Raw genomic sequence first — 125,735 nt, 5'->3', positions numbered from 1 at the left:
TCTCCTCTTCCTCTTTCTTTCTTTTTCTTTTTTTTTTTTTCTCTGCAAGAACTTACCCGTCTACAAAGCTACCGCAAGAAACCCCTGTGTGGGATGGCCAATTAATCATCCATCGTCAAGAACTCATTCGTCCACAGAACTTCATTTGAAAGATTTTGGTATATTCTGATGTTTTTTTGTTTTGCATTTTGAGGAATCCTAATTTGCAAGGGATTTTTTTTTTTTTTCCTTAGCAGATTTGGGAATTTGTTATAAATTTTTTTGTGTTTGGATTTGAAAATTTGTTATTATCAATTTTTTCCTTAGTTGAGAGGCGTTAGTGAGCTTCAGGGCTTTAGGGCAGAGTAGAGAGATGAGATGAGAGGAATGAGGGACAACGTGAGAACTGATGATTTATCAAGGGTAATTTGGTAATTTTCGGAAGAGCCCAACGGATAACTTCAGAACGCACATGGACTTTTTGTTTATGGAATTCCAGAGCTCCATAATTGGCTTGTACGTTTTATGCCTTGACCCAAAACGCAACTTTACCCAAAAGTTGCGTTTTTGCTTAACCAAACGATAATTTTTGTCCAGCTTTTAAACAAATGTGCGTTTCAGCCCCTAAAAGCTGAAACAAACGGGCACTTAATGGGCTACCATTTTCTATCTGGTTGATGTGCAGTAGGATTGCAACGGCTACCAAAGTTAGCAAGCATATTGGCATAAAGTATTAAAGCTGCATGAGTGTCCTCATTCGATGATCCTCTAGTAGAGCTAACAATCATCATTCAAACCCCAAATATTTTATATTGAAACTTTGTTATAGTAACTTTACTGCCATCATCATGCTACAGCGTTAACACACCTGTTCATGGATCAAATGTTTTAGGAGTGACATTGTAACAAGGGTAGTGTGTAGCACGTTTATCTGGACCCCAAGCCAATGATCACACATGCTCGTCAACTTGCTCGTTTCCATCATTATAAAGTTTTGTGATCTACAAAGATATATAAATAATGTAAGATTCATGCTTAAGTAATTAATTTTAAAAAAATGGATGAGCCAATGTGATTGTACCCTTTCTTTGAACGAACGAATGAACTCATGTCTATGCATCTCGTCAACATTGACACCCAAGTCTACAAGGATGTTCCTATGTTCTCTACATATAAGATATCATAATAGTCAATCTTTAAAGTTTATACAAGAATATTAAAGGGTTGATGTACAAGAAGTAAGTCTTACTGAACAAGGGGCTCGATCTCATCACAATTTTGTAGGACATAAAGCGATGCTGCATAGTAATCAGTGTTGTTTAACTCTCGTACTACACTCTTCCCAGAAGGGCGGCCTCTCCTAGAGAATATGGGTAATCGAGGGGTATCATCACATGTTGCTGGACATCGATCATCATTTCGCTCAGGTCGATTAAATATTGTTTCGATCCCAATTAGATACCGTGAGCAAAATGTTAGACATTCATCCGCCACATACCCTTCTGCAATCGACCCTTCTAGGTGTGCCTTGTTACGAACATAACCCTTGAGCTTACACAAATACCTATTGATGCATCAAATTAATATGAGTAATTAAAAAAAACTATATTGTAAATAATATCTCATTTTAGCTTTCTCTTATAAATTTAAAAAAAAAAAAAACTCATTTTACCTTTCAATCGGATACATCCATCGATATCCTTAGGGGCCAACATTAGCTTCCCAAGGTAGATGAATTGGCAAGTGTACCATTACATCAAAGAAAGCAGGTGAAAAAATTCTTTCTAACTTTCAAAGAATTATAGGAATTGTGTGCTCCATATGCTCCAAGTCCTCCAACTATAAAACTTTAGATCATAATTCTTTTAAAAAATTGCTAAGCTCGATCAAAAGCATCGGTACCTTTTTAGGTAATAATTCACGCACTACAAAGAGGAGTAATCTCTCCAAGAAGACATGACGGTCATGAGTTCTCATACCAAAAATCTTCTGTTCTCCTACATTCACACACCGAGACAAATTTGCGGAGTAACCATACGGAACCTTTACATTTGCAACCACTTTGAAACACAACCTTTTTTCTCATCTTTTGAGAGTGTATAACAAGCACGAGGAAAAGTAGTCTTCCCATCTTCAGAATGAAGTTCCTTTTGTATACCCATCATTTTTAGATCGAGCTTAGCATTTAAGGAATCTTTGCTTTTCTTATCAATATCTAATACTGTCCCCATCACAGTATCACATATATTTTTCTCAATGTGCATCACATCTAAATTATGACGCAACAACAATGTTCTCCAATACAGCAAATCAAAGAAAATACTATGCTTCTTCGAATTGCAGCACTTTCCATACCCAGGTAACCTTTTCCTTTTAACGGCCTTGCCTAGTGTTCCTCGGTGGCCAGTACCAAGTTGATTAAGCACATCATCACCAGGATAATCGTTTTGGTGCCCCTTTCTCTCTCTCTTACCATCAAATTGTGTTTTCTCGTGATCGCCATTTATGGTCGGGAGGAAGAAATCGACGATGACCCATATAGCACATTTTGCTACCATGCTTTAACCTACGATGAGAAGTCTCACTACCACAACAAGGGCATGAAAGATTCCCTTGTGTACTCCAACCCAAGGTATAAGCATACGCAGGAAAGTCATTGATAGTCCACATTAATGCAACTCTCATTTGAAAGTTTTCCTGCGTTGAAGCATCATAGGTTTCAGAACCCTTTTCCCATAATTCTTTTAACTCATCAATTAATGGCCTTAAAACTACATCGATATCATTGCTAGGACCCTTTTGGCCCGGAATAAGTAGAGACATGAATAGGTAAGGCTCTTTCATACACATCCACGGGGGAATGTTGTAAAGGAATACGACAACAGGCCAACAACTATAGCTAACACTCATGTTTCCAAAAGGATTAAAGCCATCGGTAGCTAACCCAAGCCTTACATTGCGAGGATCTAAGGAAAATGACTCATGAGTTCGAACAAATGATTTCCAAGCCTCAGCGTCTTCGGGATGAGTTAGTACACCATCATTAGAACTATTCTCAAGGTGCCATGTCTTGTGTGGGGCTGTTTTTGATGACATAAATAATGTTTGTTGCCTCGGATTAAGAGGAAAATATCGCAATAGCTTCCATGGGACTTTTTTATCATCCCTTTTACCACCTTTGCTATTTAACTTCCATCTTGAGATTTGACAAGCGAGCACTTATACGCTTACAGAATGCTCCTTGTAATATAGCATACAATCATTTTTGCATGCATCGATCTTTTCATAGTTTAGACCAAGATCACTAACAATCTTCTTTGCCCCACGGGTGGGATATGGGCAATTTTTCACACATTGGAAATGTATCCTTCAATAGCTCCGCAAAATTGTGAATGAGTTGTTGCTCCATGAATTCTTGCACTTTATGTGCATTAATTTGACAATAAAGGACAAATTGGAATACTTTTACATCCCAAATAAAGTGGTTGGTACGCTTCTTTAACCAATCTATAAAACTCCTTTGCTTCTTCATTTGGATCTTGCGATTCACTCCCACTTGTTTCCTCAACATCTCTCATATGAGAATAAGCATCCCGTATCATATTATGGATATCATCAATACTTTGTTCATCATCACTACTATTATCCTCATCCTCATCACTACCTTCCTCATCCTCATCACTATTTCCCTCTCCATGGAGATGCCATCTAGTATAATCACGCCTCATCCCTTTCCATAAGAGGTCTCTTGTAACCTCAACTCGTGTTCTTCTATATCTATTGTTACAATCATTACAAGGACATTTTATCTTCATATCTTCATCTTTGACACGTTGAAATGCATAATCAACAAATTCTATTACTCCATTTATATATTCCTCACATGACCTACTAGAAAGACTGATCCAAGATTTATCAACCGGCATTATATCTACACCCTTCAAAAATGACATAAATATTAACAATTATTCCTGGCTAAATTGTGATAGATAAACTTATTATAAAAGTTAAAAACAAAAGCACTAAATTAACAACACTACATCTAAATATATTGTAAACTAACTAACATGAAAAACTTAATTAAATTGTAAAGGTCCACTAACTTAATTGAATAATTATATACAAATAACATGCACTAATAATAGTACCCGATCAAAAGAGAGACTGCTAAAAGAAACAAATAATTTCTTCATTATTAACTCACACAAAAAATCCACATATTCAAAACATTTATATATATACCCACACACACACACTTTACTTTTTGCCACCTGCCATCACTTTTGAGATAAGGACAAAAACTAGACACATAACAATATATATTATCTAAATCAAATCACCTAAAGCTTCTATAGATACCATTTTTTTTCCCTTATCACCTGCCACCATTATGATCTTTTAAGGTGATAAGTCCAATTACAGTAGGCACATGGCCTTACGGGAAAAACAAGAATTATTTCTTTTTCTTTTTTTTTTTTTTTCATGGTGGCATGTCAGAACTCAAAGCCCAAGTGCAAAAGAGTTTTTCTTTTTCATCAAGTCCCCTACTTCAGCATTATTACTGCATATTTTTCTATGTTCAGTACTTTAGGGTCTGTTTGGTACCCATTTCAAACTCACATTTTTACATTTTAAATAACATCACGCATATTTTTACACACTTTTTCACCCACATTTTTTAAAAAAAACTACAAACAACATTTTTCAAACTATTCTACCAAACACCCCCTTAATCTTTTTCTATACTTTGTGCTTTAAGCATAGAGAGAAGCTGCAAAATTTTCTTAACAAATTGCTAAAGTTTAGCGCAAAAAAAAAAAAAAGAAGGCTAAATTTACTTTTAATGGTGCACATATATTATTATATATCCACAACACAAATACTATTATTAAAACTTCAACAAATACTTATTGAAAAGTGGTCAATAGTACTATATATTCATCAAGTCTCCCTGCAGTTTCACAGACAAAGAATGGTTCAAACGGTACACTGACTAATATTATATTATTATATATCCACCAAATCAATACACAAGCACCAATCATTCATTCAAATATTTTTTTTAATAAAAAAACTTTCAGCCATTCATTTGTTAGCTTTTTGACTCAACACCCAACCATCACTGTATATTTACTCAGTGGATTCATTTAATCCGTGCAGTGCAGTATAACTTAAAACTGTACAAAAAACTAAAGTGTAAACAAAGAGAGTGAGAGGGAGTAAGTGATATATACCAGTGGCTCAACAACGCAATTGGATTTCAGCAAGTATGGAGAACGATGATGTAGAGATAAGCAAAGATACTAACGACACAAGGGAGTAATTGTAAGACAACGTTGTGTTTTTTATTTTTCTAGTTTTTGGTTTTTGTACTGAGAGTTAGGGATTTGTTGAGGAAGAAAGGTTTGGGCTTTTTTTTTTTTTTTTTTTTGGTAATTAGGGATATATTTACCTAAAAGGAATTTCCTATATTTTTGGGCTTTTTAAATTTAACTTTTTTTTTTTTTGTTGAGAAGATGGGTTTGTTCCCATTGTTGTACCAACTTTATTTTATTTTTTGAATTTTTTTCGACAAATTTGTAAGGGTTAATTATTAAATTTTAAAGTATAATTTTTTTTTTTTTTTTATGGTCTGAATTTTAAATTTTTTGCTGCCAAATTCTAAATTTTGAAAGGGATGGGGGTAGGAGGGAGGGGGTGGCAGTAAAGAAAAATAAAGCTTTGCTGCCAAATTATATAGTATACCTTCTTTCTTTCAAAGCAAATTAACTATTTATGACAGTTAGCATGTTTGTCATAAATACAATCTCAATTAAAAAAAAATAATAATTGCGATGAATAAATGTTCGTCACAAATGTGAAAAGTAAGGGGGGAATTTTCCCTCCAAAATAATTTAGCATTTTCAATGGCTTCATGTCTGTCACTAATACATTTTTTTTATATTTACGATGGAATCATGTTTGTCACAAATAATAACACCATAAAAAATATATTTTTTGTATTTTCGATGCACAAAGGCCGTCACAAGTGTTAATAGTGCCGACGGTGTTTATTCTGTCGTCGTAAATAATACTCTCTTTTATATTTATGATGGAAGATTGTTTGTCACAAATACTAACACCATAAAAAATATATATTTTGTATTTTCGATGTACCAAAGCCATCACAAGTGTTAATAGTTCCGACGGTTTTTGTTTAGTCATCATAAATAATACCTTACTAGCGACAAACATTTTTATACCGTCGTAAAAAGTAAGGCGGGAACATTTCCCTCCAAAAAAAATCACATTTTCGACAAAAATAATAGACATCTACGACAGACTCATTTTGCCATCACAAATGTGTTGATATTTGACGAGTCATTGTCAATGGAAGAGACTTGCCGTCGAAAAAGCTAGTTTTTACGATGGCTTTTTGTAATTGTCGAAAAAGTTTCGTCGCAAATAGCTATCTTTTTTGTAGTGACCTTGTAGTGAATGCATGCAACTAGATGTAGCATAAATCCACCTAAGAATTGATAACCATTACCATCTTTGTTGATTTAAGTATCTCGGTAGCACAGCATTCATAGTGAAATAAAGTAATACAATGTGTTTAAGTAGTATATCTATATTACTATTTCATTTCCTCAGATAGAAAACTTTAAATTGTCATGCCAATAGGTATACAACAAGGAATTAAAATCCAAAACGGAAGGTATAGGGTACATGTGAACCGATTGATCAAACAACCCTAAGGCATTACCAAGATTCCTAAAGCTTTGAGATCTGCATTGATCTCTCACGGATTTAAAGAACCAATTTGAGGTTTTCCACATCTTCACTACTAATATACATGAAAAGAGAAACTCCATATAAGTTGACTAGCAAAGCATGAACTTATGAAACCAAATTCTTGAAGTTGAAAGACTAAAACCCTTCATACAAGTTCTTCTATATGTTGAAAAACTAATCCCTTGCATATGCTAAATAACCATGCAACTATTTATCGCAACTAACTTCCCAAATGGACCAAATTATCCCTATACATGAGAAAACCCAATTCCAGCCATCAAAACAGTGTTCCCAACTTGCCAACACATATTAGCAACTATCAAGGAGGTGTTGTAGGAATACAGAGCTTAACAGAACAAGATTGGCTAATCAGCACACACACATCACTTTAGGTCAGAGCTTAGGTGTCGAATTGTCATAAGTGTCATTTGGCACTGATATCCGAGACCAAAGTGCTGCTCAGCACTCTTGGTCAGGAACCCAATTTTCCAGTCCCACCTTCATTCCTCAAGCCAGTTTGAGTTTTAGGTTGAGATCCTTTCAAACTCCATAGAGACTAAAGTTCTCCTTCATGGTTCTCTCATCCAATAATTCCTTATGAGGATCTTACATGAGGTACACAACACTAGTTAAGTTTATTTTTAGAGACAAATCTTCAATTGCTTCTACTTGGAAACTCCAATGGCACCCAAACCAAGTCATTCCTAGAAGTATAGACCTTCACCATAAATGAAGTTTCGAATGATTTACTTAAGGGCAACAACTTGAGCTTGGACTAATGACAAACTCATCCAACCAAATAATTTGAGAGAATCTTGTTCTGTTAAAAATCCCAAACAAAAACGAATTTTCGAAGGAAAGTTAACCTAAGCATTTTTCTATCTATTTTAGCTAGAGAAAAGTTAAAATATTTTTTGATCATAAATCATTATAGATATATTTTCAGATGTTTGGATATATTATTTAATTTTTATTAAAATAAGTGCCACCTGCAAAGTTCTAAGGAACACAAGAATTTGTAAAAGAATGTTAATAATATAGCAAAGAAGACCAACAATAGGAAGGGTGGTGACAATCTCTCCCAACTTCAGCTTCTACAAAATGGTAGTCTTGCCCATGAAGACCCACCATTAGAATACGGCTCTCCTTGGCAAAAAGGCCAGTTGAAAAGCTTGGTGAAAGAAAACCCCATCTTTAATCTCAACCTAAATTCCCAAAATCACAAGCCAAAGACCAAATCAACCTAACAAGAAAACAATCATACACACATGCACATCACTTAGTTCCTAATAGTACACACAATATTCAAAACCGTGAATATTGGAATCGTACTAGAAGGTGTAGATACTATAATTATCTCATTATAATGATTTTACAGTAACCTATAACATGACTTTTATAAACCTTGTTGTATAATTCTGATGAAGACAAGGAAGAGCTCAAGGAAAAAGAAGATTAAATATACAAAGATTCAAGAATTGTGGTCTAGTTTTGATGTTGGACCCTCTTAGCACCTTTGATAGGTCATTTTAGTTATTAGCATTAAGTATTTTAGGTTGAGAAGCTGTTGGATCAGTTTTAATTAAATTCTATTAGAATAAGGGCAATTTGATAATTTTTAGAAATCTGGAATGGGCGATGCCAAGGAACCCTAGATGTGATGCTTAGGAAGACCTAGGTGTGATTGCCTAGAGTTTTATTTTTGTAATTTTCTATTTTTCCCATGTTTCAGCCCCCAAACAGCCATCAACATTCATACTTTTTCTAACCTAAACTCTTAAACAATAATCCTTATTCAAGAATTCATCAAGAAACCTAGTATAGTGCTGAAACTTCTTAATGGTCCTACATCAAATTGGTATCAGAGCCCAAATCAGCACTATGAAAGCATGATAGATCCAAAAAGGCAGAGCTATATCTATACAATTGCGGACAGATTTGAAGAGTTACATAACAAAAGCAAAAATTTAAGCAATAGGTTTGATCCTTATAGAAATCCTTATGAGAGACTTGATTATCGCAATAAGGCTGGAGACACAATGAAGAAGGTTCATGTAGAAGTACCATATTTTGCTAGAACAATTGATGCCCATGTATTTTCAGATTGGCTTGCTTCTTTGGAAACTTATTTTGAGGGTTATGACATGTCCGATGAGAGTAGGGTCAATTTTGCTATTATGAAATTTATTGGACAAGCTCAGATCTGGTGGAGAGATGTAAAGTATGATTGTCGATGTGCTAGACAGCCTCCAATTGTTAGATGGGATGACATGAAGCAGCAGCTAAAACAAAAGTACTTGCCCTGTGGTTATGAAGATGAGATCTTTGAAAAATTCACTACTCTTAGGCAAGGTAATATGTCAGTAGTTGAGTGTATGAACAAATTTGAAGACCTCAAAAATTGATATAGAGGAATTGAAGATCCACAACAAATCTCAACCCGATTTAAGTCAGGATTAAGGGTTGAAATTCGTAGCCAAATGATTACACAACAAACTCACACAATTGCTGAGGCATTCCAATTAGCTTTTAAGATTGAGAAGCGTTTGAAGCAACCCCTTACAGAAAGGTTTTCTTCCCAAGCCGAGAAAACACCTTTGAGAGAGGTTGACCCTAGAGCATCCACTATGCAGCCAAATTACAAAGTCCATATTGACTACAAAGTCAATACTGCTAATGAGTTGAAAGATAAGGCTACTTTGGCTGATGATCGCCTAGAATTAGAAGAAGACACGTCTCTTCTTTTTGTCGTTAGGTGTATTCTTGCTGCACCCAATCAAGAGGAGGATTGGAAGTGCAATTCAATATTCCAGACCATAGTACGTTGTGGAACTGAAGCTTGGATGCTTATTATTGATGGTGACAGTGACATGAATGTTGTTTCTAAGGCTATTGTTGAAAGGTTGAAGCTACCAACGGAACCACATCCAAAACCATACAAGGTGGTGTGAATAAATAGCACTTCTATTTTGGTAACTAAACGATGCTTGGTTCCTATTTCTCATGGGCGATATAATGATTCTATATGGTGTGATGTTATTCCTATGACTCTAACACATATCTTATTAGGTTGCCCTCGGCTTTATGACCAAGATGTGTATTATTGTGAAAAGAATAATACATACCAATTTATGTTCAATAATGAAAGAATTGTATTAAAGCCTATGAGTTCAGGACAAATGAAACAAAAACAAGAGGTCGAGCCTAAGGATGTTGCTGAAACTCAGAAAAACCTCAAGAATATTGCTGAAACTCCAAAACAAGGAGCTATACAGCCACAAAAGGAAGTTGAAGAGCTAGAACAAGAAGCTGACAAGTCAGAAAAATTTGCTAAACAGGTAGAAAAACCAGATGAGCAACTAGCGGACCCTAAACAGCAAGTGCACCAGTCAAATCAACACGCAGCAAAGTCCGTGGAACCAAAAGAACAAGCAGAAGAGTCTAATCAGAAAACGAAAACACCTCGACAACTTGAAGATGATTTAAAACAGCAACTTACAAGCTTAATAAAGGAAACTCTTGAATCAAAAGAAGATAGCATGATGGAAGAAGAGATGAATGAGATCGTGAAGCCTATTCCAATACTTAAACATGTGCAACAAGTTAAGGATGTTCCCATTATTGATTTCGTAATTCCAGAAAACTTTAATGTTCCCATTGGAGAGAAGGATGTTTTACTATCATCATGGTTCCAGGCGACAACGAAAAGAAAGAACCCATGCACACAAGATTTTTATCCTATGTCAAGGTTGCTATACAAAAGGCAAGGAATTGTACTACTTCAACATTTCAAAACTCAAGGTCGAGTTTTCTCTAACCAAGGGAGAATGATGAAGACAAGGAAGAGCTTAAGGAAAAAAAAAGACTAAATATACAAAAATTCAAGAATTGTGGTCTAGTTTTGATGTCGGACCGTCTTAGCACCTTTGATAGGTCATTTAGTTTTTAGCATTAAGTATTTAAGGTTGAGAAGCTGCTAGATCAGTTTTAATTTAAGTTCTATTAGAATAAGGGCAATTTGGTAATTTTAGAAATCTGGAATGAGCTGTCCTTGGCCGTACCAAAGGCCCATGAGTCTTATTTTATGTTTGCATATTGTTAAGTCTTTTATTTAATTATTATTAGTATTCCTATTCATTCTAGGGAATAGGTTATTTAGAGTCCAAGTCCTACTAGGAAAAGGATAACTATAGTCTCTATATAAAGGCTCTTTTGTAGTCATGTTATTTCAAAATATTTTGATTAATAAAATTCAGCAGCTTATTTTAAACTTTGTTTGTGTGATGCAAACTTCTCCGAGGTGTGGTGCCAAAGAATCCTAGGTGTGATGCTTAGGAGTTATTTTCCTTGAGCAAACTTTGTTTGTGTGATGCAAACTTCTCCGAGGTGTTATTTTCTATTTATCCCCTGTTTCAGCCCCCAAACAGCCGTCAACATTCATACTTTTTCTAACCTAAACTCTTAAACAATAATCCTTATTCAAGAATTCATCAAGAAACCTAGTATACTGCTAAAACTTCTTAACGTTCCTACATCAATTTCACAAGACCTATGGGATTTTCTATCTTATACTTGACCAAACATGACATCACTAAGTTAACCTTGTGTGTTTCAAAAAGAACAGTTTTCTTTAAGCATAACATCACTAACTAAAACTAGGAAACCTAACCCGAGTTAGTTTAGGAATTCACAATCTACGTACCACAAAATGGAATTACAAAAGCTCCAAAAGAATCAGCTCTATGTCCATGAAATGTAATTAATCACTAACAAATGAACTATTCCTCAGCTATCTAATCACAAGTTGGAAGTTTCCAACTCATTTCATTTACTTTAAATCGTAATTGTCAAAATGATTAAACCGTGAAGTTAATTTTGTATTGCACTACAACCTAAGTTGCTTCTCTCTTAGACAATTCCAAGAGAAGCACATAAAAATTATCAGCTAACTCCTTGAGTTGATAAACCAACCAAGCTAGACTAACAAAATTTGACACCAGTCCACTACGCAATAGCACCACAAGGCTTATAAGAGGGGAAAAAAAGGGAAGGGGGGGGGGGGGACTTAGTTTGCATAAATGCAACTCCAAAACTTAATTTCATTGGAGGGATGGCTAAGGGATGTATAACCACACACACATAAAAAAAATGCGAGATTTTAGAGCAACAATATTTAGCATTAACCATAAGAAAAAATTTTGAAACAACTATCCAGGAAAATAGGTTCCAAATTCCAAGCAACAACATGAGTGCACAATGAAATCACAACAAAAAATAGAACAATCAAAGGTACAAACAATCAAGCATAGATAAATGAAATAGAAAATCATCTTTAGAAAGTATAAAATTTACCTGAAATGATACACATCTTTTAAAGATTGGCTGTAAGTTTCCCAGCATTACACAAACCGCCAATCAATATACTGTAAATCACAATATCGTTGCCTAGCATTTTGCCTTCCATCCCTGAAACAATTTTATTGCCTCAACAATTTATTTATTCTTACAAAAGCCATCCATCAATATAGCATAGGTTTGGGGATCTAGAGGTTGGCCACAAGCCTGCATTTTATGGAATAGCTCTAGTGCAGCCTAGGGTCTCTTCACTTAAAAAAACCCACCTATAAAACTACAGTAAGTGACAAAATTGGGAGCCACTCCCTTGTTGGACAATTCAAATTGAAGTTTATAATATATAAATGATTGGAATAGAATCAAATTGAAGTTTATTCCTTTCATGGTACAACTTTCATGGCTATTTTAGGAGGAGAAAAGTTATGTCCACAACACTTTCACAACAAATCTTGAGTGCCAAGTTGTTATTGGTTGTTACCAGTGAGCAAATAAGTAATTTAAGTGGTAAATTTAAATTAAAACCAACAATAACTTACCACTTATGATTTGTTATGAAAATATTGTTGACATAGCACTTCTAATTTTAGGAGAGCTGGTCGCATTGTTCATGTGGTTCCCAAGACCTATTCTGTATCTATCACAACTCCATAGAGAATAAAGTTATCCTCCCATTCAATAACTCCTTATAAGGGTCAACCAAATCTTCACTTCAAATAAAACCTATTTAATTACAAATTTTTTTAAAACAAAAAACAAAAAAATTTGAAAGGGAAAAAACATCAATGATATGAAAAGAAACATCACTCCGTAAAAAGTAAATAACCACTTCCAACAAATATACATACACCTTATAGATTGACTGACAAAGTCTTAATAAGTAATTCTTGAAGTGCTTTATCTGCTGGATTTGCAAATAGCAAGTCAACCAACATGGATGCAGTGGTTGCATTTGCTGAAATACCCTTATCAACCATTATCATAATAAGTTCCATAGCTTTTGTTGTCTCATTCTGTTGTAGCAACCCTTGGATTATTGTGTTATATGTTAGATCATCAGGAGAGAAATGGTTCCTATCCATTTTCTCTAGCAACTCACTCACTTCATCAATTAGTCCCTCTTTGCAAAACCCTTTGATCATTATGTTGCAAGTCCGAACATTAGGTTGCAATCCTTTTGCAAGAAGACTATTACAGATTTCTCTTGCAGTTGTAAGTTCCCCGGCATTGCACATACTATCAATCAAGATGTTGTAAAACACAATATTGTGGTCCAACTTTTTGTCTTCCATCTCTTGAAACAATGCCAACGCCTCCCCAATTTTTTTGTTCTTACAAAGGCCATCCAACAAGATAGCATAGGTTTTAAGACTTGGAAGTTGGCCACATGCCTGCATCTTATGAAATAGGACTAGTGCAACCTGGGGTCTCTCCACTTGACAAAATCCACCTATAAGAGTGCTATAAGTCACAACGCTAGGAGCCACTCCCTTGTTGGACATTTCATCAAAAAGGCTCCTTGCTTCATCAATTCTTTTATTTTTGCAATATCCATGGATTAATATGTTATAGCTAAACACATCAAGTGAACAACCCCTCTCATCCATCATATTAAATGTTTTGACTGCATCATCCATTTTGTTTTGCAAACAGTACTATCTATTAGAGAATTGTAAGTGATTGTGTCAGGCCTAATTCTTCTTTCAATCATCACATCAAAAACTTCTTTTGCCTCTATCAGCATTCCCTCTTTGCAAAGTGTGTCCACCAATATATTGAAGGTATACACATCTGGCATGATCTTCCTTCGCACCATCTCATTCATCAGAGTAGTAACCTCTCTCCACCGGCTGAAATTGCATAGGCCTTGAATTAAGGAATTGTAAGTGACAAGGTTCCTCTGAATGCCTTTACCCATCATTTCAGATAAAAGGTTAAAAGCCTCAGTTACCAATCTATCCTTACATAAATTATCAATGATTGTGCTATATGCTATCAGATTAAGCTCAAGATTCCCTTCTTCCATCTTCCTAAGCAACCTAATAGCCATACAAGTCTGTCCAATCTTATAGACCATTTAGTATTGTTCCACAAGTAAATGCATCAGGCTTATACCCAGTCTTCTCCATTTCTTCTACCAACCTCACAGCTCCGGCAATGTTACCTTGAAGACAGAGCCCCTTGACAAGGGTGCTTAGGGTAACAGAGTTTGGGTGACAACCAAGTTTCAAAATTGTTGCCAAGACAGAGAACCCAAAATCTACTAGGTTCAAATGACAGAAGCAATTAATCAAAACATTGAGAGTATAAACATCGGGAGAGATTCCAAATGATTCGATTCGTTTAACTAGAGAAATGACTACTGGGTAATGCTTCAATCTTGCAATGGCACCCAACACGTGATTAAAATCGTCAACGGAAGGCAAAGGGCGCGTGTGAAGCATTGTATCAAACAGGTCTAAGGTATGATCAACATTCGTAAAGCTTCTAGATTTGCACTGATCTCTAACAGATTTCAAGAACTGATTTTGATTGTGGTTGTGATTCGGGTTTTTTTAGCACTAGCAATACTAGTAGCAGTAGCAGCAGTAAGAGTAGAATAACAATAAGAACGAAAACAAGTGTGGGAAGTACGAAGAAGCGTACCCATTTTCCTGAAGATCCAGCAAACAATTCGGGTCGGGTTTTGGTGCAGTCAGAGATGGAAGCGAAGCGATGAGTTTGAAAATTGAGAGAGAGAGAGTAGTCAGTACCAGTGGCAGTGGCAGTGTACCACGGCAAAATTGGCTGAAATGAATAGTACCGTTTTAGAAAAACATGCTAAATCCACATAATGGGTCTAAGAGAGGTCATGCTACTTTCCTAAAAACAAGCTATATGGCAAATTTTGAGTTCGCCAGAGAGAGAATGGCTTCTTTTCTCTTATTTCTTTTCTTTTTTCTTTGAGTTTCTAATGTTAAAACAGTTTTAAGAATTTTTGAAATAAATATAATCAAATTAAGTATCTAAAATCTTCTCAAAAAAAAATATATCTAGAAGAGAAATACTATCTTCAGTGGTGTGGGTTGAAATTGAAACAAATAACAACTTATCTTAAGATTTATTATGAAAATGTTGTGGATATAACAATACTCTATATAATTGTTTTTTTAGAAGTTAGATAATTTTTTTTTTCATGAATTATATAAAATTATTTAGAATGCAATAAAATAAAAGTCATTTCCCTAAAATATAAGTATTTAGGAAAATTTTTAATACACCTTATACCAACATCCACTCGGACTCACCTAAAACCGAAGAAGATACCACATCAAGCGTCAAACAGTATCAAAATCTAATTATATTATCATTCTATCACTACTCTCATTTATTGAAATTTGATATAACTAAAATGATATTATTTAATACTATTTACTTTTTCCTAAAATTGAGCACTCTTAATCACAATGCATTCAAACAAACTCAATCAGCTTTAAACTATTTATCTGTTTCAAAGTTCTGATAATTTCTAACAAATTTTCTTTAAATTAATCATTGTACAACAAAACTTCCCCAACAAATGCATAATATTTTAAGAGAAAAATTTAAGCATATATATTTCCTTACATTTATTTGGATTCTATATCTTAGGTTTTTTTTTTTTTTTTTTTGAGAATGAACATGAGGAGTTACTTGGACTAACAAGTCCAATAAATTTGTATAACCTCACTTTAAGTATGACTGTGCTTTTATCTACTTTAAACAAATTAGTAAAATCTAATCAATACACAAAATCGCTTGCCGAGCTTTTAGAGTTTTTATGGTGTTAAGCCTTTGTAATTGAGTTGGTATGATAATATTTCGTTAATCATATCTAGTTTTTGGGCTATGGATTAGGTTTGAATTGGTTTTATAAATGATTAGTTTACTTTATTACTTAACTTGAATAATTGGAACACACTTTAAATGGAAAGTAATATTTACTTAATAGGCAATTCCAGTTTTATTATGTTTGCCTTTGATAAAATGAAGGTTCAAACCCAATACAATTCGGAATTAGTTTTTGGAACACAAAGGGATTGCTATAGAAGGATGGAAATTCAGGAACACCAAGTTTATAATATATTGATATTGTTTAAATTTATATAGTTATATAAAATTTCTCAAGTATATTACTCTTATTATTTAGTGAGTTAAAAAAGAAGATATGTTAGGTGTCATTTAGTTGAAATGACTAGAATTTATAAATTAAGGAACTCAAAATGGTGAATGAATAACATTTTCTTGGTACCTTAGAAAACACTGAACAAGGGTTTCCAAAAAAAGAAAATGGATAATTACGCTTTACCCACCTGTGGTTTGCCTTTAATTTGACTTGCCTACCCGTAGTTTCAATTTTTACACTTTACCCACCCGAGGTTCAATCTGTTACTGCTCCGTAACCCACCTCCCTGTCCGCCGTTACTCTAACACATTTTATTTCAAAATCAAAACACAAAACAGATCAAAAAGTTAGGGTTTTGAGTTTTTTTAGCAACGGTGATCCAAGACTATATGCCTTGAATTCAAAGTTTAATAGCGGCATATTGTCTTTAGAAAATTCAACTATCCTCACCACCTTATAATCATCATCACGTGGATCATGGCCGAACGCAAAAAGGGGCCTTCCAGAACCAGAAAAATCTCTAGGTTCACTTGGCAATTATATTTCTTGTACTTTCTAATCAATGGATTCCAAATTGCTATCTCTAAATGCCAGAGGTGAATGCAAACCAAACCGTGGCAATAGTCCAAGCTATTGGTTTTGTAATTTGGACAGCATAGTGGCGTGGGAATTTGCACAGCCTTGCCAAACTGATTATTGTTGTCGAGGAAAGGGACAGAGAAGTGATTGGTTGGATAGAAGTCATGTTCCTTGAGGATGAAGGTGCGATCTTTGTTGGTCTCGATGGAGCAATTAAGGTGCAACTTGATGAAGTCAGGGTCCTCGATTAATTAAGGAATACCATTGTTTGGAAATGCTGAGGAAGCGTACTAGAGACTTGACGGCTAATCGGGATAGTATTTCAGTGATTAACTCTAGCTGATCATAAGACTTAAGATTTAAATAAAGTGTACGGTAGTGTTGTGTGAAACGCAGAAATACTTTTCTTTTCTTATAATCAAAATGAGGTAAACGTGAAAGGGTGCACACACACCTGTAAATCTGGTTGTTCAATTTGTCTTTTCACTTTTTTGGGTTCATGGATTTTGCTTTTGCAAGCCAAACTGGATTTTTAGATTAGTTTGCCCTTTCACTACATTTCTCCTAGATTTGCCTTTAAAAACTCAAAACCCTAACTTTTTGATCTATTTTGTGTTTTGATTTTAAAAGAAAACGTGTTAGAGTAACGGCAACAGGGAGGTGGGTTACGGAGCAATAACGGATTAAACCTCGGGTGGGTAAAGTGTCAAAATTGAAACCACGAGTAGGCAAGTCAAATTAGAGGCAAACCACAGGTGGATAAAGTGTAATTACCCCAAAAGAAAAAACACGGAACAATAACTAAGCCAAAAGTTGAAGAAATAGATGTGTTTTAACCCATTTTCCACAATTTGAACCATCAATGCTAAACTTAAATATTGGTCGAAGTCATGTACTAACCATGAGCTACAATAAAGAGGAAAGAAATTATTTCAATACCAAAGTAATGGAATTATGTGAGCTCTAAATGGGTGATCACCGATCTTTAGGATTTCGCAATGGCATAAAGATTCACCTATTCAACAAAACCTTTGCTCAACAATGCATGATAAAGGAAATGGACCAACCTACAGCTAATGTATCTGTTGTAATGCATTTAGATATGGTGGATGAAAATGTGCCTACGCTCAAGTACTAAAAGCAAGTGCAGGGTATTTTGTTGTGGGTGACATATAACACATGCTCTTCTTACATTTGGGATATAGTTCTTTTTAGTTTTTATCTGAAATTTTATTTATAAAAAAAATAAAAAAAACCCATACCATTGAGATGTACCCAACCACTTGTTAATCCATTAAGATCTGCAATCAAATACCTATGGCGTTTTAACCAAAATCCTGATGGTTATGCATTCAATTTCAACCACATTTTCAATGTATTTATGCATTGAAGAGGATCCATATGGAAAAGAAGATCAGATCAATTATACCATAATCAAGACCCTAGAAACTAAGGTACCACTACTCCCATTTTAGCTAAAGAGATTGGTGACTCACAAAAGATAAACATAAATGGATCTTCCAGTACCCATAGCATTCACCATATAGGAATAGGAGAATTAACCTTTTAATCATAAATGGAAATTAGGGGAGCAGACAAGATATTTCAACCATATCCATTAAAGGGGAGCCATAAACAAGGGGATCCCAAAATAAAAAGGTTTGTATCTATGAACTGTGAACCATTAATTTTTTAGAATCTACAAGTGTCAATTTCTTTCATACGGTAACAATGATCTAAACAAACAGATACATTCTTAAGACAATATCAAATGTAAAATGCATGAACACCACATAACAACACTAACATCCCATTTGACAGAGACTGTAGCCCAAAAATGTTACTGAATATTTACTGATCTCCTAAGCCTGCAAGAACCAAAAAGATAGAGACAAATTCAAATAATAAGTCCATAATAATACATAAGGTTATCAGGAATGAATTTGAATACAACACTAGAGCCTACCCTAAATAGAAATATAGTGGGAAAGCCAATCTAGGCCCTCGTACAACCAATCCCTAGAAGTGGCACATGTTCTCTGGATATACCTATAATAGAACCCATAGAAATAGCCCCCAATCGGTAGATATTATTGAATTTCCCATGCATAGGATTAAAAATGAGAGAGAGAGAGAGAGAGAGAGAATGTCAATCAATATACCAGTGGTGGCATTGTCCGGGATTGAAGAACAAGTTTATCAAAGGCATCCACGGCATTTGGAAGATCCTTCTTGTTTGGAAATACGAGCAGCAATGCATCCCTCAATGCAGCCTAGGCATTCAACAAGAATTATATTATGCACAAGAAAATTTTCAACAAAATTTGGACATAGTGGGTAACTAAATGTGCTACTTGCTTATAGTTAGGAATGTAAACAGACAATTTTGGGTCCTCTTTACTCTGTAAGATGAAGGGGTATACATGTCATTAATTCCAAGAAAACACTTAAATCGGAATAATGCATAAAGTAACAGTATTACAATAGCAATGTTTACAACAACAAAAAATTATCCAACTTCATTCAATATGAGAATTGTTGATTATATTTATATGGTATTAGTTTTTATGAAACACGGACACTTCGTTTGGAGTCCCGTACCAATGTCATATCCGTGTCGTACCTGTCTCATAATAGTGTTCTATCTGCCATATCATGTTATAATTTTAAAAAAATTGCTCATGTCACCTTATAATACCCATACCCATGTCCGTGCACCCTAGGTTTCTAGTAGAAGAGTAATGTGAATACAATCAACTTTTCAAAGATTAGATTTTTATTTCCTTTTAAGGCTGCATACCTAAATTAACATATTATGCGTTCATTGAGCTGATATCAGGATGGAACCTTTAATTACCTCATTCAACATCTGGTGCAGATTATGCCTGGCCTCAACCATTGTCATGGTCATTGCTATCAACCATGAAAAGCATGCTTTGGTAGTAATTTCTCCACCTTGAGTAAAAGGTCTCCACAAAAGTTGACTATTATTTAGTCAGGAAATTAATCTAACTACCAACTGTAGCTTTTTCTTTTTCCACCTTTTCCAATTGCCTTCCATAGCCTCACGGTGTGATATTTTGAAGCAGTAGTCACTTTAACCTTTAGCACCTGTACATATAGAACAACATAAAAATTGATAGCACAAAGAAGTGACTACTGAAACATTAACCATTGGAAAGAAGCATCAACCAACAATCAAATAGTGCATGCCACCTCAGCCACCAAGTAGGATAGAAAAAGAAGAGAGTATAATGTTATTACTACACCACTTCAGACACTAGAATTTTATAGAACAATTGAGGCCAGGGAGATTCGACTTGGTACAACATTTTAATATGGGAGTTTCTAGTAAGGAAGAATCATTTTAAGAGATGATTAATCCCAATATATTATACCTTTTTTCATTTGATGACACCAACAGAAGCAACTCCATCACTATGTCTTTCCAATACTAGTGTACAGACTCCAGCAGCTTTACATGCTCTTGAAGAAGATCTTTTTTTAACAAAAAAAGGTTTTGCACATTTGAACTGCCGTCATGGAGAAACTAATCAAGTTTTAAAAGTAACAAAGCTCCATATATATAAGATTTAACCAAAAGAAAAAAAAATACCATTGATTCTTTCATCTTAATCCTGCTTGAAGCATTTGCTTTAGTTTCATACTGTGTTTGTTTTTTTTTTTTGGATAAGTAGTGAAAGAGATTTACTTGCTATGGACTGGGTTTTGAAGGAATTTTCATGAAATTCAATTGAGCTGGAGCCCAAAGGCAAAGAGGGTAGCAGATGGTTGGTTCCAATACCTTAGTAAGGCAGAAGAAAAAAGGACTTGTGGAGGACCTGAATCTTGGCAGAAAATCAGATCTGGAAGAGAGATCTTCAGATGGGTTGAGGGATCACAGGTCCTCAACGATGCTTCTTTTTCCCCTTTTTTTTGGAAAATAAAATTAAAAATTCTTTAAACACATAATTGCAAAAGGACATTGAAATAAATTCCTATATAATCACGGAGGCATTAAAACTTTTAATCAATGTTATTAATTCCGTTTCGGTCCCCGTTTCGGTTTGTCCAGTGAAACGAAATATTTCGGTACCGGCCTATTCCGGCATACCGTTTCAGGGTATTTCGGAGTTCCTATATATATATATATATATATATATATGTGTGTGTGTATGTGTAACTAGATATTATTACTTTTTATATAAAGTAAGGAGTTTTATTTTAAAGTTTCACCTTAAAAAAAATTTAAAAAAATTAAGTGAAGGGGATAAAAAAAATTATGTAAATATTTTTTAACTTTTTACTTGTGGCATTGTTGTAAATAACTAAGTATCTAGGAATAGTTTTGAAGTAGGAAATTTCCTAGAAGTTTCCTTACCAATTCCATTAGCCCACTCATATTTTTCCACTTATTATTTCCTCTTCGTTTGATGACTCTGATCTCCTCCTTTCTTCTACTTCAAAAAGCTTTTTATCTTTTTTTGTTTTTTTTAATGCATCCTTAAGCTCAACAGGTAAGTGTTCTCTAGCAAAGGAAAAACAGTGGCTTTGAGTTTAGAGACATTCCAAAGCTTTTTTATTCAAAGCCTCATAAAAGACTCACACTCCATCTTTTTCTCTATGGAAGTGGCAGAGACACAAGCTTGAAGAAGTGAGTTTTAATGGCAGCACTTGAGCTTTGTCCATGACTTGAATTTTTTTTTCTTCTTTGATCTGATGTGAATCTTATCTTTCTTCTTCTTCTTCTTCTTTTTTTCTTCTTTTTCTTCGATCTCTATGAACTGTGAAGTGTGAAACAAACCCAAAACACATATCGGCCGAATCTTTAGTTTCGGCCGGTATTCGCCGAAACACACCGGAATGACCGAAATACCCCAGAACTGGCCGGATTTTGACCCGAGGTGGAACAAAGGTATTCCAGTTCCGGATTATATACCGGTACGAGAAATTTCGTCCGTTCCGGCCGGAACGGAATGGAATTCATAACAATGCGTTTCAGGGTGTTTCGGAGTTCCTATATATATATATATATATATATATATATATATGTGTGTGTGTGTATATATATGTGTGTGTATGTGTAACTAGATATTATTACTTTTTATATAAAGTAAGGAATTTTATTTTAAAGTTTCACCTTAAAAAAAATTAAGTGAAGGGGATAAAAAAAATTATGTAAATATTTTTTAACTTTTTACTTGTGGCATTGTTGTAAATAACTAAGTATCTAGGAATAGTTTTCAAGTAGGAAATTTCCTAGAAGTTTCCTTACCAATTCCATTAGCCCATTCATATTTTTCCACTTATTATTTCCTCTTCGTCTGATGACTCTGATCTCCTCCTTTCTTCTACTTCAAAAAGCTTTTTATCTTTTTTTGTTTTTTTTAATGCATCCTTAAGCTCAACAGGTAAGTGTTCTCTAGCAAAGGAAAAACAGTGGCTTTGAGTTTAGAGACATTCCAAAGCTTTTTTATTCAAAGCCTCATAAAAGACTCACACTCCATCTTTTTCTCTATGGAAGTGGCAGAGACACAAGCTTGAAGAAGTGAGTTTTAATGGCAGCATTTGAGCTTTGTCCATGACTTGAATTTTTTTTTCTTCTTCTTTGATCTGATGTGAATCTTATCTTTCTTCTTCTTCTTCTTCTTTTTTTCTTCTTTTTCTTCGATCTCTATGAACTGTGAAGTGTGAAACAAACCCAAAATACATACCGGCCGAATCTTTAGTTTCGGCCGGTATTCGCCGAAACACACCGGAATGACCGAAATACCCCGGAACTGGCCAGATTTTGACCCGAGGTGGAACAAAGGTATTCCAGTTCCGGATTATATACCGGTACGATAAATTCCGTCCGTTCCGGCCGGAACGGAATGGAATTCATAACAATGCTGAAACGGTATGCTGGAATAGGCCGGTACCGAAATATTTCATTCCACTGGACAAACCGAAACGGGGACCGAAACGGAATTAATAACATTGATTAAAACTACAAAAATGTGACTTAGATGATGGGTAATTTGACATTGCCTTCAATCATGAATCAAACAAAAAATCATAATTATTTTCTATATCCTAATTAAGATACCCTTATAAACTTCAAAACCCCAGAACCCTTAAATCTGTATCACCAATTCTACATAACCCAGAAACCAAAAAGAAAGGATCACTAGCAAATTAATCACCAAACAAATCATCTACATAAGAAGACACTATTTTCTTTTATAAGTACATAAGAAAACACATTCATAATAAATTCCTCTAGCTTCCTAAAGAACTTCACAATGTACATACCCCAAGTCTGGGACAAAGTACCCAAATGCACAAATAGAATTCATTAATGAAGAATTTTGGGGGAAAAAAGTCATGAACAAATGGATTGGACAAATAACTAAGCAACAAGTATTCCTTAAATCTTTACAAATGTCTCATTAGTTCCACAAAATAACAAACTAAAATTAGTAAATATGATCTACCACTAGTCAAGCTCATATGTCAGCCCATTTTATGCCAAAAATAAAATTGAATTTCTTCTTTCATACACTTGTTTAAGCATCCACAACATCAAACATTGGATTTTATGATCACCAAATCATCAAGTTATTTTTGCACCATAACGCAACCAAAGTTGCAAATCTTCTTCATTAAGTTCAAAAGCGTTTCGAACTACACAAATCTAAATTGGTTCCAACTCCCGAGTCTGGTGTCAATAAATTTCAAGAAAGCATGTGAAACTAAGACAAATTCAGCCTAGAAATAGAAGTCAGGTATTCGCTACACCTTGCATTTAAGTGTAATATATATTTTTATTGAATAACATTTAACATGCAACTCCAACACTTAATTTTATTCGAGGAAACATTTATTAATGTTAATTCCACTTGCTACTGGATGTATGACCACAAAGAAGACCAAACTTTAGAACAAATATATTTAGCATTAACTTTACATTTGACAAAATTGAAATAACTATCCATGAAAGTAGGTTGAAAGCAGCAACACAAGTGCACAATTAAATCTCATCAAAAGATACAACAAACAATCTTGCACATATAAATGAAGAGAAAGTTCATCTTGTAAAAAATATAAATTTTACTAAAAGAAAATACACGTCACTTACAGATTGACAAGCGAAGGGTAAAAATATGAAGCTTGCCCTTGATCTGGAGAAGCTAAAAAACCTTCACACAAACTTGTGAAGCAATTCTTGAATGTTCTTATCTACTTGATTAGATGACAGCAAGTCAACCAACATGCTTGCAACTGTCGCATTTGCTGAAAAACCCTTGTCAACCATTATTTTGAGATATTTCATTGCCTTTGATGTCTCATTGTGTTGCAGTAACCCTTGGATTATTGTGTTGTATGTGCAATTGTTAGGTGAACAACCGCTCCCATCCATTTTCTCAAATATCTCACTTGCTTCTTCTATCAGTCCCTCTTTGCAAAGCCCTTTGAGCATTATGGTGTAAGTTCGAACGTTGGGTTGCAATCCTTTCGCAGGTAGACTATAAAAGAGTTTTCTTGCAACTGTAAGATTCCCGACATTACACAAACCGTCAATCAAAATGCTATAAATCACAATATTGTTGCCCAACGTTTTGTCTTCCATCTCATGAAACACTTTTATTGCCTCAACAACTTGTCCATTCTTACACAAGCCATCCAACAAGACAGCATAAGTTTGGGGATCTGGAGGTTGGCCACAAGCCTGCATCTTATGGAATAGTTCTAGAGCAGCCTTGTGTCTCTCCACTCGACAAAACCCACCTATAAGAGTGCTGTAAGTCACAACATCAGGAGTTACTCCCTTGTTGGACATTTCATTAAAGAGATTCATTGCCTCATCAATTCTTTTATTTTTACAAAATCCATTAATCAATGTGCTATAGCTAACAACATTAGGTGAACAACCCCTCTCAACCATCATGTTCAATGCTTCAATGGCATCGTTCAATTTACTTTGCAAACAGTATCCATCAATTAAAGAATTATAAGAGACTATGTCAGGATCAATACCTCTTTGAATCATCATATCAAAAACTTTTTTCGCCTCTATCAACATCCCCTCTTTGCAAAATGTGTCCACCAATATGTTGAAGGTCCTCACACTTGGCACGATCTTCCTCTGCGCCATCTCGTTCAACAAAGTAGTAGCTTCTCTCCACCTACCAAAATTGCATAGGCCTCGAATTAAGGAATTGTAAGTGATAAGGTCCGGCTGAATGCCTTTACTCATCATTTCAGTCAAAAGGTTCAAGGCCTCAGTAACCAACCTATCCTTACATAAACTATCAATGATTGTGTTATACACCCCTAATTTAAGCTCAAAATCTCCTTCTTCCAATTTCCTGAGCAACCCAATAGCCATATCAGTCTTACCAATCTTACACAAAGCATTTAGTATCGTTCCACAAGTAAATGTATCAGGTTGATACCCTTTCTTCTCCATATCTTCTACCAACTTCATAGCGCCAGCAATGTTACCTTGAAGACAGAGACCCTTGACAAGGGTGTTTAGAGTAATAGCGTCTGGGTGATAACCAAGTTTCAAAATTGTTGCTAAGACAGAGAACCCAAAATCTACTTGGTTCAAATGGCAGAAGCAATTAATCAAAGTATTGAGAGTAGGACGACTGGGAGCAATTCCAGACGAGCCCATTTGTTTAAATAGAGTAATGACTACTGGGTAATGCTTCATTCTTGTAATGGCACCCAAAATGTGATTGAAGTCCACAATGGTAGGCAAAGGGCGCATGTGAAGAATTTCATCAAACATGTCTAACGCATCATCAACATTCCTAAAGCTTCCACATTTACACTCATCTCTCATGGATTTCAACAACTGATACCGATTAGAGTTTTTTCTATCACTACTTCGAGTACGAGTAGAAGAAGAAAAAGCATGAAATGGAAATGGAACAATAATGAAAGGATTGGAAGCACGAAGCGTACCCATTTCCCTTCCCTGAAGATTATTCGGGTTCCAGCTAAAAATTCGGGTCGGGTTTTGCTGCAGTCAGAGATGGAAACGATGAGTTTGAGAATTGAGATTTGAGAGAGGGAGAGAATAGGCAGTACCAGTCTACCACAGTCGCCAGAGAGAGAGAGAGAGAGAGAGAGGCTTCTTTTCTCTTATTTCTGTTCTTTTTTTCTTTTGAGTTTCTACTTTTAAAACATTTTAAGAATTTTTGAAATAATAAAATCAAATTAAGTATCTAAAATCTTCTCAAAAAAATATATCTAGAAATATATCTAGAACAGCAATACTCCTACTATGTTCAGCGTTGCGGGTTGAAATTTGAAATTAAAACAAGTAATAACAATCCTTAAAATTTGTTGTCAAAATATTATGTATATAGCAATACTCTATATAATTTTTTTTAGAAGTTATATAAAATTATTTTGAATGGAATAAAATAAAAGTCATTTCCCTAAGATATAAGTATTTAGGAAAATTTTTAATAAAACCTTACACCAACATCCACTTGGCCTCACCCTAAAGCTGGAGAAGATACCGCATTAAGCGTCAAACAATATCAAATTTTAATCATATTAGAATTCTATCACTATTTTTATTTATTGAAATTTGATATAACTGACATGATATTATTTACTTTTTCCTAAAGTTGAGCACTCTTAATCGCATTTAATCAAATTCAATCAGCTTTAAACTATTTATTTGTTTCAAAGTTAATTTCTAATAAATTTTCTTTAAATCAATAATTGTACAACAAAATTTCCCCAATAAATGCATAATATTATAAGAGAAAAATTTAAGCATAATTCCTTACATTTATTAGGATTCTATACCTTAGGTTCTTGAATTAAATTCATCTATGTAATTGCATTGGCCAATACAATACAAAATGTGTTATCTTCTCCCAAGAATAAAAAATTAAACTGCGTAAGTCATCGATTAATGCAACCACATGAGTAAATTTAACATAATAGAAGTTTTAATCTCTATTATTTTTTCTCTTAGTCTAAATAGAAATTTAAAGATAATTATAGTTATTTATAGACATTTATCATTATTATATTTGTATATGAAACTTAGAAATCTTTTATTATACTATTTCTAGAAAATATAATATACTAAGATCCTAATGTAATTACAACTTCGTTGATTTGGGCGTGATTCATTTAAATCTTAAACTTCCAAAATGTTTTATTTAGATATCGAAGTTTCTAAAAACGTTTTATTTAAACTTTTTTCACAATTTTCCTAATTGTCATTAAAAAAATTTAAGATTTAAATTAAAAAATTTTGACCATAAAAATTTAAATAAAAGACATCCAAGACTCTAAGGTTTGAAAAGTAAATTAACTGTGTTTATTTAGTGGAGTTGTTATACTTGATTGTAGTTTAGCGGAATTGTTAGAAACTAAAGGTGTTAGAAACTAAAGATGGGAGAGGTGTCATTATAAGCTTCAGTGTCTCACAGTAATATATTACACTAAACAAAGAATAAGTAAATAAAACAAAATAAAAAGTTCAACAATATAAGCTATCAACACCAGATGGTCAAAACTTCGTGGCCTACAGCCCAAAAAAAAAAAAAATTCGTAGGCTTCAACTTGGATATTGGTCAAATTCATGTACCATAAGCAACAATGATGAGAGATGAATCTCTTTCAACACCAAGTGATGCAGGTATCTGAACTCTAAATGGGTGACCCTTCTGGCCTTCTCAACGTTTCAGTATGGCATATTGGTTCACCAATTCAACAACTTTGCTCAACAATGCAATGTTGAGCAAAGTGATGCAAATATCAGAGCTCTAACTCAAGATGTGATGCATTCAAAATTTACTTGGCCTCAAGTACTAAAAGCAAGTGCAAATATTAACAAATTGTTGTGGTTGCTGTATACAAGAAGCTCTCCCCACAGTTGGAATACAATTCCTTTTATCTGAAATTTCATGAAGACCCCCAGCTATTGAGATGTAACCAATCACTTGTTAATCTATTAAAGCTTCAACAACAAAATCTTTGGGCATTTAACCAAAATCCTGATGGTTATAGATTAAGTTTCAACAACTTTTTGAATGCGTCCCATAATCAAGCCCTAGAAACTGAAGTACCACTTACTACCACTATTCCAAACAAAGATATTCCAGACAAAGAGATTGGTTTATCGTCAATGGATCTTCGAGTACCCATGCAACTTCACCACATAGGAGGATTGACCTTTTAATCATAAATGAGAATTAGGGGGAGGAGAAACTATTACAACCATATCCATTGAAGGAGAACCAAAAGCAAGGGTATCTCAAAATAAGCAAGGTTTAATCATATCTATGAACTGTAAATCATGAATTATTTAGAATCTACAAGGCAAATGTCAATTTCTATCATATTGTAACAATGATCTAAACAAACAGATACATTCTCAAGACAATATCAAATGTAAAATGCATAAACACCACATAACGACAAAATCCCTTTTGACAGAGATTGCAGCCCAAAAAAGTAAATGATGATTTACGGATCTCCTAAGCCTGCAAAAACCAAAGAGAAAATATTAATAAACCAGCCCATAACCACATCGAAGATTATCACTTACGTTGCATGCAGCACTAGAGCCTAACCTTGTTAGCAATATTGTTGGAAAGCCAGTCTAGTCCCTCGTACAGCCCTTCCCCTGAAGTGGCACATGTGCTCTGGATATACCTGAAATAGAACCCAAAGTAATGGCCCCAATCAGTGGATGCCAAATTTCCTATGCATAGGGAAAAACATGAGAGAGAGAGAGAGAGAGAGAGAGAGAGGGGAGTGTGTGCGCGTGTGTGTTAACATACCAGTGGCGTTGACGGAGGGAATGAAGACCAAGCTTATCAGTTATTTCAGCGGCATTCATGGCATTTGGAAGATCCTGCTTGTTTGCAAATACAAGCAGCACAGCCTCCCTCAATTCATCCTAGGCATTCAACCAGCAATATTATTATGCACAAGAAAATTTTAAACAAAACTCACAGATGGTAAGTAAAATGAGCTATTGGCAGTAAGATGTACAAGGGGTATATATGTTATTAATACCAAAACAGTTGAATTAGAATACAGCAGAGAATAACAGTATTACAAAGCAATGTCAGTAATAAAATGATCCAACTAATTATGTGAATTGTTAATTATATTTAATTGTGTTAGTTTAGATAAAAAAAAATCAATAACCTTTTCAAAGATCTAACTAAACTAAAACATTACAGGTTCCACTCAGTTTATAACAAGATGGAGCCTTTAGTTACCTCATTCAACATCCGATGCAGCTCATCCCTAGCCTCAACCACACGGTCACGGTCATTGCTATCAACCACGAAGATAAGCCCTTGAGTGTTTTGGAAGTAATGTCTCCACAAAGGTCGAATCTGTACATGCACCATACAAGACTTAGAAAATGGACAGACAATAATGCCTAAGGGAAGGTATAGCTCTCAATAAATTTAACTTGGTGTATCACCAACAACATATTAATAACAATAGATCACCCATAAGCATGCCATTTTCAAAGTGTCAAAAGTACCTATGTTAACCAACTAATGCATGATACAAACATAAAAGCATTCAAGTATACACATGCCTAATTGCATATGTATGTATGCATACATACATGCATGCATAAATATATAGAGAGTCCTGTGTATAGATTATGTACGCCACAACAGGAATAGCTGTCCTCAAATAGAATAAGGAAAAACTGAAAATACAATATGGCATTCAATGTAGCTTATGAATATGTTATGTGCTGATGGAACAACTAATCAGCACAAGACCGTCAATAAGCACATAAATCACGAATGACTACACATGCCCAACACAAAAACATACTTCCTCTTAAAACTAAGGAAGAAACTGAAAGGCAAGGTGGCTCAAAATAATGTACATACATTATTTTTATGATGCGTGCTAATGGACAAGCATCTAATTAGTACAAGGCCAGACATATGCACATAATAACCAACAGCAACTACACACAAGTTATCAGATACTTGTCTGAAATGTCTGCCACAAGCTGAATAGCTTTTCCTTAAATAGACAAGGAAAAACTGAATCAGAAGGTAGCTAGTAGATGTAGCTTATGAATTTGTTGTGTGCTAATGGTTCAATATCTAGTCAGCACAAGACCTTCCATAAGCACTAAAGAAACTAGGTGCACATAACAATCACAGAAACATGATATAATTAACAATATTTTCCTGACTTCACATTTATGCTTAAAGTTTCAGTTGTTAAGAGACTTAAATACTAAGATCACATACCTTGTCCTGGCCCCCGACATCCCAGACAGTGAAGCTGATGTTCTTGTATTCCACAGTCTCCACATTGAAACCTGAGTAAAATACAAATTGTATCAATTGCAAAAATCTAATGCCAAGCAACAAAACAATTTGGTAAAATCCAACTACCTCTGACTAAAAACTAGCAGCACATCTATACAACCAAACAATTTTGAAAAAAATATAAAAAGCATACCAATTGTAGGAATGGTGGTCACAATCTCTCCAAGCTTGAGCTTGTACAAAATGGTGGTCTTACCAGCTGCATCGAGACCCACCATTAGAATTCGCATCTCCTTCTTGGCAAAGAGCCGGCTAAAAAGCTTGGTGAAAGACAGCCCCATCTTTTATCTCAAGCTGAATCCCCAAAATCCCAAGTCAGATACCAAATTAATCTAACATAAATACACTCATACCTACCTACATACACATCACATAACTCCTGATTGTATAATACACACAATATTCAAATCCATGATTATAATGACTTCTACATTAACCTATATGGTATAAAATGTCTTGTTTATCAACTCATAGTTATGATATGATTGGTTTTTCAAGCATTGATCTATGAAACCTACATCAAATTAGCCCAACAGTCTACATATATCACAGAATTAAATTACCAAAGATCTAAAAGAAACAAGTTTATCTCACAAATGAGATCATATACAATTCTCATTGACCAGACCCATCTAAAACACAAATATTTGCATCCATTAATAACCATATGTATCTTAAACCATTAATCAGATCTACGAAAAGAAAAGATGACATTTTTAAAAAGACCCATTATTTATAAATAATAAAGATGACATTTTTATGGAAGACAGCCACCGATTCATGTTTTATCAACATTTTCTAAGAACACAAAACATGCTATGGAACAAAAATCCAAATGGGTTCCGACAAATTACACCTAAAGAGGTCCTAGATGTAACAGATCTATGAGAAACCTCAAAAGCAAAAAGGGATAAACGTTGTACAAAGCAAACATCCAAATGGGTTCCTATCAAAAACATCAAATCTGCAATGTAAAATGCAAAAAGACCATAACTTTAACCAAAGCTTCATAAACAGTTTCAGATCTAAACCAAACTCAGATCCAGATTCATCCACATATATATATATATATATATATAGAGAGAGAGAGAGAGAGAGAGAGAGAGAGCTTACATGGTGAATGTGTGAGGTGGGATTGGGCAGATCTGAGACAAGCTGCCCTGAGAGAGAGAGAGAGAGAGAGAGAGAGAAAGAAATGGGAACGAAAATAATGGTAAAGGCTGTGAATGGTTTTATATAGGGGTTAAGATAACGGCTCTTTTAACGGCGTCTCTTGTTTTGGTGGGGGCCAAACGTTTGGGTGACGTCTGTTAGGGTTTGGTGTGGAATGAATATTGCCAGATGGGAAAAGTGTTGTGAATTTGGAGCAAAATGCAAACAAATTTTACGGTAAGAGTCCGTTTGGATAGAACTTATTGTTGAAAACTGAAAACTGAAAACTAAAAATACTGTATAAAAATAATTTTTTAATGTGTAAAAATTACTGTTCATCCCAAAAAGTACTGTTCATTGGCCTAAAATCACTGTTTATGGCCAATGAACAGTGACATATGCACGTGGAAAAAAAAAAAACGGGCTGGACGTGGACGTGTTGTGCTATCCAAACGCATTCTAAATTCCATAAGAATGTGGTTAAAAGTTAAAACACCCTTAATACATATTTGAAAATTCAACCTAACTATTAGTTTTATTGAGATGTTATGACGTGAGGAATGATGTATTGAATTTTAAATAAAAAATTGATGTAGCAATTTCTTATTAGTAGAAATGGTAATGGGGCGAGGCGGGTCCGAAAGATGAGATCTTCATCTCCGCCCCCACATGGTTTTGTCTTTGGGAAAAAAAATTTTGCTCCATCCCCGCTCCTTGGAGCCTCGCAAAACCCCAGTCCACCTATAAAACTCTACTCTTTATTAATTTGTCCACAACTATTGCAATTGTTTTTAATAAAACATGTTTCATTAATAAAAATATATTTGAAATTAAAAATAAATTTATCCCATCAAATCAAAATAATTTTTAGCAAAAATTGAATAATAATATTATTAAAATGTTTAACAAGATAATATCACAATAAAAACAAAAATCTCATTATATAAAATCAATAATTCAATAGTATATAAATTTGTTTGCAATGAAATCAAAAAAAAAATGTTAAATTTGGTACCGTATTTCCATCCTTGCTATAGAGAGAGAGAGAGAGAGAGAGGTAAAGTAAAATAAGTTCATATTTTATTTGTTTAAATAGTAGGGTTTTAGGGTATAAAAATTTTACAATTTAACTCTTATCAATGGAGGGCGGGGCGGGGATGAAGCAAGGCAGAGTGGATTGGGTCTAAAAAGTTTGAACCCATCCCTGCCTTACCTCATGATGCATGGCTAAAATCTCACACCGTCCTCACCCCACCACCTTAGTGATGCAGGAAAAATCCATGTGAAGCGAGGCAAGGAAGGGCGGGGTAAAATTGTCATCCCTACTTATTAGATAGTGTAAAACACGGATTTTAAACCTCTCCTTACCAAATTTGGATTCTTTTAACAATAGTTAAGTTGGTAAGCTCTCACTCATACTTATCTAGATCCATTGGTAAAATCATTTTTGTACCTACTACTAATTATTTGTGACTTCAACATACGTGAAATTTGTTGCCAAATGTTCTTTTGTATAAATGTTCTTTTGTGATGGAAAATAAGGATTGTCACCATTTGAAATTAATATCTATACTATTATTTAAGTGTTTTTCCTTGTTGGATTCCTACCTTTTTATGGCCAAAATACAGTCAAATTTACATGTTCAGAAAGTTTAAATAATAGGATTAGACACATAGAATTTCTAATTTTAAAACTCCTAAATTTTAGATAAGTTCAATAAAACAATATACTAACAAAAAATTTATCTTTTTAAAAAAAATTACATACAATTTTTTTTTCTCTTGAACATATTACTTTCACGTTCCCACCAACTTTATACTCATAATAACAAGAAGTTACTTTATTCTACATGTCTCTCCATATTTATCATCTTTTCTCTTTCTTCTTCAGATTCTAAAAATTAAGTCCAATCCTGCAAATCTGTTCCTACGTTCTTCATGGTTTTAAAAACTGAAACGGTCAAAGAACTGAAAATACATCCAGTTTTCGATACTTACCTATTGAACCGTTGATTTTCTCGATTTTTACCATACTAATTCCCAATTCAATCATTTGAAATGTCCAATTCGATCTAGTTTTTAAAACCATGACATTTCCACTAATTTCAAAAGAAGGTAATCACTAAAAATGTATGAACATATTATTTTCTTAATAAATTTCATTATATTGTTTTCTCTTTTCCTTTGGCTTTCACTTTGTCTCTTTTTCTCTAATTGCTCCACCACCTTCATAAAAGTAGACACTACATATTTAAATCTTTCATATTACAGATCTCTTTCCATTTAATTTTTTCATTTTTTTAGACTAGTGTCATGACACCCTTGAGAGCCTCATCGCACACTTGAAGCGCATGTGATGAAATTAGTGCTAGTATTTTATAATTTAGATCAAATTTTACAAAATTTAAAAGTGTAAATAGTTTTTTATTTCAAATTTTAAATGATGTCCTAATTTGTACATTGTTAAATCCTAAAAAATAAACTCTTAATCGTAAAATAAACTAAGAGTAATTATTAGGTGCTTTGTGACGTAGTGATCTCTCCTCTCACATTCACAATGGATCCCACTAATTAACTTTATGGTGAGATTCATATGTGTGAGAGGAGGAAACACCATATCACTATGCTCCAAAAACACTTAATAATTTTCCATGAGAAATTTAGGGAAGACTTCTTTGCCATGGGTGATCACTTATGCACTGAAATTGTGGGTCTTAGTCTGATCTTGACATATTAGTAGCAATTTTTTTCACAACTTGTACGATTTTGCCACATCCTAGTGTCTTCACAATTTTTGCATCAATTTATGATTGGTGTAACATCATTCTCATATAAATTCATTACAGGTACTACTTTTATTGTATAGCATTCACAACTTACAATCTTAATAAACTTTGAAAAATATATTATGAAATCTTTTGTATCGATAAACTTATATTTATGGCTTAATAAGGTTATAAAATAAATAATTTCTTCTTTGTTTGTTTTTTTTTTCCCCTATTTATTTCAAAAACTTAAAATCTATATAGTTAACCTTAAATTAATCCTTTAACTATTAAGAAAGTTCAATTTGGTCTTTCAAATATTAATTATGTCAGTTAAGTCTTTCAAATTTCAAAATTAGATTAATGTCATCCTTGGATTTGCTTTTCCTTTAAATTTTAACAAAATTAATGGTTGAAATTGATTTGATTTTGAAAATTTTACATTTTTCTTAATAACCTCTTTAACATGTGTTCCATTTATCACATGAGTTAATTTGTTAAAATTTAATTGGAAGGAGATCCAACAATGCAATTAGCTTGATTCTAAAGGTTAAGGGACTGCTAAATCGACACAATTAATCGTGTAAGGATTACATTGAGGCAACTAATAAGAGATCAACGTAAAATTCGCCACATACTAATTGGAGGATTAAATTAGCTTTTTAACATGTAATTAATCATAATTAATGAAAATGATTATAAAAAAACATATTATTAGTCATAGTAGGTTTGTGCAGCTTGCAAATCCATGTGAATTTCATGAGGGATACAAGTATTAATCACACCAGGTTTATGTAGCTGGCAGAATCCATGTGCTTTCATCAGGGATAAATGTGGACGATCTATGATGATATGAGTTGAATAATTAAATCTTGCTTAGAATTCATGAACTCTTTTTTTTTTTTTTAGGATCTTATAATATGTTAGGTGAAAGCTTAGTAGTCAATAATAGGTGAATCATTTTGAATTGCCCATCTTCAATCATAAGTTTTGACCAATAAATTATAAAAGGGAATTGAGTGAGGCTGTTTAAAACTCATATGTAGCAGATAAGCTATTTTTGTCATACACCAATGACATTTTTGGGTTTGGGTAGATATTGATTTTGTTGAGAGTTATGTTTTTAGATATTTATTTCTCACAACTTTTTTCATGTCATATTATGATTTGTGCATAAAAATAGGTGAAAGAGATGTAACTCCAATAATAATTTACCACCTTAATATGTTGCGAAAAATTGTGTCCCTTTTTAGATAAATATCAAGAATACTACATTTTCCTATAATCTTGTTCTGTTGAAGTATGCAGAACATTATGCCACTGTGACTTTGCAATGTCATACTATTCTTTATTAATTATTACGGGCTAATAGCTCATAGGAATAATCTTTCTTCTTAACCAATTTGATTTTTTTTTAGAGAGTTTCAACCAATTTGATAAATAGCTTCTGAACATCATATTTGACATTTCTCATATTACTTAAGTAGTACAACAAGATAATTTTTTTCACTTTCCTTCTACCATGAAAGCTAGTGTTTCAAGGTGATACAGTATGAGAGCAAAAACTTGAAATTGTGAAACTTAGGACATTGAGGCGAAACATACGTTACACTTCAACATAGGATGGAGCACTCAACAATTTTGAATTGGATTACATGTCTTCTGGTTTCTCTGCTCTATTGTGATTGCCATTTGATTTTGCATCAAACTGCATTTCCAAGTCCTTCGCGATCATATCTTCATCTATCTTTGTTGCTTCTATCTCTTCGATAGCATTTGCTGGTTTTGTCTCCTTATTTTTTCCCCACAGAACAGCATAAAGCCCCATAACAATCAAAAGTGACCCTAAAGCTCTGAATTAACAACATAGTTTTAGTAACAGCAATATGCTGATCAAACTTGTTGTAAAGGCAAACAATACACTAGACAAGAAAACTCAATACCACTTGTAAAAGTATAACACAATTTTGGAATATTTACATTTTTACACAAGTATGTGGCAATCTCTTTTGAACTATTAAGTTTAAGTTACAACTTGGTCTAAGTTTTGGAGAAAAATTAATCAAGAAAAGATTTTTGAATTTAGTCAGTCCAAAGAGATTGCCACATATATATGTATTGAAAAAAAATAAAACATATATCCAAATGAGGCCAAAATAGATAAGAAATTTGTAAGTAAAATGTTTACATACGTTCCAACATATAATTGCTCACGAAGCAGGGCCCAACTGGTAATAGCCACTATAACAAGCAACAAGGGGGTGAACACTGAGACATAGAGAGGACCTTTCAACTGGATAGCCCATGAAGTGACAGCAAATGCTAGTGCAGAGCACACAACCCCCTGAAATCAACATTATGATTTTCAAATTAGGACCTTAAAACTATATGTAACAACAAGTCAACAACCTAGTCTTGGTCCCAAACTTTTGGGGTCAGCTATTAATCATCAACATATTAGTCCAGGTCGGCCTTAAAATTATATAGAAGTCACTTATAATAATAACTTATGGCTTATATTTTAAGTCTGAAACATCATTTAGCTAGCTAATGAAAACATTTTTAGAACTCTCAGGAACTGAAATCCGGTATACAAACTTGCTGCTCCATATTAAAGGGCTCTCCATCCCAAGATTTATTCATGATAAGTGTTTTAGATAATAGGAGTGGAGAACTCACTAGCTTGATGATATTTGACACTAATGAATGTGACTGAAATTCTTAATTTGTCAACTCAGTTTTCTTTGAAGAGAATTTCCTAGGCCTGGAAATGAATATTCCTTGTCCCAAAAAAGAAAAGAAAAGAAACACTAATCCTGCAAATTGTTTTCAACAAATCAAGAGAAGTGAAGCATACTGTATAGAGAGCTGCAAGAAGCCACATTGGATCGTTCAATGACCATGCAGAAATGACAGGTTTGGAAATTGCGGCAATGATCCCACACTCAATGAAGCCCATGAAACACATCAAGGTGGTACTCGTGTATGGTGCTGAAAACGTCTTGCTCATTCTTGCCTGAAATTATAAACAGTTAGTACTACAAGGAATCATGAAAGTCTGAAACTGGCATTTGAACCATGCATGCAATGTAATACAAATCAATATGCATAAAATCATTCTCACTTTATAAGTGTGAATGACAGTAATTGGTCCATACCATATGCCAAAGATTTGAAGTATAACTGGGAGAATAATACAATAGTCCAACAAAATCAAAAGCTTTAGTGTAATGGATCTGAGTACTTACTTGGATTATGAACCATATTGACCAAGAGAGAGAACTAAGAATAAGGAGAAAGGGGCCTAAGATGACATTCCCATGGCTGCTAGAAGTGGAGCTATTCTTTTCCATATTCTCAGCGTATGTCCAGTGAATGCTGGATTCGCCTATATTAATGATGTTTCCATGGTAGAATGACAATATAAGGGCTCCACCTACACATATAATTGTTCCTATTACCTTTGCTTGACCTGGCCTGGTCTTGATTCCCAGAGATTCTTGCCTACCAAACATCAACTTAAAACTTTTAATCCTTGTACTCAATTGGAAGAAAGGAGTGAAGTCAGTGAACTGTCATTTGAACTATTTCCTGAATAAACAGAAAAATAAGCTACCTGCAAAGGACTGCAAGGATGAAAGTAAATGCTGGAAGTGTGTTAGTTAATGCACATCCAATTGTTGGGCTTGAGTTCTTTAACCCTATGAAGTAAAGGACCATATTTCCAGTTGCCCTGCACTTTGAGTTCATGTTAGGGTACAACTTTGTAAAAAATATATATAAAAAATCAAATACTAATTGTCACAAACCGAAGCAAAGATCATATGTAAATTAACATGTGTTAGACATGTAGAAAACAAAAGACTAGAATATTGTAATTCATCAAGGAAAAGATTGAACAAATATTTCATCTAAAACATGGCCATGATGGCCTAGAACATTTTGGCATGGCATACAAAATTACAAACATGATAGTAACTTATGGACTAGGAAGTTCAAGTTTGAAAATGCATACCCTGTTAAGGAACATAAAAATGTCTGCCACAAAATAGACATTGTAATCCTGGGTCTTGTCTTCCTGCAGAAAGATATGAAATATTTATATATATATATATATATATATATATATATATTTATATATATATTGTTCTAAAGTGAACCATGAAAAAAGACTAAAAAGTAATATACATTTTATTGTAAACATTGCCATTCATAAAATCATTCATATTATAATATTGGTATTTAACAAAATTGAATATGACTCTACCACAAGTTGATATATTAGCCAAAATAGTTTCTTTCCACCTCTCATGTGAAAGGAAATTAATCTTGCATGCCTTCATCTCATATGGTATATATTAGAAGATGATTACAGGCGTCCTGGCACTTCATTCACCCATATATAATAATGTTGACAAAGATCACCTGTACTGCCTCTTCAGTAGTCTATACACTAGCTTTACTTGTGAACAGAATGCTTAATAGAGATGAGGAACCAAACCATAAAGTATAAACATATACAAGCTTCCCATGCAACAAATAATATGAGTGAGAGAGAAGCCAAAATGACAGTATAAGATTTGTGGTCATGCAAAAAAGAGCAACTGCAATTGAAGAACTTTAGCAAAAGCCTGATGAGTATGGTATGAGAAGGAGGGGTTATTGAAAGCATTAGGTAGAACATATTAATCATAAATTTATATTTTGCAAATCCAAAATAAATCCACTCTTCCATATTATCTTCATGGGGCACATAAATCAACATCTAGCTAGCACACCTAACACTAATTAAGTGCTCATTAATTTGGGATAATATATTTTGATTGGTTTAATGGACTTAAAGAATGAGCTGAGAAAAATACAGCTGCACCTAAAATAAGTAAATCTTTAAGAATTAGACATAAGCTAAATAAGTTTAATAAAGAAAAAAAAAATTCTTTAAGGGTATCAAAATGAACACGCAAGAAGTGACATATAGAGCATTTATAGCTCATGCTTTAGCCATGCAAAAAAACAACCGAGCGTATTTAATTATTTGTATGTACTTGTCAGCTAACTACTATAGGTCTATCTTCCTATCAAATTGTATAAACTACGCGGCAAACATGCCTAGCCTAGTGAAATGCAACATCCCTTTTGTCATTCACAGAGTTACCAACAGTTTCAACATTCAATATCTTCAAGGATATTCTGATTAATTGCAAGCTCAGAACTTTTGATAAGGTAGTGGAAACCACTCTCTCTCTCTCTCTCTCTTGATGAGTTGAAGTATAACCAATAAAAAAGAAGAAAAAGTTCATGGTTATAAACTCATTTTCACTTGGAAATTAAATGAGAATCCTGTACTACAAAAAGTTCATTCTATTTTCAAGACACGAGCTATATATATATATACCATGATTTTCAATATAAAAATATCAGATAACCAATATTTACAATGAAAAGCTCCAACGTCATTCTCTGTCCACAAATGGAACTAAACATGTATCATGTATGTGAATGAACGTGTGGATAGTCCACATGAACATAAGAAAAAGAAAAATCTGAATCAAACAAAAAGACTGTAAGAAAAGCATGGTACTTAATTATCAAGTCAGTTACAAGAAATCAAAAAAAAATTTCCATATATAGCAAGAAAAGTCCAAACTCCACCAACTCTAAAACAAACAACACAAACAAGCAAAACGTGACTTAAGCGAAAACTATGCATATGCAAGAAACAACCAAAACAGAGTTATGATGATCACTGTATAATGTGTATACTTTATCAACTTTTTTTGGAGAGTTTTTATATTACCGCTCCATGAAATAAGCAAAGGGAGCAATTGCCACCGTTGCAAACAGAAGCCTGTAAGCCACAAGGACAAGAGGGTGCATTCCAGAGTGCATGGCAAACATTGATGTGAAGTTCATCCCTGCATAGCCTAACTGCACAAGAACAATGGACACGAAAGGTAGAAGATCACCACCAGCCATTGTTTCTTGCAGTAGTTGTACTAGTATTTCAGTACTATTTCCCAAAAGAGGGAAATAGAGGTTGTCTTATAGAGAGAGAGAGAGAGAGAGAGAGAGAGGGAGATAGATATGTTTAGAGGATGAGAAATGATGTATGAAGGAATAGATATATTTATAGAGAATCTTGCATTGCATGGAAAAGAGAGAAACCGTTGAAGATTGAATTCTCTCTCTCACTCTTTCAACACTTGGACCTATGCATGGAAATAACAAGTGGAAGCCACTAATTACTGCATAAAGCAGCTTTCAGTTTCAAATTTGTGCTGGGTATTGCCACCTTTGGCCACATTCACAGGCTTTCAAGCAAGAGCAAATTCCTTTCCCCTGCCATGTCAGCAGAAGCTAGAAATGGGACCCATCTCTGAATGAATGGTGGTGGGTCTTCAATGGCCTTGCATAGCAGCTAGCTGTTAAAGCTTTATGTTTTACCAATTGGTGCAATGTAGTTGGGTAAAGAAAAGTTACAATGCCTGGCTATTTGGATTCAATAAGGCAGGAAAACCCACAATTCAGATATAGCTTGTGTAGCATCTATGCCATGAACAAAGGATTGGCTCCTCTCTGCAACAAGATTTATGCTATGGATGTTTGCAAAACTTTGTAACATGTGCCCTGGTTTAATTAAAAAGTAAAAATTGTGACACCAATATTTCTAATGCATAAATGATTTTAGTTAACTACTCGATAATTGTTAATTTGGAATATCAAGTATGACTAGGCAGGACAAAAATTGTCTTTCAAATTGTGAGTGTTTCGCTTTGTATTTTATCGATTATAGTATGTTACGTGTTTAATTTTTTATCATTGTATACGTTCCTTACTTTACAAGGAAAAGACAAATAAGATAGATTGTAATCGATGGAACGACAATTTTAGAACATCAATATGACACATGGTGTAAATTTTATTCAAATTTCAGAAAATTTTGAACAAGGGTAGAATATACCATAGAGGATTTTAATTTTGTTCTTTTCGCCTTTTAAGTAATAAATAAAGGTTTCTTGGAGGAGGAGGAGAAGTAGGTAATGTAATTAAGAAAACATACTGAATAACAGCTGTTTGTACAGTGTCCACAGTTTTGAACATTAATTGTTATTCATTGCTGAGATCTTTCTCGTGCTCTTCTAGCAAGTCTTTTGCAATTCATGACCGATAAATTTTTTATACCACTTGTCATTACAAATTGTTTGCACTAATATCTGTATTCCAATATATATTCCATCAAAAATTAATTCTAGGACCATACAGTTGTGAGTTGAAGTATTTCATATGGTCCTAGATTATGATTAATGAAAAAAAAAACAATTATAGTACTATACATAAAATTTTACAATTTTTATCCTAACTAACTACCTTACGATTTAGATTATGATTGGTTGTATATCACTTTAACATAAATCTACCACTTTTTCTCTGCCTTTCACAGTGTGTCACATAGACAGTTGTGGCCAAAGTTGTAGTATTTTATGTGATCTTAGAATTTTTGGGGAAAAAAGTGATGAGTACATATAAAAGTATTAGACAGGTAATCATAACTTGCCATGTAAGATAGTTGTGGTTTTTTTTTTTTTTAATATGTGGTACTAGAATTATTCATATTCCACAAGTTGTATATATAAATATTTTATTTTTTACTTTTCTTAAAAATAACTATAAAGATTAAATTTGAAAAAATCAAACATAAGGCATACCACAATTGGTATATTATAAATTGAAACAGGAAAAGTGAGATAGAGTATATTAAAAAAATTCTAAAACCACAATCAATTCCACAATTATCATATGTGCCTAATTGTGAGTGGTGGACAAAATAGTGGGTTCATATAAAAATGAAAGGCAACTATTCACAATTTGTCACATATGATAATTGTAAAAATGTGAATGAAATTGATTATGGTCTTACAATGTTTTATATTCATGAATCCACTATTGTGTTAGAAAAAGTATTTACTATGGGTCCGTTTGGATAGAACTTATTGCTGAAAACTGAAAACACTGTAGCAAAATAATTAATTTTTAAATGTATAAATAGTATTGTGAGACCCATTTTTAATAAAAAAAATAACTGAAAATAAAATTTGTGGATCCGTGAACAGTACACGAATGCACTGTTCACGGCAGAAAGCAGCTGAAAATTCATATATATACGGCTACTGTTCATGAACAGTAGCCGTTTGTCCCTGAAAAGCGTGCTGCTGCAGGAAAAAAAAAAAAAAGAGGAGAAACGCAGGACAGTCAACAAGTGCGGCTGGGGAAAAAAAAAAAGAAAAAAAGAGCAAAACGCGTCTGGACTAAACGCAAACGCGGAAACGCTCAATCCAAACACTCACTATATGTATCTTGGGTGTGGAATTCAATTTTGACAAGTGAATGACACCTAAAATGACTCGTGAGTCCCTAACTTAAGAGGAATTCAAATCAAAATAGGAAATAATCAGATATTTGAAGAGATCTAAACATCTTGCTTGTAAAAAAAAAAAATTCAAAATGAAAAAGTGTCGGACCAAACAACCTTAATTGAGTCTTAGAAATAATATCGTAAGATCCTTGCAGGAGTTTGAGATATTTTAAAATGGGGTAAGCAAGGACAATTCTTCTAATTTATCCCCTGCTAAGGGTAGATAAAGTATTCTAGGTTACTCGCTCAACATGAAAGTTCTTAAGAAAATTCGCATATAGATGACCCAAGAATTGCAAAATAATGATAAATAGAAACCCAATCGAAGAAAAGGAAAGAAAGCAATTATGGAAGCTAAAAATTCAAGAAATCATACGAACAAGGTCAGTTATAGGAAAAATAATTAACTTAGAAGAGGAATGTATTTTATGTGATGCAAGGAAGGACACTCTAGAGCATCTGCCCACAATATGTTCACCTACAAAAATCCTATGGGTTTATTCTCATTAGCTGGTGAGATTTAGGGGAATTAATATTTCTACCAATTTTGGGTGGATCAAGCTAGTCATAGGACCAAAAGAGAAGTTAAGAATTCTAAAAGAAGAGGCGAGGAATTCGCATTCTTCTATTTTTGCAAAACCTGATATGAATGACAAGAAACAAACTCATGAAGCAACAACAAAGCAAAGTTCTAGACCCAAATCCATTGTATGTCAAGATCAATTTCGACACGATTGTTTTTAAAATTATTAGAAAAAAAATATAATACTATGTTGCTAGCCCCGCAACTCAAACCTCTCTCCTTTTCAGCAATTGGTTGAAATCATAAAAGTGAAGTTATTTTTGTGTAGACACTAATGATAGAAAAACAAAGCCAGCTGAAACCCTTCGAGAGTTGAAACCCATGCGACAATTAAAATGGGATACCATTTTTTGATTTGTGAAGGAGATGTTATGAATGTGATCCCCCCATTATGGAACCACTCATCTTTGCCAAATCAGTCTATAGAGCACCTAATTGAAGAAGCGAGAATTATTTTCTGATCTTTCTCTAGTTGGTTTGTAAATCGCATGTTTAAAGAAGCTAATTTTGTCACCAATAATATTGCTATATGAGCTCTTTATTTTATAATATCTAGGGAGCGGTTTCCATCATATTCGTTCCGGATTTTTGTTTTTTGCCCTTTAGATAGAGATGGAGGCTAACCCTTTGATGTGCTCCTTTTCTTTTTCTCTCCCTTCTTTAATGAAAACATTTTTTTTTTATCAGAGACAAAAATCCTACTCCAATATAATTTAATTATATATGTGTGCAGAACTCACTTTTGAAAATTTGAATCCAGACCCTTCCCCTGCCCTCCCTCACCACCACCACCACCACCAACACCACCACCACAACACAAGAACTTGACCATCATACTAAGGATGCGTAGTTGTTAATGAAAGCATTACTTAGGTGGGACAAAAACTTCTTTAATATTAACTCACTTTCCCTTTTTAAAAATGGAAAATGTGTTAAAAGAATGTGCCATAAATTTTATTACAAGGAACTAATAAACATAATTAATTTGATTGGTGTAACATCAAAACCATAATAAACTTTTTTGTCGTTGTTGTTGCTACCTTTGATAATTCTCCTTTTCCTTCTACAATTCTTACAGTACCCCACACATCACCAACCTTTCAAATTTTGAAATATTCTGCTACTATCATTAATGGAAGGAGAATAACTAATATGTTGATTTCCTTCAAACGAGGGGAGTGTCATTTCCATTAAGTTTTGCGATGGTTTGTCATTCCTTAAACCTCAAGAGTGGTTCTTGTAATTCACCATTGATTTGTTCTCAAAAGTAGTATTATTTTAGGATATACTGAAACGGAACAATTCCTCCCCATTTCACCTTAAATGGACGCTTTAAATGAAGTCTATTTCATGATTACGATTTTTTTTCTTTTTTTGGAATCTAATAGTATACAAACGGTTACATGACGTGGCAATATATCCATATATTGTTAGATTTGTAATATTTAACCTAAAATGTGAAATTGATTCATTTTAAGTGGAGCGTATCAATTCGTACACAAAATAGGCTCTTTTCTCTATATATATGATTTGTATATTTATTTATCTCTTCTTAGTGGAACTAGTATTACTTTAGAGTATAATAAATAATTCCCTTCATAGGATTTGAATACTTGATTGATGTACATGGAATAGACAAGTTTACTTAAAATATATAAGTGGACAATAATTGATTATATTCCTAAACGTATATTGTCACTTATCCTTCCCTAAGGAATATATCTTGCCAACCAACAAATTAAACTAGAACTCACTTTGTAACTAACCTACCATTGTGTTTTTGTTAAAGTATGCAGTTGCAACACTGACTCTGCTATGCCCTGCTATCTACTAATTAAGTAATTATTATCTTTGTTTTTTTGTTTGTTATTTTTTGTAGGAAAAAAAAAAACCCCCAAAAAGGTCTCCAAGCTTATAACCAGTAATTTTTTCAGGCTAGTATTTTTTTGACAAACAAGAGTATCTGAAAGTATACTTTGAAATATTATGTAATTATCATATATGCCAAACATAAAGTATTAGAGCATGCCTAAACATAACTCTATGAAATCATCAGAGGACTTATGTATTAGACCACTGCATCATATAAAATTTGCATTTAACATTAATTGTAGTTGATTGGCCATGCAAGAAAGTTGGCTAAATAACATTGTGATTGAAAACACAGGTAAAAATTACTAATGGTAACACATCAATGCAGTCTTAGTGTAAGCAACTAAAAACTTCTTCTTTTTTTGTCCTTTTTTCTTGATACGAATGTCCAGGATTCTTAGAACACTTACCTAATCTTCTGAATAAGTATAATTACAATAATCTTTCTGTCTCACACATACTGGGTAATTACAAAAAACGAGCCGTTAAAGCACGGCCAACGGCCAACTTGTATGCCTGGCCCATCATCACTAAGTAATGCACAGCAATGTGAATAATGTGAATGAACCTTTTAAGCTGGTTGGCCCAGTGCAACATGCTAGTACTCGTGTTATCAAAGTGTAGTAAAGTTTGGAAGTCTTTTCATCATTACCCCAAATCCTGCTTCTAATGGAAACTTTAACGGTACCCATAAGAAAAATAAAACTAATAAGTAAAAAATAGAAACTTTAACGGTATGTTTAGCACAGCAGAAAATGAAATGGAAGGGAAATAATCAGTTTCACTTTCCCGTTTAATTTTCTCTTCAAAAGAGATGAAAAGGCCAATGAAACAGCAACCTTCACGTTTTTTTGCTTGAAAGCGCGAGTGGAAACGAGAATGAGCAATGTTTAGGAATTAAACGTTTATTCACAATTTGCTAGCTAGCATCATTTTCACGTCGATTTAATTACGAGTGAAATTAACTACTTTTGTAATGCACCAATAATAAAAAAGCACCAACGTGATTGGTGGCCTAGTGGCTGTGGCATTGGGCCAAAAAGATTCTGCTATGCAGAATGTTTTGGGTTTGAATTGCTTCCCGTTAGTATCGTATTGGTGTTCTTTATATTTCATCAAAATATGGTATTGGCTCAAGAGTAATTATGGGCTACTATAATTACGCCGAAGTAGAAAAATTACACTGGTCACCCTCTTCTAACCGTTTTTTTATTACCATAATAATAATAATAATAAAAGGCTAGGCCAACAATTTGATTTAACAAAAGAATACTCTCCCTAAACTTATTTGATAATTCTCTTCATTACCCTCATCTAATAAAAAGGCAAACAAACGAAAGAAATGTGTAATTATAAAATTGTAAGCTTTTTTGTCCTTTTATATACTCACAAACAATTTACAAAAACGAAATATTTCAATTTTTTTTTTTATATTCCATTGTATTTCATCTTAATTTATTTTCTTTCTTTTTCATTCATTTATTTTTTATATTTATCCATAGTTATTAAACCCAAATTCAATGCTAACCTGATCAATAAGTCAGGTTATTGGTTTATTAGTTGAACCATAGGGTTAAATAAAAACAAATTTTTTGTTTTGTTTTGAGATTTGAAAAGTAATTAGTTTCACATATAATTGTATTTTGAGATTTGAAAAAAAAGAATTATTTGTTTTGGGTTACCAAACAAATTTTCTTCTATATAAAATAGAAAAAGTTTTTAAGAACAACAAAAATTGGGGAAAAAATAGTTATCAAATATATTCTTTTTTCTATTCAAAATATTAAAGATTGATGTGAAAATATGAGATTTTACAAGGAATCCTTATACAATTTAATCCTATTGCGATATATCTCATATAGGATAAGATCCCAATTAATCCCACATCATGCATATTTTGTATTCTTATAGCTTGCACTAGGATCCCTAAGTACTTTAGATCATAGTTTGTCAAAAAAAAAAAAAAAAGGAACTATAGATTATAATTTCAAGTATTATTTGCTCTAAGTCTTTTACAATGATCTGGATGGAAGTGATGTGTTAGGTGACAAGTATATTTTCATTTTTTAGGAAAAGTATATTTTCATGTGTTATACATCATAGATGAACCAACATGTATAAGTTTTATTGCATTTGACTATTACATAAAATAATTTTTGAATCGACGGAAATGCAATATTTTTCATAACTTTCTAAGGTGGTAAATTATAAATTGATTAATATTACTTTCACATAGATTTACCACTTACATCATATCTAATATATTAAAGTGAAATAAGAAATTCGAGGTTCATACCCTACTTACATCAAAAACTTATTGAGGTAATCTTAGTTTAATAATAAAAACAATCATTATGGAGTGAACGGTATAAGTTGAAATCCGATTATACTTATCAAAAGTGCAAGTTTAATCAATAATACAAATTAAATTCTGATCACCCTCCAATTTTGTTACAAGTGTCTTTCTAATTGCACTGTTTTGATGTCAAACACCATTCTAATTAAACTATAATTTTGTGCCAATTATACTTACATGCAAACTTTAATGTCTAAACTTAGAAATTATAAAAGAATCAATTTGAATTTATCATGATTCTATGTAATACTTTCAGAAAAGGAACCCCTCCTATTACCTTCTCTATTTTCGCCAAATTTTTATTCAAGTGTAAACATAGAATCCAATTGAATAACATAAAATTAAATAAATGTAATGTTTTTCACATCTAAATAGAAATTGGAGGAAATTGAATGATTTAAATGGAAGATAATACTATCTCAATGTTATGGCTGTTTACAATTTCTTACTATTTTTTTTTTTTTGGGGATAATTTACAACCTCTTACTTGGTAGGTATAAATGGCTTATATATAGATGTGTGTGTATAATTAAGGTTATTCTTAATTGTACCTGTGCACTTACATGAGTTATAAATTGGTTTTTTTATTATTATACACCAACCAAAATAACTCATGTCAACATTTGTGAAAGATTTTGTCCCCTTAACTTCTTATTTTTAATTACAAAGATGGATGTTAATACCAAAGCTGAAGTAAAGATGATGATAATAATAACTTGGTCTCTGTGGCCATGATGCTCACTTTTGCAATCATCCAAACATTTGGAAATAGTAAGATAATATTCCTTCCATCCTTTGTTGGGCTTTTTTAAAGATTATTAGTGCAGGTTTTTAGGTTTGCTCTATCCTCATTCCAATTTTGAAAGAGACCTTAAACACCTTACTATCTTAAGCATACTACCTGATGAGAATCAACAAGCATTCAAGGATCCATTGCATGTTTCAGTTGGGCCTATTACAAGAGCAAGATCCAAGAAGATCAAAGAAGCACTTAATGGGCTGATTCAAGAGATTTGGGTTGATTCTAACGCAGGACATTCCAAGCTTGGCCCAAAGGAGGATGAAAGCGTAATAAATTTAATTCAAGCTATTTAGGGCTGATATGGCTTAATTAGGAGTGATTTATGGCGTGAATTAATGGCTGATTGACTTTCCAGCTCTATAGCTGTTAAGGCAAATTTCTTCCTATTTTGAATCTGCTAATTTCAGACCAAATCAACTTTTATTTAGGGTTTTATTATTTAGTACGTTTTTTAGGTATTTTCCTTGTTTTTAGGTGCATTTAATGCTTTTTAGGTCAAATTTGATTCCTGGTATGGTAAGGTATCAATTAGGAGTTATTTTAGAATATATTTTCTTGTCTGTCAAGTTTTATGGAGCCCTTAAATAGGCTCTGAAGTCTGTAAACGTTTTTCAGAATATTATTGAATAAAAATCAGAAAATGTGAGGCTTTGCTCTCTTTTGGTTCTTCAAGAACTGTGAACTTATCAAGGATTCTTCCTTGTGACGTTCAAACTTTATACATTTGGTTCGTGATTTTTTATAATCATTGGGTCAAGGTCAACTTATACCTTTAGTTCGCGTTTCAATTATAAACGTTGGGTCAGAGTTTCTATCATAAATCTGATTTTTAGCTTTCCTGGTTTAAATATTCCAATATTTTTGTTGGGTCTCAAAGCGTGTCGATTGAGGTTTGCATCACCACCATGTACTTTAATACCACTTGTTAGGAGAGATAAGACATTTAAGAGGCTCCAATTGAAGAGTTTATTATTAGTTTTTAAATGAATCTTGGTATGTGACATTGACATTTACCTAAAATAAAACACAATGATTTTTGCTGTCCTCCAAACATTTGAAAATAGTAAAATAATACTCTTCCCATCCTTTGTTGGGCTTTTTTTAAGATCGTTTATGCATGCCTTTAGACTTGCTCTGTCCCCATTCAATTTGCGACTAAAACCCCTAAACACCGTACTATCTTCGCCACCATGTTCATTAATACCACTTATTAGAAGACAAACAATTAAGAAACTCTAATTGACTAGTTTATAATTAGTTTTTAAATGAATCTTGATACGTGACATTAACATTTACATAAAATAAAACACAAATAACTTCAATTTTCTAAAGTAATTATAAGTACGTAACATTTTTGATAACTTAGAGACTAATTGGTATGTGATTTTGAACAATAATTTTTAGTTTTCAAATAATACTATCTATTTTTTCACATACTTTTTCACCTACGTATATTTCTAATAAATACAAACAACATTGCAAACACCACTTAATTTTGATTCATCTAACGTTATTCTTTTACAAAAGTTCATGGAAACCTTTATTGTGACCCATCTCTCTCCTTTATTCACCTCTACCCACCGACCAAACATCCGTACATATATTAACATATATTAAGAAGGGTCCAACAATCTCAAAAAACAAGACCAACCCATTAAAGAAACTAACAAAAAGTGAACCAAAACCTCACTCTCACTCTCACTCTCACTCTCTCACTTTTCACATTCCAACAATGCACTCTCACTTCCTTTCCCACTTCTTCTTCTTCTTCCTTCTAGTTCCATTGCTCTGCCTTCTGCTGCTTTCATTTCCACACACAGTTCACTGTCAGTGCAGTAAGAGACCCCCAGTTATCTTCAACTTTGGTGACTCCAACTCGGACACGGGTGGACTCGCTGCCGGACTCGGCTTCCCCATCAACTCTCCCAATGGCCGTATCTTCTTCAACAGATCAACCGGTCGCTTCTCTGATGGACGGCTCTTGATCGACCTCCTCTGTAAGTGGGACCCTCCACCCTGACCTCAACTCTTACTTATTCCTTTGTTTTTTTCTTCTTATAAATATCTAGAATTTTCTTACATGTGGCACTATATCAACCATATTGGTGCTGATGTGTTTTATTTTATTTTATTTTTGTTTATATAAATTATAAACTCTATAGCTAAAAAAAAAAAAAAAAACCTTGAAAATTGGTTCTGCTTTTTGTTTGTTGTGTTCTCAAATTAAAAAAATATACTCTCTATACATATATAAATTTCAAATTTTATTAGGAAAATTTTCACAATTTTTTTTAGAAGGTGATTGGTTTACAATCAATCATTGATGATGTGGTCCATATAGAATTTAGTGAAAAATAAATAAATTGAGAGAAAACTTTCAATGACAATAATTTTTTAATAAAAGTAAAAACTTTCAAGAGGTGAAATAGGATTAATAGTTGATTCAATTAAATTTTAAAATAATTTTGCTCTAATTTAATATATTTTTTTTAAAATTTCTCAAAAGAAGGACAAGAGAAATTAAAGAGGAAAGTTTCCGTTTGTTTTCTCGTCTCAAACTTATACTTCTACATTTAAAATAAAATTACATACAATTTTATATACTTTTTTAACTATTTATATTTCAAAAATTTTTAAAAAAAATTTCATTCCAAACTAACTTACTAAAAACCACCTCAACCTTTTTTTCTAAATAATTTTCACGGGCAAGACGAAACTAATGAAATGATTGTTAAGGTCAAAAGGTACAACACTGGTTTGTGATTTGTGAAGATTAAGGTCAATTTTTGGTGGGACCTGCTTGGTGTGAAGGGCCCACTTTGTAGTGTGTGATGTAAATCTCGTGATAGAGAGAGATTTGTAATGAATTTTGGGCCCTCAATTTTTTATTTTGGAAGAGGTGTGGGTCCGGGTTCTATGTTCTATAACGTCTTTATCTGATGAGATATGTTTTTTTTTTTTGAGAAACGAGATATGCTCTTTTTGGTTGTACATTTCTTCTCTTTTTCTTGTCTCTTTGAGTGTGAAAAGTGAAAACTCCTTTCTGTCCGTGCTTTAAACTTTTCTCATCAACTGCATGTGCATTATTGGTCGGGGCACTTTGGTCTTTTCAAAGGGTAGGAAGATGTTCTCTAATTAAATTTAACTAAGAATAAAATGATTGTAAAAAAAAAAAAAAGAGGTTCTAACTTATATTTTAATCCTTTCTCAAAAAAAAAAAAAAAAAACTTATATTATAATCACCGAATGTCTGTATTTTGGAAAAAAAAAAAAAGGTTTTTCTCCAGTACTCCTCAGATATTTTTTTTATTAGATATAAATTTTAAATTTTTGACCATTGAATTGTATATTATTGTTATATTATCTATACTTGTAAAATTTAAACAAAATAAAAAATCAATAGATATATCACCAATCAGATATTTAAATTTAAAAGTTTTTACGGTATATAATTATGTACAAAAAATAAGTTTATTGATCAAATAATAGACAACATTCTTTGATTGAAATTTAACATATATTTTAAAAGCATAAAAAAACATGTGATCTAATCATAGTTAAAAAAAAATATTTATGGGAGAGAATTTTTTTTATATAATAGTCACCATATTTGTGTCGGCGACGGTGACAGCCGTGTGTCCATATGAATCTTCTTCTTCTTCTTCTTTAATCATTTTTTTTCCTTGTTTCTTAAATCATTATTACTTATTAGACCCATCAAGTGGACTGACAGGGTGTCAGGGGCATGAGATCCAAAGTTGTAAACTATACAATATATTTTAACCCCCCAAAAAAAAAAAAAAAAACTATACGTTATAAAAAAATATCTGAGATTTTGTGGTAGATCTGTAATCAGTAATTATTATTATTATTATTTTTTTTTGTGTAGGCCAGAGTTTGAATACAAGTTTTGTGAGCCCATATTTAGACTCCTTAGGTGGGTCCAAGTTCACAAATGGGGCAAACTTTGCTGTAGCGGGGTCCGCTACCCTCCCTAAATTTGTTCCTTTCTCTTTGAGCATCCAGCTCATGCAGTTCCTTCATTACAAGGCTCGTACCCTTGAACTTGTTACTACAGGTAATTTCACATTTTACTTTGCATTCACTTTGTCTCTCTATTTGCTTTATACATAAAGATGAAATTTAGGGACACAACTTTCGCTACAATCCTGACACGTGCGACAGTGAACGATGAGTTCATGTGAAAGTAATGGTTCATCAATCACAGTCGCACGTGTTGTTAAGTTATGATAAAGTATGTGGTTGTAGAAGAACCGTATATATGACTTTTCAAATTTATTGTTTTTTTAGTATTACTGTACTTTTACATGGTTAAAAATTCTCAATCAAACTAAACTAATGAAAATAAGCTCATCTAAAGATACTCTTAGAAACATGCACGGATTCAGGGCCCAATGCCCTTTATATTGCTGATGTCCTAATTGATTGTGCTAGTACAGTTAGGACTAGGACTAGGACCACTAACACAATTATAACTTCAACAATATAATTGGCTTGCATCTAGAACCCGTAAATATACCTAACATGTCTGATAAAATACATTTCATCCTCAGATTTAAATTTGGTACATCGATACAGATGTAATGTCAAATGCAGACGGTTAACCTTGAAATTTGACTGAGTAGTAAAATATGGTGTTTTTAGCTCCTTAGAATCACAAGTAACCACTATTAAAAAAAAAAAAAGAACCACAAGTAACCATTCAGTGAATTAGATAGAAGGCATTGGGGAAAACCGTGGCACCCCTATTTTAAACATAGGAGAAACTAGGATTGAAAAGGGTTTGTGTTTTGTTCTTGCCACATTTCAAAACTATGTGGTCTAAGACTCTAATATGTTATTTCCTGGACTAAGATGTATTGACCTACTTGTTTATTAGGCTTACCAACAGTAAGAGAAGGTATCTCATGCATTGAATATATGCATCCTTCACACGTTAGAGATATATTCATGGTTTTAAAAACCAAACCGGACATCAAATCGCTTTTTTTAAAAATTTCCGGTTTTTGACCGGTTTTATTGCTTTTAACCGGACCGGACTACACTGGTTTTCTCGATGAACCGGCCGGACTGGCCAATCCGGTCCGGTTTTTAAAACAATGGATATTAGACATATTAGCCCAATGTAATAGGCCCAAGCTCACCTCTTCTGGGCTAATATGTCTAATATATCTCTAACAGATACATATATCTAATGCATAAGATAATTATTGCAATAGTAGGGCTAGGACTTGAGCACATTTCTGTCAAGCAGGTGTGGCATCAAGGTTTTCTAATTCATTTTTGCATGATTGATATCATTTTAAATATTGAAAACGTATCTATGTAGTTCATAATTCAACATTCATGTTTATAAGTAAAAGTGATGTTACATATAGGTTCAGGAAATTCAATCAACGATGAGGGGTTCCGGAATGCACTTTACATGATTGATATTGGGCAAAATGACCTCTCCAATTCCTTTTCCAAGAATCTAACTTATGCGCAAGTAATAAAAAGAATTCCATCAATCATTACACAAATCAAGAATGCGATTAATGTGAGTTCAATACACTCCTGCAAAAATTATACTCTGTTTAGTAATATATCACATGAATCACACACGTTTTCCTGATCAATACTTATATTTTTCTGTTGCACCAAATGCAGACCTTATATAATCAAGGTGGCAGGAACTTTTGGATTCACAATACGGGGCCATTTGGTTGTCTCCCCCAAAAACTATCATTAGTGCAAAACAAGGATTTGGATCCATATGGTTGTATTTCATCTTACAATTCTGCTGCAAGAGTATTCAATGAAGGACTACGCCATTTATGCGTAGAGATGAGGTCCGAACTCAAAGACGCCAAAGTTGTCTATGTAGATATATATTCCATCAAGTATGATCTCATTGCCAATGCCACCAAATATGGTAAGCTTATTGTTTCTCAAGTTTTTTCTCTCCTTCACCAATTGCTTTTGTAGTTTTGTTATATCTCTTCGAACACTAATGTGATCCATGTTCACATAAACTAAATTATTGCGTTGAATTAATAGTGAATGAACCAAATTAGTCGAGTGATATTATCACTAGACAATGTTCTATTCGTGCATAGCTTTGATCATCGATTATTTATCTAGGTTTCTCAAGTCCACTGATGGCATGCTGTGGCTTTGGAGGTCCTCCATACAATTACAATATCAAGGTGACTTGTGGTAATCCTGGCTCTCAGGCCTGTGATGACGGATCTAAATTCATAAGCTGGGATGGGATCCATTACACTGAAGCCGCTAATACCATCATAGCCTCGAAAGTACTTTCCACAGCTTATTCTACACCACGTACCACATTCGATTTCTTTTGTTCGCAGTTGACCATTTAAGGATCATTAGCATGCCAGTCTTGAATTCCATAAATGTTGTTCTTTTCTTGTAATGCTGCCACAACCACATTGATCTTTGTAGAAGTGAAGATATTGTTAAGATGAGGAGGTTTTGTAACTTGTACACATGCAAAGCAAAAAGGTCAATGGAAATGAAAGAGTCACCTCCTTTATGCAGCCCTTTTATAAAGAAGTGCATAAAAATGGAACTGAAGTTTTCAACCATTTGTGAGTTATTGCTCATTTGGCTAAGTATTTGAGGAGACAAGACAACTAGACATATTTTTGCTCTGAAATAACAAATGGGAAAGAGCCAAACATGGCCGTATCATAAATGATAAGTGTCCTTAGTTTTTACGTAGACAATTAAAGAAAGAGATACTCCTACTACATTTATCATAAAAGTTAGTGTTCTTAGTTTTTACATAGACAATTAAAGAAAGAGATATTCCTACATTTACAGTTGACGAAAACTAAATGAAAAATTAATTTTACAGGCTATCAAAATTAATAGTAAAAACTATGGTTGTCATTAACAGGTTAGGATTTTTAATAGTTCGTAAGATAATTTCACCATGAAATTCTTAATAACTTATTTATCCATTGTGAAATGATTGATTGAATTTTGTTATGTAATCGATAATTTAAACAGATACCAAAACAATATTATTTAAGGATTGTTTAAATGTTTTTTTTTTTTTTTTAAATATGTTGCTGTTAGTGATAAATTATCACTAAAGATTTTGGTAAGGATGTATGTCACGGAATTTCAAAAAGGGAGTTTGCCACCCACTTCAAAAATCGCTCCAAATAGCATGGAAAGAATTGCCACAATCTAACAAGTGTTATATAAGAACAAAGTAAGTAACAAGTGTTTTATAATTTATAAGAACAATGTAAGTGTTAAAAATCAACACTAATTCTCTTGTCTCTAGAAATTTCTAGAGTTCCACTCAATTTGCTTCTTTCTCGAGTTCTCTAGAAACTTCTAGAACTTCTCACACAATCTCTCTCTCTAGAAATTGCTCTCTAATTCCGAAAATTTCTTTCTTGCTCTCTTTCCGGAATTCTCTCTAGAAGCTTCCTTGCATTAGTGAATTTTAACCACATGTTTATAGAATAGTCTAGAAGGTTAGAGAATGACATTAGTTTAATGCCAATAAAAAGGAAGATGCTAGAAGCTTCAAGTTGGTTCCCTAACCAACATACACTTAGTATATAAATAGATGTGGTGAGGTGTGAAGTGAAGTGAAGTGAAGTAGAGTGTAAGGTGAAGTAGAGAGTGTGAGACTCCTAGAGTTGTGAAGTGAGTGTCATAAAGCACCAAGTGAGAGGTGTGAAGTTGTATGTAAGGTGAAGTGTGTGTAGGTGTCTAGAGAGTTGGTGTTTGTCTTGTAATAGCATTAGTGCTTATAAAGTGTTGTAATTCAAAGTGTCAAGTTCTTAATAAAAACTCTCTTGTTTAGTCTTTTGTTCAACAATTTAGTGTCAGAGCTTCTGCTAACTCAACAGTAAGTTTATTATGTAGCAAAAATAATCAAGAATAACTGTTAAGATCTCAAGTATAAATAAGTTTGCATCTTAAAAAAACAGACGCAGAATCACTCACATATCTACTCATTACTCTTTGAAATCCTTAGGATAGGGATTAGTTCTAGTTTGTGATTTATCTACTACTTTAATGCATCAAAGTAACTATTGTTTATTGTAATTCGCAGTTAAATGTGTGTAGGTTCAACCATTGATGATAGCTTTTTCATTAGATTTTACTCTAGTATTTACACTAGTAGTAGATTTACTTGGTTAACCTTAATTTGTTGTATATCGATATTTATTCCACCTAATCAACAGTATTTTCCTAACTACTGTAATCAACATTAAAGTCAAAGGAATGAAAGTCTTCTTCGTTAAGGCAAGTAATGTATGACTTTTAAGGAAGGAAAGTCAAAAGACATTATCAAAGCATACTGTTACCCATCAATACAACGTTGGACCAAAATCATCAATACATCAATACAATGTTGGACCAAAACCATATGTAATTTTGAAGAATGATCAAACCATAGCCAAATTCTATACAATCATTTCACAATAAATAGATAAAATTCAAAAAACTTCAGATAAGAATTACTCTAAAATTTTTTTAACTCTTTCTTTTGATCGACACTAGCAATTTTCTTTTTCACTTTTGCTTTGAAAGTATAAGGACATTTACATAAGACTCATTGCACTTTTAGTCAAATTTGGTCTAAAAAATTCCTCTTTTATTATTTTAGTTAATCTACTATTCACAAACAACTACGTCAATCTCAATACTTTACCACTATTCTATTTAAATACCTATCATCCTTGCTTCACACTAGTGCATTTGGATTAGCCTTAACACATTCACATTATTGGAAGGGAATCCAAGTAGAAGATAAAAAGTAATAGGAAAAGAAGGAGAGTAAAATTTGACACTTAAAAAAAAATGATGCAAAAAAAGAAAAAGTTCAAATAAACACAATTGCTTTTTAAGATTTATTATGGCAACATATACCAACTAATGGATACTGGTTTGTATCTAGTGTGTTTTTGCACTGGATACGACACAATTTAGATATGTGTTCAATTTTAAACATGTGTCTGAATCGTGTCGTATCTATTTTAAAAGAACACCGAATATAAGTTTCACTCCAACTAATATAGGCTTTTAATTATATGAAATTGAAGCTTATAAAAGAAAAAAAATAAAAATAAAAATAAAAATAAAAACTGATATAAGCTTCAAAAGTTCTTTTGGTAAGGAACCTTTTTTATTTATTATAAATTCGTTGCTATAAAAACATTACACTGTCACTAATAGCTTTTACAAACATAAATGGTTGCCAAAACGACGACGGTTCTTTCTACTTATTAGTTTCATAAAGTTAGTATAAATTGCGTTAGGTCACCCTCACTTGGCCTCAAAAGGGTTTCCCGCGCTCTTGCATAGTTGAAAAAAACCCAGTCTCAATCTTCACAATTCTGAGCCAAAATCCTAACTTTATCACTGTTTTACAATTTTAGCCATATTTGATATCTGGGTACCTAAAGAAACTGCAAAATTTCCAATAAAATTTTGAAATTTAGTGTCTTTTTTCATCTGGGGAATTCAGATTCTAGTTAAACAATGCATTTTAGGTTAAACCCATATAGGATATATTGTACAAGTGTTGCAATTTCCTCCCTTTCTCAGATTGCAAGGTATGCTCGTATCGGCCATATCGAGAATGCCCGGAAGGTGTTTGATAAAATGCCTGAGAAAAGCGTTGTTGCTTGGAACTCAATTATTGCTGGGTATTTCCAAAATTATCAGCCCCGTGAAGCTAAGATTTTGTTTGATAGAATGCCAGAGAGGTGTGTTGTTTCTTGGAATGGGTTGATATCCGGGTATATAAAGAATGGGATGGTTAGTGAAGCTAGAAAGGTATTCGATTTGATGCCTGAAAGAAATGTTGTTTCATGGACTGCGATGGTTAGGGGATATGTGAAAGAGGGTATGGTTTCGGAGGCTGAATCACTCTTTTGGAAAATGCCTGAAAAGAATGTTGTGTCGTGGACGGTGATGTTGGGTGGTCTAATACAAGAGGGTCGTATTGATGAGGCTTGTCGGATTTTTGATATGATGCCTGAGAAGGATGTTGTGGCAAGGACTAGTATGATTGGAGGGTTTTGTCAAGAAGGGCAGTTGGCTGAAGCTCGTGAGATTTTTGATGAGATGCCACGAAGGAATGTGATTACTTGGACTACTATGATTTCTGGGTATGTGCATAACCAGCGGGTGGATGTTGCTAGAAAGCTTTTTGAAGTGATGCCAGAGAAAAATGAGGTGTCATGGACAGCAATGCTGATGGGGTACACTCAATGTGAGCGGATAGAAGAGGCTTTGGAGCTTTTTGATGCAATGCCAGTGAAGTCAATTGTTGCTTGCAATGCGATGATCCTTGGACTTGGCCAGAATGGGGAGGTAGCTAAAGCAAGGTGGGTGTTTGACCAAATGAGAGAGAAAGATGATGGGACGTGGAGTGCAATGATAAAGGTTTATGAACAGAATGGATTTGAATTGGAAGCACTTAATTTGTTTGCTGTAATGCAAAGAGAAGGAGTTCGGCCTAACTTCCCTTCTTTGATCAGTGCTCTTGGTCTTTGTGCCAGCCTGGCAAGTCTTGATCATGGTAAACAGGTTCATGGCCAGTTGGTGAGATCCCAGTATGATCTTGATGTGTATGTTGCCTCAGTATTGATCACAATGTATGTTAAATGTGGCAACCTTGTGAAGGCAAAGTTGGTGTTTGACAGGTTTGCTCCAAAGGATATTGTTATGTGGAATTCTATTATTACAGGGTATGCTCAACATGGTTTAGGTGAGGAAGCTTTGCAGGTTTTCTATGAGATGTGTTCTTTGAACATTTTGCCCGACGATGTCACTTTTATTGGAGTTCTTTCAGCATGCAGCTACACTGGGAAGGTTAAAGAAGGGCTTGAAATTTTTGAGTTAATGAACTCCAAATATCAAGTGGAGCAAAGAACTGAACACTATGCTTGCATGGTTGATCTACTTGGACGGGCAGGACAGGTAAATGAGGCAATGAATTTGATTGAGAGTATGCCAGTGGAGGCAGATGCTGTTGTTTGGGGTGCTTTATTAGGTGCATGTAGAACCCACATGAAGCTGGATTTGGCTGAAGTTGCAGCAAAGAAACTTGTACAGCTTGAGCCCAAAAATTCTGGGCATTACACTTTGCTATCAAATATTTATGCATCCAAAGGTAAATGGGGTGATGTTGCAGTCTTGAGGAAAAAAATGAGAAGCAGAAGTGTGAGCAAGTCACCTGGCTGTAGTTGGATTGAGGTGGAAAAGAAAGTACATATGTTTACAGGGGGAGATAGCATGGGCCACCCTGAGCAGGAATTGATCATGAAAATGTTGGAGAGAATAAGTGGATTGTTAAGAGAAGCTGGGTACTGCCCTGATGGTAGCTTTGTGCTGCATGATGTGGATGAAGAAGAAAAGGTGCATATGTTGGGGTATCATAGTGAGAAACTGGCTGTAGCATATGGACTCCTAAAGTTGCCAGAAGGGGTGCCCATTCGGGTGATGAAGAATCTTCGGGTTTGTGGGGACTGTCATTCTGCAATCAAATTAATAGCAAAAGTGACAGGGAGGGATATCATTTTGAGGGATGCTAATAGATTTCATCATTTTAAGGATGGATTGTGTTCTTGCAAAGACTATTGGTGATTGTGCATATAATGTTTCTTACTAGATCCAAGGACTGACTGATTTAGAGACATCAGTCATGCATACTTACCTTCCCTGAGTCTTATATTAGATATTCAAGCAAAGTCTTGACATTGCTGGACAATTGCAAACTAAGATTGTGTTCTATTATTTTTTTTGGCACGATGGAAATATTAAATTGTGAATTTTAGCTGAAATGTGCTCAGAAAATCAATCATGGAGTTCTGTTTATAATGGCTTATCCTCTAGTGAGACTAATGAAGGCAAAAACATTTAGATGGTCCAGATATTGATCTTTAAGATGGAGTAATTGATGACCTAGGTGGGACCTGTGGTTGATCAGTCTGACTTTTTCACGTGACATTTTTCTACAATGTCCATAGTAATGGCCTCCAATTGCTAACTTGCAGGCTCTACAATCTAAAAAAGCACTTTTTTTTGTAGTAAAACAAGATTCTAAACGCCTACTCATGAAGTCATGATGGGTCCAAGAGAGAAACTTTTCCAACTTGTATCTGAAGTATGACCATGTGGAGAAGCCATCGCAAATCACTTTTGGTGGTAGATCCTCCATCTCATACGCTGCATCATGTCAAGCAAATTTCGCAGGACAAGTTTTGCTAGGAAGAATATCATCGTCAGCTTTAGGTACATTATTTTTTGAAGAATGACATTTTATTCTGATTATTTTTTTTTTTTATGTTTATTTATTTATTTTTATGTGAAGCTGCTAACATCTTGTGTCATTTTTACAGGTGCTACCTTGATTTGTACCCAAATTCATGACATTATTACAAAGTGAGTTGGTTGGTCCCAGGTAGTAAGACTTGACCTGAGAAAAAAGGAAAAGTGATTGCAATACGGGGCACTGTTGAGTTGAAGATCATACAAAAAGAGGTGATCTTTCCAATATGGATTTTGCATTTGCTTGTTTCAACTTATATTTCTCCCATTTTAGTAACTTAGTTAATATGTCACTAAATATACATCTTTCTTACTTATCAAAAAAAAAAAAGGGATATTGAAATCCTTTTCTTGTTAACTTATAAGAAAGGATGTTGTTGTGCTTGCAAGAATACAAAGAGTATCTTTCTGTTGTCCATTATGGTGAGAGATGTTTGGTATAAAGTGGCTATAAATTCCTAATTTTCTGAATTACTTGTTTTATGTATGTCAGTTAAACCTCTCTTTCACTCTAGCCATCTTCCAAGTTTGTGCTCTTGTGTCATTTGTGTATGTCTAAGTGTGCCCACTCCTATATGGATTGTTAAGTTTTTCCAAGAGAAATAGCCTACTTATTTAATATTTAAGATTTATAACTCGGTCAAATATGTGTTAGGCTGTTATTGCAAGGAAAGTTAAACCACTAAAACATATGATTGGTGCTGTATTCAATCGAGTGTTGTGTACACATACCGTGCAAATGATATATCTCCTCACTTCAAAAACGTTGTATTACTTGAAAAATAAAATGGTTTTTGCCCCACTGGCTGAAAGATGGTGAATGGCTATATCATGCCTGATGGCATAAGTCTTAAGTGCATCCTGCATTATGGGATGGATCTTCTTGAAATATCAAAATAATTTCACATTAATACACAAAGGACAAAAGAAATACTTTTAATGAAAGATAGATAACTAAAATAAAAAACAGAAACTTTGCTCGTGCAAATGTTATGTCAAACACTACAAACTAGATATGTGATCCATGCACAGGGAAGAAGAATCTTACATTTTCTAAACAAGTTATTACAAAAAATTACAAGAGAGGATGGTGAGACACTTCATCATGCTCATAATCAAATTCTATACATCCTTTAATTCCCAGATATTATATGAATAAGACAGTTTTTGATTACTCAATTTCTAGTTGACTTTGTCGAATTTGTTGTTCTTATCACTTTTCACAGCCTGATCAAAATTATTTGGTTGAATTTGGACTGAACTCAACATTGAGTCAAATTTTAAATACATTGACAAATTTATTTTTAGACTTAAGAATACTACTAAGTTGGTAAAGGGTAAAACTTAAGTATAAATAGGAAGCACAATCCTTCAGTTTTGCTCACGTACCCATATCCGATACGTATCCATACCAAATACCACTAAGATACTCTTGCATGCATATCCCCATTTTTTGTTAATTAATTTTAAAAAATTGCCAATATGTATGAGAGTCGTAACCCAACCTCCCAATAGTCAAAGATAACCCAAACTTGTGAATATTTTTATTTATATTTTTTATGTATTGGTTTCAATGTTAAGCTATCTTTTATTTACCCTTTTGGATCTTAGTTTGTATTCTAAACATCATTTGAAAGCCATGGATTCACTTTATTATTCATTATTGGTATAAAATTGATATATGCTTAATAATATTTTAAAAATATGGATACAAATATATTTTACATTTAATTAATACCCATCATATCATATCCTAGCTTTTCAAGAATTTTCGTATCACCATTTTCCATATTGTATTCGTATCGTAACTATACCCACCCGCATCCATACTAGTGCTTCTTCTGTATAATCTTCAGGTGTTGTACATTAAGTTCCCTAATTAAATTTAAATACATGCCTGCATTAAAATTAATTATTTTTAAAAAGATAATATTGTGTATACTGAATTGATCAATGCAGCCATGTATTTAAATTTGATTGAGAAACCTAAGGTATAACACCTAATGAATTGTACCTGAGTTTTGACTGTTTAAATTCCTCACATGTTGGCTTCTAGGCAATGTTGATTCATGTTTGCACAGTGTGTTAAGGGCATAAATGCCACTTGACATGTTTTACACTGTTGACAGGAAAATAAGTGTGAGTCTGCCATTGTGCATTTCTGTCAAACATCTTTCACCATAAACTTGTGAAACAACTTTTAATTTGATTCTTGTACTGGTTCTCGTCAACCTTAGCTTTTGAGATTTCTTCCTGCAGGCTTCTGTCTCAAAAGATGGATTTCACATGTAAAGTTGCACAACACCTGATGAATTGTACCTGAGTTTTGCCTGTTTAAATTCCTCACATGTTGGCTTCTAGGCAATGTTGATTCATGTTTGCACAATGTGCTAAGGGCATAAATGCCACTTGACATGTTTTACACTGTTGTCAGGAAAATAATTGTGAGTCTGCCATTGCGCATTTTTGTCAGACATCTTTCCCCATAAACTTGTGAAACAAGTTTTAATTTGACTCTCGTACTGGTTCTCGTCAACCTTAGCTTTTGAGATTTCTACTTGCAGGCTTCTGTCTCAAAAGATGGATTTCACATGTAAAGTTGTAAACACCATTCCACATGTTTAACATAATTGACACAGAAGTAGAAGTCCGTGATGCTTCTTTGCATTTTTGTAAAACATACTTTCTTTGAGGAAGGAACTTGTTAAACACATTTTTAATTATTTCAAGGGATACATAGGATCAAAGGAAGGAACTTGTTAAACACATTTTTAATTATTTCAAGGGATACATAGGATCATGGTTGGTTGTCAAAATTCCGATCTGGATCTTACAATCCTACGATTTTACGATTTCACAATCCGGATCTTTCAAGGATTTTAGCAATCGTTCAGGTTTGGTAGAATCGTACGATTTTGATGATTCTAAACAACCTTGGTTTCTTATAATCTTATTTCACTAGATAGAAGACTCAGTTGGACCCAAATGAAAAATATAATCTCAATGGACCAAGTTTTTTCACTCTAATGTAGAGAGAGTGTCAGTTGAACCCAAATAAAAAATATCCCAATAGAGTGTCACATTTTGAGGTTTTTAGTCTTTTTAAATTATGCTTGCAAATGGATGTAGTGATGTATGTTAATTATATCAATGAATGTATAATTTATGTCATTATTTAACATACCAATGTGTATCTTTTGTTTTTTTCTTAAATAATGTAGGATCTTACGATCCACAATCCGATCCTACAATTCACGATCCCACCTTCCTCTCACGATCCTACATAGGATCCCAATTTTGACAATCTAACATAAGATACCATTTCATGTTAAAAGTGACAGAAAATCATCTGGCTTCTAGTCAAATCCAAGATTAAACTGCAACCTAGATAACCTGCTTATACCTTTAATTTTCTTGACAAAATTGATGAAATACTTGACATAAAAGACAGTTGTTTACTTCAGTACACCTACCAATTTGAATCTAAAATTCCATGTTGTTACATAAATATGCATTCCCAATCTGATTATTAGTTTTACATTACGCCTACACTTCAAATTTCAGGAAGTTGTTCATCAAGTTACTCACATGTTATTACATAATATGATGAACACTTACCTGGCAATCATATTAGATTTAATTTGGCATTTCTAGGTAACATTGGGGTCTAAGTTCTTATTCCTTATACCAGCTCTATAATTGTATTATTACTAGTCTCTGATTCATGAAACATTTTCATTGTTTAATTATGAGCTTCTCATAACCTTCTTATTTTTGCCAGAACTTGATCTTTTCTTCATCATCTTGCTTTACGTCAAAGGTGACCATCCTCTTTTCCTCTCCCCTTTCTTGTTCCTAGTCAATGCTTGTTACCTAACCACTATGACTTCAGTGTGGTCCAGCTTATGCTATGATGCTGAATGGTGCCCTTCTTTTCTTCTTTTGCTTAAAATGCTGAACGGTATCATTGATTGCCTATATTTGAGCAATCAGATAGGATTTCTAAAAGAATCTCCCGTGTAAGTAGGACCTTTATTGGTTGGATGTCTTCAAATTTGGTGCAGTGGAGTTGTTTGGATGTGAACCAACCAATATGCTCATTTTCAAATGCATTTTATGGTGGTTTTCTGATGTCATGGCATTGCATCACATATCATTCCTTTCGTTTTAATAGTTACAAACTGTGTGTAAGTTTAAGTTTTTGTCCCCCCTTCTCTCTAAGTGATAAATTTCTTTAAAAATAGAAGGGCATGGCCCCAGTACATGGAAATTATACAAGAGATATGCAAGGAGGGAAAAAAAAAGGGAGCAAAACATATGCTTATTAGCTTAGATAATAAAAATCAAAGAAAAAAACCCAGAACAAAAAACTTCAAAAAATACAAGCATCTCTCTCCCTCCAAGTGCACTGCATGAGACAAAGTGCGATGGAGTTCCAAATCATGCCACTCCACCTACTCAGGCATAATCCAAAAGTCCCAATCAAAGGGAAAACCGTCAACCTAAACTCCCTAGCCGCCTCATAATGAAGAACAAGATGGTCAAGTGATTCACTATTGTTTTTACACATACACACCAACACCAATAAATTATAATCTTCCTCCAATTTTTTGAGATTCATAACTGTTAAAATTTTATTGTAACCTCTTCGTGAAACCCAATAATATGAATGCACATCATATGTCTAACCTTTTCACAAAGCTCACTTCATATACTGTCTCCATTGTAGAAATCCGGACAAGACATAATAAATCATAGAAGTTGTCAATCAACTGTGTCTAACAATCGTGATAAAACAATTGACGGCATAAGACACCAATAATTAGCACCATTAATATTTTGTTTAACTCTCCCCACCATAAATCATCCCAAAAATGAATTGAGAGTTATGTCTCCAACTTTAACTCTGATGTATTTAGATAAATTCTACAACCATTCCTAACAGAGTTCTCCAACTTTAACTCACTTCATAGATTCCCCACACTATAACATAACATTACTCACTTCATCCCTTTTTGTATTTACTCCCTAATACCCTTCTCCATAGAAAATTCCTCTCCATAGCATATCTCCATACCCATTTTCCTAACAAGACTTTCTTAAAAGTATCAACTATCAAACATCCATATTTCTATACCCATTTTTCTAACAAGACTTACTTAAAAGTATCAACTATCAAACACCCATAACCCATTCCACACACAAAATATCTTAATCCTTTTGAGTTTTGGGAACATTTACAACCGTTGGAAAAATAGTCGTAAAGTAGATTTCTAGATTGTAAAGAATATTTTTGACTAATGTAACTGGTCTCTCCTTTTGAAAGATACAGTTTTTTCCATCCTAGCAGCCTTCCTTTTGTCATCTCCAATAGCAGAGTCCAATTAGGTTTGGACAAGTTCACGAAGATGCAAACCCAAAGACATAAGTAAAGACATTTCACACCAGAACGATTGACTGCCACTAATGACTATTCTTTGGGAAGATATTTATCCCCTAAGTTTCATGTCAAAGACTTGATAGAAAGCTAAAAACTTTCAAAATGTGGTGCTGATACAAACACAAAACTGCTAACACAAGCACTGCTCAATTTTTCCATTACACAAGAAAACTTGCTGAAATCAAACTCAAATTTTTGCATGATATTAGCAAACAAGGGCCTGATAGATATTAGCCCTTGAACAAATTAGGCCTGTTTATAAAGCTTGGCTCACCCCAGCTCAAATCTGGCATGATCAAGCAAGCTAGAGTTTGAGTCACCAAGTTTGGGGCAAGTCCAATCTGCGCCAGCTAAAGCTATTAGGTACTAACTATACCTCTTTCTGTTAGACTTTCTTGCCCCAATGTCCCCCTTACCAATCAAAATCTTCTATTTGGTTAAAAGAGTGCAACTATGCCATCTATGCAGACAGACCATGACAAAGTACAAAGACAGAATTTTGAACAAAAGTTAACCTCTCTCTTTCACTCTCCCCTCTTTTTTCTTAGTTGAGAAGAACAACTTTTGTTCTTTTCCTCATTTTCAATTCTAATTTTCGGTGATGGGGGGGACCAATTTTTTCCTTAGAAAGTTATGGATTCCTGCACATGGCATTATGATCTATACGTTATATACAACTGATGACTGATGAGAGCCAAACATAAGGTATGTTAAAGACAAATTCACATTTGCACATGCAAAATGATGTGTACCACAATCTTTTTTTTACATAGCATAGTGGTGCATTCTCAAAGCAATACAAAAACTATGGTCAACCCGTTAAGTAAATATGCATAATATCATATATAGGAGGACCACTTCGCTTCAACATGCACGATATCCACTGCACCTGCCCATAACTCTCCTACAAAGAAAGATTTAGGTCTAAACCATCACCACCTCTTCCTTCTTTATCCTCTTCCTCGTCTTTTTCTTCTTTATTAGAAGGATCTGCTTGGCTTTTTGCACCAGGAGTATTCTTAGGCTTATCATTATCCTCATCCTCATCCTCCTCTGTGAAATCTTCTGGTTGGAACATAGGATTCCAAACCATGACTTCTTTATCTTTCTCAACTTTCTTCTCTTCGTTCTTAGTTGAATTAGCACCAGTCCTCATCAAAAGATCTCGTACTTCACGTGTGCTTCTAATCAAAGCAAAGAACTTTTCCATCTTCTCTTCTTCATTTTCTTCTTCTCCTTCCTCCTCCATCTTCCTCTTCTTTCTTCCTCCTTCCATTTTTTGTAGTGTGTCTATATGTTTGACAACAACAAAAAATGGAGCATATAATAGATATTCTTGCTATCTAATGCATAGTCTTTAATGAGCTAATATATCAGAGAGAGAGAGAGAGAGAGAGAGAGAGAGAGAGAGAGCCTTTTGAGAACCAAAAAAAGAAAGATGGTGAAGGAGAAAGAAAAGAGACTACAATCTTTTCATATTGCTTTAATAAAGAGTGAGAGATGCACAGGAAGAAAGAAAGAAGAAGAAGAAGAAGAAATGGAATACAATAGATATTTTTGCTCTCTAAATGCTTTGGTTCTTTTATGAACTAAAATCTCAAAGAGATGATATAGACCTTTTTGAGAATTTAAAAAGAAAAAGAAAAGAGACTACAGACTAGTCTTTTCCTATTGCCTAGTGCTTGATTAGAGAGAGAAAGAGAGAGTGGTGCAAATGCAATAGAATAGTATTTGTTCTCTCTTGCCTTGTTTTTTATTTGAGTGAACCATAATAAATAATGAAGGTTGTATTGGGTTCCCTGAGTCTCTGGCCTATTCTGAATTATAACTAAAACCGTGTTTGGTTTTTTTCTACTTTGCTGAATCAAAACCGTGTTGGTTGACCCTACTATATAGTATTACCATTTACCACCACATTATTGTATACTAAAAGTCATTAATAGAAAATTTGCAATTGACAATCATGCCCATTTGATCTTATTTTATAGCCTGCTTGGAAGATATATAATAATATAAATCTCAAAATGTGGCATATTGGTAAATTATCTTATTTTTGCTGACCCAAAAATGAATAATTGCTTGCGTATGCCCCATGACATAATGCTTCGTACCTACTGTATGTGACGCTCGTATACCTGACGGATTATTAGTGGCCATCTTGCTAAAGACTTGGTTCATTGGTGGAATACTCAATGTCATGATGATGGGTCCACTTGTCAGGCCAATATGCTATTAACAAGTCATATTATTTTACGAGATTATAAATTTATTTAAGATCCACTTATTTTGTTGAAATTGAAAACTTTTAACTGAAAGTATTATAAATAAATGTAAAAATTAGCTAAAATAGTATAGTAAGACTCATAAATAGTAGCAAAAATAAACTAAATAATAAAATAAGTTGACAAAATTACTCGTGCTAAACAGACACTAGGTCATTATCAGATGTTTCGTGATTTGGTTTGGGTCCATTGCACATTAATACTGGATTTGTTAATTTGGCTATGTGTCAACGTTCTAATGTAAGTAGTGGTTTCAAGTCGATTCCAATGTCTGATGAGTAAGAATTAGGTACTAAAAGGGAGGTTTGAACTTAAATTCTCCATATGAGAAAAATTAGGCAATGCTAATTATTACAAAGTTGTTTTTGACAAACTATCAGTATACATTACTTATCCCACGATTCATTAAGTCATCTAGATTGATGGTGTGACCATTAATGGTCAAAGAGTTTTGCTACTTAATCTTTTCCTCATTTTCTCTAGTGTGATCCATTAGTACAATGGGGAACATTTTTATTCAAAATTATTGAAGTGGGACGTGCAGAGACTTTTCTTTCTTTTCTTTGTTTTTTTTTTTCTTTGGGAGAGCTTCAGCCACTCCTTTTCTTCTTATACTCCCACAAAAGAAAAGAAACTGTTTTTGAAATGTGATGTGCGTGTGAATTGTGCTATTCCAAGTTCCAACTACCGTCTAATTGTACTCAGTACTAACAGGTAGGGTATAGATTCATTCAAAGATCCCAACTTTTCTTTTTCTTTTTCTCCTTGTTCTTTCTAATGGCCGACGTTTTGTATAGTTGATTTGAACTGATGAAAATTTATTCTATTCCAAGAATATAGTATTTATAACGAGCCAACTTCTCAAAAAATATAAAAATAATAATAATGAGCCAATACTATCTCTTGGGCCCAAGGAGACAAGATAAGGTAAATAAGCCTTTTAAAATCTTACACCTTACAAGGCCCATATTGGCCATGATTATGAATATACATACATATATATATATATATATATATATATATATATATATATATAAAATCTTACATACATTACATCACTGTTGTTGATTAGGAATCACTGGATTTGAAAGAAGATTAGTATGATAAAAAAGGATTAAAGAGCAAATTGGTGAGTAGGTTTGAATGCACTTTACTGATTTCTTATTTGTTGAAAGTACTGTAAGAAAAAAAAATAGGGCAAAAAGTTTTTCTAATATTAACCCCACTAAATAAGCTTAAGAAGCCAAAAACTTGTTTTTTAGTGTCAAACACACTAGTAATTAGTAAGTCAAGGGTGAGTCAACCAAGTCAATGGAAACCTGATTTTCACTACAATTCAAAAACAGTTTGGCCAAGTTGTTGATCTAATTTTCCATCTTTCAAAATAAAGCATGTCCAGCCAAAAACATTTTTCTTAATCATCCAGATTTTCCCAATAAAAATAAAATGTCCAACCCGCAATTCTAGGGTAGGGCCCATTTTAAAAATGATTGAATAATCAGGAACCCCATTTCCCATCACTATGCTAGATCTGAGAATATATATCCCATTATTAAGTATGGAAGGGTCATGGACGATGGGGCCATGAATGAATCAACTTTCCTGAAATTGTTGGATTTTGATCAAAAGTAAAGCTGTACAAACTCATTAGTTATCAAATCATGAAAATAAAAGCATATGGCACACTTTTAAAAACAAATGGCCTGACAAACATTATTGCCCTGGTAAAATATCTATGGAAGAAGATTTTGTGTATGAAAATTTAACTGCAGAGAATTGATGATAATTTGTCAAACTTCATAGTGATATAATTCAGCTCAGAAGCCACTTCCAAGACTATGAAGCATCAAAAGACCATGCAGAACTGGGGTAATAACAATCAAACCGACAAATTCAACCCGATGCCCTTCATATCAGCCGCTCTAATACCAAACACATTGACACAAAACAAATTTTGCAGTCCAGATAGTGAAATGATTAACATATGTATCACATATTATGTGTAGTTGGTTGTGTATAATGCAACAAGTACTTACCACAGAAAGCCTTGCTAATCTTCCCCCCATGGAACCCCATGTTTGGCCCAAAGATAGTATGCTCCAGTTGGACCTCTACCCCCCAATTCATACAGTTCTGGTGCTACGTTTTTCCTGTCTATTTCATGCAGAACTGGAGTTAGAATATTCCATGCAGCTGCAAGCTCATCGCTTCTCATGAATAGGTGACTGTCACCATCAATGACATCAAGAAGAAGATGCTCATATGAATCAGGCACCTCCACTTTATACCTACAGTTAAACACAAGTACATTTATTAAACAATAAGCAGATTGACAGCACTGTGATATAATCAGCTGTATTGCAACAAATTTAAGTACAATTCAAGTGCTTACTTGTCCTTATAGAGCAAATTCAGTTCTGGAGAGTCCAACTGCAACCCCAATCCTGGAATCTTATTGTTAACTCTGACTAGAATGGCTTCATCGGGTGCATCACGCAGAATCAGCTCATTAGTGGCAAGGTCAATATTATGCCCAATACGTTCACGATAAATGTTTCCAGGAACACGATTAAACTGTATACGAATCTCCACTCTGCAATGTACAGCTAATCTTGGTAAGAATATATACTGTTAAGCTAATCTAGTTTAAACCAATTCTACACTAGTAGCTCATAGAGAGTAATTATAATTTTCTTCTTCATAGACCAGTAATTATCAATATACTTGTAAGGAAATTCGGGTGTACATGCATTCATATAAATAGCCTTAGATCAGTTTCTAAACATAGAATTTGGGAGTTCACAAAAAGCTTCATCTTGGTATTTACAAATGACCCAGATACAAGAAAAAGAAAAAAAAATCACAAAATAATAATAACTTGTCAATTTATCCTTTTTTTTTATAAGTAATTTGTCAATTTATCCTGTTCCAACTTAAGTTGAAATATCATTAAATATTTTAACATTTCCAAAATCTGCTGAATCAGCAGAATAATATAACAAAACATAATTTCTCTACAACTTTCTATCAAATATCTACTCCCAAAGAAATTAAATTTCAGATGATTCCATTTTACATCAAACTTTGAGGACAAAATAACAATCACTAGACTTAATGCATTAAAGGGAGTAAAAACAGAGGCACTGTCAATTCCTAAAAAACAACTACTCTACCCAAATACAACTTTATGTCATTTAGAAGAATCTAGAAATTGGTGCAATCAGGCAGCAGACTCTAAAAATTTGACCAATATAGGTGATGTTGGCATACAATAGAATTGCTACAATACATCTTACCGGTGGTTGATGAGTCCCAAGCCAGCTTTGATCAAAAAAGGCACACCATCCCACCGAGCATTGTCTATGAATAATGCAGAAGCAAAATATGTGGGGGTCAGACTGTTTAAATATACATCAATTTTGTCTCCAGTACTTGCTTTATACTGGCCAAGAATTATATCGCTTGGTTCCAATTTGCGAATTGATCTCAGAACCTTGACCTGAAAAGAAGCTTTTCACCAATATAACTAGATGCATTGAAATGATCTACAACATGCATGCGTACCTTTTCGTTCCGAATATCTTCACCATCAAGACTTATAGGAGGTTCCATGGCAAGCAAAGCTATTGTCTGGAGTATATGACTGTGTACTATATCACGGACGATGCCATAACCATCAAAATACCTGCATAAATGGTCAAGAAGAATATAAAATGATATCTTTTTGGTTATACCCTAGAGACAGCCTTTATGATTACCTTCCTGTCGGCTCGGCCAAGTCTTCTGATAAAATGACCTGCAATAAGTTATTTCACAATTCAGTGAATATTCAGTATATTGCATTAGGAACATGTTGATGTTATTATAAAAAGGTACCTGCACATTGCGTATATAAGTACGGCTCCACAATGGCTGAAAAACTAGATTAGCAAACCTCAAAACTGTAAGGTTTTCAATAAGGTTTCTTCCTAGAAGATGATCAATCCTGAAATAAGATTGAGTCAACATGTAAAGTAATGGATCAGAATAAATTAAATAAATAAATTGTGTTTTTGTGCACGTGTGTACGTTAAAAAATATAAAAGCTGTGCATAGACACCTGTATAGTTGCTTCTCCTGAAACTTAGAAAGAAGAGACTTTGTCAGTTGATGAGAAGTCAATGCATCAAAGCCGAAAGGTTTCTCAATGATTATACGATTCCACCCCTTTTGGGTTTGTGCATTACTGGCAAGACAGGATGCAACATCTAGAAGTGCTTCTTGTGGCACAGAAAGGTAAAATATCCTGTTAGCTTCAGATTTTCCCTGAGAGAGTAAGCTATTACAGAATCATCTCATATGTATATTGGAAAATTGAAATATTAAGCACAAAAGTGTTCCTTAACACATTAGCGCAAGTGCATGTTATTAAGCACAAAGGTGTTCCTTAATACATTAGCGCAAGTGCATGTGTTCTTCAACTTTACCTCAATCTGCTCCATCCTGGCATTGAGCTTTGACATCCCATGTTTATTGTCGTGACCTCCATTAAGGTAATATGTTCTACTGAGAAAAGCATCCATTTTATCCCCACAGTTTGATCTGCAAATTATTTTTAATCTTGATGATTAATGCGAACTTTGAATATTTTTGAAACTTGACTAACCACAGGATAACTCACAGATGATTTTTTTTAATGCAATTATATAGATACCTATATAAGACAAAAATGTGACATCAAGTTTTGGATAAATGCATTGCCTTGACTGTATTTGAGAATCAGAAATCCTTCTAATAATGGGTACTATGAAATGCATTCCCTTGATTACAAATGAAAATCAGTTCATGTACTTCTTGCTTATCAATTGAATGTTCCAGTATATAAATCCCATTTTGAAAATGAGCATAAATCTCAGTCAATAATTAGTACATTGTTAGTTCACATAGTCCATAAGATTGGCTTCTCCCACCCTCCCTTCCTAATAGAATTTGCATGCAAAGGCCTCAGAGTCATGTTTAAGGGATTCAATCCAAGTTGTTAGCTGTTTTACAAGCAATAAGCTATCAAGCAGCTTACAGAATTGTGCTTGCATTCCATATGAAAATTTTAAAAATAGTATAAGATTAAGAATTTTTTTTGATAAGTAATAAGAAATAGAACAAAGTTTAGCTACAAAATTAATTGTAACTTAAGGCTACAACCTTACTTAATTAAATAAACATTAATACATATTTTAAAAATCTAACCATTGAATTTCATATTCTTTACGCTCTTAATACAAATGTCAAATTTTGTGTTAATCGGATGTTATTTACTATATGATTTATAAACTTATATTTTATGCATAATTTTAAATTAAAAAAACTAGCAATTTAAACAATTTATTGATGACATAGCTATTGAATTTTAATTTTCTAGAAATTTTGCAAGCATGAAGGATATAAAAATAAAATGCAATCCAATGGCGGATTTGTAAAAATTCACCTCCAATAAAAATATACTGAGTAAGGTTGTAGTTTTAGATTACAACCAATTTTGTAACTAAACTTTGCCCTAAGAAATATATTAAAATTAAGAAAAGACATGTCACCTGAGTATACAGGAAGTATACATCAAAGACAAAATACAATCAAGCGCATAAAGTACAAAAGTCCATTAAACGACAAAAAAAAACTAACTCTGCAATCCTGTCCAAAAGAGTCTAAAAGAAAAGGAGTTTAAGGTCTGAAACTGTTTTTTATGAGTCCTCAAAATGCCAGTTATTTCTCTCCCACCAGAGGCACCATATCAAGAAATTAAGAAATCATAAAAAATAAAAAGCAAAAATGGATGGTAGAAGCATGAAATTTCTTAGGTGATATGAAAATCATACTGATGATCAACCCGGCAAGTTAAAGTAGAAGCTATAATGGATCTCAGCTCTTCATCGGTCAAATCCTTTCTTGAGTAACCAAAAATACCTACATTCTGAAGCCATGGAAAAGCAGAACTGAGATTATGATTGATTAAATTTAGAAAGAAAGAACTCCATCTGAACAATGATGTATAATTTGTTCTACCTCAGGAAGAAAGCCACTGTAATACAGAGCAAATAATGCTGGAAAAATCTTTCCCCTAGCAAGCTCACCAGTGGCTCCTATGACAGCAATGCAGAGAGATGGTGCTTTACTATCCTCAATGGAAGAACTGGAGGAATGTGTTTGCTGGAAAGCTTTAGATTCAATAGAAGTGACAACTTCCATGGAAACATCTGGTTCATAATTTTGGGCAGAACTTTCTTCAGGTGGTTGAGTTGAAGTTGTTTCAATAGAATCTGCCAGTGTCACCTATGTTAAGTTTTTTATTGAGATGCCCGAAAAAAAAAAGGGTTTTGGACTGAGATAATTCTCAATTTGAACATAACAAATAAATCACATACGACATTAATCTCTACCGATATAGAAAAAGTAATGATAACAAGCGTACTTAGTAATATAAAGCTACGGCTAACCATTGTGCAAGTTTAAAACTTGTCCTTCACATGATGAAGTTGTTTCCAAATGATTTGCTAAATGATCTTTCTCTTGACTTCTTATACTCTTAAACTCGTGTGCTGGTCCACATTTTCTATTCCTCTGCCGAAGGTTTAGGCTCTCAAGTATCCATAGTCTTAGGCCATAAAATCTTCGGCAGAAATTGGCACCTCCACCATAGCACACAAGGCGACCACCTGTTAAGGAATGAATGTTGTTTAATGCACCCTACATTCAACACAAACAAAACAAAAAATTTACTTTTCCTTACATTTTTTTTTTTTGGGGGGGGAAGGGGGGAAATGCCTAACATGGGTTGTCAATGCTATCGACAAGAAAAACGATAAGTTATGTTCAATCAAACATTTCTGTGAAATAATCCTATAACCATTTGTAATATCAAAAGGTGGAACAGAACCAAAATATACAAAAAGGAGTGGAGCTGATTGATTCACAAAATGATCTCTCTCTCTCTCTCTCGGTTAAAAAAATTGAAAAAAACCCTTCTAATTTCTTTGATTTGCAAAGTTGAATTCCATCTAAGAATTGGAAAACATTAACAAGTGCCAAGATTGCCTCTCCAATTGTATTTTCCCAATCTTCTTATAGCTTTTAAAATTAACTAGGCTGAAATGGTTTTGAATTTAATACATCGGACAGCAGAATTTTGGTCCTAGGAGATTCAACATAGACAATATACTTATGGTTCAAATCAAATCAAAACTTCTGATTTCCCATTGAATATCTAACTAAATTACCAATTACTCTAAAAGCTTAATCTGATAGACAAGGATGTAAATAACTTATTCACTAGTTTGAACAGTCCCATTGCCAAAATATGCACCAAGATATATTCTTATTTACTTATATAAAAATAAAAAATGCACTAAATTTTTCTGCTTTAAAATTCAATAAACCTATCCAATGAATGGAAAAAAAATTTGGTTGCTAAAATAAGGAAAGAAAACAAAATTTTAATCATTTCATTATATTTTATCCTTCTACATTTTTTCATAATTGAACTCTCACTCAGCTTACCTAAGCGAATACCTTCAACGAGACAAGTAATAAGTTCACTTTCTTTTCCATATCTCTCTTACTAAAAGACCCAAAATCCAAATTAACAAAATCTGGACCATTTCATTCTTCTTTCTCTTCTTTGGTTTCACATGATTGAACACTCACATTAGCTCATTTGAGCGCAAGTAAGCTAGTAGCTTCAACCAGAGAAGTAACAATCACTTTTTGTTCCATTTTCCTCTTATAAAAAGACATCATTTAATAACAAAAAGTGGACTATTACATTCTTTTGTTGACTTTTGGATTTCTTATAAAATTGAATTCTCACTTCAGCTCACCTAAGCTAATCGGTTCAACGAGACAAATAATAAGCTCGCCTTCTTCTTTTCCATTTTTCTCCTACTAAAAGACCCAGAATCCAAAATAACAAAACTTGGACCATTTTATCCTTTTTCCTCCATTTGGTTTTTCTCACAATTGAACTCTTACAACAGCCCATCTAAGCTAATAGCTTCAATAAGACATGTTACAACCTCATTTTCTCTAAAAATTTTCTCACTAAAAGAGCCAAAATCTAAAATGACAAAACTTAGACCATTTCATTCTATTTTCTCCAATTGGGTTTCTCACAATTGAACTCTCACCTCAGCTCATCTAAGCTATTAATAGCTTCAACAAGACATGGAGCAACCTCATTTTCTTTAACATTTTTCTCTCACCAAAAGAGCCAAAATCCAAAGTAACAAAACTTCTATTTTCTCCAATTGGGTTTCTCACAATTGAACTTTCATCTCAGCTCATTTAAGCTAATAGCTTCAACAAGACATGTAGTAAATTCACTTTCTTTTCCATTTTCCAATTACTAAACAAGACCCAAAATCCAAAATCTTAACTTTCTTTCACTTTCCCACAGTTTTCCTAGAAACCAAAAACACCATTTTACTCTATATTTGTAAAAACATACATACATACATATAATATCCACATGTGTTTGTGTGTAGCTGATTGGAAAACTCACCGGGAAGTTACAAGGAGGGACTTTGAGAGGAGTTCGGGAGCAGAGAGAGAAGGGTGTGGAAACTGAAGATTCCGAAAAGGGAACTGAGAAAGAGCAAAAAGACATTGACACCCTTTGACTTCTTCTGGGTTTTTCTTGAAGGTTTGTACTTCAGTTTAAGGTACTAGAGATTGTGAATACAGACACCCACTAAGAAAACAAAGCAGTGGACGGTTGCAAATTATGGCCTATGGTGTCGGGTGTAGGAGAGACAGTCTGTGGATATATATATATATATATTTTTTTTTTTTTTGAGAAGGGATATTTTTTTATATATATTTTACCTACCATTTCTCTTATAATATTAATTGCTAATCTTTGTTATTTTCACGATTAATTGATATCTTATTATAATTACACTAATTTTCACTTAAAGTTACCATGATTTTTTAATAAAGTTTAAGATAAAGCCTTTTGTGACATTGGTATACATTCTCTTGATCAACCTAAAGTGGATAATCTACTATATAGTTTTAGGGAGAACTTCAATTTCCCACCAAGGATAAGGTTGTGCCATCGTCTGAATGTTCCAGTGCTACTGAATATCAGACTTACTTTTTCCTGTCTTATAAATACTTCATCACCACCCTTATTATAGTGAAGGAATACACAAAAATGGCTCATTGTTACCTTGGAATTTTTTAGTGGAGTTTTGAGACAAAGCTTTAAGCGACGTTGGTGCACATCCCCTTAATCAACCTGAGAGGATAAGCTACCATAAAGTTTTAGGGAAAATTTTCTACCAAGAATAAAGTTGTGTTATTATCCGGATGGGTACAGTGCTACTAAACACTAGACCCCATCCAAGTCCTCCCATCAAACCAACTCTTCCCTTGTCTTATAAATGCTTCATCACCACTTCTCCTATAGTGAAGGGATGCACAAAAATAGCTCATTGTTACTTTGGAATTTTTCTTTAAAACAAATTTAATTTACTAACTTAACACCTTCAGAGTCTACTCGATCAACCCCATCAGTTGACCCAGTATGAACTAAGGTGTTCCCTTTTCTTATCAAGAGTATCCATCCACTCAAATTAGCCAAATTTTAAGTTAAAGTAGTATTAATCCAATTGAATAAACACAGTTTTAAAGTAGAAGTCCTTATTGTGGGTTCTATCCATTTTTATTTTATTTTTATCCCCGTACGATATGCATATGAGATGAATATAACATATAACTGTAATATAAAATTTGCTTTGAAGATCACTCTTTTAGGTTTCAACTAATGTTGGCTGGTATTTGTTGCCACATTTGCTCGCTCAACCCCGAGCTCACTTGTATTTACTAATTCAATCCATCTTATATGTTGCATAACTCAGTTTCTTTTAAAATAAGATTTTAATAGTAAATGTAAATCTCACACATTTCTCCATACGTCGTTTTATAAGGTATCCCCTCTTCTTCCCAAGAAAAAAAAAAACCACCCCATGCAAATAAATTGGTATAGTCTTTTTTTTTTTTTTAAGAATCAAACCCATATAATTATATTACAAGAGTTTTTTTTTTTTTCCTAAGAAAGAAATTATCAATATCATATCTAATTTTCCTTTAATAAGTTGTCACTTTTTATATTTTCAATAGAGATATCTAAGGTTTAAATTTTTCTTTCTATGTGTATATATATACTAACTTGTAACTCATGCATATGCATTGATGCATATAAAAATAGACACATTTTTTATTATAAAAATATACATATAATCAAATTATTAAAAAAATAAATGTAATTACATGCATGTCAAAATTCCCCCCTAAGTTTAATTATTACTTATTATCATTTTTGTTCTAATAGTTGATAAGATGAAATGTATGGTGATTTTTATTGAGTAGATATATGATTGGTTTTTATTTTTTATGGTTCATTAATATTGGACTCTTAGTATTTTGCACTCGTTAATTCACTTGGCACAAAGATTAAAAAACTTAAGTTGACACGTAACACAAAATTAACCTACAATTGAAATCTAATTTAGAATTTAATTGAATTTTCTCTAAAGTTCGACTTTATATATATATATATATAGACTAGTGTATAACCTCATGCATATGCACTGTTACATTTAAAAACAATCACAATTACACATATATGAATTCAAATTATACCTGGAGTTAAAGTTACAACTTACACATTTTTAAAGTCATGAATTTCTAAAATATGTAATAGTTTATCATTATATATATACTAGACTCATCACAAGTACTTTGTGTGTGTAATAATTTTTTTTTATTTTTTTTATTGTTATAATGTTTAAAAGTAATATATAATAACCGTGTGTATTTTTTTTTTAAAGAATGAAATAAGGTAATGTGGAATAATATTTAAAAATGAGATAAAGATAGTCTCCTACGTTTTAAGCTGAATGAAGAAGATAAAAGAAAAAACCTAAAACTTAGGAAAAGTAAATTACTTTTGTAACCAGTTTGTGTTTTTTTTTTTAATTATTTAACTAAATGATAGAGATATTTTAAAGAGTTTAAGAATTTGTGTGAGGGTATTTTAGTACTCAAAAAGTTGAAAACCAAACAGGGAATCATATTATTAATAGTACACACACACACACACACACACATATGATTTAGAATTTGATTGAATTTGGACTTTTTGGTTTTGCATCTAATAATTCACTTATCACAAAAATTAAAAAAATTAGATAGGATACGTGGCACAAAATTGAAAACTTTTCGGTTTTGCACCTAATAATTCACTTACCACAAAAATTAAAGAAATTAGATAGGATACGTGGCACAAAATTGAACTCCAATCGAAATCCAATTTAGAATCTAATTCTATATTAACTTTTCGATTTTTGCACTTAATAATTCACTTGACACAAAAATTTAAAAATTAGATGCACAAAATTGGACTTCAAATTAAAAACAATCACAATTATACAATCCAAATTATAATTTTTTTAAAAGAAGTTCAAATTATACAGAAGTCCTCATGGCTTGATGAAGATTCATATGTAAGCTAATTTTTTTTTTTAAATTAAAACTAAATCATTAATTAGTAATAAAAAATTATAAAATAAGTAAATAGTTTTAATAAAAAAATTACTTTAAGTTAAAAAATTTTAGAGTTTAAAGTTTAGACTTTATCCTTGTTTATCTATTTTTATATTTTAAAATTATCATTGTACTTTATGTTAACTAGCTTGTAACTTCATGCATATACATGAATACACTTAAAATATATATAATAAGATGCATAATACAATTCTTATATATATAATTTAAATACTATTATTAGTCATTTTTATATTTTGTTAACTCTTTAAAAAAATTTGTAAGGATATTATTAGGCATAAAATGTAAATTGTTTATTTATTTTTTTAATTATTGTGAAACACTTTTTTTTTTAGATTCATTTATTCTAGACTCTTTGATTTTTATACTTACTAACTCACTTGAATGTATATTTATGATGTGGTCTCACATTTGATTTTAAAATTAAGAAATAAAACTCTTTAAGAATAAATAATTTAGGACACATGGCGCAAAATTAGAACTCTAATTTGAAATTTTAATTTGAGTTTCTCTTAACTTCACCTATTATTATATATATAGATTTCTTAATATTAGATGTAATATGAATTTAATCATTCCCATTTGAGTTATTTTTAATATATGTCTTAGTCAGTACATACAATAATAAATAAAATAGTTTTTTCTAATGATTGTTGTAAGGACATTGGGCCCAGTAATTTATAAAAGATGGCCCAAAAAATTTCTTGGGCTAAAAACTCAATCTGAGGACATCAAATGAGCTAGGGGTACATGAATGTACCTCGTAAAGAAAAGGCTAGGTGAAAATGTGATAACGTGTAGACAAATTATGTCCGAGGAAAGCTTTGTCCTCGGATATTAAAGCCGAGGTCATAGGAAGAGGGGTTTAATATCCCCAGAGCATGTTATAGAAATTCCTATGGCTACGGGAAGACACGGTACACGTGGAGGACAATAGGAAGGGCGGTGGGATATCTAAAGTAAAGCTGCTACCACCGCTCATACATTAAAGACTCTGCAATTGATATACTGACTACATTAATGGAGAAATAGGACTTGAACATGTGGTTTGGAACTTGGTCCCTGATCCTAGAGGACTTCAGGAAAATTTGATGGGACAAGTATCTAAACCCAGCATTATAACCATGAGGTGGAAGATGAGAATGGGAGAGAGAGGAAGTATAAATAAGAGAAAAGACCTTCGGAAGAGGGGAGACTTTTCTTTGAGAAGAGAAAGAATAGTATAAACCATTGTAATCGACCTTAAGAAGCAAGATTATAAATTATCCTCGGATTGTGTCCGAGGAGGAGCTTTCATTCATATTATTTCATATAACTCCTTATTTGTGCCATTGGGCCCAAAGCCTTTTCTTTCTTTGTTGTTTAAACCATCTTCGAAATCTAAATATCAAGCCCACTCTCTACAAATTTATTGTAAAAAGGCATTTCAAGCCATTTCTCTTTGGATTGTGGATCGGGAGTTCGAACTGTGTCCTTACAATTGTCTAACTAAAAATTTCAACACACTCACAAATTAAATACAATAACCAAAACCCAAAATCAAAACACACACAAAAGAGTTCAAACATTGAGAATTAAAAAAAAATATTAAAAACTTACATATTAAAAACTTACATAAGAGAAATAACTTAAATGGGTGTCTATTATTTTGCTTATTTATAGTAAATTTTCCCTCGCATAATATCCTACTAGCAAATTCAAAAGTAAAGAAGAATAAGTAAAATGGATTTATTAGATTAAAACATATGCGTAACTTACATCTTGGGGGGCAAAAAAGTGAGTTGTGTTAGATATAAGTTTAGAAAATTTTGATGATAAACTTTTAGTTTTATTTATATTAAACAATTGTTAAATGTTATCAATTAATTTGAGAAAATATATCATAACAAATAATATAAAATTAATTTAGTTCACAAAATGCTGATAATAAACTTTTAGTTTGAATAGAAGTTAACATATTGTTTTTTTAGAAAGAAAACGTGGGTTGCTGTCTAGAATTTAAGTTTAGAATTTTTTTTATAATAAATTTTGGTTGAATAGTTTTTTTTTTTAATATTTAAGTTTAGAAAATTTTGATAATAGACTTATAGTTTGAATATAATTTTAATTTGTTGAAGTTTAAATGTACAAAATTATTTACTAATTAGTTGTTCTTAAAATATTGATAATAAACTTTTAATAGAAGTAGAAGTCAAAATGTGGGCTGTTGTTTAGGATTTGAGTCAAATTTCTAATAGACACTTAGTTTGAATAGAATTTAAATTTGTTGAAATTTAAATGACAAAGTTTTACCTAAATTAAACAATTGTTAAATATTATCTCTTAATTTGAGAAAATATATCCTAACAAATAATATAAATTTAATTTACTAATTAGTGAAAGTAATCACTTCGTGCAACCACAACTTCTAAGGGTCAACTTTTATTATATAGTAGTCGCTAACCCGTGCGACGCACGAGATAGTTAACAAATGTTAAATAATTTAAGACATCTATTATCTCTAGTTTTTTTTTAGTATTTACTCCATCTGTAGTTTGCATAGAAGTCTCAACCATGTTGCCACAATCCATAAATGAAAAAATATATAACATTATTAATCATGTAAAATTTTAATAGGATCTATACATTGCTATATATTCTAAACCTTACCTCTATATTTTTTTATAGCCTTATCCACCAAAAACCACACTCCAAATAACCCTAATTCTTTCCATAAACTTACAAACTACGGAAACAATTCAGAAGTATGAAACGATAAATAACAAATCAACTAGTTATACCTAAGTTTTCTATTTCCTACTTGGACATCAAAATACCCAATACCCAAAATAATACACTACAAAATACTCACAATATTGTAAGATTTTGACCAGGACCATAGAATCACAAAAAAGTCCAAAAACTCTCCAGTCTCCATCGAATTCTCGTTATGTTGCTATTCATTAAGCCATGCTTTCCATATGCCCAAAACCTTGTTAAACTCCTCAACCTCTATTTATAATAAGTGATTGTCTCTATTAGTAATTATTTGTTAATTGCATATGAGGACCAAATTTCTCAACTAAACCTTGCTTGATAAACTAATAAAGATCTCAACTTGATGATAAAAATAATCAAAGCTGACATTGAAGACCCTCTCAAATTTGAATCAGAGGCTAAGTATTACCTATGATGCTAAATACTTTGTACCACAAATTTCACGGAAGCTAAACAAAGACTAAAACTAATGAAAAGCACAAAAAAAAAAGAGGGAAAGAAAGAAGGTAAGATAAGAGATGGACCTTGGAGGAATACTATGCCAAGACTAGAGCAAAGAATTAGAAAAACGCAGATGACCAAAAAAAAATTACAAAGATTTAGAGTTGAGGCTTGTGCGGCAGAAACTAAAAACAAAAGGAGAGAAATAGAAAATCGTGTGTTTTAAATGTAATGGAAGGGTTAAGGTTTTTATTACTATTTGAAAATCTAACAATAGAGTTTGTTATGGACTGATATTCTTAAAAGTGCGTGTGTGTGTGTGCGCATATATATAAGAGTCCTAACAGGAGTCTCTCTTTTTTCTTAATCCTAAAGTTTTTTTTTTTTTTTTTTTTTTTTTTACGTTAGTCTTTGTTTTTGAATTAAATCAAATTAAAAAATATAAATAAAAAATGTTGATGTGGAAAACTATGGAGAGATCAGAGGCTTCGGATATATATATATGATTTAAAATTTAATTGGATTTAGACCTTTCGGTTTTTTTTATCCAATAATTCACTTGTCATGAAAACTATAAATTAGATGGACATGTGACACTAAATTAACCTTCAATTGAAAACAAATTTTGAATCTAATTGGATTTGAACTATTCAAATTTTACACTCAATAATTCATTTGACACAAAAATTTAAAATTAGATGGGACATGTGACACAAAATTGAGAATCTAATTGGATTTTCTCTGAGTTTTGTCTTTTAATATGTACTAGTGTATAACTCTGTGCATATGTACGGGTATTATTAAAAACAATCACAATTACACGATTTAAATTATACATTTTTTAGAAGATATTCAAATTATACATGTTATTAGCTTACACATTTTTTAAACCATACATTTTTAAAATATGTAATGGTTTCTCATTTTATATATATATAATTAGAATTTAATTAGATTTAGACTCTTCAGTTATTACATCCAATAATTTACTTGCCACAAAAATTAAAAAATTAAATAGACACCTAGTGCAAAATTGAACTCCAATTGAAATCCAATTTAGAATCTAATTGATTTTAGATTCTTTGAATTTTACATTCAATAATTCATTTTGGACAAAAATTAAAACTTAAATGGAACACATGGCGCAAAATTGAAAATCCAATTGAAATCTAATTGGATTTTATCTTAGCTTTGGCTTTTAATATATATATATATATATATATATATATATATATATATATTAACACACACACACACACACGCGCTAGTGTATAACCTGTGCATATGCACGGTACAATTAAAAATAACTACAATTATACACATACATGAGTTCAAATTATACCCAATGTAAGGGTTACACATTTTTTAAACCATAAATATATAGATAAGTTTTACTCTTTTTTGTTTTATAAATTCACATGAGTTTACACTTTTTTTTTTATTAAGTTATTTATGGTTTATTTATATTAGATTATTCATCTTTTACACAACACTAGCTTGCAACTTCATGTATATGCATGGATATATTTAAAAATATATAATAAGATGCATATTATTATTCCTATATATATAATTAAAATACTATTGATAGTCATCTTATATTTTGTTAACTCTTTAAAAAGTCTTATAAGAATATTATTAGGTATAAAATATAAATTATCCGTGTCTATTTTTATTACAACTTAATTTTTGTTATTGTGAAACACTATTTTTTTTTTATGGTTCATTTATTCTAAATTTTTTGATTTTTGTATTCAATAACTGACTTTGATAAATATTTATGATTTGGTCCTACATTTTATTTTAAAATTAGGAAACAAAACTTTCTCTAAAAATAAATAATTTACATTAACTCACATAAAAATTTAAAAAAGTATATAGATAGGACACGTGGCATGAAATTAGACAACAATTAGAATATAATTTGAAATTTAATTGAATTTTCTCTCAGTTTTATCTATTAATATATATATATATATATAGAGAGAGAGAGAGAGAGAGAGAGAGAGATTAACTCACTAGAAAAAACATAGATAGAATACATAACAGAAAATTAGATAACAATTATAATCCAATTTAGAATCTAAATGAATTTTCTCTCGGCCTTGGAGAGAGAGAGAGAACATGTGTTACAAAAGGCTATGAGGTAATGTTTGGATACTGTGGTTTTAGCCCTTTTTTTTTTCCCTGGACGCGCACTTGTACTGTTCATTGGCCATAAACAGTGATTTTAGACCAATGAACAGTAATTTTAGATGTGAACAGTAATTTTTACATATTTAAAAATTATTTTATTACAATATTTTTTAATTTTCAACTGTATCCAAACAAACCTTAATAGCTCACATAAGGGGTGTTGTTGATCCAGTGGTGGGATAAAGGAGATTGATTGCGTAGGAGAGGGAGTAGTCAACAAAGGATTTTAACGGATGGTGATGGTTTTGGAATTTGAATTGGGTGATGTGATTACAACCAAGGCCATCAAAATGGGGGACCACAGGGGGATAAGTCAACATCTTGGGATTTGTGACCACTTTAGTGTTATAAAGGTAGGCCAGATCAAGCTTTTTTTTCTTTTTCTTTTTGTAAATTTTTAAATGGGGATCAAGCCAATTTTTGTTTTCTATTCACAAAAACTTCACACATTAACAGAAATAAATTAATAAAAAAAAGGAAAAATTGTTATGCACCTGGAAATAGGAAGTAGGTGACCTTATGCCCTTTATATACATAGATAATTATTATAGGAAAATAATTATCTCCTATTTATAAAAACTCTCCTCTTTTTTTTAATAAAAAAATGATAAAGACAACTGATTCTTGAAAAATTCTACTTAGACATGATCATAGTTACACCATTCTATTAAAGAAAATTAGGGATTGTTTGGATTTGCTGTTTCCATAACTCATAACTCAAAAATTGTGGGACCCATGGCTAAGAAGGCTGTTTGGATTTTGTTTCCAGTTTTTGTTTCCATCACTCATAACTCTGATTTTTGAGTGATGAGTTATGGAAACTGAAAACACAGTTTAGGTGTTTTCAGTTTCCATAACTCTGTTTTCAATGGCATTTTTATAATTAAACACATATGGAGGGACTTACCAGCTGTAACTTTTGACTCGCTTTCCTTTTTTTTTTTTCTTCCTTCTCCACTTTTCTTTCTTCTTTCTCTGTTCTTCCTTTCGTTCTTTCTTTTTTTCTTCCTTCTCAATTCGTTCTTTCATTCTTTTTTTTCTTCCTTCTTAGTTCGTTCTATCTTTCTTTCTTTTTTCCTTCCTTTTTTCGCCTTTCTCATCTCAGTTTGTTCCTTTTCCCATCTCAGTTCGTTCTTTCATTTTTTTTCCCCTTTTCACCTTTCTTATCTCAGGCCCATTAAAAAAAAATTAAAGAAACAAGGTTGAAAGGGGAAGGGATGTACAGCGTTTGATCGTGGTGGGACATCACAATCGGACCGGTGTTGCTTCTATTCTATATCTCTGTTGCTTCTATGGTCTCTGACTGGTGTTATGGGCTTCGGGTTACTGGGGGTTTGTTTGTGTTTCGGGTTGTTGGTGGCGTTGTTTGAGTTTCGGGTTGAATCGGTTTTGAATCGGTGTCGAAGGACGGTTTGAACTTCGACCTTGAATCAATGGGTTGCTTGCCGGTTTGGGTGTGGGTTTTTTTTGGGTTTGGTGAGCGGTGGTGGTGTGGGTTTTTTCTGATTCATTCTTTTTTTCATTCATTTTCACTGGGTTTCTGAGCTTGGGTTTTTTTTTCCTTATTTTCTTTCCTTTTCACTGGGTTTCCATTCCTTTTTTTTCTTCTCGAGTTCGTTGAGGTTGTCGCCACTATTGATGTTAATGTTGCTGTTATGGCTGTGGTGGGTTGTAGCAGCGGTGGTTGTTGTGACGGTTTGTCACTGTGGGTTGTAGTAGTGGTGGTTGTTGTGACGGTTTGTCACTGTGGGTTTGTCACTGTGGGTTTGTCACCGTGTTAACATGGATGAAGAGAAAAACATAGAAAAACGAAGGGGAGAGGCAAGGGAAAAAGAAAAGGAAAAAAAAGAAGAAGAGAAAAGTCAACTGACATTGGGTCAGTGTGTCTGGCCCACAAACAGTTGAAAAATATTGAGTGATGACAAGTTAAGTGATGGTGCCAAACGGGTGTGTTTGGGAAAATTTGGGTATTTTAAGTGATGAGTGATGAGTGACGAAAATTGAGTGAGGAGTGATGAGTGATAACAAAAAAAAATCCAAACAGGCCCTTAATGTCTGAAAACTTAGAATGCAAAATCATAAATACTTCCTAAAGTAGGTTTAGTAATAACTTATTCTTAGTATCCGTTTGGATACGGATTATAATGACTGCGTTTTGAGTTTTTGCGTTTTTTCTTTTTTTTTTCCAACGTGCATGAATAGTAATTGATACTGTTCATGAACAATAACCGGTACTGTTCAGTACTGTGCGGGAGACAAAATTACTGTACATGCATTGTTCATGGGACCCACAAGCACTTTATTCAAAAAAATATTAAAAATGGGTCCCACGATACTATTCACACATTTAAAAATTATTTTGCTACAGTGTTTTCAGTTTTCAGTAATAAATTCTATCCAAATGGATCCTTAGTCTCAATAGAGTCTTGATAGCATTAGTTGGTAGGCATCATGAGAATCAACTTTATGTCAAGAGGACTTGAATTCTAGATGTTGACTCCAACCAAGACACTCATATCAATAGTAAATGCTCTTCATTTGAATGAAAGTATTTGAAATGAAGTTGAGAATTACTTGTTAAACTACCTGATATAAGGAAAAAATTTGGTAACAAATTTGGTTGTAGTTTAAGGCTACAACTTCACTTAATATCTTTTTATTGAATATGAATTTTGACAAATTTACCGTTGAATTTCATTTCTTTTTATATCCTTTATGTTTACAAAATTTCTAGAAGATAAAAGATTAATAAATTTGTCATCGATTAAATGTTAAAATTTCAATTTTTTTGTAGTTTAAAAGTATGCAGAAAAATAAGTTTATAGATAATAGGTAAGGTGGCATGAGCAAGACACGTGCTACGTCTTGAGTGAGAAAATTAAAATAAAATTTCATTTTAAAGAAGTATGAAACTATATACATACAAAATTAATCTTATTTGTATAATAATTTTAATAGTTAATCACATACAAAGTTATAGTAGTTATTTAACATCGCTATGCCGCCACTTCGACCATCACTTGGGATTGAGATCCCTTGCATTAACTCTAGCTTGTGTTGAATCCCCTTCACTCTCCTCGAACTGGCTTTCGTCTTTGGAAGGAAGACTAGGATCGGCTATTTTTATTTCACCTCGTTAGTGAGGATCCGAACTGCCGAGGATGAGAATTACTCGTTAAACTACCTAATATAAGGAAAAAATTTGGTAACAAATTTGGTTGTAGCCTAAGGCTACAACTTCACTTAATATCTTTTCATTGAACATGAATTTTGATAAATCTACCGTTATATTACATTTCTTTTTATATCCTTCATGTTTACAAAATTTCTAGAAGATAAAAGATCAATAACTATGTCATCAATCAAATGTTCAAATTTTAATTTTTTGTAGTCTAAAAGTATGCATAAAAATAAATTTGTAGATCGAATAATAAATAAAATCCAATTAGCATGAAATTTTTCTTGTGTATTAAAAACATAAAGTATATAATTATGTTAATTTTTTAAGTATGAGTTGTAACGTGAAACTACAACCAAATTTATAACCAAACTTTATCTCTCGTGTTAAAAAAAAAGTACATTAACTAGCAATGCAACTTAAAAAAAAGAAAAAAGAAAAGAAAAAAAAAAAGCATAACTAGATTTCATGAATGTTGAACTCAGCATTCATGTTTGTATTATAAGTTTTAGGGGTAATTACAGTAAACCTACCTGTGATTTGGCCCGAAATCACTTTGCCTATCTGTGATTTAAAAAGTGTCACTTTACCTATCTGAGGTATATTCCGTTTGTTTTCTGTAACCCACCTCTGTTAAAATCATGGGTAAATATGTATTTTTGTTCAAATTTTATGTCTCTCTCTTCCCAAAACAAAAAACACATACAAAAACAAGATAAAATAAGATCAAAAGATGCTATTTGTACAATTTTTAGAAACTTGGCTTAAGAACTCCAATAAAGCACAAAATGTCTCTGTAACACGCTAAAAGAAAATAACAGCCAAAATTTTCTTACTTAAAAAAAAAAAAAAAAACTCTATCCATTATTTCTTCTCTTTGATTTAATTAATATCTCACGCACTCTCTCTCTCCTCTCTTGCTCTCTGTGTCTACCTCTCTCTATTCTCTCTACCTCTCTCATCTCTCACACTAAAATTCAGATCGGTAGTAGCACGGTGCTAACAGTGGAGGAGCACGAGGTGGTTGTATGGGTTTGGGTTTTGATTTGTAGAGAAGCACAGCTGCTTTGAGTCTGAGATTTGAGGTGGAGCATGACGTGTGGGTTGTGATTTGGGTTTTGGGATTTGGTTGTGGAGGAGCAAGAGGTGGCTGTATGGGTTTGGGTTTTGATTTGTAGAGAAGCACAACTGCTTTGGGTTTGAGATTTGAGATGGAGCGTGACTTGTGGGTTGTGATTTGGGTTTTGGGTTTTGATTGTGGTCAATCTGAGCTTGGTTGTGGTGGATTTCAACCGATGAAAGGTAGCTTGTCCCCAACACCACCACCACCACGACTGCCTGTTCCCCCACACCTAAACTTATACCAAAACCAAAGAAACTCCTAAGCTTCGTAAACGACGAAGACCAGGGATGGAGCCAGAGTTTTGAGTTAAGGGGGGCGGCTTTATTGTTGGTTTTGTGCAATGGTTTCAACCTTTGACTTTGCTACTACTTAGCTGTTGAGTTTTTTCTTTTTTTGGTAATAACAAAATTATTTTTGTTTAAAATTTTTTAAATGATAGGGTTGTTTATTTTGAATAAAATTGGTTAATTGAGCTTAATTTCTTTTAAGTTTTACTATTGGTAATTTTTGTTGTTGAGTTTTGTTTTTTGGAGCTTGTATATTTTGTTTTAGATTTTAGATTTACAAATTTTTTTATAGTCACTAAAATGAGGAAAATACTAGCGCTACAATTTTTTTTATAAATTATTGATGTAAAAAGTGGTTACTAGTAAGTAAAAAAATGATGTGAGTGATGGGTCTATGTGTGAACCAATAAGAATTTGCTACCAAAACAGTTTGTAAAAAAGTTTGTGAGTATAGTATTACTCTTAAAAGAATCAATGATATTGTTTATGGGAAAAAATGTATTTTTATAAAACGAAATTGCTAAAATTAGCACATATATATATATAATAATAATATTTTTTTAAAAAAATTTAAGGGGGCCATTGCCCCTCCTAGTCCAAAGCTAGCTACGTCCCTGACGAAGACAAACCCGCCTCCTATCACACCTCCAAAGAAGTCCTCTTAGAGCTCTAGAAAAACACTCGAATGCTCGCGCCTTCTTGCCCAGTTGTCGTCCTCAATGGCCTCGAAGAAGAAGAAGGATTAGAATTAAATGCAGAAGACACTGAGGAGTGATGAGCTACTATCAATGCTATTCGTGACAAGAGGGAGTGGTTACGGCAAGATTATTTCTCATTGGATGGTGACAGCAATAATGGCGAGGCTAACGGGTTGAGAGATGAGAAGATGGAGACGGCCACAATGAGGATGAGGAAGAGAAAATATTAATTTTCACAAAACCATCCTTTTTGATCTTGTTTCTCTTGCAATTTCGTGCTATTTTTTGTTTTGGGAGGAGAGAGACATAAAATTTGAGCAAGAATGGCTATTTACCCTAATTTTAGTGGGTTACAGAAAACAAACGGAATATATCTCAATAGATAAATTGACACTTTTTAAATTATGAGTAGACAAAATGATTTCGTATCAAACTATATATGGATTTAGTGTAATTACCCCTAAGTTTTATCCGTTCGTTCAGCTACTAATTAATAAAACGAAGGAAAAAAAAGAAATTCTTGAAAAAAAAAGGACAATTTGGATTTGAATTCCTTCTATAAAAAAGAAGAAGAAAAAGACTCGAATTCATTGTGTGCCGCCCATGGAATTTTCTATGTCGTCGCCGCTGATAGACACCCCATGTTTGAAATTTTCCACTGTCACTGCCAGCTTTGAATTCTATGATAATCACTAATCGCTACTACTTTATTAGCTTTATAGCCCCACTTCACTTTTCATAAAATGCATGATAATGATGTGATTTATTCAAGAATCTTATTAACAAGATTAGAAAAAAGCTGAATTGAATGTACAGTAAATATTCTTACAGCCGAAATTATTTCAATAATATTGTGTTTGTTTAAAATTAACTAATTAAGTATTTGTAAAGTTGTATAACAGATAAATGAGATAGCCCATCAAAGCAATATTAGCCACTCTATCCTAATCATAATAGCTGGCCAATTTTCAAGATTGTTATTGACTTATTAGTTGTCATTTTAGGTGTAACACATGCTTCAAACATCCTAATTAGTATTTACTTTTGATCAATCAACTCTTTTATTTGTGAGTTTTCAAGATTTTTGGAACACTTGATTAATCTTTGGGCAAATTGCAACTTACCCACATGTGGTTTGACTGAAATTTAAGTTGCCTACTTGTGATTTAAAATTTGATACTTTACCTACTTGAAATTTGACCAAAATTTAAGTTGCCTACTTGTGTTTAAAATTCCATGATGAAAGTGTTTCGATGGATAGTTTTTTGTCTTATTTAATCTTGTATTTTTATGTTTATTGTGTTTTTAGAGAAGAGAGACATAAAAGTGGAACAAAATTACATATTTAGCTCTGTTTTTAACAGAGGTAAGTTATAGAAATCTAACTGAGCGAACCTCAGGTGGGTAAAGTGTCAAATTTCAAACCACAAGTAGGCAACTTAAATTTCGATCAAACCACAAGTGGGTAAATTGTAATTTGGCCTTAATATTTTGAATGTGTATAGTCTTTATCCAATCAAATGATTGATTACTCTATAATGAATAAAGGTTGCTAATTTAGATCATTGGCTTGATGGGATTTTTAAGTCCTAAATATGGGTGTACTACACTTCTAATTATACATTACTCCTATAATCATATAACTTTACATCTATTAATCATAAATTCTTACTTTTATATATATATATATATATATATATATATATATATTTGTAGAAGTTTTGGCATTATTACACAAATGGTGTGTCCACTAGACCTACCTAGTGCACACTACATAGAATTCTTAGCATGAACTTAAAAGATGTGATGTATGGACAACACCAATTCCTTAATTCTTAAGACATATATGTTTGTTTTCTTCCTAACAAAGTTGAAAGATTCACTCTTTAAACCTAACAATAGGCAAGGTACAATGTATCATATAGCCTATTAGAAAGAGTAAAATAAAATAAAAAATGCAAATTGTCACAAGTTGTACCCTTTTCCTAAAGCTTCTATATAAAGTCAATTTAGCATTATGAAAAACTCCAATAGGCTGGTGTACATATTTTCAAGATTCATGATTAATAAGTTAGTTTAAGTCTCTTAATCAAAATGCCTTGGGATCACTTAAAGAAATTCTTCCTTATAATTATATTTTCGAGATAATCCTTATAATATTTTAGTGTGTATAAGATGTAGATTATATTTAAAAGGCGTAGAACACTCTAATTAAAAAAAAAAAAATTATAAAATTCACATTTCAAAGAAGCTATAAAAAATTAATATTAAAAATTAAAAGCTAATTACTTTTGAGAAGAAAAAAAAGCCTTCATGATTGTACTTGTTTTTGGCCTCATACACAAAGCACAATGTATACCCACTATACACATACATATAGTGCACAGACAAATTTAGTTGAATTATACAACCATTTCCTTATTTTTATTAGCTTTTATTTTCCACACGTAATTTAGTAATCTTGAAAATAGAGAAAAGAAAAACAAACAAAAAGTCACATCTATTATCTATTATCAAGGGTGTGACAGAAGCCCATTCGTGTACAAGATAAGTTGATCAAAATAAGGAATCATTGGTTCTGTTCATGTCATGTAGGTACTATACTAATACTGTATGCCTATCTATATCTGACACCGTAAGACACAGTGACCAATACATGACAAGTCATAAGCTTTAACATCAGAAAGAGAAAGAGAAAAAAAGAAAGAAGAAAAGAAAGAGATAAACGAAGCTTTTTACTGTTGCAAATTCCCATAAACAAAGCCTTTAAATGAATTGAAAGGTTGTTCCAGAAGTCCAAATAATAATGCAACAATGTAACACATGTACCACTATAAATTAATGATGATTGAAAGCGACCCTCCACTACTATGTCTCTAATAATTTTTTATTCTATAATATAGTTTATTGTATTTCTATTTCTTTCTCTCTCTCTCTCTCTCTTTTATATTTTGATCAGAATCTCTACCAGCTAAGATCAGCTTTGAGTAGATAAGATTGGTGGTTGAGTCCATTGCGGCTCTCTTTCATTTTTTGAAGACTACAACAGGTGAGTGAGAAAGATCGTTTAAAAAAAAAAAAAATGAAATTTTCACAACCAACGTGCTTTGAGTTTAATTTCAAGGCTTTGTTTTTAGATGTAAATTTCTGTGCTTTTGGTATCTGTGATCATCTGGGGTGTCTGATAAAGGTTAATTCTAATTGGGTTTTAGTTTTTTGGTGTTGGGGTTTTGGTGGTTTGGCTTTTAATCAAGTGGTTTAATTGGTTTCTTTGTCTTAATTAGTTCTCTCTAAAGGTTTAGTCTGCTTTTGGATTTGTATGTCTTTGATTGAGGTTCAGATTGTTGGTTTAATTTGATTCTGATATTGATTTTTAGAAACTGGGTTGTTATCTGTAGTTAGGAATTCCAATGGATTATCTTGTTTTCTCAGCTGTCTTGTTTTCTGGGGTTCTGTACAGTCATTTCTTCTTTTGCTAGATTCTTGCTTGTATGATTTTGACACTGTTGGGGTTTTCCAACTTTGATATTCCCTCTGAGCTTTCCGAATGAAATGCAGGAATGCCTCCTCCTTCTTTCCTTACCCCTCAACTGTTTCTTTTATGGAAAGTCTCATAAAGATGTTTTGTATAGACACTTTATCCACTGCAATGAAAAAATTTTGGGTTCAGCATTTGACTACACGATTGGTTCATCAGAGTCTATTGTTATAATTGCTAATCATATCTTCTGTGATATTTTTTGTAAATGGGTAGACAGTGATTCTACAGTTTAACATTATAGCCTTCTGGAACATCAATGATCATCTCTTGGTTTAGTTGTTAGATATGGCTTCATTAACCTCTAGGGGTTGAGTTGAGTGGCTCTATGGTGCGGACACCGCCCTGATTATTTTGAATGTCTTAAGGGATTTAATTGCTATCTTGATTATGATTTGATTTCCCTGCCTTATCATTTGTAACCTGGTACCTTATTTATAGGCCCACAGTAAACATTATTGTTATGTTAAATTTGATGAATGATATGGAATTGAGATTTTCTTTCTCTAGCTTGGTGCTGATGCCAAGAACGCTTACTGGTGATGCCTAAGGTCTATCCTGTTCTATGTTTTTCCCTTTTTTCAATTTTCTGGCCTCTGTCCTGTATCACTCTTGCTGTAGTTAAGGCATCTTAGAGACGGTAAACTGGGTTCGGAATTTTGAATTCTACCACCAACCCTTTTGGGGGGTAACCTTTGGGATCTATTCCTGTTATGGTTTTGTACATTTGGGATGGGAGAACTGCACATGCCTGGAAAATGTTTTGGTGCTTGAAGAACCCTGGAGACTGTATTAGCATAAATTAAAAAAAAAGGAAAGATAAGGAGAAAGAAAAAGAATATTATTGCTTTCTAGGATTGAATGGTAAGATGAAAATTCTATGTAGGGTATTGATATAATCTGTGTGAAAGGCCCTAGGCTTAGGCCAATTAGGCCATTGCCTAGGGCCCCCTTTACTAGAGAAGGCCCCAAATTTGTGGGCAAATTTTTTATTTATTTTTTATATATAAATATTTTTGGGAGATATTAAAACATTTTAGTTTACATCTTTTTTCACTATTAATAAGGCTCAAAGAATTAAGTAATGCTAGAAATAGAGATAAGACAAATTTAAATAAATAGGTCTTACAAATAGACTTGTTACTAATCACAAGTAATTCAAATAGGAAAATGTTAAAAATACTATAAATTTTACTACATAACTTTTATTTATTTAATTATTTTTATACAAGATAAAATTTTTACTCTAACCTAATTTAAGTGTATGTGTGCAAAACTCTCTTCTAGAGACTTAAATCTTGGTCATTGCCCCCCACACCCTACAAGAACTTATACTTGTGGAGTGATCACTGCACCAAGGGTGCATGGTGGTCTCCATAACTTTTATGATTTGATGTGACAATGAATATGATAGGTGGATTTCAACAAACTATTGAATGCATTTTTGAATGAATATGTGTGATTGGTGATATATCTTTGTAATTCTCATGTTGTAAATTTTATAATATTTCTAGTATATTTGTAAGCCTCATACCATTGATCACATTCATTACAACACCAGTTTGTAGTAAAATTTGTTATAACCTTAGCAATTTCTATAAAAAAAAAATCATATTAAAAAGTAAAAAGAACGGATTTAAAAAAAATTATTATATAAAATGCTAGTTAAATATTATTTAAATAATAACATAAAGACCCCATTTGAAGATTTCGCCTTAGGCCTCCAAGATGCTTGGGCCGGCCCTGTGTGAAGGTAGTGTATGGAAATTTTATTTTTTGGTAGAGTTTGTGAAATTTGAGATGTACATTGATGAGGTGGATGCTGTAGCTTTCCTAGTTCAGCAAGCTGATGATGTCTTTGTGGCTTCTTGACTGCACTGACTAATTCATTATATCTTGTTTGATGCAGGTACTTAGATATTACTTTTGATTTTGATGCTATAACGCATTTTTGGTTATATCTCAATAATTGGTAAATGGGGTCCGAAGGGCCTCCTGCACCTGCAGTAGCAGTAACAGTTCATGTGACGGGATTTAAGAAATTCCATGGAGTTTCAGAGAATCCAACTGAGACAATTGTCAGTAATCTCAAAGAGTATGTGAAGAAAAAGGGATTGCCAAAAGGTCTAACTCTTGGGAGTTGCAGCATTCTTGAGACTGCGGGACAGGGAGCACTTGCTGCCCTATACCAGACATTGCAATCTGCCATTGGTGGAAAGGATTCTGAATCTTCAACTTCTGGAAAAATTATTTGGGTCAGTTGCCCACATTTCTGATCTCCTCTGCAGCTATGTTCAAATTATGTTATGCCAAATTACTCCTTTTCCAAGTTATCAATTTTATTTTTCCTGTTTACCCTTCTCTCAATAGAAATCATAGGCTGGTTTGGAGGTCTTTTAGAATCAGTGTCAGTGATTAGAAATCATAATGGCTAATCAGCAGAGCATAACCAACAACTTTATAGCTCCACAATGTGGTCGGGAACATTAAAGAAGTACATACTGGATACTCATTGAAAAACAACCTTACTACTGTAATGGCAGCAAAAAAATAAACAACCCTTGGCTAATAACAATTCTTAACTCTACAGGATCTGCTGCAACAAGAGTAGTATTCATGAGATTAACAGCTCTATACAAACAATAAGGACTAATGTTCCTAATTTCACTTTCATTAAACGAAGTCCAATAAGTCCATACAGGAATATGATACAACTCTAGAAACCTATACATTAGGGGCGAATATGTTAGTAATGAAGATTGATATACTGTCAAAAACAGGTTGTACTGTACTGTAATCTCAATCCTTTTGATGAGGCTGATTTCCGGATTCAAACTTGTAATCTATCACTTTTGGTGAAAGGGGCTTGTCATCTCACCAAGGCCCAACCTCTAAGATTGGTATACTGTCAGCACCTCTATAAATTATGTTGCACTCTTGGTTGTTTCTCTAGACCTTAGGGAGAAGATGGAAACTTGTGGATGGTAAAATGTTATTTTTTGAATAAATAAACCATTACTGACAATTTTACTAAACGTGCATTCTAGAACCTTAATCCTAAACCAGAACCAGAATCTACACTTTGGACTTCATTGTATTTCTGTATTTATGCATTATGTATCTAACCCTCTTTAACCATATTTCTCCAGCTACACTTTGGAGTTAATAGTGGTGCAACAAGGTTTGCCATTGAGCATCAAGCTGTCAATGAAGCTACTTTTCGTTGTCCTGATGAGTTGGGATGGAAGCCCCAGGTTAGAAATAATCCCTAAGTTTCATGTTCATGCATGTTGGCTTTTATTTGTTTTGACATTTTATATTTAATTCATTGAACTTTCCTTGTTTCATGTTTTGTAGAAACTCCCCATCATTCCTGCAGATGGTGACATTTCACACACTCGACAGGTAGAATGGATTTCTTTTTTCATGATTTTTCTGATTAAAAGGGTTTCATAATTTTTTTTTTGTCTGTGTATAAACTCCATTAAGTTTCTAATCAACCTTATTTTTATTCCTATATTTACTATTTAACTATCAACCTATTGCTTGATGGACTGCAGCAATAGTCAGTATGAAAGAAGGAATGTTATGTCAGAAGTTTGGTATAATATGCCATCTGAGGTCACCTATCTTAAAGTGCTTTCTTTCTTGTTCACTACCCTGAAATTCCAGTACATGTGATGGCCAGTCCTCTGCTTGTGTATTGAATTTTCTATTGGTTGGAAGATTTGTTAGTTTCATAGGAATGGATGTGATTATAGGAAGACAGATTTTCCGTATTTTTAGTGGAAAAGAAAGGCAAATTTATGATATGGGAAATAGATTGTGTTAACCTTCTTCTGTTAACTTGTATAAATTATTTGAGTGGTGGTCTTTGCTGGAGCTGCTGTTTTTATCAGTGAAAAGAGCATTTCCAACTGCTGACATGCATTGGGAAGTAATTTTATAGAAAAGCTCCGATATAATATTTTTCAGTAAGTTTTGATGGCATGGGGGCATCATATGATCCCACCTGCCCCCCCCCCCCCAAAAAAAAAAAAAAAACTAAGGAAAATGAAAGGAACAGAAACCCCAGACAAAAATGTAACCATTCTTCAATAGTTAACCAAAGCCATTATGGAATAGTATTAAGAATGATATTTACTAAGGGTTCAGTAGGATACAGTTACACATGCATCAATTTTGCCTAATCGTTGAGATTGGCAAAAACATTTAAGAGATGGTGCTCTTTATTTTGCTGTTCAAGTTGAATTGATGCCTGTGTAGAGAAGGTATCTGCTTATACTAGACTGCATGTCATAGTTGCCAAAAAGTGGAATGAATTCATAGTCACAATGATTCAGATGGATCGATTGGACAATTGCTTTTTTTTAGTCTGATTTATTGATGACTATAATATATATATTTATATATTTTTTGGCTTCACCCTTCCTAAAAGAATTTCCGGTGCTAACTGTGCGCAGACTTCTCTTCCTGTTGAGGAGATTACCAAGGCCTTAGCAAAGATGGGTTACGAAGTGATGACATCAGATGATGCGGGACGGTTTGTATGCAATTATGTTTACTATCATTCCCTTCGGTTTGCAGAGCAAAATGGGAACAAATCGCTGTTTGTGCATGTGCCTCTCTTCTTGACTATAGATGAGGATGCACAAATGCAGTTTGCTGCCTCCTTGTTAGAGGTAATTGCTTCTTTAAATTAAGAGCATCCTGCCACAACCTTATGTCCAGGAGCTTGTGTGGTTGCCCTTATATTGGTCATGTATGTAAAAAAAGTGGTTGGATACATAATAAATAGCAAGTGTATTTTAATGAAAAATGAAACTATGGCACATGCAATTCATGTATTTTGGTGAATGCTTTTTTAAGGGTACTGGTAACTCGCCGAAATCTCTTGAAATCTCTTATGCCAATTTGTGAATGAAATGCCAGTTTTATTATAGTGTTTGTCCCATTTAATTTATTCTTTATTCTCTGAACTTCACTGACTCATGCTTTTCATCATGTAGTTTGCTCCCGGAGATAAATCTTGATAGCATGCATTTACAATTAACATTGCGTCTATAAAAATTCATGTCCTTGTGTGTATTCAAAGTAGGTGATATCTTTTTTATGTCTTGCTAAAGACGTATTTCAACCCACAAATCTTCTTGTCTTGGAATCGTTAGAAATGATCAGACAAACAATTATGGAATCTCGAGCACCGTTGTAGGTTGCACGTTTAGCACATGTTTGACTGATTTATATTGTAATAATTTGAAACTATTTGTTTAGACAAATGGTTATACAACCATGACCTTTAACCATTATCAATGTAGTCATGTTACAAAGTTACTGTCACACATCTTGTGGATCCTTTGATTACACTATACACCAAACTTTAGGTCTTAAGGTATTGTTGAAAACATTGTCCATATCTCTGGATTGAGGTTGAGGCGGATGGTAAAATCGTCCATTGAAAGGGTTTCATAAATTGGTAGGCATACAGCATACTCGTTAACTACCACGTTGGCCTAATGGTTATAGTGAAGTTAAGGTGAAAAGCAAAACTAACCATTGAAAGCATAACAAGGAAAGAGGATTGTAAGTAACCCAGTCAGTTGTGTCCCAAAGTTTGGAGAAATTATTTTGTGCATCTAGCGTCCTATACCTTCCTCTCACATCAAAATGGATCTCGTGTGTAGAGCCTACAGGTGAGACCTATCATTATGTAATACACAGGTGCATTGGATAATTTTATCGAAGTTGAGGTCAAAAGAGCACTCATGTTGCTAAAATTAGGTTGTTACTCTGAGCTGGGTTTATTAAGGCAACAGTTTTGCCTTGGACAAAATCTTTTGGTTATAAATTGCAGCTAGTGCGTTATGAGATATTTGTATTGGACAATCTCGCTGTTTCAAGGGAGACATTGTCGCCACAGTAAGTCTACAGCAGCCCAATCCATTGGCGAAATATTTATTAAATTCTTTTTGTTGAGGTTAATTTATGTTATAAAGTCTAGTTATTGAGACAAAAAGTTTGACACTCGCAGCTGAGGCAGATTGTTAGTGGTAGGTAAAAAAGTGATGTCAGTTGGTGTGAAAATATTGTCAAATTTTTTGTGTATTGCTCATAGTTATCACCTCATTAGTTGCTTTTCTCCTTTCAAAGGCAATGTTTATTGCCTTGATATAACACTGACCTCCTATTTCCTCCACACACACACACAGAGACAAGAAGAAGAAGAATACTCATGAAGATAATTTGTTCCCTTGAGGAATATATTTCTTTACAAATAATTCCATGAATTCTTCTTTTGTTTGAAATTCCAATTGTTCAATCCCAAAACCAAAGTTCTCCTTGAGCAAACTCAAGTGTTTCTTGTGCAAACTGATCACATGAGATAAATTGGGGCTTGTCCAAAAAAGAAAAGGAAAAAGAAAAAAAGAGTGTCACATTGACTGAGAGAGGTTCTAACATATTCATAGAGTGAAATGTTTCAAAACCAAATGAGTTACATAAGGGCCTGGGCAGTAGGCCTACGCATTAACCCTGGCTGTAGCATGCAACACAGTATGGTGTCTCCTATGTGAAAACTGTGCATCAATGTATGTGAGTTAATTAATTAAATAATAGAATTTGAATCCGCAATATCCTTTGTATACTCACTGTAAAGTGTAATCTAACATATAATAATAATGACTTGGCTCTTATGTAGTGCACTAGTGCTCACATAATTAAACAGAAGCGGACAACTGATATGTAGAATTAATGTAATAGAAATGAACAATCCTATTAGTCTCCCAAAATGATGCATGTATTAGCATAGTATATTTCAGGATATTACAATATACATACATACATACATATATATATATATATTTATATAAGGGTAAATTGCTGAACTTTCCTGAGCTTTTTGTTATTACACCCTCCTCCACTCTAATTTAGAATAAGACACTCACATTCCTTAAAATGCAAATCATTTACACTGAACTGTCTTGAATGATTGAAAAAAAGGTTTTGAAAAAAAATCTTAAACTTTGTATTAAATCCCCACTTAAATTGCCATCCACACCCCTTCAAACAGGAAATTTGGAATTTTTAATAGCCTTTTTTTGGCGGGATTTTTTAGCATCTTTTTTAGACATTTAAAGAATGTCAGTGTAAATGGTTTGAATTTTAGGAAAAATGAGTGTCTTATTCCAAACTAGAGAGTAGGTGAGTTTAATAATAAAAAATCTCAAGGGAAGTTAGTGAAATTTTTCACTGTATATAACGTAAATGGTGGGTTAAGGTGATTTTTTAGTTTATTGCACTTAAGAGTTTGTTTGCCATCATCTCTCTTCTTTATCTTTTTAACGTATCTACTTATATACATCTTTTAAAACTTCATTTTCAAGGTATAACTATGCGTTAACTAACTTTCAGCAAATAAGCAATCTATAATCAGAAAAAAGCTACATCCAAAAGCACACTATATATTTCTATATGTACTGTACGTTGGACTCATTGTAATACATAGTTCAATATAGTAAAGATGTAGTTATTTGACGCTTTTTACTATGAGAGTAGGTTATTAAGTTGAACCAAATAAATTCTTGTTTTTGGTTTCTATTTTTTAAAATTATTCTTTGGTATTTTTTTTTTAAAAATTTAATATGATACTAGAGCCAGATTTCTATGGTACATAATAGCTTCTTTTGTCGTTGTGTAGAGTCTCTATATTCAAGCATTTTTGTGTGTGTTTGATATGCCCAAGCAGCACACACCAAATGCCTTTTGCCACCATTCTTACACGTTGAGTGTTTCCTTTACAACATCAAAGCCCACACCCAATATCTAGATCCATGGGAATTCCATCTATACCTAGACTCCTCAAATTTGCATTCAGGTTTCCGCATCACACATACCCTCATACACCATCTTCGTCTGGATCATGTACTTGCTTGTGGTTGCATGCATACATTGTTCCCTACTCTAAAGATACCCTTTATGTGTTTCACATACACTTAGAGCCTCCACGTGTCAATTTTATCTTAGAGACGGACCTGACCTACTACTAACTTCTATAAGTCATTGTTTCACATGGAACATGTTTTGGAAATGCATATACTTGCACTCTCGCACCATAGCTCTTTTTGTGTTTTTCATGTGCATCACTTGCTTTATAGTTTTTCTCTTATTCAATGTGATATTTATTTTGGAAAATATTAACGGAGCTTGTTAAAGTTTCCCTAATATGAGTCTCATTTAATAAAAAAAATTAGATAAATAAAAGAAAAAGACATAAAAGTAGCCCACAATTTATTTATATATATATATTTTTTCTCTTTATGAAGCTGACCCACAGCATATAAAGTTAAAAAAATAGCATAAACAGTAAAAAAAAAAGAAGACAAAAAGCTGAAAAAAAAAAAAATCAAAATAGTTGTTAATAACACAACCCCTTTCTTTTCAAGCAATTTTGATGGTCCTAATTCATCCAACAAACATTAAAGACCTTCATTTCTTGAATAGTTATTACTTACAGACAAATATCATGATTGACTACATGGGAAAGGAGCTTACCAAATGCTCAATTTGTATTAGTTAGAGTCAATTTTCAATAACATAGTTAAAACCTTGTAATTCAACTGGTAATACTTCGAATGTTGAATGAAATCGTTTAGAGTTCAAATATTTCTTTCATGGTATATAACTACTTTGACAGTTCACACACACTTCCAATAGCAAAAAGGTTGGAAGTTGGGACAGTTGCTTCCGTTCACAGTTCTCCAAAAGTCTATAACTTGTTGATTTTGCACTGTTTTCGAAGCTTGGCATTATGTTTCTCCAAAAGACACTTTGGGCCACATCAACTAAATTTATATAGGCTAGTCAGGGTACCAAAATCCAGCCTATCTAAATAATAGTCCCAAGTTTCGGCCAACATTCAACATTTTGGGCCACAACAACTAAATTTATTGAATTTTTTTTTTTTTTGAGGAAACCTTCAATGAACTTGTATTTAAAGAGCTGGTGAATCAGCTAATAAAGCGTTAAAAATATCTAGTGGAACATACTCCATTTAGACAGAAAGCAGAAAATAACAAGATCTACCTAATAATCACGTGATTGGATTAAATTTATTTAGCTAAGCAATAAAGTAATGTCAGTTGATTAATCAAATGAAGAGACTAAGGGTCCGTTTGGTACGTGTGTTTAAATAACAGTTTTTAATTTTTTGAAAATATGTGTTAGTGAAAAAGTGTGAAAATACGTATAATATTATTTAAAAACTGAAAATATGTGTTTAAAATGATGTACCAAACATCCCTAAGCAAAACAAAATGAGTTGAATGACTTCTATCAGTTTTCACCGGGCGAGGTACAAATTTGGGCTAAATATGGTCCGCTTGTAATGGGCCTAATGTCTGAAACTCATTTCCGTCAAGGAAGGCCTATATAAAAGTTTACAAATTATTTGAACATGACAAAAATTTGAGGGACCCAATATATTTTATTTTAAATTCTTTTTAAAAAGTATGGAATTCAGAAGATTTGCCTAGTTTATGCATACTATTCTATTTCAAAGTACACATATAATGTTAAATTTAAAAATAAAATTTATTTAAAATCTTATTTTTTTGGTTAATGTATGACTTTAGGACATACATTAATTATCCATTAAAATTTTTTTTTATGAGAAATTGAAGAAGTTCTTAAAAAAGTTAATCACTTTTTTTTATATATAAAAAAATTCTTAATTAAGAGCCGAGTAGGTATTGATAAAGTGAGATTTGATGGGAAACGAAAGGTGAAATTAGTGGTGTATGTTGGCCCATATGGGTAACCCTTGGTCCATGATAGGTAATGTTTATTTGTTTGTTTTTCCATTTTCTTTTCTTCTCACAAACACACACTTCATCCTAATCCTAGAATCACAAGCACACAAGGAACTAATGTGCGATAAACCAAAAGAAATAGGAGAAAAGTCCTAAACCAGCTTTTTTTTCTTTTTTCTTTTTTCTTTTTTTCGGGGTGTCCACAGATGCATACACATACTCAAGTATGCGCGTGCATATTTTCAAACATGCGTATGCATGGTTAAATGTGCGTATGCACCTCAAACTCAGATTTGGGCAGATTCTTTTTATTAATTAATTAATTAGTTTTTACATGTTTTTTTGATCTATTTGATTCTGTTTAGTTTAATTATTTGTGTTTATTTATTTTCCATGTTTAATATAATCTGTTTGATTTGTTTCCTTATGAGTTGTGATGTGATCTTTAACACGTTGTGTGTGTCTTTTTAATTTAAGTGCATGATGTATATTTAGGTTAATGATTAGAGCTCTCTTAATTAACTCTTTAATTTAATATGACCTAACAACACATCATAGAGGTCGGCCCACAAGCCGGGTGGTCTTGAGTTCCTAACACCTTTCCAAACTATATCCAAACTCTAGACCCATAATCTGGTATGTAGATCTATGCATGTAATTAAGTGGCCCAAAAGGCCCAATTTGATTTCTGGATCTAAACTAGGTGGCAACTCCATTTTCACCCTCCACCCGTTCCATTCCTGGCCGAGGTGTACTTGCCATGGGGAAACTACTCGTCGCGGGCGTTTGTGTCCACAATGGGAAAAAAAGTAATCTCAATAGTGAATTCAAGCTAAAGCCAATAAAAAAATATATAAAAAAACGGCCTTCTTGATAAAAATAAAGATAATTTTTAAAAAAAAAAAGTCACTCCCACTAAAGAAATTAGCGAGGCTACATATTTGAAAAATCTAATCATTGAATTACATGGTTTTTTATGTTTTTAATACACATAAGTTTTCATGTTATTTACAATTCGATTCATAAACTTATTTTTTATGCATAATTTTATATTACAAAAACTAGAAATTTAAACATTTGATTGATGACATAACTATTGATTTTTTAATTTCTGAAAATTCGCAAGTATGGAGAATATAAGAAAAAAAAAATATAATCTAATAATAGATTTATTAAAATTAACTTCCAATAATAGCAACTAAGCACAGATGTAGACTTATAGCTCAAATTCAAATATGTTAGGCTTCCACAACTCTCATTAACTTTTTATTTTTTCATTACCAGCAAAATTACCAAAATGGGACTCGTTGAGCTTACTATAAATATACAACTTGGCTTTGCGTACTTCAGCTTGTCACCCACACCCACCCCCTCAATTTCTCCATTCTATTATCGAAGACCCACACGGCAAGAACCATGCATCTCCTCTCTTAATTTCCTGAAGGTATATAGAGGATAGTCTTGCCTATGTGGGTCTTTCATAAGAAAATGGATCAACGGTAGCCATCTTTACTTTTATTTTCTTTAATTTTTTGACTGAATTTTGTTGAATTAGTTTGATCTTAATTTGTTTGTCTATGGTGGGTTCTGCTTAGCTTAATTGGTAAAGTCCTTGACGGTTAAATAAGATATTTGAGGTTCAATCCCTACTTACGTAAAAAATTTATTGGTGTCTTAGTATGATGATTAAGAACTATTATCAGAAGCCTATGCTATAGATTGAAACTTTCTTTAAAAAAAATTGTTCGTTTGTGTAGAAGGATACGGAATTCATACCAATTCATTCTCACCTCGTTTGTCACCACTTTGCTTTTGTTTTTGTATTTGTTTTTCGACTTTTCTTTGAGGTAATCTCACATCCTCACTTAAAGCCTCAGTCTTGATTTTTATTACATAATTTTTGTATATTGTAATGTCACCAAATTCCATATTATTCACTCTACCTATCACTTCATTAGGAGAATGTTTCGATTTCTTTTTCTTTTTAGTTAAACTGGTTTGATAATTGTTTTTGTTCTAACTAATTGATGGTGTTGAAAGATGCCTGAGGACAGGTGATGGAACTTGAAGAATTTTAGGTAAAATCGCTGTTGATGATAAGAGAGAGACAGGTAGATAGCATAAATAATTAAATATGCATGGTCAAGACTCAAGAGACATATGTAGACAGATTAGAACATGTCAAAGCCTTTTTCCTTTAAAGGTAATTAGAAATTCCTTACTTTTTCTATCCATCTTTATTAGAGATGAATAAGTTTGATTTCTCTCATTGATGATTGCAGGACCCTGGCTTCCAAGAAGACAATTGGTCATTGCTTCAAAGAAGTAAATATGCGTGCGGACGCTATTGCTAAAATAGGAACAAGCTAAGTTGTGGACTTTGTTATTTTTGATGCCCATCCTATAAGTTGATGTATTTAGTTTAGGTTTAATCAGATTGTACTCTAGCAGGCTTTGTCCTAGATTTTTTGTTGCTACTTAGTTTTTAAATGAATCGGTTTTTTTATAAAAAAAAAAAAAGGTCTTTACTAGTTATGGGTGTCCAAGACTCCAAGCGGCCCGCCTAACCCGGCCAACCCACTTGTACCTAACCCGCCCCCACCTGATCCGACAACTCTGGCGGTCAGACACGGGTCCAAATCTCTCTAAACCTGACACCGACAGGTCGGTTATGGGTTTCCTTTCATGTTGGTGTGTTAATTAAAGTGGCTTCATTTGTTCATACCCTACCAAAAAAAGAAAAGAAAAAATTGGCTTGATTTTAAGAATGAGGTGTCCCTTATGTGTGTCGCATGGAATTATATATTTTTAGTGGCTTTTCTATATAGACTATATATACTCACGGCCTCAGATCTTGGTTTTTTATGAGAGTTCAAGTTGGGTAAAGAGTTTGATAATACCAATTCTTAGGGTCTGTTTGGATACAACTGAAAACTGAAAATTGTAGCAAAATAATTTTTTAATATGTGAAAAACACTGTTCACGCCTAAAATCATTGTTCATGGCCAATGAACAGTGACAGGTGCACGTCTAGGAAAAAAAAAAAGGGGGCTAAAATGCAAACGCACTGCATTTCAGCCCAATCCAAACGTTACCTTATTCTGTAAGCCTAAAACTGAATCATGCAATTCTCGATTGCAATTTCATGTTGAACACTTGAACGTACAATTAGTGCCTTGAAGACCCATTATTGCGTAGAAAACCAAATGGCTCTCTCTCCACAAATCAATATCAATATATATATATATAAAAGCAGAGACCTCATGTGAGAGAGCATGAGGTTCTGCCAAGTCACGCTATCTATAGCTCTTTTATTTAATCCATCCATCTTTTTTTGTTTTTTTGTTTGTTTCAAGTTTTTATACCTCATCTGTTATTACTCCTCCTCACTCCTCTAACGTTTAAACTTTCAAGTATACCATTAATTCAGCCCTGCGTCTAACCCTTCATTTGCCTGCCCCTTGCAATTATCCAAGTTACATTTTAGGCTATACCATACTTCCAGCCTTGAGTCTTAACAAAAATCTCAACAATTTCTATAATTTTTTCATCTCTCTTGCCTCTCCTCTTCACTCTGCAACATCACCACCATATCTTCGTCACCATTGCCAAACAAATCTACAACTTCACCATCATCCCTTGAGCCAAACTGAAAAAATTTCATAGCAAAAACTGAAAACCCAAAACCCACCATTTAGCCAAACTGAAATCCTAAACCACCTACCACCGCCACCAGACAGCCCAAATCTCCACCATTGTCACCCATGCTGCTGCCGATCTGCAACTCAAACCCAGACCCGCAACGCCACCACCCAAAGCCGATGCTTTTAACCTGAGGAGGTGGATGGTGATCTAAAAAAGGGTGGGGATTTCTATGTTTTGTGGTTCAAAATGTAAAGTTTATGGCCAAGAAAGAAGTCTTAAATATTTCTTTTGGAAAATTTTCTTTCATTACATTCTTGCATGTTTATGCTCTGTAATTTTTTGGGATTTCAGTTTGGCTAATATGGTGGGTTTGTGAAATCTTTTCAATTATTCTTCTCAATAAGATGATAAGGTATTTACTAAAATCTATGTTAGCAATGTGCAGTTCTTCATTGTTGATTTAAAAAAAAAAAAAAACTGGTGCTTCTACCTCTACGGTGTTAGTGGTGATACTGGGGAGAGAAGAAGAAGAAGGTCATGTTGGAACTTAAAAACTGGGAAGAGAATGAAATAAAACAATAATGAGAAAAACTGTGGTTGACGTTCCTTTTTTAGAAGGCTTTTAGATGCAATATTTGCATGTGTTACTCATCTCCCATTATAGACTTACAGTCAGCCTCTCATCACATTTGAATATGGCAAATGTGAGTTCCTCCTAAGTTATAAGATTAAGATCTTAGCATGACATGTATGTACAAACATTCTGCAGACTTTAGTATTCTGTACACCATGTACTAAATAGACAAGAAACAAGAAAAAAGAATTGTACTATTTTAGGGATCTAACCAATCCTTAAATGTAGATTCAAAAGTCACAACACTTTGTATTCAATTTTTTATGAATGTTGTGCTCCACTTTATAATCCTATCAGTGACTTGCTTTAATGGCCCAATTCATTTGGATGTGGTGGTGATTTGTTTGTTGTGAAAGTTTCGGAGTTATGTGGTTGAGAAAGAGAGGAATTAAGAGATTCAAGGTATAACCTTTTACAATCACTTCTCTTCCTTTCTTTTTTACATTTCTCCTTTTTTAATTTTTTTTTTCTAAAATCTTTGGCTACACGTTTTTATAACTCAAAATCTTGATGGATTGTGCTTCAAACAGGTACTCCTAAGGCAAATCTCTAGACTTTGTGAAGTTCAAACACGATGAGTAAGGGTTTGAAATTTTATTCTTTTTCCCCTTTTGAAAATTTATTCTAGAAAAGTGATTGCATTCTTGGGTAAAAAAAAGAGAACACGCAATGCTTTAACAAAAATTAACTAAATTGATTTATTATAAAATTTGTTTGTATAAATCAATAGAGGGTTAGGTTTTAATTATTTTTTTATCAATCTAACATTAGAGTTTTCAATTTCAACATGTTGGGTTTTTTGTTGGAGTAACAGACAAAAAAAAAAAAAAGAGTTTTACGAAATCCCATGACAAAGGCAATGGCAAACGATCCAATCATATCCGATGGCTCTCTCTCCACAGTTTACACCTTTGCCAAAATCACAAATGTATCATCAGAATTGGAATGTTCCTTTGAGACCAGTTTTATTTACTCCGTTGTTTCCTTTAGGGTGTTATTTTTAATGTTTTCCAATTAGAAGGAACTTTTCTTTTTTAATTAATAATAGTTAATAATTTTAAGGCATGCAAAATTAATGAAGTTTTCTATGTATGATGAAGGATTGAAGATTTGAAAACTTTAAGGGATCATCCGAATTTATATATTGTAATTAATCTTTAACCATTGTGGTTTGTGACTTTCAAATGACTGCATATTGCAAATGATCGTGTTAATATTAGTTTGGGATACTTACAAAAATTAACAGAGTGTTTTCAAATCTAAACTTGGCAAATTTGGCACTAACTGCACTCGCTAGAATTTTTAGTTTTAATTTTGAACTTTAATAGGATTTGATTAAACATTGACGTTGAAATAGAAGTGTTTTTTTATATTTTATATTTATTTTTTTATTTCTCATTATTTCAATTCAATAATTATAACACACACACACACACATATGCAATTTATAATTGTTGCTTTTTATGATGAACTCATTACTAATAAAGTTTTATAACAATTATGCTATAATACATGTACAATATTTTCCAAAATCATCTTATATAAAACATTATAACATTATCCGTGCATCGCACTGGTAATTTACTAGTTAGTAATAAATTACATTTACTCTCCAGCTTTTCTCTTAAATAATAATATTAACAAAAATCTCTCATCAGTCTTCATCTCTCTCTCTCTCTCTCATAAGTACAAATGGCTTCCTACCTCCAACGGCTCTCTCTCTAAAATAATAATAATAATAATAGTGAATAGCAGCTGGTACCTATCCTAAGGCCTTTCTTCGTCAAAGGCCCACAATCTTGAGAGACACAATACGAATATATGATAAGCATCCTTTCTTATGGTCTTTTGATGATACCGATAGCAGTTTTTTGGCCTTATAGTCGAGGCTAAGATATGGAGACAATTTGAAAATGCTATTGTTAGTACCTCTAATGAAACTGTTGAGGTTAATGCTTTTGAGGTTGATTTGAATATACAATTGAAGCATGACAATTGCAGAATGTGACATTAATAGTTGGCAATGTTTTGCTTCTTGTAATTTTTTCAATTTTTCTGTCCTAAACTGTCCTTTTTTCCTCTATGCAACATGAGTAGTACCAACTACCAAAAGACCCCAATCTCTCCATGGTTAATTTTTGTTCCAGAACTTATCTCTCATGGCTTGCTCCACCTGGGCATCAACAAAAACTTCCCTCCCTGCTTTCTCACCATTGGTGCAATCGCCACCACTGCTCACCCCCTTTTCATGGTCTCGAAATTTGTCAAGCAAGTCAGAGTTTGTAAGTGCACAATTGCGCCTGGACCCCAAAAATACATGTGGGCTTAGGCCCAATGAGCCTTAAACAATGAAATTTGTAGAGTGTGGGCTCGTAATCTAGTCTAGCGATATTTGAAACTTGATGAACAGGCTAAAATATTACGGTGTTTGCAAATAAAAGACAAACAGGGCAAAGTAAACCTCCTCAGACGTAACTCGATGACCAATTATATATTATTTCTCTTTTCTTTCTCTCAAAGGTCACACACAGTTCTTCATATTTCTCCCTCCTTCTTATTTGCCCTCTTTCCTCCTTAAATACTTCTTCTTCGCTCCTTATCCACGTGTAACACAAATCACCCTATTAGACACCTGTCCCCTCCACTACCCTCTAGAAGTCTTTTAATTATAGCAAGAAGGCTGACTTCTACTATTCAGGGGTCACTCTCCCATTAATGCGGCCAGGGAGGTAGGTGCAGGGTCTTTAATGTGGAGGTAGTAGCCTTTTTCTAAGATATTTCTCTCACACCGTTGTGTCTGAAGGGTGCTTAAATCCCCCTCTTAACCAACGGTTTTTCCGGAACTCTGCCTTAATCTTTTTGGCGAATCCCAGGGTCATCGTGGGTTTGTCCGAGGAGATATTCGTCCTCGGACTCATACTCGGACTCTCGGCTCATAGGCCAAGCTACAGTTCTAAGAGGCTTTTAGTCTAACACAAACTAGCGCCCATCAACAAAGCCCAAGGCCCAAACACTTACTTAGGTCCTTTTAGTTCCCACAGAGTTGATGGAAGCAACTTATGAGATAAAGATTCAAAAAAAAAAAAAAATTAAAATTAAAAGAGAGAGATGAAGAAAAAGATAACAAGGCTGGAGAGATTTTTTTATATATTTTTTTATTATTACTTTTTAAAAATACTAGTGAGAATTAATGTGATTAATCACAAATTTTTAGGATAGTAAATGATATGACCATTAGTATTTTTCCACCCTTAGATCTAATAAAAATCAATGGTGTAAAAAAACTATAACTCTTTTAAAGTTACATCAAGTGTAACTTGAAACCATATATATATATAAACCTTGATTTTTCTACTTCAAACCTTCACGCATCTCAATATGTCTATAGCTGATATCCTTTTTTCAGTTTTCTTAAGATAGAAATAGTAATAGTCAATGAATGAACCGATTTATATCTTTCAATTTTCTAATAAAAAAAAATAAATAGAGGCTTTGCATAAGACAATTTGTATTTTTAAAAATTTTCAGTCAATTATGAAAATGAATCAAATCTTTTTTGTCCAAACATCTCTCCCTATCAATCATAGCTTTTGCCTTTTATAGTTACAGGCTAGACGCGTATTTTAGTACTTTGGACATGGAATTCCATCGTGCGATTCATGGACACTTACAATTTACCGATATGACAATTAATATGATATGTGAACGGCAATAATTTATTAAATGCATTTTAAATATGTTTTTGAATTATTTTTTGTGATTGTTGATACTTCTTTATAAGTCTCATGTTGTAAAATTTGTAATATCTCTAACATCATTCATTAAAATACTTGTTTATTATTTTTTTGAAGTTTCACTAATCACATTCATTGCTACATTGTTTGTAAGTTTTTTTTAGTAAAAATTGTTATAATTTTAGTGTTTTTCGGAAAAAAGAAAAGAAAAGCATATTACAAAAAAAAAATTGTTAAAAAAATAATGATATTAAACACTAGTTAAATATTATTTAAGTGAAAACAAAAAGACCCCATTAAATATATAATCTTTTTTTCTTTAAAAAAAAAAGTCTTAGGCTTCCAAATTTGTTGGGCCGCTCCTGCTCTTAACACATATGTTAACAAAGTATTTTAAAAAAAATTTTAATATCACTTTTATGAGAAATACAAAAAGTTGTCAAAAAAGTGAGTTGCTTTTTTATAAAAAATTTCTAAACTAATACCCTTACAGTATCTATTAACTACTTTTCTCATTTATCTATATCTATAAATTCTATTATAACAGAAGATTTTATTTTTTTTGTTCACCTTTTGAAATTTTGACACCTCTAATTTAAACATTCATTACTCTCTGGCCCCATCATTTGATTCAATTCAAGTGAAAGTTGATTTTGCCAACCTTTCTCTCAAAAAATTAAAAAAAATTGACATTTGTAATTTTGATGAGAAATGATGCGCATGCATGTGTTAAAGTGGCTTGATTTTAAGGATAACATCAACGTGTACCTCACGTGTGCTGCATGGAATAATAAGCAGTTCGAGTGATTGGTAAATAGTATATACAAACTAGCCAATACTCTCTTGTCTCAAATTTATACAAATACCTTTTTAACACTTTTTATATTTTATTTTATACTCTATTAATTATGGTATGATATGTTTTTAATTATTATTATTATTATTATTATTATTATAAATTTATTTTATAAGAAGTATAAAAAGGAATAAATAATAAATTATAATTAATAATTAATGAAAAAAAAAAGAGTAATTAAAGATTTATATTCCAAACTCATCAATAATAATAGCTTACTTTGAGTGTTTGGTATTTAATAAAGTAATAAAACAAATTATGTCATTGAGTTATAACTCATCAAAAATAATAGCTTACTTTGAGTGTTTGGTATTTAATAAAGTAATAAAACAAATTATGTCATTGAGTTATAAAACTCCATAAAGTTTTAGGCCATAAGATATTTATGCACGTGCCATAAGATGTTTATGCACGTGAATAAATGCAACAGAAATGTCTCTCTCAATTTTCTTAAAACAGAGATAGTCAACGGATGACATGATTTATATTTTTTACTTCTTAAAAAATAAAATTCCGCCTTGCATATGATAATTTCTATTTTTTAATTCCTTAATTCATTTATTAATTTGATTCAAATATTTTTTGTTCACACATTAACTATTTTAGTACTTTGCTTGAAACTCAATCACCTTTACCTTTTATTGGATGCCTCATCCAATCTCTCTTTCTCTTCTCTTTCCTGTGTGAGTTTATTTCTTAAAAAAAATATTTATTATTATTTGATTGAAATTTTGAAGTGGATCTTGCTTTTTATTTAAATTTTAAGATTTTAATAAATATTATGAATAAAATTGTACCTAATTAATAATTGATTTTAATAAAGTCAACTTTTTGTTTGAGAATCATAATAAAGTCAACTAATCTTGTTTGTGTTTGCGCCATGGATACATTTAAAGATATACAATAAGATGCACAATATAATTCCTATATATATATAATTTAAATACTATTGATAGTCATTTTTATATTTTGTTAACTCTTTAAAATTTTTTGTAAGGATATTATTGGGTATAAAATGTACATTGTCCATATTATTATTATTGTGAAGCATTTTTTTTTACGATTCATATATTCTAGACTCTTTGATTTTTGTACTTAATAACTCACTTGAATGAATATTTATAATATTGTCCCACATTTGATTCTAAAATTATGAAATAAAACTTGTCCCACATCGGGGAGGCGTAGTTACCCGATGTGGGACAAAACCGTGAGGGTCTTCACCCCAAAGCGGACGGTACCTTCTAAGGCAACTCACCCCTCCACAAAACTCTTTAAGAATAAATAATTTAGGACACATAGCGCAAAATTGAAACTCTAATTTGAAAATTTAATTTAAGTTTATCTCAGTTTCACCTATTATTATTATATATATATATATATTATATTTTTCCATTATTTATTAAATCAAATTTTAGTATCAATAAATTTTGCTTCATTATGTTATGATGTCAGTCACTTATAATCTGTAATCCATAATTATTAAATTTTGCTTCATTATGTTATGTTGTCGGTCACTTATAATCTGTAATCCATAATTATTATGGCTTTAAAATATTGCTTTTCATTTTGCTACGTACTATTCATCGTAATTTCAACTCTTCTTGTGGTTTTAGAGTAAGTTTTTCATTAGAATTATGTTTTATTTGCGTGTAGATTTCATATGTATGGAACTCATATATTATTGAGATATAAGTCTTGTAAGACTGTCTCATACAACAATTTTTCCTTCGGATATAAAATGCTTTTTATTTTAACTTTTCTTATTTTGTCTCTTTTATAAGTCTCAGACACTGTCTCATACAAGAATTTTTGTTTTGAATAAGTGATGGTTTTTATTTTAACTTTTCCTAGCTTGTCTCTTTTCATAAAAAAACTCACTGCACAATCTGATCAATCATTAAAGTCAGTAATGTGTTAGTGGGAAAAAAGTTATCAATTTCAATACGACTAAGTACAAACAAACTCTATAACTTGCTCTGCATTATCAACTATTGCATGCAGTTTTGGTAATGGTTAAGGGTGGCAAATAGGAGGGTTGGGTCATAAATGAGTTAGGTCATAAATGGGTTGGGTGTGTAATTACCAATTTATCCATTTATGACCCGTTTATATATAAATTAATTATCCATTACCAACCCAACCCATTTAATTAGTAACCCACCCATTGAACCCATTATAAAATTCATATTTAGCAATTCAATAAGAAATTCTCTTACTCGTGAAAAATTTTCACACCCATACTATGCAAATCATTTGAGGTTTTTTTTTTGGGCAAAATTAATTCACCTTTCCCTCAAAACATAAGAACACTGAAACTAACTTGTAGATTTTCTTTTCTCCCAACTTTTCTTGGCAACCAAACAGAAGATAAGTAAAAAAAATATTAATTAAATCATGAGAATTGAGGTATCATTCTCAAGTCTTTATCCACCTTGACCTAAAATGTGCAAAATTGCAAATCACATAGATTTTTCAATCCAGAACAAATTCAAATTTTCTCCAAAAAACATTTTCCCTCAAAACAAACTATGCCCTAAAGCAAAGCAAAATAGCAAATACTTAAACGTCAAACTGAACCTAAGATAGCTATTTTTCCCTTTCTCATAACTTTTCTTGGCAACCAAACATAGGATTAGTAGAAAATTAAGGAAAATATAGAGTAATTACAGATTGGTAAGACGTATTCGAGTGGATGATATCTATGGTTTTGATGCCATGGAGTTCGAATCATAGCACATTGACATTGTCTTGGATCCCTCCAATGTTGCTTTTGACGCCATGAATCCAAATCATAGCCCAACGATTTTCCCCCAATTTTCATTCTATGATCTTCTTCTTTCTGCGTGAGTGAGTGAGGTTTTGTGGGTGTTTTACAAGGCAAAGTCGAAGAGGGAAAGGTGTTTAGATTTTGTCTAATTTGGTAGTTGAGAAAATGCCTAGAAAATGGAGGAGAAAATTTTACATTAGATAGAGGAAGAGGCGGCTGGCTATAGGATGTAGTTGCTATAATGCTCTATTGTTTGTTAGGGTTTTTGGCTTTTTTGTTTTTTTAAGTATTAAACTTTAAATTTTAAATAGATAATTGGGTACCCAGTGGTTTAACCATCAAAGCCCATTTAATTGAATTATCCATTTGGGTCTTATCCATTTAACCCAAATATTTAATTGGATTGGGTCAAGACTTACCCAAATTAAGTGAGTTTTGGGTGGGTTCATGGGTTTGAATAAAAATTGCCACCCTACTCATGATTTACTTCTCTGCAATAAAATACAAAGCATTTCTAACTCTCTCAAACCAATTATAAATTTTAAACAGTCAAACTCTTAAAAAAAAAAAAAAACCGACTTTTCACCTCCCACCTCTCTCTCTTTCTCAGTTAGTTCCATCAAAACCAAATTTTAAACACCACCCCTACATCTTCAACTCTCACCATATGGTTTTCCAAACCTTGCGTAATTTAACTCAAATCACTTTCATTGTCACAAGCTGTGAAGCCGTGCAAGCATCTAGTGAACCCTAGATGCGATCTGTTCTGTATTAGCGTATCCCATCGTATTAACATCAGTCGCTAGTCCTGTGATGTCATAACTTCCAAGTCCAATCAAATATTTGAAATCCAATACTCTACTACCATTCCGCAGCAAAGTACCAAAGAAATCCATATCCAAATAGCTGCACATGGCCTTCGAATGCCATGATTAAACATAAACCCCATTGCACTCCACCACGTAGATAAATCAAAGCTCACCTAAGTGTTCTATTTCTAATTGGTTTATGTCCACCTAAGTGCTCTATATCTAATTGGTTTCTTTTTGGTGCTTTGTTCAAATCCTTATCTTCCTCACCAGGTGTCTTTTTATTTCTAAATTACAATTAATTATTGATAATGCTAATGTGTAAAATTGTAGAAAGATCAATCAAAAATCAGAAGTTTCAGTTTTATATATATATATATATATATATATATATATACCAAACAAAGATACCAAAATAAGCTTTAAGATCACGCTGGCATCAAATAAAACCAGTGAAAAAAAAAAAAAAAAGGTAAGAAAAAAGTCAAAAAACAAACAATAATGCCCAAATGTTTTTTAAAAATGGAAAAAAGAAAAGTGAAGCTGGGTCGCTTTTTAATCAGTGCTTCAATCGCTTTACTAAAAATTCCAGCCTCGAGATACAAGCTGAGGGAGAGACCAACCAAACCCATCAAATAAAACTTTCAGGACTTTATGTTCGATCTATGTTTGGCTTTCTATATTTATCTCATAGCTCTCTCACCATGAGATAACTGACCAGTAGCTTAGTTCAAGGAAACTGCCCTCAAACTCTTATCGTTTCGTTCTGAGTTCCCCAGCCGAATTGTTTGCTGGATCTTCAGGAAAATGGGTACGCTGCTTCGTTCTTCCCACACTTGTTTTCGTTCTTATTGTTATTCTACTCTTACTGCTGCTGCTTCTGCTACTACTAGTATTGCTAGTGCTAAAAAAACCCCGAATCACAATCATAATCAAAATCAATTCTTGAAATCTGTTAGAGATCAGTGCAAATCTAGAAGCTTTAGGAATGTTGATCATGCCTTAGACCTGTTTGATAAAATGCTTCACACGCACCCTTTGCCTTCCATTGCCGATTTTAATCACGTTTTGGGTGCCATTGCAAGAATGAAGCATTACCCAGTAGTCATTTCTCTAACTAAACGAATCGAATCATTTGGAATCTCTCCCAATGTTTATACTCTTAATATTTTGATTAACTGCTTCTGCCATTGGAACCGTCTAGATTTTGGGTTTTCTGTCTTGGCAACAATTTTGAAACTTGGTTATCACCCAGACTCTGTTACTCTAAACACCCTTGTGAAGGGTCTCTGTCTTCAAGGTAACATTGCTGGAGCTGTGAAGTTGGTAGAAGATATGGAGAAGAAAGGGTATCAACCTGATGCATTTACTTGTGGAACGATACTAAATGCTCTGTGTAAGATTGGTGAGACTGATATGGCTCTTGGGTTGCTCAGGAAATTGGAAGAAGGAGATTTTGAGCATTTAGTATCATTAAGGGCGTATAACACCATCATTGATAGTTTATGTAAGGATAGGTTGGTAACTGAGGCCATGAACTATTTGACTGAAATGATGAGTAAAGGTATTCAGCCAGATCTTATCACTTACAATTCCTTAATTCGAGGCCTATGCAATTGCAGCAGGTGGAGAGAGGCTACTACTTTGTTGAACGAGATGGCACAGAGGAAGATCGTGCCAAGTGTGAGGACTTTCAACATATTGGTGGATGCATTTTGCAAAGAGGGGATGTTGATAGAGGCAAAAAAAGTTTTTGATAAGATGATTCAAAGAGGTATTGAGCCTAACGTAGTCTCTTATAATTCTTTAATTGATGGATACTGTTTGCAAAATAAATTGAACGATGCCATCGAAGCATTGCACATGATGGTTGAGAGGGGTTGTTCACCTAATGTTGTTAGCTATAGCACATTGATTAATGGATTTTGTAAAAATAAAAGAATTGACGAGGCAATGAATCTCTTTAATGAAATGTCCGACAAGGGAGTAACTTCTGATGTTGTGACTTACAACACTCTTATAGGTGGGTTTTGTCGAGTGCAGAGACACAAGGCTGCTCTAGAGCTATTCCATAAAATGCAGGCTTGTGGCCAACTTCCAGATCCCCAAACTTATGCCGTCTTGTTGGACGGCCTATGTAAGAATGGACAAGTTGTTGAGGCAATAAAAATGTTTCTTGAGATGGAAGACAAAACGTTGGGCAATGATATTGTGATTTACAACATTTTGATTGACGGTTTGTGTAATGTCGGGAATCTTAAAGTTGCAAGAGAACTCTTTTATAGTCTACCTACAAAAGGATTGCAACCCAATGTTCGAACTTACACCATAATGCTCAAAGGGCTTTGCAAAGAGGGACTGCTAGAAGAAGCAAGTGAGATATTTGAGAAAATGGATGGGAGCGGTTGTTCACCTAACGATTGCACATATAACACAATAATCTATGGGTTACTGCGACATAATGAGACATCAAAGGCAATTAAATATCTTGAAATAATGGTTGACAAGGGTTTTTCAGCAAATGCGACAGTTGCAAGCATGTTTTTTGACTTCCTGTCATCTAATCAAGTAGATGAGAACATTCAGGAATTTCTCCTGAAGCTTGTGTGAAGGTCTTTTAGTTTCTCAACATCAAGGACAAGTTTCATATTTTATCCATCACATGTCAATCTTTAAAAGATGTGTATCATTTCAGGTAAATTTTATAGTTTCTAAAGATGATTTTCTATTTCATTTATGTATGCATGGTTGTTTGTACCTATAATTGTTCTATCTTTTGTTGTGATTTCATTGTGCACTCATGTTGTTGCTTGGAAGTTGGAACCTATTTTCCTGGATAGTTGTTTCAAAATTTGTTCTTATTTAAGGTTAATGCTAAATATTGTTGCTCTAAAATCTGGCATTTTTTGTGTGGTTATACTTCCCTTAGCCAGTGGAATTAATGGTAATAAATGTTCCCTCCAATGAAATTAAGTTTTGGAGCTGCATTGATGAAAACTGAGTCCCCCCCCCCCCCCTTCTTATAAGCCTTGTGGTGGTGCTTTTGTGTAGTGGACTCGAGTGAAATTTTGTTAATCTAGCTTGGTTGGTTTATCAACTCAAGGAGTTAGCTGATAATTTTGTATGTGCTTCTCCTTGAATTGTCTAAGAGAGAAGCAACTTAGGTTTTAGTGCAATACAAAATTAACTTCATGGTATAATCATTTTGACAATTACGATTTAAAGTAAATGAATTGAGTTGGAAACTCCCAACTTGCGATCATATAGCTGAAGAATAGTTCATTTGTTAGTGATTGATTACATTTCATGGATGTAAAGAGCCGATTCTTTTGGAGCTTTTGTAATTTCATTTTGTTGTATGTAGATTGTGATTTCCTAGCCTAACTTAGGTTAGGTTTCTTAGTTTTAGTTAGTGATGTTATGCTTAAAGAAAACCAATCTTCTTGAAATACACAAGGTTAACTTAGTGATGTCATGTTTGGTCAAGTATAATATAGATAATCCCATAGGTCTTGTGAAATATACAACAAGGTTTATAAAAGTCATGATAAAAGTCGTGCTGTAGGTTACTGCAAAATCATTATAATGAGATAATTATTATGTATGAGTGTTTTCTTGTTAGGTTGATTTGGTCTTTGACTTGTGATTTTGGGAATTCAGCTTGAGATAAAAGATGGGGTTCTCTTTCACCAAGCTTTTCAGCTGGCCTTTTGCCAAGGGGATGCATATTCTAATGGTGGGTCTTCATGCAGCGGGCAAGACTACCATTTTGTACAAGCTGAAATTGGGAGAGATTGGGACCACCCTTCCTACCATTGGTATTCTTTTGCTGTATTGTTAACATTGTTCTATTATATAATGTGCTGCTTGTTTGTAGTTATAGGTAGTTAGATTTTACAAATTCTTTTGTTGCTTAGAATTTTGCAGGTGACACTGATTTTCATAATAATAAATTAATATATCCAAACATTTGAAAATATATCTATAATAATTTATGATTAATAAATATTTTTAACTTTTCTCTAGCTAAAATAGAAAAACAAATGCAGAAAAACAAATGCTCAGGTTAACTTTCCTTCAAAACTTTGTTTTTGTTTGGGATTTTTAACAGAACAAGATTCTTTCAAATTATTTGGGTTGGATGAGTTTGTCGTTAATCCAGGCTCAAGTTGTTGCCCTCAAGTAAATCATTCGGAACTTCATTTATGGCGAAGGTATATACTTCTAGGAATGACTTGGTTTGGGTGTCATTGGAGTTTCCAAGTAGAAGCAATTGAAGATTTGGCTCTAAAAATAAACTTAACTATCGTTGGGTACATCACGGTAGATCCTCATAAGGAATTATTGGATGAGAGAGCCATGAAGGAGAACTTTAGTCTCTATGGAGTTTGAAAGGAACTCAACCCAAAACTCAAACTAACTTGATGAATGAAGGCGGGACTGGAAAATTGGGTTCCTGACCAAGAGTGCTAAACAACACTTTGGTCCAAGATATCAGTGCCAAACGACACTAATGACAATTCGACACAAAAGCTCTAACCTAAAGTGCTGTGTGCTGATCAGCCTATCTTATTCAGTTAAGTTCTGTATTCCTACAACACCTCCTTGATAGTTGCTAATATGTGTTGGCAAGTTGGGAACACTGTTTTGATGGTTGGAATTGGGGTTCTCATGTATAGGGATAATTTGGTCCATTTGGGAAGTTAGTTAGGATAAATAGTTGCATGGTTAGTTAGCATATGCAAGGGATTAGTTTTTGAACATATAGAACAACTTGTAGGAAGACTTTTAGTCTTTCAACATCAGGTACTCGGTTTCATAATTTAATGCTTTGCTAGTCAATCTATAAGGAGTTTCTTTTCATGTATATTAGTAGTGAAGATGTGGAAAACCTCAATTGCTTCTTTAAATCTATGAGAGATCAATGCAGATCTCAAAGCTTTAGGAATGTTGGTAGTGCCTTAGGGTTGTTTGATCAATCGGTTCACATGTGCCTTTTTCCTTCCGTTTTGGATTTTAATCCCATGTTGTGTACCTGTTGGCATGGCAATTAAAGTTTTCTATCTGAGGAAATGAAATAGTAATATAGATATACTACTTAAACACATTGTATCACTTTATTTCACTGTGAATGCTGTGCTACTGAGATACTTAAATGAACAAAGATGGTAATGGTCATCAATTCTTAGGTGGATTTATGCTACATCTAGTTGCATGCATTCACTACTAGGTCTGGATTATAAGCATTAAAGTTTTAAATTTTTTTCACAAAAAATAGAACTCTTCGAGGACTTTTCAGGATCACTCCTAGAACATTTGATCCATGAACAGTTGTGTTAACACTGTAGTATGATGATGGCAGTAAAGTTACTATACAAAAGTTTTAGTATAAAATATATGGGGTTTGGTTGATGATTGTTAATTCTACTAGAGGATCATCGAATGAGGACACTCATGCAACTTTATTACTTTATGCCAATATGCCTGCTAACTTTTGTAGCAGTTGCAACTACTGAATTTGATGAATGATATGGAATTGAGATTTTCTTTCTCTAGCTTGGTGGTGATGCCAAGAACCCTTACTGGTGAAGCCTAAGGTTTATCTTGTTCTGTGTTTTTGCCTTTGCCCTGCATCACTCTAGCTGTATTTAAGGCATCATAAGGACGGTAAACTGGGTTTGAAACTTTGAATTCCACCAACCCTTTTGGGAGGTAACCTTTGGGATCTATTCCTGTTATGGTTTTGAACATGTGGGATGGGAGAACTACACATGCCTGGAAAATATTTTGGTGCTTGAAGAGCCCTGGAGACTGTATTAGCATAAAAAAGGAAAGATAAGGAGAAAGAAAAAGAAGACTATGTCTTTCTAGGATTGAATGGTAAAATGAAAATTCTATGTTGGGCATTGATATAATCTGTGTGAAAGTAGCCTATGAAAACTTTAATTTTTTGGTAGGAAAGTAGTTTGTGAAATTTGAGATGTACATTGATGAGGTAGATGTTATAGCTTTCCTAGTTCAGCAAGCTGATGATGTCTTTGTGGCTTCTTGACTACACTGACTAATTCATTTTCTCTTGTTTGATGCAGATACTTAGATATTACTTTTGATTTTGATGCTATAGCGCATTTTTGGTTATATCTCAATAACTGGTAAATGGGGTCTGAAGGGCCTCTTTCACCTGCAGTAGCAGTAACAGTTCATGTGACGGGATTTAAGAAATTCCATGGAATTTCAGAGAATCCAACCGAAACAATTGTCAGTAATCTCAAAGAGTATGTGAAGAAAAAGGGATTGCCAAAAGGTCTAACTCTTGGGAGTTGCTTCCCTGTACCAGACATTGCAATCTGCCATTGGTGGAAAGGATTCTGAATCTTCTACTTCTGGGAAAATTACTTGGGTCAGTTGCCCACATTTCTGATCTCCTGCAGCTATGCTCAAATTATGTATTTATGCGTGGTTTTTTGAATAAATAAACCATTACTGACAATTTTACTAAACGTGCATTTTAGAACCTTAATCCTAAACCAGAACCAAAATCTACACCTAGGACTCCATTGTAATTCTGTATTTATGCGTTATGTGTCTAACCCTCTTTAACTATATTTCTCCAGCTACACTTTGGAGTTAATAGTGGTGCAACAAGGTTTGCCGTTGAGCATCAAGCTGTCAATGAAGCCACTTTTCGTTGTCCTGATGAGTTGGGATGGAAGCCCCAGGTTAGAAATAATCCCTAAGTTTCATGTTCGTGCATGTTGACTTTTATTTGTTTTGACATTTTATATTTAATTAATTGAACTTTCCTTGTTTCATGTTTAGTAGAAAGTCCCCATCATTCCTGCAGATGGTGACATTTCACACACTAGACAGGTAGAATGGATTTCTTTTTCCATGATTTTTCTGATTAAAAGGGTTTCATAATTTTTTTTGTCTGTGTATAAACTCCATTAAGTTTCTAATCAACCTTATGTTTATTCCTATATTTACTATTTAAATATCAACCTATTGCTTGAAGGACTGCAGCAATAGTCACTATGAACGAAGGAATGTTATGTCAGAAGTTTGGTATAATATGCCATCTGAGGTCACCTATCTTAAAGTGCTTTCTTTCTTGTTCACTACCCTGAAATTCCAGTACATGTGATGGCCAGTCCTCTGCTTGTGTATTGAATTTTCTGTTGGTTGGAAGATTTGTTAGTTTCATAGGAATGGATGTGATTATAGGAAGACAGATTTTCTGTATTTTTAGTGGAAAAGAAAGGCAAATTTATGATATGGGAAATAGATTGTGTTAACCTTCTTCTGCTAACTTGTATAAATTATTTGGGTGGTGGTCTTTGCTGGAGCTGCTGTTTTTATCAGTGCAAAGAGATTTTCCAACTACTGACATGCATTGGGAAGTAATTTCATAGAAAAGCCTTGATATAATATTCTTTAGTTAGTTTTGATGGCATGGGGGCATCATGCTATGACGACGACCCTCCCCCCCCCCCCCCCAAAAAAAAAAAACCAAAGGCAAATGAAAGGAACAGAAACCCCAGACAAAACATGTAACCATTCTTCAATAGTAAACCAAAGCCATTATGGAATAGTATTAAGAATTATATTTACTAAGGGTTCAGTAGGATACAGTTACACATGCACCAATTTTCCCTAATCGTTAAGATTGACAAAAAAATTTAACGAGATGGTGCTCTTTATTTTGCTGTTCAAGTTGAATTGATGACTGTGTAGAGAAGGTATCTGCTTATACTAGACTGCATGTCATAATTGCCAAAAAGTAGAATGAATTCATAGTCACATTGATTCAGATGGATTGATTGGACAATTGTTTTTTTTTTTAGTCTGATTTATTGATGACTATATATATATATATATATATATATATTTTGGCTTCACCCTTCCTAAAAGAATTTCCGGTGCTAAATGTGCGCAGACTTCTCTTCCTGTTGAGGAGATTACCAAGGCCTTAGCAAAGATGGGTTACGAAGTGATGACATCAGATGCTGCAGGACGGTTTGTATGCAATTATGTTTACTATCATTCCCTTCAGTTTGCAGAGCAAAATGGGAACAAATCGGCAATCGCTGTTTGTTCATGTGCCTCTCTTCTTGACTATAGATGAGGATACACAAATGCAGTTTGCTGCCTCCTTGTTAGAGGTACTTGCTTCTTTAAATTAAGAGAATTCTGCCACAACCTTATGTCCAGGAGCTTGTGTGTTGATGTGGTCGCCCTTATATTGGCCATGTATGTAAAAAAGTGGTTGGATGCATAATAAATAGCGATTGTGTTTTAATGAAATGTGAAACTGTGGCACATGCAATTCATGTATCTTGGTGAATGCTTTTTAAAGGGTACTGGCAACTTGCCGAAATCTTTTGAAATCTCTTAATGCCAACTTGTGAATGAAATGCCAGTTTTATTATAGTGCTTGTCCCATTTAATTTATTCTTTATTCTCTGAACTTCACTGACTCTTGCTTTTCATCATGTAGTTTGCTCCCGGAGATAAATCTTGATAGCATGCATTTAAAATTAACATTGCGTCTATAAAAATTCATGTCCTTGTGTGTATTCAAAGTAGATAATATCTTTTTTATGTCTTGCTACAGACGTATTTCAACCCACAAATCTTCTTGTCTTGGAATCATTTGAAATGATCGGTCAATTATGGAGTCTTGAGCACCTTTGTAGGTGCACGTTTAGCACATGTTTGACTGATTTATATTGTAATAATTTGAAACTATTTATTTAGACAAATGGTTATACAACCATGAGCTTTTACTTAACCATTGTCTAAGTAGCCATGTTACAAAGTTACCCTGATACAACATCTTGTGGATCCGTTGTTTACACTTTCCCAAACTTAAGGCCTTTAAGGGATAGTAGAAATTATTGCCCATATCTTTGGATTGAGGTTGAGGTGAAGAGTAAAATATGCATTGAAATGGTTTCATAAATTGGTAGGCATACTCATTCTACAACATTGGCCTAATGGTTATATAGTGTAGTTAAGGTGAAAAGTAAAATCATCCATTGAAAGCATAACAAGGAAACGAGATTCTAAAGTAACCCAGTCAGTTGTGTCCCAAAGTTTGGAGAAATTATTTTGTAAATCTAGCATGCTATACCTTCTATTTACATAAAAGTGGATCTCATTCGTAGAACTTATAGGTGAGACCTATCATTATGTGAGAAGAGTGTAATACATGGGTGCATGATGCATCAAATAATTTTAGCGAATTTGAGGTCAAAAGGTGCTCATGTTGCTGAAATTATGTTTTTGCTGCGAGCTGGGGTTATTAAGGTAACAATTTAGCCTTCACGAAATCATTTGGTTATAAATTGCAACTAGTGCGTTATGAGATATTTGTACTAGACAATCTTGCTGTTTCGAGGGAGACATTGTCGCCACAATAAGTCTACAGCTCTCCAATCCATTGGCGAAATATTTGCTAAATTCTTTTGTTGAGGTCACTTTATGTTATAAAGTC

General features: G+C 33.1%; 8 protein-coding genes and 2 pseudogenes across 15 annotated transcripts; 5 read left to right on the top strand and 5 right to left on the bottom strand.

The window, feature by feature from the left end:
• Window positions 1-12,940: 12,940 nt before the first annotated feature.
• LOC142629971 (uncharacterized) lies at window positions 12,941-14,755 on the bottom strand (annotated as a pseudogene).
• A 3,690-nt stretch (window positions 14,756-18,445) lies between these two features.
• LOC142627607 (uncharacterized) lies at window positions 18,446-25,941 on the bottom strand. 2 transcript variants are annotated; one of them, XR_012842893.1, is made up of 4 exons: window positions 20,227-20,750; window positions 19,686-19,939; window positions 18,991-19,101; window positions 18,446-18,696 (listed from the first exon to the last, which is right to left on the bottom strand). XR_012842893.1 is itself a non-coding variant. In XM_075801481.1 (4 exons), exon 1 carries the CDS (start codon window positions 25,785-25,787, stop codon window positions 24,012-24,014), a length of 1,776 nt encoding a protein of 591 aa, XP_075657596.1. In that variant the 5' UTR covers window positions 25,788-25,941; the 3' UTR covers window positions 18,446-18,696; window positions 18,991-19,101; window positions 19,686-19,939; window positions 23,949-24,011. The 2 variants fall into 2 exon arrangements, 1 of the variants encoding a protein (XP_075657596.1); XM_075801481.1 differs by lacking the exon at window positions 20,227-20,750 and adding an exon at window positions 23,949-25,941.
• Window positions 25,942-28,099: 2,158 nt separating this feature from the next.
• On the bottom strand, window positions 28,100-31,392 carry LOC142627904 (ADP-ribosylation factor 2-like). The gene is made up of 7 exons (XM_075801804.1): window positions 31,285-31,392; window positions 30,305-30,465; window positions 30,091-30,161; window positions 29,080-29,199; window positions 28,633-28,751; window positions 28,423-28,504; window positions 28,100-28,332 (listed from the first exon to the last, which is right to left on the bottom strand). Exons 2-7 carry the CDS (start codon window positions 30,450-30,452, stop codon window positions 28,327-28,329), a joined length of 546 nt encoding a protein of 181 aa, XP_075657919.1. The 5' UTR covers window positions 30,453-30,465; window positions 31,285-31,392; the 3' UTR covers window positions 28,100-28,326.
• A 4,347-nt stretch (window positions 31,393-35,739) lies between these two features.
• Window positions 35,740-40,064, bottom strand: LOC142627894 (WAT1-related protein At1g09380). Its single transcript, XM_075801780.1, has 7 exons — window positions 39,886-40,064; window positions 38,104-38,166; window positions 37,705-37,821; window positions 37,337-37,592; window positions 36,946-37,104; window positions 36,281-36,432; window positions 35,740-35,941 (listed from the first exon to the last, which is right to left on the bottom strand). The coding sequence occupies exons 1-7, from the start codon at window positions 40,062-40,064 to the stop codon at window positions 35,740-35,742; spliced, it is 1,128 nt and encodes a 375-aa protein (XP_075657895.1).
• Window positions 40,065-49,748: 9,684 nt separating this feature from the next.
• On the top strand, window positions 49,749-54,778 carry LOC142627264 (GDSL esterase/lipase At1g09390). The gene is made up of 5 exons (XM_075801087.1): window positions 49,749-50,111; window positions 52,004-52,192; window positions 53,514-53,674; window positions 53,785-54,049; window positions 54,259-54,778. Exons 1-5 carry the CDS (start codon window positions 49,847-49,849, stop codon window positions 54,498-54,500), a joined length of 1,122 nt encoding a protein of 373 aa, XP_075657202.1. The 5' UTR covers window positions 49,749-49,846; the 3' UTR covers window positions 54,501-54,778.
• Window positions 54,779-57,419: 2,641 nt separating this feature from the next.
• Window positions 57,420-60,390, top strand: LOC142627634 (pentatricopeptide repeat-containing protein At1g56690, mitochondrial-like). Its single transcript, XM_075801512.1, has one exon. The coding sequence runs from the start codon at window positions 57,652-57,654 to the stop codon at window positions 59,761-59,763; it is 2,112 nt and encodes a 703-aa protein (XP_075657627.1). The 5' UTR covers window positions 57,420-57,651; the 3' UTR covers window positions 59,764-60,390.
• Window positions 60,391-67,010: 6,620 nt separating this feature from the next.
• LOC142628243 (inactive glucose-6-phosphate 1-dehydrogenase 4, chloroplastic) lies at window positions 67,011-76,858 on the bottom strand. Of its 4 annotated transcripts, none has more exons than XM_075802306.1 (13): window positions 76,700-76,858; window positions 74,640-74,889; window positions 74,209-74,462; window positions 74,022-74,116; window positions 72,636-72,750; window positions 72,269-72,474; window positions 72,046-72,154; window positions 71,928-71,965; window positions 71,734-71,854; window positions 71,466-71,668; window positions 70,562-70,762; window positions 70,206-70,457; window positions 67,011-67,177 (listed from the first exon to the last, which is right to left on the bottom strand). In XM_075802306.1, exons 1-12 carry the CDS (start codon window positions 76,802-76,804, stop codon window positions 70,220-70,222), a joined length of 1,935 nt encoding a protein of 644 aa, XP_075658421.1. In that variant the 5' UTR covers window positions 76,805-76,858; the 3' UTR covers window positions 67,011-67,177; window positions 70,206-70,219. The 4 variants fall into 4 exon arrangements, with proteins under 4 accessions (XP_075658421.1, XP_075658420.1, XP_075658419.1 ...); XM_075802305.1 differs by lacking the exon at window positions 67,011-67,177 and adding an exon at window positions 69,904-70,091; XM_075802304.1 differs by lacking the exon at window positions 67,011-67,177 and having other exon boundaries at window positions 69,904-70,457.
• A 16,387-nt stretch (window positions 76,859-93,245) lies between these two features.
• LOC142628014 (uncharacterized) lies at window positions 93,246-98,927 on the top strand. 3 transcript variants are annotated; one of them, XM_075801940.1, is made up of 5 exons: window positions 93,246-93,496; window positions 95,895-96,240; window positions 97,135-97,239; window positions 97,343-97,390; window positions 98,449-98,927. In XM_075801940.1, exons 2-5 carry the CDS (start codon window positions 95,962-95,964, stop codon window positions 98,686-98,688), a joined length of 672 nt encoding a protein of 223 aa, XP_075658055.1. In that variant the 5' UTR covers window positions 93,246-93,496; window positions 95,895-95,961; the 3' UTR covers window positions 98,689-98,927. The 3 variants fall into 3 exon arrangements, with proteins under 3 accessions (XP_075658055.1, XP_075658057.1, XP_075658056.1); XM_075801942.1 differs by having other exon boundaries at window positions 93,490-93,586; XM_075801941.1 differs by lacking the exon at window positions 93,246-93,496 and adding an exon at window positions 93,500-93,637.
• A 17,871-nt stretch (window positions 98,928-116,798) lies between these two features.
• LOC142628011 (uncharacterized) lies at window positions 116,799-122,459 on the top strand. 2 transcript variants are annotated; one of them, XM_075801938.1, is made up of 2 exons: window positions 116,799-118,934; window positions 122,329-122,459. In XM_075801938.1, the coding sequence occupies exon 1, from the start codon at window positions 117,047-117,049 to the stop codon at window positions 118,847-118,849; it is 1,803 nt and encodes a 600-aa protein (XP_075658053.1). In that variant the 5' UTR covers window positions 116,799-117,046; the 3' UTR covers window positions 118,850-118,934; window positions 122,329-122,459. The 2 variants fall into 2 exon arrangements, with proteins under 2 accessions (XP_075658053.1, XP_075658054.1); XM_075801939.1 differs by lacking the exon at window positions 122,329-122,459 and adding an exon at window positions 119,900-120,035.
• On the top strand, window positions 122,396-124,634 carry LOC142628013 (uncharacterized; annotated as a pseudogene).
• Window positions 124,635-125,735: the final 1,101 nt, after the last annotated feature.

The sequence above is a fragment of the Castanea sativa genome, chromosome 3 (assembly GCF_040712315.1).
Source record: "Castanea sativa cultivar Marrone di Chiusa Pesio chromosome 3, ASM4071231v1".
NCBI classification, from domain to species: Eukaryota; Viridiplantae; Streptophyta; class Magnoliopsida; order Fagales; family Fagaceae; genus Castanea; species Castanea sativa.
This window is presented reverse-complemented; position numbering and strand designations above follow the sequence as displayed.

What these genes read in the sequence shown, in the direction of transcription:
- LOC142627894 (XM_075801780.1), bottom strand. Translation starts at nt 40,064, where the DNA reads ATGGCTGGTGGTGATCTTCTACCTTTCGTGTCCATTGTTCTTGTGCAG. An exon ending in TTTTTATGTTCCTTAACAGG is followed by an intron (nt 37,822 to 38,103) that starts GTATGCATTTTC and finishes CTCAAAGTGCAG; the next exon opens with GGCAACTGGAAATATGGTCC. An exon ending in CAATATGGTTCATAATCCAA is followed by an intron (nt 37,105 to 37,336) that starts GTAAGTACTCAG and finishes TTATAATTTCAG; the next exon opens with GCAAGAATGAGCAAGACGTT.
- LOC142628011 (XM_075801938.1), top strand. Translation starts at nt 117,047, where the DNA reads ATGGGTACGCTGCTTCGTTCTTCCCACACTTGTTTTCGTTCTTATTGT.
- LOC142628243 (XM_075802306.1), bottom strand. Translation starts at nt 76,804, where the DNA reads ATGTCTTTTTGCTCTTTCTCAGTTCCCTTTTCGGAATCTTCAGTTTCC. An exon ending in CTTATATACGCAATGTGCAG is followed by an intron (nt 71,966 to 72,045) that starts GTACCTTTTTAT and finishes AACTTATTGCAG; the next exon opens with GTCATTTTATCAGAAGACTT. An exon ending in AAGATATTCGGAACGAAAAG is followed by an intron (nt 71,669 to 71,733) that starts GTACGCATGCAT and finishes GCTTCTTTTCAG; the next exon opens with GTCAAGGTTCTGAGATCAAT.
- LOC142627264 (XM_075801087.1), top strand. Translation starts at nt 49,847, where the DNA reads ATGCACTCTCACTTCCTTTCCCACTTCTTCTTCTTCTTCCTTCTAGTT. An exon ending in CCTTGAACTTGTTACTACAG is followed by an intron (nt 52,193 to 53,513) that starts GTAATTTCACAT and finishes TGTTACATATAG; the next exon opens with GTTCAGGAAATTCAATCAAC. An exon ending in TGCCAATGCCACCAAATATG is followed by an intron (nt 54,050 to 54,258) that starts GTAAGCTTATTG and finishes TTATTTATCTAG; the next exon opens with GTTTCTCAAGTCCACTGATG.
- LOC142627904 (XM_075801804.1), bottom strand. Translation starts at nt 30,452, where the DNA reads ATGGGGCTGTCTTTCACCAAGCTTTTTAGCCGGCTCTTTGCCAAGAAG. An exon ending in ATGTCGGGGGCCAGGACAAG is followed by an intron (nt 29,200 to 30,090) that starts GTATGTGATCTT and finishes GTGCATGTACAG; the next exon opens with ATTCGACCTTTGTGGAGACA. An exon ending in TGCATCGGATGTTGAATGAG is followed by an intron (nt 28,752 to 29,079) that starts GTAACTAAAGGC and finishes TTGAATGCCTAG; the next exon opens with GATGAATTGAGGGAGGCTGT.
- LOC142627634 (XM_075801512.1), top strand. Translation starts at nt 57,652, where the DNA reads ATGCATTTTAGGTTAAACCCATATAGGATATATTGTACAAGTGTTGCA.
- LOC142627607 (XM_075801481.1), bottom strand. Translation starts at nt 25,787, where the DNA reads ATGGGTACGCTTCGTGCTTCCAATCCTTTCATTATTGTTCCATTTCCA.
- LOC142628014 (XM_075801940.1), top strand. Translation starts at nt 95,962, where the DNA reads ATGGGGTCCGAAGGGCCTCCTGCACCTGCAGTAGCAGTAACAGTTCAT. An exon ending in CTTCTGGAAAAATTATTTGG is followed by an intron (nt 96,241 to 97,134) that starts GTCAGTTGCCCA and finishes ATATTTCTCCAG; the next exon opens with CTACACTTTGGAGTTAATAG. An exon ending in ACATTTCACACACTCGACAG is followed by an intron (nt 97,391 to 98,448) that starts GTAGAATGGATT and finishes AACTGTGCGCAG; the next exon opens with ACTTCTCTTCCTGTTGAGGA.